At 47.3% G+C, this 144,179-nt stretch overlaps 1 protein-coding gene across 3 annotated transcripts; it reads right to left on the bottom strand.

The window, feature by feature from the left end:
- Nucleotides 1–27,984: 27,984 nt before the first annotated feature.
- CD44 (CD44 molecule (IN blood group)) lies at nt 27,985–119,153 on the bottom strand. Of its 3 annotated transcripts, none has more exons than XM_068260811.1 (8): nt 118,924–119,153; nt 56,616–56,775; nt 54,935–55,074; nt 49,511–49,585; nt 48,525–48,860; nt 42,865–42,996; nt 40,944–41,022; nt 27,985–32,024 (listed from the first exon to the last, which is right to left on the bottom strand). In XM_068260811.1, the coding sequence occupies exons 1-8, from the start codon at nt 118,994–118,996 to the stop codon at nt 31,811–31,813; spliced, it is 1,209 nt and encodes a 402-aa protein (XP_068116912.1). In that variant the 5' UTR covers nt 118,997–119,153; the 3' UTR covers nt 27,985–31,810. The 3 variants fall into 3 exon arrangements, with proteins under 3 accessions (XP_068116912.1, XP_068116913.1, XP_068116914.1); XM_068260812.1 differs by having other exon boundaries at nt 48,525–48,785; nt 118,924–119,150; XM_068260813.1 differs by lacking the exon at nt 48,525–48,860.
- Nucleotides 119,154–144,179: the final 25,026 nt, after the last annotated feature.

Raw genomic sequence — 144,179 nt, 5'->3', positions numbered from 1 at the left:
ACCTCCACCTACAGCCGCTCCCCTCTCCTATATGCAGCAGCCCTCACCTCCACCTACAGCCGCTCCCCTCTTCTATATGCAGCAGTCCACACCTCCACCTACAGCCGATCCCCTCTTCCATATGCAGCAGCCCTCACCTCCACCTACAGCCGCTCCCCTCTTCTATATGCAGCAGTCCACACCTCCACCTACAGCCGCTCCCCTCTCCTATATGCAGCAGCCCTCACCTCCACCTACAGCCGCTCCCTCTCCTATATGCAGCAGCCCTCACCACCTACAGCCGCTCCCCTCTTCCATATGCAGCAGCACTCACCTCCACCTACAGCCGCTCCCCTCTCCTATATGCAGCAGCCCTCAACTCCACCTACAGCCGCTCCCCTCTCCTATATGCAGCAGCCCTCACCTCCACCTACAGCCGCTCCCCTCTTCCATATGCAGCAGCCCTCACCTCCACCTACAGCCGCTCCCCTCTCCTATATGCAGCAGCCCTCAACTCCACCTACAGCCGCTCCCCTCTTCTATATGCAGCAGCACTCAACTCCACCTACAGCCGCTCCCCTCTCCTATATGCAGCAGCACTCAACTCCACCTACAGCCGCTCCCCTCTCCTATATGCAGCAGTCCACACCTCCACCTACAGCCACTCACCTCTCCTATATGCAGCAGTCCACACCTCCACCTACAGCCGCTCCACTCTCCTATATGCAGCAGTCCACACCTCCACCTACAGCCACTCACCTCTCCTATATGCAGCAGCCCTCACCTCCACCTACAGCCGATCCCCTCTTCCATATGCAGCAGCCCTCACCTCCACCTACAGCCGCTCCCCTCTTCCATATGCAGCAGCACTCAACTCCACCTACAGCCGATCCCCTCTTCCATATGCAGCAGCCCTCACCTCCACCTACAGCCGCTCCCCTCTTCTATATGCAGCAGTCCACACCTCCACCTACAGCCGCTCCCCTCTCCTATATGCAGCAGTCCACACCTCCACCTACAGCCGCTCCCCTCTCCTATATGCAGCAGCACTCACCTCCACCTACAGCCGCTCCCCTCTCCTATATGCAGCAGCCCTCACCTCCACCTACACCCGCTCCCCTCTTCTATATGCAGCAGAACTCACCTCCACCAACAGCCACTTCCCTCTTCCATATGCAGCAGCACTCACCTCCACCTACTGCTGCTCCCCTCTTTTATATGCAGCAGCCCTCACCTCCACCTACAGCTGCTCCCCTCTTCCATATGCAGCAGCCCACACCTCCACCTACAGCCGCTCCCCTCTCCTATATGCAGCCCTCACCTCCACCTACACCCGCTCCCCTCTTCTATATGCAGCAGAACTCACCTCTACCTACACCCACTCCCCTCTTCCATATGCAGCAGCACTCACCTCCACCTACAGCCGCTCCCCTCTTCCATATGCAGCAGCACTCACCTCCACCTACAGCCGCTCCCCTCTCCTATATGCAGCAGCACTCACCTCCACCTACTGCCGCTCCCCTCTTTTATATGCAGCAGCACTCACCTCCACCTACACCCGCTCCCCTCTTCCATATGCAGCAGCACTCACCTCCACCTACAGCCGCTCCCCTCTTTTATATGCAGCACACAACGAAACATAAAATGTACTACCAACTTATTCAGCAGCATGCCAGACCACAGCAACAACTCGTGCTGCCTGTTTGGAGAACTGTAATCTGTATTCTCCAGGCATGCTTGCACTTGCTGTCATCCAATCACTGGCAGGTCTTGTATCTGGACCGGTCATAAACCAAGTCAAAGAGTTTACAAAATGTGAAAGGTTTGCCTTTATGGTTGTGGACCAAATGTTCTGTTTATCGGGACCAGTGACTTTTGCTTCTCGTTTTTTTAAATATTGTCCTCCTTCCCTTGGTGGCAAGAGAAACGCCAAACAAAAACATTCCATTTTATATGAACCCCCAAAGCTTCGTGGAAGCGCATGCCTTCTGAGAGCAACGAGTCAATACGTCTTCTGTTCATTACATGAGACGGATCACAAAGAGGTACTTTGGTAATAGTTCCCTGTGCTAATCTTCAACCCAGGGTAGATGGATAAAACTGGATACATTTCTTATCAAATGCACTTATACTTAAGTGTGGTTAAATGGTAGAAAGTGAGGCTGTGAACACTCATACCATGTTGAATTACAATACTGGCATATAACTCATACCATTAAGGTTAAAAATGGTTAATCTCTGCTCTTTGCTCACTGTGTGCTAAAGTGCTGATAATAGTTGCAAAGGGATGATAAGCAGTCTTCAAGAACAGGTAGTTTAGTATCAGTACAGGAACAGAGTAAAAGCTTATACTGTGCATACTGGAGGAAGCAGAGATCAGCACACACTGCAGCTAATTTACTATCAGTAGAGGCACAGAGTAACCGTTTATACTGGAGGAAGCGGAGATCAGCACACACTGCAGCTAATTTACTATCAGCACAGGCACACAGTAACAGTTTATACTGTATATACTAGAGGCAGCAGGGATCAGCAATCACTGCAGCTAATTTACTATCAGTACAGGCACAGAGTAACAGCTTATACAGTACATACTGGAGGTGGCAGAGTTCAGCACACACTGCAGCTAGTTTACTATCAATACAGGCACAGAGTAGCAGCTTATACTATACATACTGGAGGTAGCAGAGATCAACACACACTGCAGCTAGTTTACTATCAGTACAGGGCATCACATAGTAACAGCTTATACTGTACATAGTGGAAGTGATATATTAACATTTAAAAGGCGGAGGGGGGTTGTTGGAAGTGCTCTGTGTTAATAATCAGGGTCCCACTTTAAGACATTTTAAGCACACTTTAGTATAAGCGCACTAACACGGTAAAAGAGACCCTGCCGTGAATGGGCAGTGATGAAAATCGGAGTCTATGCCTTTAGAACTTGTCTACACGCATGTTCGCACTGACTGTCCCGTCCTCCATTACAGCCATCTTGTCTTGTTAGCGGTTACATGAATTTACCCCTTAATTGCTGCCTATCGCAGTGACATTTTATTGCTGAGTAACAGGTGTTTCCAGGGAACTAAAACTCCCAGGGATCACTTTAATTAAACAGCTGCCAGGCAACAGATTGTCAGTTAGCAGCTTTCGTTTATTAGAATTTTGTACTCATTCCTCCTGGTAATTAAAACCCTTTTTTGTTTTTGTTTTGTTTTTAGTCCGCATACTTTTTTATCCCCCTTTAATTATTTCAGTAGGAGAAGCGTGATATTCTTCCATTTCCGGTCAGTACGTCCCAGCGTGCGTCACTTCGCGTCCTTAATGACAGTCCTCAGCTTGTCATTTTCCCGAAAATGTTTACAAGTCAGTAAATAAACAGAAATTACGGTCTAAAGGCCTGTACTCACCACGTGATTTTCCCGGCGATTTTTCTGACGCCTGGCGATTTTTTTGAGCAGTCGTTTACGTTATCTTAAGATGTGGGTACAGGTGCACGATTCCGCAAACGTAGTTTATCGACGCAGACCGATAATGATCGACATGGTAAGATTTTTGATGATTCCCCTCCGGGATTGAGCGGCGAGCGGTCGTTTACGTTATCTTGAGATGTGGGTACAGGTGCACGATTACGCAAACGTAGTTTATTGACACAGACCGATAATGATCGACATGGTAAGATTTTTGATGATTCCCCTCCGGGATCGCTTGACTTCCCGTTTGCATCCACCGTGTGCCGCCGTGTAACATCACGTGACGTCGCGAGCAGGAAGTGGAGTCGCCGAATGCTTGACGGTGGCATTGCTGGAGCCATCGGGTGGTGAGTGCTCAGCTTACGGGGCTGTTCGCAGGGTCGGCTGCTGGCGGCTCGTTTCGCCGTCATCAAACGATTTTCTGCTAACGCTTTACATGTGTAAAAAGCAATAAGAAAATAGCGACCAATCAAAAATCTTATCTTAGCACCACAGCATCGTTCTCTGTCCAGCCTTAATAAATAATTCCTTTCTTACAGACAATAACTTTTTTTGTACACTTACAGAAGAACAGAACCACGCCCCCTTTCTACCGCCATGCATGGTAACGTGTATATACCTATACATACATAGACCTATACATATATATACAGCTGGGGTTTTGTAAATAGATTTCGAATGTGTCTCACGGTTTATGTAAGCGCTAAGGCTCGAACATAATGACGGTGAGAACTCGGATTGTGATGTACGACGGCCGTGATAATGGCCTATTTTTATGTATTTTTTTTTTATTAATATTATTATGATTTACTAATTGGTGGCTTGGTGACTTAGGTGTATCATAGACAAAAGAGACTAGGAACTAGCTAGAAGTTTATTCTGTAACTTGGCATGTATCAGCAGTAGACTGGTATGGTTAGTAAAATAGCACAAATATTGGTATTTTATAGAATTGGTAGAATTAGTGTTGTAAATGCCTTCTCGATTATCTTAGCATTCCAGTGGTCAAACGGGGCCCATAATACAATCCTGTATAGATGGACCCTTTTTGGACAATCTATTTTTTGGATGAAAATTAATGAAGTTTACGTCATGCAAACCTCCAATCATCGATGAACTCCAAGTTCCCACAAGACCCGATTTGCCTTTGCCTACAGTGTAGATCCTGCATTCTGTGAGGAACCATGAGTTCCAGAAAGATCTTCCAGAGTTGTCTAGCCATCATCAGGAAGACCTAGAGTCACTGAGGGGCCTGAAGTTCCAGGAAGGTCTTTGTGTCTTTGGTTGGCCTTCGTAATGTAGATCTTTGAGGAACCAATAGTTCAGGCAAGAAGTTCATGTATTTGGCTGGTCTGCATCATGTAGACCACAAGTTCCAACCAAACCTGCACGAGTTGTCTAGCCTGTATCAGGCAGACTTGAAATAATTGAGGAACCAGACGTTCATTCAAGGCCTTCATGTCTTTTGCTGGCCAACATCATGCAGACGTCTAGTTTTTGAGGAACCACGAGTTCCCTCAAGGCCTACTTGCCTTTGGCTGGCCTACATCATGCAGACAGACCCCCAGTCAATGAAGATGTAAGTTCAAGAGCTGCATGTCACTAACCTACATGATAGTACATTCTCATCTGAGACCTCCCCAAATGGCCAAGTTCCAACTAGCGTATATACATAGCTTTAACTCATAATTTATCTTTCCTTATCTCATGAATGACGCCTCCTTTAGGCGTCATCAATCATGACATAAGCTTTGTGAATCAACCCTCAAATGAGATCATTTATAAGCAAAGTTTGTAATTGTGTCCCATGGAGAGTGGTGGCAGGCTGAGGGACATTCCCTGGCTTGCGTTAGTCAGTTTCGCTATCTAATAGGAAGACCCCGTAACCCCTCTGTCAGCTGTAGGAGGCAGGATGGAGTTACGGGAAGGGAAGAGGGGGTTCAGGAAAGAACGTGTCATTGACTCTCCCCCTGGACCATTTCTTCTTGCTGTGTTATTCACGTAAATCGGTACTGTCTCTGCCTTGTTTTATTAGGACAGAATATGGATTCCAACACAGTCATGGGGTAGCGAGCGTACGTGCGTATGAACGCTTCCTTATAGAGTACATTTAACATGTTGGATGCAAATGAGAAGGAGTATAATGAGAAATATTCAGATCAGAGTCTTTTACATTAAAAGGACCACTATCACAAAAAAAATTAAATAAAATTGTATCATTTAAAACACATACATAAAAATTTTTATTATTCCCTGTATAAGATGACTTTTCTCCTATGTCCCTGTCAGTTACAGTAGGGAGTAAAAATCTGACAGAAACACAGGAAAAAAGTCATGTACAGTGCATTTCACTCTGGGAGAAATGTACATTGATATTTATGTATTTTAAAATGTTACTTTTTCCATGATCGTGGTTCTTTAAGCCTGATCCATGTGGAAGCCCACATGGTCCAATTCCTGCAGGCTACAAACCTCTATACGGGAATCTTGAACGGTGATGTTGATGAGGATGTTGGTGATGTTTGCAGCAATTCAAAATAGCCAGATCTCCCTCGAATTACGATTGGACGCTAAGGCTTATGGGATCGACTCCTCTCCTCCATTCTCAATAGGCCCCTATCGGTCTCATCAATCCTATCCCTTCGTTTGAGAAATTGGTAATAGCTATAACTCCAAATTCAGTATGTGAAATGGAATTATTTTAATGACTTGTTATATTTGTGTAAAACGATTGAACTATATATGTAAATGAATTGTCCTTCTAAGCAAGAAACGCTTTATTGACGTGTGTAAAATGTTCATTGGATGTAAACGGGAGAATTTCCCCCCTTGTTGGACTGTAGAATTTTGCCTTTGTGATGTGTCTGTTTGCTGTGATTTCACCTCCTGATGATGATGTAGAGAATGTGCCCCCCTCCCCCGATCGCGTCACATCATATCTCTGTAACTTATGTATAAAAAAATATCTGGATCTTCTTTATACAAGACAATAAGAATATAATATACTTTGCTAAGTGTCGTACCTCTGATGTACATATCAATAAATGTTGGTATATAAAGAGTTTTGTCTGTGTGTCTTTTTTTCCTTTAGATGTGTTTAAATTAAAAGGAAATGTCAATGAATTATGCATAGAAAAGTTGTTTTTTTTAAATATATTGTGTTGTTTGCAGGAAGAAATACACCTGTAATGGATTTATACGATGAAATGTGATCATTAAATGATTTTATACTCAAAGAAACAATCTAATCCATAGAAGCGTTATCTGGAAGGGTTAATAGACTGTGTTTCACCTAGTTGTTAGTATGGTTACATTACACGTTGTTTATGCTGCCAGTAATTATGACTGACTGCTGCAGGAGCTCTCTGCTTTCCAGATCGTTCTTTGAACACTAATTGCAGGTGATACAACTGAGAAAACGCAGCAGAGTTTTTCATTCTGCTGGATTCCGTGGCTGTGAGCAGCTCTGTGAGTATAGAAGACAGGATTGTCCTCATGAATATGATTTTTGAATAAAGTTGATGATTTACTGTACCCATAATATCTCCTAGCAATGCTGTACTCTGAGCTGGGGGGACTTGCAATCTACACAGATGACATTACTATGAGACAAATGCCAATAGATATTCAGGATGGGCAATAAAGAGTACGAAAATAAGTTTTTTCTTCAATGTCATGCCAGATTGTAATTCTTTAAGGCTAATTTCACATATTTCACATATTGAGCAGTGGGATCGTCCTGCAGCAGGAAAGCCCGGGGCATGACGATCGCACTGCACCATTCACCCATGCATACCCGCGCAGAGGCTGCCATATTTATTTCCAATTTAAGCAATACCAGTTACCTGGCTTTCCTGCTGATCCTCTGCCTCTAATACTTTCAGCCATAGACCCTGAACAAGCATGCAGCAGATCAGGTGTTGCTGACATTATTGTCAGCTCTGACAAGATTAGCTGCATGCTTGTTTCTGGTGTTATTCAGACATTTCAGCAGCCAAATAGACCAGCAGGACAGCCAGGCAACTGGTATTGTTTAAAAGAAAATACATATGGCAGCCTCCATATACTTCTCACTTCAAGTGTGCTTTAAATTACCTGCAGAAGTTAACTCCTGTGCTAACAAACTTAAAGTGGACCTGAACTCTTGCACAGGACAGAAGGAAAACACAGAGAAATGCACCCTGCATGCTTTTAGAGAGTTTAGCCTGTTTAATTCCCCCTCATCTGTGACTAATCACAACTGTAATTTCATCTCTCAGCTGTGTCAGCTGGCTGCCATGGCAGAGCAGCTAATTTGTAAACACAGCATGTTAACCCTATATCTGCTTCCATGAAAGCAGGAAGTAGAAACATTACAGATTTATTGTAGGATTTGTATCAGCTGTAACAAAAAAATCACCTTTAAAGGTTATTATGCTGATGCTTATCTTTTAGAGCAGAAAGGAAGTTCTGCTTTAAAGGATACCCGAAGTGACATGTGACATGATGAGATAGACATGTGTATATACAGTGCCTAGCGCACAAATATCTATGCTGTGTTCCTTTTTTCTTTCTCTGCCTGAAAGAGTTAAAGAGAGTCTGAAGCGAGAATAAATCTCACTTCAGACCTCAGAGTTAGCTGGGGCATGTGTGCCCCTGCTAAACCGCCGCTATAGCGCGGCTTAACGGGGGTCGCTGTCCCCCCAAACCCCCTCCGTGCAGCGGGGGAGCGCTTCCTGGTTGGGGCAGGGCTAACCGCCGCAGCCCTGCCCCACGCGCGTCTGTCAGCGCGTATCTCCGCCTTTCCCCCGCCCCTCTCAGTCTTCCTTCACTGAGAGGGGCGGGGGAGAGGCGGCGATGCGTGTCTGATAGACGCGACTGGAGGCAGGGCTGCAGCCGTTAGCCCTGCCTCCAGGAGCGACCAAATGCACGACCAAGTCGTGCTGGGGTGGGTTTGGGGGTGAAGGGACCCCCTTTGTGCGGCGCGATAGCGGCGGTTTAGCAGGGGCACACGTGCCCCTGCTAACTTTAAGCTCTGAAGCGAGAATAAATCTCGCTTCAGAGTCTCTTTAAATATCAGGTATGTAATTGGCTGACTCAGTCCTGACTCAGACAGGAAGTGACTACAGTGTGACCCTCACTGATAAGAAATTCCAAATATAAAACACTTTCCTAGCAGAAAATGGCTTCTGAGAGCAAGAAAAAGATACAAAGGGGAATTTCTTATCAGGGAGGGTCACACTGTAGTCACTTCCTGTCTGAGTCAGGACTAAGTCAGCCACTTACATACCTGATATTTAACTCTTTCAGGCAGAGAAAGAAAAAGGAACACAGCATAGGTATTTGTGTGCTAGGCACTGTACATACACATGTCTATTTCATCATGTCACATGTCACCTCAGGTATCCTTTAAGGAAGTTCTCCCAGGAAGAGTCTCAGAATTATCTCTCTGACTAATTCGCAGGCGTAAGTCAGAGTCCTGACTAAAGACAGAGTTTGAACACTACTCCTGCAGAAAACGTTTGCAGGCCAGAAAAAGAAACAAACGCATAATGATTACCAGTATTACCCCCCATGTACTTCCCGGTCCAGTGACGGTTTGTGGAATTCTTCTTGAAGGATGCAGCGTAGACTCGTGCCAGCGAGCTTCTATTTTCCGTGGTACTTTGCATTCCCTCTATGTTATTCCAAACCTCATCCTGCGAGTGGAATCTTCACTGTCCAGCTGGCTCCGGTCCTGGGAAGCGGAGTTCTGCTAATGTGTTTGCAATACAAGCATCGCTCTTTGTTGGTGGCGAGAAGTCTGTAACACTAAAGCCACTGCCAGTCACCAGACTTCAATCTGCACCCGGCGGCGTAAACAACATTTAAAGGCGGTCTCCGATTCAACCGTGCGGATGATGGATTGTCCAGGACTCAAGACCTAGTGCTGGGAAGAATCCCTGTTCATTCTTGACTAGCAAACTCACACCTCCCAACTTTTTGAGATCAAAAAGAGGGACACTTAAGCCACACCACCGCCACGACTCTAACCACGCCTCCAAAACACCCCTAGTCACGCATACTATAAAGATTTCATAAGAAAAAATATGTAGTTTTGTCATTCAAAACACACTGGTCCTTTCTGTCCTGGAGTCAATTAAGTAAATGTTTCAGTAGATAAAATAAATATATTTACATAGATCTGTACATCAGTCCCATAGCTCCCAACTGTCCCTTTTTTTAAATGACAGTCCCTCTTTGGGAGCCCTGTCCCGCTGTCCCTCTTTCCTCCTCATTTGTCCCTCTTTCAGGACTTTGTCCCTCTTTCTATGTAAATATATGTATTTATCTACTGAAAAAATGTGTTTAATTGTCTCTAAACTTTATTCCCATCCTTTAAATTGATATATTACTAATTTTAAAATGTTACTATGAAAGAAAATGAACCAGGATAGGAAGGACCAGTGTGGTTTGAATTATAAAACAGCATATTTTTTTATGAAATCTTTATGGTATGCGTAACCAGGGGTGTGGCTTAAGTTTCCCCTCTCTTCTCATCTCAAAAAGATGGGAGGTATGCAGTCCTGAAAGAGGGACAAATGAGGCGGAAAGAGGGGCAGAGGGACTTGGTTCCCAAAGAGGGACTGTCCATCCAAAAGAGGGACAGTTGGGAGCTATGAAAACTAGTTCTGGTTGGGCTCAGTGGCGTACTGTTGGGGTATTCAACTAGGCAGGGCAGTTTCTAGGCTAAATTGCACCCAGGGCGAGTGTGTGAAAATTGCGCCCCTCCCCCCCCACCCAGTGGACTCGCGAACCCTTACTCTTTAGGGACAGTCACACAGCCACAGTTCACAAGTAGATCTGCCTACTTACTAGTGACCAGCCGCTTATCCAGGAGGAAGCAGGGACCAGAAGAACACACAGGGGAAGAGAGCCCAGAAAGCTGACTCCTCCATGGGCGCTGGGCACTGACAGCCTGCAGTACCGCTACAGGACATCAGATGTCATCACGCGGTGGTGACAGCCTGCAGTACCGCTACAGGACATCAGGTGTCATCACGCGGTGCTGACGTGATGTTGACTTGACGTTGGATGCAGGCAGCCAAGGAAGAGTCAAGGAAGGTGATAAGACTAGTAATCCGCTTTCTTGTTTCGTTTGGCTGCACCACGTGTCACCAGCTCCCTAGCGATTATGTCCTTCTGCCTGCGCCCCCCTTCTTCTTCTTGCCAGTCTGCGCCCAGGGCGGTCGCACTGCCCAAGAAACAGCCCTGCAACTAGGCAGATAACTAGCATACATGAGGTCACAGGGTGATGTCAGGACAGGCGGCAAATGAGCTAGTTAAAGGATACCCGAAGTGACATGTGACGTGAGATAGACATGTGTATGTACAGTGCCTAGCACACTAATAACTATGCTGTGTTCCTTTTTTTCTTTATCTGCCTGAAAGAGTTAAATATCAGGTATGTAAATGGCTGACTCAGTCCTGACTCAGTCAGGAAGTGACTACAGTGTGACCCTCACTGATAAGGAATTCCCCTTTTTATCTCTTTCTTGCTCTCAGAAGCCATTTTCTGCTAGGATATTGTTTTATAGTTGTTGGAACTTCTTATCAGTGAGGGTCACACTGTAGTCACTTCCTGTCTGAGTCAGGACTGAGTCAGCCACTTACATAGCTGATAGTTCACTCTTTCAGGCAGAGAAAAAAAAAAGGAACACATCATAGTTATTAGTGTGCTAGGCACTGTACATACCCATGTCTATCTCATCATGTCACATTTCACTTCGGGTATCCTTTAAGGAAACAGGCCAAGGTCAAATCAAGGATAGTCAGAAACTACTTGATGTCCACATGTGAACACAGCTCCATCCATGGTCGCATAGCTCCCAACTGTCCCTCTTTTGGGGGGACAGTCCCTCTGTCCCTCTTTCTTCATCATCTGTCCCTCTTTCAGGACTTTGTCCCTCTTTCAGGACTGATGTACAGATCTATGTAAATGTATGTAATTTTATCTACTGATAAATGTGTTTGACTCTAAACTTAATTCCTATCCTTTACATTGATATATTTCTTATTTTCAAATGTTAATATGAAGGAAAATGAGCCGGGATAAAAAAGATGAGTATAGTTTGAATTATAAAACAACATATTTTTCCTATCAAATCTTGTGTGCTGGGGGCGTGGTTAAAGTTGTGGCAGGGGCGTGGTATAAGTGTCCCTCTTTCTTGTCTCAAAAAGTTGGGAGATATGATGGTCATAAGACAACAGCTGGGATATGTGTACATGAAAACGCGCAGGCGCCCGAGCAGGAGTGAGGACAGGTGAGTATTATAACAGGGGGCGTTCCTAATAAAGTGCTCAGTAAGTGCAGCTAACCTGGGCGAGATTTCTGCTTGTAGTAGCAGACAGGAAGTCACACCGCCTCCTGCTGACATCACACAGCGCCTGTTTTCCCTCCAACCACACGGAGGCTTGTGGGGGCGGACGCCATGACAGTTCCGGGTCACAGAAATGTCACCTTTCCCTCCAATCCTAACCAATATGAAAGGTTATTATTCAGCGATCTCTGGTTACCATAGAAGGAAGAGGCTTCTGACCCAGATTGTGGTGTCACCTGTCTGACTCATTCTGCCGCTGCGGGTGACTCAGACCGCGAGTTCATTATAAGGCTCTGTACAGCACAACCTCAACGTTTACTCGGGGGGAATAACATGCACCATCTAAATGGTTAGATCTATGATAGATAGAGCTTGATTCACTAACTTTTTTTTTTATTCAGATAAACATTTTTTTACAATAAAAACAAAAGATGACATTCCAATAACATCTTCAGTAACATCAGAAAGAGAACATGAGCAGAAAAAATAGTTGCACACAATTGAAAACATACAACTATAACCATGTACAAATAAATGGGAATAACAAGAGACCATGTGAAGTACAATTCAAACATGTAGATCCATAAACTGACTAGGATGATTTAAGTCATGTGAAGATAATGAAATTATTCCAATTAGAAAAAATGAAAAATAAATAATATGAAATAAGACATTCTTATTATATAATAAAAACATAGTATATAATATATCAATATATATCAAACAAAGAAAACAACAAAAAAGAAAACAACAAAAATGTTGGGTCAGAATATATAATACTAGTCTAAAGATCAGGGGAGGACTGGCCAGGGGGGAAGGGGGGAAATTTCCCCCCAGGCTGCCTCTCATTTAATGTTTTAGGGCTAGTACAGTGCCTGGTACATGTTTTTGTATAAGGCAATGTGAACCACTAGGCTGGCCGAGGGAAATCAATGCCTAATGACAGAGTAATTAGAGGGTGGGCAAGTTGGTAAATATAAACAGCATGATGCAGAGCAGAGGCTTTCCTGCAGGGTCCGTGGGAAAATATCTGTCTGATTTCGGGTGAAAATTGTTTGATAGTATCGATCTGAGATGCTGGGAAATCTCGGGCTGATGTGGTCGATCCAGTGCTATACAATGAACGCGATGGATACCCCGGCCATTGTAACTCAAATGTTTTATGTGCCCTCCCCCCCCATTGCCAGTGCATTATACTTTACCTGTCACGCTGTACCTCATGTGTCCTCGCTGTATTTCCCATGTGACTTTTGGCATATAGCACGTGGGGCACGTGTGTGATGTAATTTGGGCACGGGCTGCCGTGAAAATGGGCCTCTAGTTTGTGTTTTCCCTCCAGGCCAAAAGGTCCCAGTCCTCCCCTGCTAAAGATTAAAATAGATTACTTCTCTTTACTTTTCTGTTCCAGTAGGAGTATCACACAGCAAGGAGTCTAGTCCACAGAGGAGCTAAGCGTGTACTAGACTTCTTGCTGTGTGATACTCCTACTGTGATTGCCTGAGGAAACAGGATTATACCTGCGAAACGCGTTGCCTGTTTTATTGGAGTATGTGAATAAAAATCTGTTGTTGCTGAAAAATCGACAGCTTATGTGTCTGTTTGGGGAGGTCGAGGCCACCACCCCCTCCAAAACTTTTTAACAATTTTAGCATATTTTATCCTTTTGGCGCTTCTGTTCACCTTGTACTATATCTGAGTCCACCCCTTGGTGGAGGGGTGATTTATCCCCCTTTTTTCCTGATCTACAGAGAGCGACATCTGAGTCCTGAGTGGGGACAGGACAATCTCCCCACCTGCCTCTACAGTGGTTGCCTGAGCGGTAACCCTGGTTTGTGAGTATAAATTGCTTACTATTCATTTACCCTGTCCTTTTCCAATACATATTACACCATTCTGGGCTCTTGGTTTCCATTTTACAAAATCTGTCATTTACACTCTCATCAGGACTCTGCATAGAGAAGGAAGGGAGGCACTAGGAAAGGGGCGTGAGCCGCCCCTCCATCATCAGGCTCCTGTAGGCACATGTCTATACTGCCTTATGGTAAATCCGGCCCTGGCTCCACCTCCTAGATCTTCCTACACTGGGGGCACCTATAGCTGGCTAGCTATACTGGGGACACCTACAGTGGTTTGCAAAAGTATTCGGCCCCCATGAAGTTTTCCACATTTTGTCACATTACTGCCACAAACATGAATCAATTTTATTGGAATTCCACATGAAAGACCAATACAAAGTTGTGTACACGTGAGAAGTGGATCGAAAATCATACATCATTCAAAATTTTTTTACAAATCAATAACTGCAAAGTGGGGAATGCATAATTATTCAGCCCCCTTTGGTCTGAGTGCAGTCAGTTGCCTATAGACATTGCCTGATGAGTGCTAATGACTAAATAGAATGCACCTGCGTGTAATCTAATGTCAGTACAAATACAGCTGCTCTGTGAGGGCCTCAGAGGTTGTCTAAGAGAATATTGGGAGCAACAACACCGTGAAGTGCAAAGAACACACCAGACAGGTCAGGGATAAAGTTATTGAGAAATTTAAAGCAGGCGTAGGCTACAAAAAGATTTCCAAAGCCTTGAACATCCCACGGAGCACTGTTCAAGTGATCATTCAGAAATGGAAGGAGTATGGCACAACTGTAAACCTACCAAGACAAGGCCATCCACCTAAACTCACAGGCCGAACGAGGAGCGAGCTGATCAGAAATGCAGTCAAGAGGCCCATGGTGACTCTGGACGAGCTGCAGAGAACTACAGCTCAGGTGGGGGAATCTGTCCATAGGACAACTATTACTCGTGCACTGTACAAAGTTGGCCTTTATGGAAGAGTGACAAGAAGAAAGGCATTGTTAACAGAAAGCATAAGAAGTCCCATTTGCAGTTTGCCACAAGCCATGTGGGGGACACAGCAACCATGTGGAAGAAGGTGCTCTGGTCAGATGAGACCAAAATGGAACTTTTTGCCAAAATGCAAAACACTATGGGCCTGATTCACAAAGCGGTGATAACTCAGTTATCACGCCTAAAAGACTTTAGGCGTGATAAGCTTTGCACCGCTGAGTTAGCACCAATTTGTGCTCTTTATCGCGCGCAAAGTCCCGCGCGCAAAGTTTTACGCACGCAATCGTGTAATTCCGCGCGCAGCGCCCATAGGGTTTAATGGGTGCATCGCGCGCACTGCACCGCGCGCCGTGCGATTGCGCGCGGAAATTTCGCTCAAGTTTCATTTTATCACGCCTAAACTGAGTTTAGGCGTGATAAGGGGCTTTTCACAGGCGTGCAAACACTTTGCACCACTTTGTGAATCAGGCCCTATGTGTGGCAGAAAACTAACACTGCACATCACTCTGAACACAGCATCCCCACTGTCAAATATGGTGGTGGCAGCATCATGCTCTGAGGGTGCTTCTCTTCAGCAGGGACAGGGAAGCTGGTCAGATTTGATGGGAAGATGGATGGAGCCAAATACAGGGCAAACTTGGAAGAAAACCTCTTGGAGACTGCAAAAGACTTGAGACTGGGGCGGAGGTTCACCTTCCAGCAGGACAATGACCCTAAACATAAAGCCAGGGCAACAATGGAATGGTTTAAAACAAAACATATCCATGTGTTAGAATGGCCCAGTCAAAGTCCAGATCTAAATCCAATCGAGAATCTGTGGTAAGATCTGAAAACTGCTGTTCACAAACGCTGTCCATCTAATCTGACTGAGCTGGAGCTGTTTTGCAAAGAGGAATGGGCAAGGATTTCAGTCTCTAGATGTGCAAAGCTGGTAGAGACATACCCTAAAAGACTGGCAGCTGTAATCATTATTATTATTTAGTATTTATATATAGCGCCAACATATTACGCAGCGCTGTACAGTGTGTGTATATATATATATATATATATATATATATATATATATATATATCTTGTCGCTAACTGTCCCTCAAAGGAGCTCACAATCTAATCCCTACCATTGCCATATGTCTATATTATGTAGTGTAAGTACTGTAGTCTAGGGCCAATTTTTTTTTTTTTCTAGGGGGAGCCAATTAACTTATCCGTATGTTTTTGGAATGTGGGAGGAAACCGGAGTGCCTGGAGGAAACCCACGCAGACACGGAGACAACATACAAACTCTTTGCAGATAGTGCCCTGGCTGGGATTCGAACCAGGGACCCAGCGCTGCAAGGCGAGAGAGCTAACTACTACTGTAATTGCAGCAAAAGGTGGTTCTACAAATTATTGACTCAGGGGGCTGAATAATTACGCACACCCCACTTTGCAGTTATTGATTTGTAAAAAATGTTTGGAATCATGTATGATTTTCATTCCACTTCTCACATGTACACTACTTTGTATTGGTCTTTCACGTGGAATTCCAATAAAATTGATTCATGTTTGTGGCAGTAATGTGACAAAATGTGGAAAACTTCAAGGGGGCTGAATACTTTTGCAACCCGCTGTAAATACTATAGATAGATTTCAGTGAATCAGGGAAAATTGCTATATTTGGATGGAGTGAGTCCTCTGGGTTTGTACAGTGTTGGGCCTGGCGGTGCTGTGTTGGGCCTGGCTGTACTGTGTTGGGCCTGGTGGTGCTGTGTTGGACCTGGTGGTGCTGTGTTGGGCCTGGCGGTGCTGGGGGCTTCCTGGCCTGGCGGTGTTGTGTTGGGCCTGGCAGTGCAGTGTTAGGCCTGGCGGTGCTGTGTTGGGCCTGGCAGTGCAATGTTGGGCCTGGCAGTGTTGTGTCTTCAGCCTGGCGGTGCTGTGTTGGGCCTGGCGGTGCTGTGTTGGGCCTGGTGGTGCAATGTTGGGCCTGGCGGTGTTGTGTCTTCAGCCTGGCGGTGCTGTGTTGGGCCTGGCAGTGCTGTGTTGGGCCTGGCGGTGCTGGGGGCTTCCTGGCCTGGCGGTGCTGTGTTGGGCCTGGTGGTGCTGTGTTGGGTCTGGCGGTGCTGTGTTGGGCCTGGCGGTACTGTGTTGGGATTGGCGGTGCTGTGTTGGGCCTGGTGGTGCTGTGTTGGGCCTGGCGGTGTTATGTCTTTGGCCTGGTGGTGCTGTGTTGGGCCTGGCGGTGCTGTGTTGGGCCTGGCGGTGCAGTGTTGGGCCTGGCGGTGCAGTGTTGGGCCTGGCGGTGCAGTGTTTGGCCTGGCAGTGCTGTGTTGGGCCTGGCGGTGTTGTGTCTACAGCCTGGTGGTGCTGTGTTGGGCCTGGCGGTGCTGGGAGCTTCCAGGCCTGACGGTGCTGTGTTGGGCCTGGTGGTGCTGTGTTGGGCCTGGTGGTGCTGGGGGCTTCCTGGCCTGGCGGTGCTGTGTTGGTATTGGCAGTGCTGTGTTGGGCCTGGCGATGCTGTGTTGGGCCTGGCGGTGCTGTGTTGGGCCTGGCGGTGCTGTGTTGGGCCTGGCGGTGCTGTTTTCGGTCTGGCGGTGCTGTTTTCGGTCTAGCGGTGCTGTTTTGGGCCTGGCGGTGCTGTGTTGGGCCTGGCGGTGCTGTGTTGGGCCTGGCGGTGTTGTGTCTTCGGCCTGGCGTTGCTGTGTTGGGCCTGGCGGTGCTGTGTTGGGCCTGGCGGTGCTGTGTTGAGATTGGCCGTGTCGTGTCTTCGGCCTGGCGGGTTTGTGTTGGGCCTGGCAGTGCTGTGTTGGGCCTGGGAGTGCTGGGGGCTTCCTGGCCTGGCGGTGCTATGTTTGGATTGGCAGTGCTGTGTTGGGCCTGGCGGTGCTGTGTTGGGCCTGCCGGTGTTGTGTCTTCGGCCTGGTGGTGCTGTGTTGGGCCTGGTGGTGCTGTGTTGAGATTGGCGGTGTCGTGTCTTCTGCCTGTCGGTGCTGTGTTGGGCCTGGCAGTGCTGTGTTGGGCCTGGCGGTGCTGTGTTGGGCCTGGCGGTGCTGTTTTGGGCCTGGCGGTGCTGTGTTGGGCCTGGCGGTGCTGTGTTGGGCTTGGCGTGCTGTGTTGGGCCTGGCGGTGCTGTGTTGGGCCTGGTGGTGCTGTGTTGGGTCTGGTGGTGCTGTGTTGGGCCTGGTGGTGCCGTGTTGGGCCTGGTGGTGCTGTGTTGGGCCTGGCGGTGTTGTGTCTTCGGCCTGGCGTTGCTGTGTTGGGCCTGGCGGTGCTGTGTTGAGATTGGCGGTGTCGTGTCTTCGGCCTGGCGGTGCTGTGTTGGGCCTGGCAGTGGTGTGTTGGGCCCGGCAGTGCTGAGGGCTTCCTGGCCTGGCGGTGCTGTGTTTGGATTGGCGGTGCGGTGTTGAGATTGGCGGTGCTGTGGCTTCGGACTGGCGGTGCTGTGTTGGGCCTGGCGGTGCTGTGTTGGGCCTGGTGGTGCTGTGTTGGGCCTGGCGGTGCTGTGTTGGGCCTGGTGGTGCTGTGTTGGGCCTGGCGGTGCTGTGTTGGGCCTGGCGGAGCTGGGGGATTCCTGGCCCGAGCAGGTTTGCAACTAGTTTAGTGGGTTGGGGAGGCGCCTCCCCAACCCACTCAACTAGTCATTACCCACGCCCCCAAAAGGGGTGCTAACACTTTCCACTTGTACACCCTATCTACTAGTGGAAAAGCCGACAGGAAGAGAGCGACCACCCTGTTCCAGAAGGTTCTGGGATACCGAGCGGGAACGTTTTTTTTCCGCAAGGAATGCAACCCATCCTTGTGAGTATAAATTAGCCACAATCCTCCACCCATTAACCACCCAACCTTCTGCACTATTGGGCTCCCGGTCTCTTCCCCTTTCTACAGGCCGAAGGATCTCCACTCCCATTGTGAAGTAACTTCCAGAGACCTGGACCAATTCTGAGCAGGTTTGGGCATCTGGCTGCTCCTCTCTCTACCTTTGTTCATTGTGAGGATAGAGCTGAATCTCCTCTGAGGTCTGCACGGTCCGCTCACATCTGGGGAGCATATGTCTAATGTAAAGCATGTGTCCTGTGCATACCAGAGACTGGAGACAAGCTCTCCCAGTAATCTCCTCCGTGGCCTGGAGACGTGTCGGGTGATGGAAGGGGAAGCCATACAGGATATATGGAGAATTACAGCCGGCTGTCAGAAGAAATGACATCCATGTCCTCAGCAACATGAAATATCCACCAGCCACCAGGTTCCGGCCCTTGTGTTACTGATGTACGCTGTATGGAACGTATATCTTGTCAAACGCAAACTCTTGTGTGTTGCACAAAAAATATTTCTGAATTAAAGGAATACTATCGATTCACATATTTTTTTCAATGGACACAGGAATTGTTTGGGAAGTGCTGCTAAGTACTGGTGTATACATTTTAGTAGCAACTTCTTTGTTTACTGTTAGCAAAATACATTCAAACTTTACTGACGCCAAAACTGAGGGCTGACTGAGCCATGAGGAGAGGGGAAATTCCCCTCACACTTGATCAGTTAACTCTATGTGTAGCTCTGTGTGTGACAGAGAGAGACAGGACACAGGAGCTGCAGCTGTTGGGAGCTTTGTTTCTGACTGAAGTGTCTGAAGAGAGCAGAGGAAATGTAACTAATTGTCACAGCTTTTTCATACTGTTTTTGCTTTCAGAGTTTGATATGTTTGATATTTGCTTTCTGTAGTCTGATATGCAACTCTGGCTGTGCATTGAAGCAGACACCCCTTCTGCAATTGATTTGTCCCAATATAGCTAATCCTACCCTCAATAAATTACAGCTTTTGCCTCTGATATTTATCATGAAAAGTAGGAAAATGTGTACACAGCTACTTAGACATTATTTGCACACTGTCATTTTAGAACACTTGGGTATCGATAGTATTCCTTTAATATCTTTTTATTACGAATCATAAACCACAATGAAATATGTAGGGTGGACACATGTTCAGCCGTATGAAGAGGAAGACGCATGAACCGGGTGACCAGATGGGTTCAGCTAAAAAGGAGGACATAGACAGTGAAAAAGGAGGACAGAAATGAGCAAATGTATTTTCCATCTCCAAGGTTACCGTATGTGATATGATGGCCTCAATGCACTAAGCGTAGTCCGGTAAAATAATTTGATTCGGTAAAATACAGCATTCAGTATTTTACACTTTGTTTTTCCCAAATTCACGAAGATTCACCGCATGCAGTAAAAGTTTGGTAATATAATATACCGAAAAAGCATGCTTCATTTCACTTAGCCCTGCTCGGTAAGTCTCACAACCAGCTGTGCAGCAGGTCAGGCAGGAAGCTGGGGGTCTTCCCACAAGTGGTGTGCGTGGGTCCGGGGTTTTCCATCCAGTACATCCCCAGCATCCCTTAAAGGTGACATGTGACATGATGAGATAGACGTGTGTATGTACAGTGCCCAGCACACTAATAACTAGGCTGTGTTTCTTTTTTTCTTTCTCTGCCTGAAAGAGTTAAATATCAGGTATGTAAGTGGCTGACTCAGTTTTGACTCAGACAGGAAGTGACTACAGTGTGACCCTCACTGATAAGAAATTCCCCTTTTTATCTCTTTCCTGCTCTCAGAAGCCATTTTCTGCTAGGAAAGTGTTTTATAGTTGGAATTTCTTATCAGTGAGGGTCACACTGTAGTCACTTCCTGTCTGAGTCAGGACTGAGTCAGCCACTTACATACCTGATATTTAACTCTTTCAGGCAGAGAAAGAAAAAAAGGAACACAGCCTAGGTATTTGTGTGCTAGGCACTGTACATACCCATGTCTATCTCATCATGTCACATGTCACTTCGGGTATCCTTTAAGATGTGCTGCAGCCACTAGAGGGAGCTCTTCTGTTTACCAGTATATATAGAAGCCTTTTTAAAGATACACTGAAGCGAAAAAAAATGATGATATTATGATTTGTATGTGTAGCACAGCTAAGAAATAAAACATTAAGATCAGATACATCAGTGTAATTGTTTCCAGTACAGGAAGAGTTGAGAAACTCCAGTTGTTATCTCTATGCAAACAAGCCATTAAGCTCTCCGACTAAGTTAAGGTGGCCATACACTGGTCGATGTGCCATTAGATCGACCAGCTGACAGATCCCTATCTGATCGAATCTGATCAGATAGGGATCGTATGGCTGCCTTTACTGCAAACAGATTGTGAATCGATTTCAGCCTGAAACCGATCACAATCTGTTGAGCTGCTCCTGCCGCCTGTCCCCCCCCCGTATACATTACCTGAGGCTGGCTCCCGGGCGTCTTCTCCGCACTGCACCGCACCGCTGTTCTTGCTCCATCCCGGCGCTTCCTGTGTTACTCCGTGACCAGGAAGTTCAAATAGAGCGCCCTCTATTTCAACTTCCTGGTCACCGGAGTGACACAGGAAGTATAAGCGTACACTGGGAGATGCGGAAATGCGGTGCAGCGAGGAGAAGAGGACCCCGGAGCCAGCTTCAGGTAATGTATACATGCTCGGATCGGGCCCGAATCGTACGCCGCAAGCGACGCGCTCCTACCGCCGGGCGATCGAGGGTAATTTCCCGCACGGCGCGATCGACGGTCCGATCCGATTTCGGGAGGGAATCGGATCGGCGGGTGCGTTTAGCGCAAGCGATTGGCAGCAGATCCGATCCCAGGATCGGATCTGCTGTCGAAACGGCCGTGAATCGAGCCAGTGTATGGCCTGCTTTAGTCTGGAGAGGGCTGTTATCTGATTTTATTATCTCAACTGTTCCTGGACTATTTACTTTTTCTCTGCTAGAGGAGAGGTCATTACTTCACAGACTGCTCTGAAAGACTCATTTTGAATGCTAAATGTTGTGTAATCTGCACATATTATAGAATGATGCAATGTTAGAAAAAGCACTATATACCTGAAAATAAAAGTATGAGAATATTTTCTTTGCTGCTAATCTTCTAGTAATTATTCATAGTACACAACCAATTCATTATATCATATATATTTTTTCGCTTCAGTGTCTCTTTAAATATATTCTTCTCCTGCTCTGCCATTATGAAGTCCTTCTCTCCAGCATATCAGACCAAATGGGGTGAGAAGCAGGGCTGTGTGGCTCTTCCTATCGGCTGTCTGCTACATCTGTCATCTTTTACCGCATGGAGATTATAATTTACCGGCTTGTCAGACCTGGAGGTAAATACGGAACACTTTTTCTTGATTTACTGAACGCTTTTATCTTTGTGAATTGTAATTTCTTTACATTTCTTTAGGCATTTACCGCACAAGTTGGTAATTTTACTTTTCAGTGCAGTGATAGGCTTAGTGAATTGGTATTTGGAAAGGTGATCGGTACAATCAGCTGTTTTCAGCATGACTGAATCCTGTAATGCTTAGTGAATTGATGCCATAGTGGTTACAATTTAGTAAAAACTTTAGGGAGACTTTTCTGGTACTTTCAAATTTGAGATTTTACAAAATTGTATCAGTTATTATTTTTTTTAGACAGACATCCGTTAACTCTGTGCTGTCGAGCTTCGGGTGGAACCTGAATATAAAATAGTGTTGCCACGCCACTACTTGGTGTTATAGTTATTGACTAGCTGGTGGCCAGGCGTTGCCCGGGTATGTATTTGGCTGGTGTTGGCTGCGCCCACTTTTTCTAACCCTAACACACAATTACTCAATGACCAAGTTTGTGAGCTTTGGGGTCCTTGGCACCAATAATTTGTATCTTCCCAGGGAAATTAAACAAATCAGATAGGCTGTTTGTGGCTCCGCCCTTCTCCAGCATTTGATCCCAGTCACCCAATGACCAACTGTAGCAGGTTTGAGGCATCTGCTATTAGCAGTGTAAAAATGGTAGCAATTTAAATATTCCACTTGAAAATTGAATTTTGATTGGCTATTATAGGCTCCCCCCACTACCCTGAATATTAATCCCAGTCACCCAGTAACCACCTGGGCAAAGTTTGTGAACCCTGCCATAAACAGTGTAAGAAGGGCTGCAGTTTACACTTTCCCAGGGAAATCTGTTTTTGGCTCCACCCAATTTTTGTAACCTTGACACACAGTCACTCAATAACCAAGTTTGTGAGCTTTCAGGTTCCTCGCATCAAAATTGTGTGAATGGAAGCAGTTTATCCAGCAAAGAAATCTGTTTGGCTGTTTGTGGCCCCGCCCCTTTCGTAAATTTGGACCCGTCACTTAATGGCCGAAAGTAGCATGTTTGAGGCTTCTGCCATTAAAGGGACTTCGAGCAGTGCAGAAACTATGGAAAGATGCATATCATTTTAAAGCTCTCTTTCTCCTCTTTCCAATGATATATAAACCGCCACCCTACGCCTTTTAGTTTTCGCTATTTTCGCGATTGAAATTGCCGCGGCTGCGATTTCGATCGCGAAAATAGAGAAAACTAAAAGGCGTAGAACGACGATGTAGGTGTCGCCAGAAAGAGGAGAAAGAGAGCTTTAAAATGATATCCATCAAGCCATAGTTATATTGCATTACACAGGGCGACTTTTTGTCAAAGTCAGCAGCTGCATTCAGCATAATGGAGCTGCTGACACTGGGGAAAGTGTCGCCCTGTGTAATACAATATAACTATGGCAAGATGGATATCATTTTAAAGCTCTCTTTCTCCTCTTTCTGACGACACCTAAATCGTTGCCCTACACCTTTTAGTTTTCTCTATTTTCGCGATCGAAATCGCGGTCGCGGCAATTTCAATCGCGAAAATAGCGAAAACTAAAAGACGTAGGGTGGTGGTTTATATATCATTGGAAAGAGGAGAAAGAGAGCTTTAAAATGATATGCATCTTTCCATAGTTTCTGCACTGCTCGGAGTCCCTTTTAGGGCCCTTTTCCACCAGCGCGTTTGCGCTGGCTGAATCGCAAAAACGCAAACCGCTAGCGATTTTACAATCGCTACGGTTTGCTTTTTAACATGGGAATCGCGGTAGGTCATTTCCACTACCGCGATTCGTTTTTGCGGGGAACGCGAACGCGCGGCGGAGCGATAATTGCCGCGATTTTGCTATGCAGTGCATAGCATAGCAAAATCGCGGCCGCGAACGTCGGGGAATCGCCGGTAATTGCGATTCAGCAATCGCTAGCGTTCAGCGCGAACGCTAGCGACTGCTAGTGGAAAAGGGCCCTTAGGGCCTTTTTCCACTAGCCTGCGATTTGCGATTTGCTTTTGACTGCAAATCGCAAGGTACATTAAAATAATGGAAACTGCAGCAGCAATTTCCATTAGTGCGATCCGATTGCGATGCGATTTTGGTCAAAGCGCAATCGTCGTCCTGCCGCGTTTTGTATGCGATTGAGCTGGACTATAATGAGTATAGTAGCTCAATCGCAATCGCAATCGCATGGTGGAAATTGAAACGCGATTGCGATCGCGATCGTAACCCCGATCGCAATCGCGATCGCATTTCATAGTGGAAAAGAGCCCTAAGGGCCTTTTCCCACTAGCCTGCGATTTGCGATTTGCTTCTGATCGCAAATCGCAAGGTACATTAAACTAATGGAAACTGCAGCAGCAATTTCCATTAGTGCGATCCGATTGCGATGCGATTTTGGTCAAAGCGCAATCGTTGTCCTGCCGCGTTTTGTATGCGATTGAGCTGGACTATAATGAGTATAGTAGCTCAATCACAATCGCATGGTGGAAATTGAAACGCGATTGCGATCGCGATCGGAAACGCAATCGCGATCGCATTTCATAGTGGAAAAGAGCCCTTAGTAAGGGCTACATGTTACTACACTACACGTTACACACAACACAACGTGTGCACTGTGAATGTCGCACAGACTTTGTATTGCTGTGTGTTAGTCTACGTTATAATTTTTTATAACGTGCGACTTTAACGTCCCGCTGTGACAGAGGCCTTAAATGATTACTCCAACCCCTTATTGCAGTCTTCTTGCCTGATCACACCTCCTATTGTTTTAAAGATGGAATCATGCTTGGAAATATTCCCTTGTGTTTCTGGCAGACATAAATCTTAAAGGGTACCTAAACCATATGTGGTGGGTTCCTACACCCGGGGGCGGTCCTTCCATGAAGCAACGTGAATGACGTTAGGTGTTAGATGGAAGACAGGGGAGTAACAAATCAATAGACTCTGCAAAGGAAGCAGCCGCAGGGGGTCCCAGAAGCAACAGGCGGCCCCGTCCTCAGGGACAGACAACTAAGGGCACAGAGAAAAAAAACTTTCTGCTCTCTGCACAATTGTTCTAATGACTGCATCTGCTCAGCCACTGATAAGGAAATCATACAAAGTTTTGCAGACAAAGATTTGTAGACAGTGCCTATTCAGTGGGCAGCAGGCTCTTCTGTACAGCGCCCAGGCCCTAACCTGGTTAGAGGGGGCCCCATCCAAAGTTTTGCAGGGGGGCCCAGTGATTTCTAGTTACGACCCTGATGGATGACTCTCCTTTTCACACCCTTGTCGAGCCCACTATTTAACACAGGGTCTTTCTTCATTGTCATTGTAGGAAAAATGAACACCGCTCACCACCCCACCTAAGCAGCCAGGAGCAGATCACAGGCAGCCAAGCCCCATAGACTTCGCAGGAGAAAGGAAAGATCCGCCGCACCGGCATATTTCTTCTTCGTGTCCTGAATATGCTCCCAGCCGTTGTCAAGTGCATTTGGACTGGGCATGTGCAAGTAAGATCGGTGCATGCCCAGTAGAATGCTTGTGCAGATTATTTCCTCTGTGAACAACCGCTCCCTTCTACTGAGCATGCCCAGACCTGACTTGCTCATGCCCAATCCAGATGCACTGGTCTGTGCTGGGAGCATGGCCACAAGAAACCTATCCAACAAGATATTGTGTAATATTGTGTAATAGGTATACAGGGTCTCTATGCTGGAACCGTGGGCTGTAAGAAAAGCAGGGAGGCCTCTGGACCATCTGCAGGCTTTTCACTACTGAGCTACAGGACAACTGAAGAGAGAGGTATACGGAGGCTGCCATACTTATTTCCTTTTAAGCTATACCAGTTGCCTGGCTGTCCTGCTGATCCTCTACCTCTAATACTATTAGCCATAGCCCCTGAACAAGCATGCAGCAGATCAGATGTTTCTGACATAATTGTCAGATCTGACACGATTTGCTGCATGCTTGTTTCTGGTTTAATTCAGACACTACTGCAGCCAAATAGATCAGCAGGGCTGCCAGGCAACTGGTATTGCCTAAAAGGAAATTAATATGGCAGCCTCCATATCGCTCTCACTTCAATTGTGCGTTAAGTAACCTTTAAAGTGGACCTCAAATCAGAACTTCCTCTGTGCGCTAAAAGATAAGCAACAGCATAATAACCTTTAAAGAAAAATATCTCTTTGTTACAGCTGATACCAATCCTGCAATAAATGTGCAGAGTGGCTACTTCCCGCTTTCACGGAAGTAGACAAAGGGGATATATCCTGTGTTTACAAGTTAGCTGTTCTTCTGTGGCAGAGGGGATTCCTGAGATGACACAACTGAGGGATCAAATTACACTGGTTATTAGTCACAGATGAATGGCAATTAGATAGGCTAAACCAGTGGTTCTCAAACTAAGGTTTGCGGGCCGAATGTGGCCCCCTGAGGCTTTTTACCGGCCCTACAGACACAAAATGTATTACATATAGATGTGGTCAGCTGAATCTTTATATATTGGTGGCTGCATATAGTATAGCAGAGCTGGCATCACCCTCCCACATGGAAGCCAGAAAGCAGTCATTCACTGGCTTCCAATCCTTTGTATGGTGCACAAAAACGTCTTCGGGAACCGCAGGAATGTGTGTGCCCGTGTGTAGGAGTGGATTTCAGTTCACTGGTGTAACAATAGGGCCTGCAGCCCCTGCCCCCCTAGGGCCTGCTTGGGGCCGGTTTAGGGGGCTGGAGGGGTCGCAGCATGGGGGGAAACCCATGCTGCACTTCGGCGGGGAGGGGGGGGCGGTCCCCCCCCCCTCCCCTTACCTCGGGCTCTCCCCTCTGCGCTCCCCTCCAGCGTTGGATAGTTTGTGTATGCAGGCGGCGGGGCAGCAGCAGATACATCACTTCCGTGCGTTTCAGCGTGGATGTTCCTCTCTCTAGCCTCTGACGCGACTTCCTGTTTATACAGGAAGTCGCGTCAGACACTATAGAGAGGAAGATCCGTGGAGCGCATGGAAGGTATGTATCTGCCCCTCCCCGCCGAAGTGCAGCAAGGCTTTCCCCTCATCCTGTGACCCCTCCAGCCCCCCAAAATGGCCCCAAGTGGGCCCCGGGAGAGGGGGGGAGCACTCAGAATTTCTGCAGGGGGGCCCGGTGGGACCTAGACTAGTTATGCCCCTGTTTCAGTTCATGCAATTACTGGAGATGGGGTAGTTTTGGGGGGAGGGAGGGATGACATTAGGCCTCACATATGACTTGCTATGCCAGGGTCACAATATCTGCACTTGCTGAGTTGGGGGGGGGGGGGGGCATACTATCTGAACATGCTGACATGCTGAGACATGAGGCTGCACTTGTTAGTAGGCGCTGTCTGCAATACCTGATGCTTTTCTACACCATTTTATGTATACTCCGGCCCCCAGCAGTCCAAAATATTTTGATCCGGCCCTTGACCGAAAAAGTTTGGGGACTCCTGGGCTAAACTCTCTAAGTACATACAGGGTTCATTTCTCTCTGTTTTCCTTCTGTCCTGAGGGTTCTTTCACACTAGAGACTGCGGTAGAAAAGGCTAAAAGGCTGCCTTTTGCTGTCAGCGTTTTTCTAGCCTTTCCATATAGCGTTTCCAAAGCTTTTTCATAGCGTTTTACAGCTCATATGAAAAAAAAAACGTCCTTTTGTTTTTCTTTAAAAAGAAGTCAACAAGTCAGCTGTAAAACGCTTCGAAAAAGCTGTAGTTGGCCTTTTCCATTGACTATCATTGAAACACGAAAAGCCGACGTCGGCTGTAAACAGCTTTGAAAAAGCTCCGGGGAGCTTCAAACAGCAACGCCCAAAAAAAGCTGCTTTAGGTGTGAAAGGTAAAATGAAAGTCTATGGACTTTTATATTACCTTGGAAAACGCAAACTATGGTCTTGGCTGTAAAACGTCGAAACTAGCCTGTAGTGTGAAATAGCCCTGAGTAAAAGTTCAGGTCCACTTTGTCTGTGTAGGAGCCTCATGCAGTCACAGCAGTATTCTATATCAGAATATCCCAGCCTTTCACTTCCACCGGTGTAAGTTTCAGTGGGGTACAAACAGAATGAGGTAATCCGTCAGCTCCGTTTCCAATCCTCTATTCTTCACGCCTCGTCTCCGGACGTCAGGTTCTTCAGGATATGTGTGAAGCCTTGGCGTTCCGCCATGAAGAGCGCAATAAACACGAGACTCAGCGAGACAGAAGGAGAATTCCTGTTTTGTTTTTTCAAAGCTTTATATATACAACAAGCAGGCGAACGATATGTACAAACATTCATCTCCTCACGACAGATAGATGTGTTCATTCCTAACCCAACCACCCCCCCACAGGAGGACCCCAAACAACTCGTCCACCGCGGCTCCTTCTAGGCAAGGATGGGGTTAAATTTACATTCGTTCCTTCAGACAATGGCATAAAATTCTCGTCCGTAAAATAATCCTGGGCTTTGAATCATTTATCCGCGCCTTTCGCAGTCGGCAATTTCTTCGAGTTCCGGCTGAACGAGCAGCGCTTCACGCTAAGACGTCTCCGGGAAAGGCTCCGCCGCCTTTATCACGTCTCATGTTAATGCGCTCTGACACGCGGCGGCTAAACCAGCGATATGTAAATGCGGGCATTAAGTCCGCTCGGCGCTAACCTTACGTGTAAAATATGGCTTTCCTAGGCAAGTGTACCTCACGCCCACATAGCGCTGTGGCATCCATCTTGTGCTGGACCAAGTTTAAACTGAACCCAAAGTGAAAATAAACAAGTGTAATTAGCCTCCTACTCCTAAAAATAACTTTTTTTTTTTTAGATATCCCATCTTGTTATTTTATATTTAAACATTTACAAAGTAGATGTAACGTTTAATTGTTTTTGCTCAGTGGCAGCGTATGAAGTGTCCGTCCCAGAGTGAAAATACATGAACTATTGACCATTTCCTGACAGATCTGACAGGTTTTGGACTAGTCTATCTCCCCACGGGGGGATTCTCAGTTATCTCTTTATTTACAAAAGCACTTACAGAACTGCAGTTGCTCAGTCCAACTATCACAATAGTGTGCAAATGAGTTGGGAAGCTGGTAATATACTTGTATAGATCCTTTACAGGGAGTGCTATTGTAAAAAAAAAAAAAGTAATCCTGAGAATCCCCCATGAGGAGATGGACTAGTCCAAAACCGGTCAGATCTGTGAGCTTTTTACTACCTACTGTTAGTGACAGCAACATAGGAAAAAGTTTATATTTAGTGCATTTTATTTGTATGTATTTTACATTTTACATTTTTTTGGCGATGTGGTCCTTTAAACAACAGGAAAAGTATGACTAAACGGCGTTGAAATATTGAGGGGACTTACTAACGTTGGGACACAGAGGACAGCATCCATGATTCAGTGAACCTGTGAACATTGTCAGCGATTTGTTGGGTTTAAATTAGAATGCATGTCAATGGCATTCTTTAAGCAGAGATCAGAACACACTGCAGCTAGTTTACTATCAGTGTAACCACAGAGTAACAGCTCATGCTGTACATACTGGTAAGCGACATGCTTGTATCTTAAAAAGTTAATAAAATAATGCTCTAATCCAGCCTTGTTGCATCCTTTACATTCTCCATTTAGTGTTCTTAACGCCCAACTTCACCCAACCAACAAGATGTCTGCTTCCACACTATGCGAGTGACAGGTACACTTCAAACAGGCTTACGGCTTTCACCTGGAACTGCAGAGACTAAGCTACCCAGTGACAGGACCAAAACAAAAATATATCAGCGAGGAAGAGGTTAACCCTACTCCATTTTAAATAACCCCGCCCCTTCCCTCCCCACTCAAAAAAATGTCCATCCCTCTGTGTCCCCTTCTCTACAGAGATGTGCAAACTTGAGTTACTGTCATATTTTGTGTAAATATATATATCTTAGTTTACAGTGAACAACCATACAGTGGTTTTTGGATGAAAAGCGGTCCTGAGGAAACCACAGCGGCCGCCATTCCTGATCTGCTTCTGTGGGTAGAAAAAAATAGAAACAATTGCAGAAATGATGCCCTTTATCCACCAAGGTTCTCAATGCTAGAGAGCTCTAAGAACATATTAATTACCCCCCCCTGATTATGTCTTTTGTTCCATCACTGCAGTTCTGCAGAACATCTCACAGAAGTCATTGGTCCATTCACTGAGGCTTGAGGAACGCCTTGCGGAATGCAGATAGATGGCATTGATGGAATGTTTGTTCCTTCTGTCACTACTTCCTTGTCCTCTGTACCGCATGAAGCGGGGTAAACAATGATGTATCAAGGGGTTCCCCAACATTATCAGAAGAGGAAACAGTGAAGGCAGGAGAGCCTCTGTTCAACAACCGAACGTGATGTCTGCTACAAGGCCCTACTTACATGAGTTAGCAGGATCATGGTTATAAACAGATACAGTACAATATCGTTTACTGAACAATATCAGGAAGACAGCGCTGAACTGTCACTTTGACAGCTTGGAGCTGATGAAGAATGTCCTAAGGGGCAATTTCTGTTTTTGACAACGCTAACAGCTTGACAGCACGACCCCCATATGTCATACATACTTTGGTCTACCTAATTTGACTGTCCAGACATGGATTCCTAGAGGTTTTAAGCTTTATCATCATGACTTTGTAGACTCGGCTCCCGCATGTTTCAAGTTAACTTATTATGACAGTTTAGAAGTAGGACTGTGGACTTATAAACCCAGTACGGCTACCCATTCAGACTTGTAATTCCATACACATCACCTCTACCTTACAGGACCGACCAGTCGTGGACTTCTATGTCAGCCAAGTCAACCTGACATGAGATTGTCCCACCTTCTGCTGTACTCCAAGTCAATCATGCCTGTCTACCTTCAGACTATTAGTTCTTGACTTGGCACCTCTTGATCCCCATATGTGTGAAGTGTAACTGATGTGACTGTCCACCTTCAGCACCTTACATACACCAATCTCACCCTCTATAGCCTCCTTGGAGAACCAGCCATGCATGAAATCTATGTCACTTGATTGACTGAGCATTACTGTCCACCTCTGGACCTAAATATCATGTACCAGACTGGACCTCCACCCATCTAACTGTTCTCTTTGAGTTTTCAGTGCACGTCAAAGCAGCCTAACATAATTGTCCATCCCTGGAGTTCCATAAATTTGACCTCCCTCAAGCACGCTTGTCTTCTTTGGACTTTCACACCTGGAGGCTGTCCCAGTCATTAGCATACACTAAGGGTAGTCAGCATCATTGTCCATCTTCAGTGTCTCATATTGTACACATCAAGTTTACAGTAACTAACATAACCATTCCTAAAACTTCAACTTAACATGAATTTTGGATACTCATCATAATATCTAACGTTATTAGCCATCTTTTGGCAAACATATATATATATATGCCACGTGTACACGTTGAGCTTCCATTTGTAACAGAATATCTTAGGTTTATTTGGTGGGAAGCTTTAACAATTATACAAGATAGATAATTGTCTATATTCTTAAATCTCAACGTGGCATAAGCAGGCATGAAGAAGAAATTGGTAGGCACATACACCGCACCTAAAACCCAAACCATAACCTAGCTAAGAACATTTTCTGAATAAGATTAAACAGATTTATAAATATAAAGTACCTTCAAACATAACTTTATTTGAAACATCCTAACATCCTCACACTTCAGGAACTTGCATTATATTGTCGGGATTACCGAGGTTGACTGTGGATCTTCTCACTGAACCTTTCATAATTTTAAAGAGTCTTTTTTTATAAGTTTGCACATCTCTGCCTTTTCCTCTGCTCACCCAACCTCTATTCTTATCACACCACCATAATTTTACCTTCATATGTGCATCAATAGTTGTTGGTCTTCATACAGACACTGGGAAGCCAACACTCAATTTGGCTTGATTTGTAAAGTAGCAAAAAAAGCAACATGGAATCCTATGATAGAGTCAGTGGCTCTTGATACTTTAAGGAAAATAATCAGTCCCAGTTTATATTGGCTTCCAACACAGATCCCCTTGCTTTCTTTATCAAGGGGAGTACGGGTGTTTAGACTCCGATTTTCATGTCCACATTCCTGGCATTGCGCACGTCCTCTTGGCTCGGGTAGTCAGCGAGTTCCCCATGTTCACTCGTCTGATCTTTAGAGACTAACTGCACCATCTCCTGAGATTTCACTGTGTCTCCGTTCTGTTCCATGATGACACCATCTTCTGGAGAACCTTTGTTCCCGTTGATCACAAGCTTCTTCTTCTGGCCACATCTGTGGGGGAGAAAATTGGATATTCAGAGTTGGAGAACACCATGATCTGTGACAAAAAGATTTCACGACAGAGCTGCCTACCACAAGAGATCCTATAGCTGGTTCTGACAGAGGCGTAACTATGGGAGGGACGGGGGGGACACATGTCCCCAGGCACAGCACTGCCTTTGGACCCCCATGTGTGTGGGAGGTGGTTTACTGGCTGTTACCCGAAGTGCTCCTGCTTCTCTACCTCCCTCTGCAGAAGTGTTAAAAGCAGCAGAAAAATCGGGGGCACATGTGGCTATCTAAAGGGGGACACATCTTGCCATCTAATTGGGAGGGGGCACATCTGGCATATCTGGCGATATATAGGGGGACACATCTTGCCATCTAATTGGGAGGCACATCTGGCAATATAAAGGGGGGCACATCTAGCTATCTGAACTGGGAAAGGGGGAACATTTGGCTATCTAAACGGGGGGGGGGGGGGGGGAAGGGGGGCACACATATGGCTATCTATGGGGAAAGGGGGCATATCTGGCTAAACAGCATTTGTACATTTGACTCTCCCCATGAGTACGACCACATTCTGATATGTGGTCAACCCCATTTTTTTTTGGACGGGGGCACTGAAAACCCTAGCTATGCCTCTAAGTTCTGACTCGCCAGAATTTCACTGGTTACCCCATAACACCTCTCACTCACAAGCTCCACCCATAGCCCCATATCAATCCATACCTTACACCGATGAAGACTAAGGACTGAAGACCAAGGAGTTCTCCTAAGGTACTCATTAAGGTCAATGACCTGCAAATCTGACTTGCATGCAAGTTGGCTGAAGCTTGGAATGGGGTAAATCAAATGCATTTTATCTAAATTTTTATTGGTCCAAGTCCAAGCTGCAGACAATTTACCTGAGGCTAGGTGCACACTTAGCAGAAACGCATATTTGAAAAACATTGGTTTTGTTGCATGCTATTCAAAAACGCTCATAATGAAAGTCAGTGGAAATGCAATGGTATGCGTTTTTGATGCGCTTTAATATGCAGGTGTAACGAATGGGGAATTATTTCCGTGGTCAGCGCACAAGATGTTCGGAAATCCTCCACAAGCGTTTAAAACAACAGAACCCAGCTTTGGTGCAATGCACCTGTAGAGGGGAATTCCCACCGGCAGATGGAGCTGTGGAGTGCAGAGGAATAAACCCTCTGCACTGCCACAGATGGCAGATAGAAATTGTACGAGGTGAAGCAATGCAGGGCAAGATAGCCCTTAGAGAGAGAGTGAGCACAGAGACAGAATGTATGTGTGTCCACCAATCTAGTCGCCACCCAGCGACGGTGAACCCACAACAGCGAAGACCAATGGGAACGCAATCGCAAGAATGGCGATTGCTAATAGCGACACCAGACTGAGTAAGACAGAGCCAAGGAAGAATAAAGACAGAACTGATAACAACTGTAATCCAACGCAAAGGAGCAGACAGGACTAACTGCACGCGGTCACCACACGTTAAGCGCAATAGCGACAAAGCGCGTGCACGGCACGGTCGCCACACGATAAGCGCAACAGCGACAAAGCGTACCAACCCTGACTAACCAAAGAACCATGAAAACAAAAGAGAACGCGAACGCTTGCTAAACGGTTACCTCATCGAGACGACAGCAATCGTTCGTTCCAGACAAAACAGACAGAAGGAGTAGCCAGTAGCAACCGCTGCTCTGGCTACACTCCTAAGGCAGAATACAGAAGGAACCACCGCCTCTACCGCTAGGGCGAATGCGATCCAAACAGACAGAGCGATTTTCTGTCGGCCGCCGCTGGCGACAGAACAATCGCAACAGATAGACAGAACTAGGCATTACAGATAATATTAGTAAAAAATTTGCAATGGGATGAGACTCAAGGTAAGTCTAGCAGGATCAAACCTTTATGACCAGCAGGGAATTCAGGGAGGAAATGGTATTTATACTGCAAGCCATCAAAGGAAGCAGCTAAGCAATTTGCATGACAAGTGGATGCAAATTCCTCACCAGAACAGCAGCTCTGAAACTTCCAGAGTGAAGACAGGTCTCCTTTCCAGGGACCTGCAGCACTCAGACCTAAAAAATGGTCAAAAAGCTGTCTGCCTGTGCAGACAGCAGAGCAGATCATTACAGCAGGTCTTTTCTAAAAAAAATTATTGTTAATTAATGTGTTGTATTTACACTTCCTGTTGTCTTCCTAGTTATTTGCATAAAACACAATTGTAAAACGCACGCAAAACGATTGAAAAACACATCTGCAAAAAATAAGCCAAAAACGCAAAAAAAAAAAGCGATTTTGCGATCCCCAGTGTGAACAGGGCCTGGCTTTGTTCACATCATAAATCGCTATTGCAAGCGCTGAGTGATTTTTTGAAAGTTTCTAAAGCGCCTTTCCCTGCATCTTGCGCTTTTTCCAGCGCTTTTCTAAGTGCTTATCTAAGCGCTTTTGCTGAGCGATTCGTTTTTTTCTGTTTGACGAGGAAATGAATAAATACAATGTATTTATTCATAAAAGCGCTCTGTAAATCGCTATACAAAGAGCTTTTTACATCACAAAGCGCTCAGAAAAGCACTGCTAGTGGGTTCCGGGCCTAAGAGCGCTTTCTAGACCATTTTCAGTTTACCTTCAAGAGGAAACGTTACGATATTTGATAGAAGTTAGTAGAATGCAGTAAATTGTTCAGGATTCCCACTTTTATGTTAAATATCCAAAAACACTTCCTATAGCTATATATTGTTGCATACTGATATTTAGCCCCACCCTCCCACTTGAGGCTTAGCCTAGGCTTTTTATTATGCAGAATTCTCCCTCCCAGAGCATTTTTGGAAGACTAGAGATCCTTTATACTTGCTTTAGAATGCAGTAAACAAACATTCTGCAGAGCTGCACCTGACATGCCTAAAAATGTCACCATCAGTGATAAATTCTTCGAAAACAAATCATCAGGGAGAGGAAAGATTTTGAAAAAGGCAAACCCTGACTCAATAATTTATTCATGAATATGGTCCAAAAGAGGAAAAATGAGCAAGCTTATTAGTAATGTTATTTTGACTACAGTCCCTTTTTGAGGTCACTTTCTGATGCGAGTCTATCACAGCACCGAAGCTCAAGAATTGTCTGAAAGCGTCTGCCAGACCCGACACTAATTTAGCGCCAATCACGAATGTTGATGTTGGCACCATCACAGTAATTCATTGTATTATGTTCACCCGTGACGGGATTAATAGGGAGATGCCGGTGTAATGAAAAATTTTGCAACCCATCATTTTTTGCATCTTGCCATAGAGGACAGTGTATGACTGTGTAGGCGTGGCTCCTCTCTGGTAACACGCCTGTAATTTTTTGCAACCACAGATCCCATTGAGCTACAAGAGGGATTGTTCCCTCCAGGGGGGCAATTAGTTGAGCAAGAGGGGGGATTGTTCCCTCGGGAGGGGGGGGGGGGGGGGTTATTAGTTAAGCAAGAGGGGGGATTGTTCCCTCCAGGGGGGGTTATTAGTTGAGCAAGAGGGGAGGGGGGTTCTATGTGAGAATAGGGTTTGGTTGGGTTGCATTTTCTGATAGAGATAGGTTGAAGTCAATGGTTAGGTTGCACTTTCTGATAGCTATACCTATAAATAAGTGCAACCGGTTGCAAAATCTGATAAAGTTGCAAAAAATTGCACCACACCGGCATTGACACTAGTGTGAACCCAGCCATGGCGTCGTGGTTGGCTGAACATCTTGAGCTGCCACATGCGGTACATCCTCTCCTTGGCTTTCTTGATAAAGTATTCAGTGCTGGACTCCCGTTTTACATCCCGGGACCCTATGGGCTCCCAGAATTAGTCTCTGTGTGGGTAAGAGCTGATTTATTTATGATTGAGGAGAGTAGAGATGGAGGGTCAGTGAGATGCATGCCAACTGGATGCAGCTGGGATTGTGGCCAGTAAAATGCACTTCCTGTCAGTTTTGATTGGCTCAGATTCAAGCTGGACCCAATCTCATTGACCATCTCTAAAGGTGAGAGCCGAGGAGAGTGTTCCTCAAAACATCTGACCTGACCATAAATGGTGAAGTCAGGACAACGGTGATCTAGTGCTAGCCTAAGCAAGTGTTCCTCAAAACATCTGACCAGGAATGGTAAACTCGGGGCAACGGTGATCTAGTACTTGTATTGTTAGCCAATTCGTGAGGTTAGAAGACTTCAATAGGCCCCGCTCTAGTAAGTCTGCATTTTATAAGTGCATTTTTCAGCTCATGCCACTAAGCAATTCCCATGGCGATCCTTCTATCCTATCATGATCATGGTGACTGTGAAATCCAAATTCGTTTGCCTAATTAGGATTTTTCTGCAGTCGTCTTTCTCTGACCAGAGAACATTACAGTGCAGAAGTCTATAACTCAACACAGCTGGAATGGTTGCTGCCTTCCATTTCATTTCACCTAAATATTTCTACAGCCTGCTGGCTCCCGTGGTAATAAGACACATGTGTTCGGCCGAACTCCCGCTGCTTTTACATGTTAAAGCATACCAAAGATGCCTATCCTAAGATGCCTCCTAATAAACACGACCTACAGAGAATATTCTCAGGACGGGATCCTAAATTAGATGCAGCTTTTATTCTTCAGAAAGTGTTAATCAAAAATGTTTTCCAAAACATTCTTCATGCAAGAATATGACTTGATTTGAGTTCAACGGATTTCACATCCAAGCTGGCTGCTATGTGAAATATTCCCGGTGTATGAGAGTGGGAGGAGAAGGTTGGACTCCCGTGGTTGTGGTTCCATGAGTGGAGCCATATCTAAGCATGAGTGTAGATGCGGGCATCCACAGGTATGTGTGTCATGAACTAGCATGCATGCGCACACAAAGTCTGCATCTCACTTGATGTCATGTCAAATAGCCTGTGCAGGTTTGGAGGTCTCCATTGTCCAGTGTTGAGTGATTGGCTATTCTGACCTAGACTTGACTTGCGGTTTCTAGATTGCCAGTGTTTGACCTCGGGTTCTTTGACTTTGCTTGACCCTACTCTTCTGATCTACTGCTGCCAACCTCTTACCAGCCTGACTTAACATTTAGAGTGACTTTCTGCTACTGCTATCCACTCATACAGACCATATTCCACATATTCATCTGACAATCCTGCTGCCTGATCCAGTGCTGCCGACTCCTCCTCATCTGATCACTCTGCTGCCTGATCCAACACTGCCAACTCCTCCTCATCTGACCATCCTGTTGCCTGACCCAACACTGCTGACTCCTCCTCATCTGACCATCCTGCTTCCTGATCCAGTGCTGCGGACTCCTCCTCATCTGATCACTCTGCTGCCTGATCCAACACTGCCAACTCCTCCTCATCTGACCATCCTGCTGCCTGACCCAACACTGCTGACTCCTCCTCATCTGACCATCCAGCTGCCTGATCCAGTGCTGCCAGTCCCTCCTCATCTGACCTATCCTGCTGCCTGATCTAACACTGCTGACTCCTCCTCATCTGACCATCCTGCTTCCTGATCCAGTGCTGCCAGTTCCTCCTCATCTGACCTATCCTGCTACCTGATCCAACACTGCTGACTCCTCCTCATCGTATCATCTTGCTGCCTGACCCAACACTGCTGACTCCTCCTCATCTGACCATCCTGCTGCCTGATCCAGTGCTGCCGACTCCTCCTCATCTGATCACTCTGCTGCCTGATCCAACACTGCCAACTCCTCCTCATCTGACCATCCTGTTGCCTGACCCAACACTGCTGACTCCTCCTCATCTGACCATCCTGCTTCCTGATCCAGTGCTGCCGACTCCTCCTCATCTGATCACTCTGCTGCCTGATCCAACACTGCCAACTCCTCCTCATCTGACTATCCTGCTGCCTGACCCAACACTGCTGACTCCTCCTCATCTGACCATCCAGCTGCCTGATCAAACACTGCTGACTCCTCCTCATCTGATCACTCTGCTGCCTGATCCAGTGCTGCCAGTTCCTCCTCATCTGACCTATCCTGCTACCTGATCCAACACTGCTGACTCCTCCTCATCTGATAATCCTGCTGCCTGATCCATTGCTGCCAGCTCCTCCTCATCTGACCATCCTGCTGCCTGATCTAACACTGCTGACTCCTCCTCATCTGATCACTCTGCTGCCTGATCCAACACTGCCAACTCCTCCTCATCTGACTATCCTGCTGCCTGACCCAACACTGCTGACTCCTCCTCATCTGACCATCCAGCTGCCTGATCAAACACTGCTGACTCCTCCTCATCTGATCACTCTGCTGCCTGATCCAGTGCTGCCAGTTCCTCCTCATCTGACCTATCCTGCTACCTGATCCAACACTGCTGACTCCTCCTCATCTGATAATCCTGCTGCCTGATCCATTGCTGCCAGCTCCTCCTCATCTGACCATCCTGCTGCCTGATCTAACACTGCTGACTCCTCCTCATCTGTCCATCCTGCTGCCTGATTCAGTATTGCCAACTACTGCCCATTTGGCCATCCTAACTACTGTCTGGTCTCAGCCACGCTACCTCCTCCCAGAACACATCACTCCTTCACTTGAGGAGGGTACGGGACTACAAGCAAGAGCTTGGGTAACATGATCACAATCGGAAAATTTACAGTATGTTTATTTTTTAATGTTTTCTTTTTAACTCATGTTGTTTTACTGTTGAAGAATGGGAGAAGAACTGAGGGAGCAAAAGGATAACATTTGAGGTAGAGGCTAGAGGAGCTGTAATAAGACAAGACAAAGAACATATATTTTGTGCTTTTCTCCTGGTGGACTCAAAGCGCCAGAGCTGAAGTGACTTTATGTGCGTTCTGCTGGTGACCAGGATCTTACTGTTTTACGTACTGGCTTGAGCTGGGATTCGAAACCCTGGTCAAAAGGCTCAAATCTCACATCAAAGGCCTTACCAGTACTGACTTAGTGACTTGTGTTCCTTTGACCTCTCAGGTTCAATGGCGCTTGTCCAAATTCGCTGTGGATCTCACGCATTCCTACGTCTCTCGCCCGATCATTAGACTGTAAGCTTCTGTAAGAGCTGCCATTCCTGTGAATAGTTTTAGAAACACTGCACAGTGCCGGCCAAACACAGGTCATCTGTATAATTCTACACAATGGGCTGTTTGTGATTCTTCACCATGATGGACTTGCATCACACATCTACCTTCTGCGAGCTTCATGGACATGTCCTGAATGGTGATGGGACACACAAAAGGCGTCAGAGGAACCGTGTGGTAGAGGTGGATCGCAGTCAGGAGGCGTTTCCCAATCTCCAACAATTCAAAGGCCGAAGCGGCGACGTCCGTGAAATCGGTTTACAGTCTCGGAGGAACCCAGCAGATCCCTCTCAGGAAAAGCCCTCAGATGGAAGCTAAAGCGACTGTTTTCAATCAGCGAGGATGAAATGCGCATTATACACATACCAGATACGGGGGGATCGGACTGCCGTCTGAAGTCCGAGTCTGTTTTGTCCATTTACCAGTATCCATGGCGTTAGTAAATATTGATACCATATGTGGAACTTTAGCTGCGCTTCATTTAGGACATCTGGAATCTGCTATCGTCTGGTCCACATTTTTCAAAAGAACGCGATATACAGTCTCTGGTCATTTCATATACTGTCTAAAAGTGCAATTACACTGCGATGCATGCAACCCCCAGACTGCCCGTTCTGCCATTGCTTTAACTTTTGTAATGTAATGTTATAAGCAATTATGCTTCCGTCATCCATTATAGACACCCTCCCCTGGGAGGATTTGCAGTTAATAGTTCTTGGTGTGGCTGAGAATTCTCACCATTTCTGATCTGCTCAACCAATCTGCCAAACAAAGAGCCCCTCACACTCAGTTATACAACCCCCCCCCCCCCCCCCCTTCTCATTCCGTATATATATGTTATTTTTATCTAAGAAGCTCTGTTATATCTTATTTATATAGCACTGACATCTCCTGCAGCACATTACAGAGTACATAGTCATGTCACTGACTGTCCTCAGAGGAGCTCACACTCTAATCCTACCATAGTCATAGTCTAATGTCCTACCATATTATTATTATGTATTTATATAGCACTGACATCTTCTGCAGCACATTACAGAGTACATAGTCATGTCACTGACTGTCCTCAGAGGAGCTCACAATCTAATCCTACCATAGTCATAATCTAATGTCCTACCATATTATTATTATGTATTTATATAGCACTGACATCTTCTGCAGCTCATTACAGAGTACATAGTCATGTCACTGACTGTCCTCAGATGAGCTCACACTCTAATCCTACCATAGTTATAGTCTAATGTCCTACCATATTATTATGTATTTATATAGCACTGACATCTTCTGCAGCACATTACAGAGCACATAGTCATGTCACTGACTGTCCTCAGAGGAGCTCACACTCTAATCCTACCATAGTTATAGTCTAATGTCCTACCATATTATTATGTATTTATATAGCACTGACATCTTCTGCAGCACATTACAGAGCACATAGTCATGTCACTGACTGTCCTCAGAGGAGCTCACACTCTAATCCTACCATAGTTATAGTCTAATGTCCTACCATATTATTATGTATTTATATAGCACTGACATCTTCTGCAGCACATTACAGAGTACATAGTCATGTCACTGACTGTCCTCAGAGGAGCTCACACTGTAATCCTACCATAGTCATAGTGTAATGTCCTCCCATATTATTATTATGTATTTATATAGCACTGACATCTCCTGCAGCACATTACAGGGTACATAGTCATGTCACTGACTGTCCTCAGAGGAGCTCACAATCTAATCCTACCATAGTCATAGTCTAATGTCCTACCATATTATTATTATTAGTAGTATGTACTTACATTATATAGCAGCCCCCCCCCCCCCCCCTCCAGTCACATCAGTAAAAGGAGTGCGGGTGTTACTTACACTCTGCGGGCATTGAGGGCGATGCACACGGCAAAGATGAGGCCCAGACACACCAGGGAAACACACACAATGAGCCATTCTATGGAGAAGAAGATGTAAAGTGATGTCAATAGTCACACAATGAGAATATCCCTTTAACCTTTAACAGAAGTATGCTTTGGTAAGAAAGCTCAGCCAGGTACTGGACTCTGGCTTTAGAGAAGTGTTCCCCAACCCTGTCCTCGAGGCCCACCAACACTGCATGTTTTGTGGAAATCCACAGGGGTAGCTAATCAGCTCTGCTGAGACACTAATTACTCCACCTGTACATGTTTGTGGTTTCCTGCAAAACATGTCCTGTTAGTGGGCCTTGAGGACAGGGTTGGGGAGCTCTGCTTTAGAGTATACATGAAGAGATGGGGGTGTCTTGACACCCTAGAAGAAATGACAGGAAACAAAAAACGGGAGCCCACTAGCGCAGTATGTTTAGTAAGCAGAAATGGTTGTAAGGTGAAATAGATGCTCTACTCACAAAGGCGGCTTGCAGGGGGACAAACGACCGCAGGAAGCAGGTGGAGACAATGAACCCGACTCCACTCGGGGTGGCCCAAATAGACCTGGGAGTATCGCTCTCCTGGGTAAAACTGGCAGATGTCCACCGTGGTGGAAACCTCATGTGGTCTGTCTAGACCCCTCCAACAGACTCTGTTGGGGGGTATATAAGCACAAATGTGGGAAAGAGGCGCCCTGGTGTTACAAAAACTATTAAAAACAGGTAAAACGAAGACAGTTAGGTCACTTACCTCAATGAAAAATCTTTGTGTAAAGAAAACATTTTAATAAGCACAAGCAACGCGTTTCGCGGGTCTGAGGCAGCTTCATCAGGCCAATACCAGTGCCTAAATCAGTAAATACAGTGAGGATTGCTATTGTTTTAAGCACTGTAATTGGCCTGATGCAGCGGGCTCGGACCAGCAAAACGCATTGCTTGTGCTTATTAAAATATTTTCTTTACACAAAGATTTTTCCTTGAGGCAAGTCACCTCATTTTCTTAATTTTACCTGTTTTTAATAGTTCTTATAACACCAGGGTGCCGATTTCCCACATTTGTGCTGAAAGCAAATATTAGCCGTTTTAAGCCGCCCCCCCCCCCCCCCCCAATCTACTTACCCGTGGCTTCCTCCAGCTCCTTCCCGGCGACATGTCCCACGACGCAGCTCAGCTCGCTATCCGCAGCTTGGTGTCCCCGCCGGTACTGAGGGGCTTCGTACTGCGCCTGTGCAAGCGCCGCTGTCAATCACGGCCATGTTATCCGCGGTGTTCTGCGCATGCGTAGATCGGGGGGGGGGGGGGTCTCGGGGGAGGCTGTACAAAACAACTGACAATTCCTTTAAGTTTAAAATTGTTTAGTGTCACTGCAGAGTGCAGTACATGTTTGCTTATCTCAGGTCATCGGCAAATGTAATCATTGCCGGTTGAAGCTCTCTGAGGAATGTGTCTTCAATCTGCTCCTCCTCCCTCTGCTGAATAGACACATCTCTCTGGAAACAGCTGAGTCACTTCAGCAGAACAGGAGGGGGTGGAGTTAAGGCACATGCCTCAGAGAGCTTCAGCCAGCAATGATGATAAGCTTCTCTTGCTCTCGGCAGTGAAAATAAATGGTTTTGCTACTGCTACTGCTAATATAACTGTTAATGCTACTGCTACTGCTAATATAACTGCTACTGCTAATATAACTGCTAATGCTATGGCTACTGCTAATATAACTGCTACAGCTAATATAACTGCTACTGCTACTGCTAATATAACTGCTAATGCTATGGCTACTGCTAATATAACTGCTAATATAACTGCTACTGCTAATATAACTGCTACTGCTAATATACAGTAACTGCTCATATGCTACTGCTACTATAGACAATCAGACATGCTCCACCTCACCTGGCACAGCCGACTTTCTCTTGTGCTTGATTGGAGGGCTGCCGGAGGCTTCCACAGCTGGATGGATCACGTGATCGGAGCCGTGGCCGATTGGGTTGTCACGTGGATGGCCGTCATGTACGTGGTCCCCCTCTGAGGAATAGGAAAACTGAATATTATGGTGGCGTCCAGAAACTGCTGGCGTGCCCCCTCTATACAGAATACACAGGGATGGCATTCCAGACAATCAACAGTACTTCATCGTATCCTGCTCAGCATGCATACACACGTGCAATTTAGATTGACCAATTACTGACCACTTTTTTCCCCTCCCTGAGGTATGAGTGCACTATGGCTTTGAATACTATGAGAAGGTTGTGTTGATAAACACTCATACTACAAGGAGGTGGTAAAATTGGTCAGTGATTGGCCAATGAAAATTGGATGTGTGTGTATCAGGCTTTAGATTCTGACGTAATCACGAGATCTTCTGTCTAATGCTAGGTACACACACCTTTAGATTTCTTGTTGTTGGGATTGATCATTTTCGGCACGTCTGATCTGCTACTGATCGATAACGAGATCGATTTTGTGCAGTAGTGATCTGAAAATCAAACTCTTTATAAATCGAAGCAGATCAGACATGTCGGAAATTATCGATTCCACTGCTCAATCTGATGGGTAATTGTATCCTCTGCACCAAGCAAAAATAAAAAACTCTGATTTTAACATTCACCACTAGGCCTGGTCAATATTGATAAATATCACTTTATGCAAAGTTTATCATGGTTTTATTGTGTTTTTTTTTTTTAATGTATGTGTCTCGGCAGTTACATTTAAATCTCTATTCATTATTGCTCCATACACACACAAAAAAAAAAAAAAAAAAAAAAGCTATAAGTATCTCATTGACCAATGAGGAGTATGAAGCTAAAAAAAAAAAAATCTTCATAATTAAAGGAGCACTACAGCGAAAAACAGTAAAATTTAAAATATGTGCTAACAAGAAGTACATTTTTTCCAGAGTAAAATGAGCCATAAATGACTTTTCTCCTATGTTGCTGTCACTTACAGGAGGTAGTAGAAATCTAACAGAAGTGACAGGTTTTGGACTAGTCCATCTCTTTATAGGAGATTTTCAGGGATATATTTATTTTCAAAAGCACTTAGTGAATGGCAGTTGCTCTGTCCAACTGCCAGAAAACTGTGTAGCGAGCAGGGAAGCTGGCCAGCATCATTGTTTAAATCTTTTTTTCGGGAATATCTTTATAAAGAATAAAAGCCTTGCTGAGAATCCCCTATGAAGAGATGGACTAGTCCAAAACCTGTCACTTCTGTCAGATATGTACTACCTACTGTAAGTGACAGCAACATAGAGAAGTAATTTATGACTCGTTTTACTCTGGAAAAATGTACTTCTTATTTGTATCTGTTTGCACATAGTTTACATTTTACAGTTTTTCGCTGTAGTTCCCCTTTAAATTGGACCGCCCCGATGCGGGGACAACCTCTGCATCCCTTATTGCTACGCCACTGATCTGAAATGGCTTTATCAAATAGTAACAACCAAATATGAGCATCTTTGCTTTGCCGATTTTTTTTTCTTTTGCACAAAGATGAGAAGTTTGGTGAAAATATTTAGTATTTTTGTGAAGATTTTTTTCCCCTTGAATGTGATCATGTGATCATAGTGGGTAACAAGATAAAAATAAAAAACCCACATTTTCATAACAATTATTTCTTGCAAAAATTCTATACAGTGTTTTGTTGTGAGAACGTCTCCAGTTTTAAAAGTATGTAAAATATATGAAAAGTTTCAGGGTGCGTTTCCACTAACGCGAATTCGCATGCGTTCCCCGCATAACCAATAAAAGTGAATGAGCCTGTGTCCACTTGTCAGGAAAACGGAGCGTTTTCTTGTGCAGGAAAAATCTGCTCAGCAGAGCCATCTGAATTCGGACACCGCACACACGCATGCGATTCACATACAATGTATTTAATAGGGAATTCGCATGGTGTTTTTTCATGCGAATTTTCATGCGAATTCGCATACGATTTCGCATGGAATCAATGAAAAAGCACACAGGCACTGACATGGTTAAATTCGCACACAGCGTCATCCATGCGAAATCGTATGCGAATTCGCTGTAAAATTCGCATACAACCGCATGCGATTTCGCTCCTGCATGCAAATTCGTCCACGGAGAATCCGCGGCGATTTCCCACCGCACTAGTGGAAACGCACCCTCACAGTTTATACCCAAGATCGAGAAATGACATATTCTTTGACAATGCTAATTTGGCGATCAACACAAAACAGTTATATCATTGAACAGCTACATCAAAGGACCACTAACAAGAAAAAAGTAGGCAGTTAAAATCTGACAGAACGGACAGGTTTTGGGCCAGTCCATCTCTTCATGGAGGATTCTCAGGGTTTTCATGTTTCCAACAGCATTTCCTGAACAGCAGTTTAACTGCCAAAATAGTAAGATACCGGCCAGCCTCCCTTCTCATTTGTACACTATTTTGTCAGTTAGACTTTGCATCTGCTGTTCAGGAAATGCTGTTGAAAACAAAGAAAACCCTGAGAATCCCCCATGAGGAGATGGACTGGCCCAAAACCTGCCGGTTCTGTCAGATTTTAACTGCCTATTTCTTTTTGATGGAGTGGTCCTTTAAATGCATCTCTGTTAAAGGGAACCTGTCACAAGCCTGAGCATTAGACACTGAGCACAATGAAAATAATGAATAGCTGGAAATGACGTTTGGTGAAAGCAGTGTTTCCACAGGATTGGTGGTTCCCGAGAATGAGATAGACAGTAGGCTGGAACAATTTACAAAGGACAACTTTTTCATTCCATTGTGGAACAGCCCATCCCACCAGCTGAGGGTGCATAAACACATACAATTTTGATTGGCCAATCGTTGGCCAATTTTACTACCTTGAAGTAGTAGAAGAGCCAACATATTTTTAATACTGTGAACAGTTTGAGTAGGTGAGCTCTCATACTACATGGAGGTGGTATAATTGGCCAATCAAAATTGGATGTGTGTATGCACCCTATAGCCTTGTACACACCTTCAATTTTGATTGGCCAACATTACCACCTCCATGAAGTATAAGAGCCAACAGATATTGAATACTACAAGCAGATTGTGTGGGTAAACCCTCGTACTGCATGGAGGTGGTAAAATTGGTCAGTGATTGGCCAATCAAAGTTGAAGGTGTGTACCAGGTTTTTTGCATACCTAGGGCTTGATTCACTAAAGTGTGCTAACACTTAGCACAACAGTGATAAGCTGCTTTGCACGTGATAACATGTGCTAAGTATCATTATCACGTGCTAAGTATCATTATCAGGTGCTAAGTATCATTATCACGTGCTAAGTATCATTATCACGTGCTAAGTATTATTGTGCAGAATGCCATTGAAAACTACGGCACTTCGCACAATCAGAAGATAGAATTTGGTCATGAAATCAGCAATGGTGCTTACATTAACATGTGCGTTAATGTAACACGGCGCACGCAAAGTTTAACACGCGTCGCTTTATGTACTGTATACAATAATAATTCATGATCCACATTCCCTTCGCGTGATCTGCAGTGACTTCACGTGATAATGATACTTAGCGCGTGATAATGATACTTAGCACATGATAATGGTACTTAGCATGTGATAATGATACTTAGCACGTGATAATGATACTAAGCACATGATAATGATACTTAGCATGTGTTAATGATACTTAGCACATGATAATGATACTTAGCACGTGATAATGATACTTAGCATGTGTTAATGATACTTAGCACATGATAATGATACTTAGCACGTGATAATGATACTTAGCAAGTGATAATGATACTTAGCACATGATAATGATACTTAGCACGTGATAATGATACGTTGCACGTGCAAAGCCTTTACACGTGATAACTGAGTTACCACGCTTTAGTGAATCGAGCCCCTACTGTTGTATTGATACGAGGGATGGTTTTGCTGACCAATAGTCGCCTATCAATAAAGAAGAGCAGAATTTCATCTTGTTATACCTTCCCTTGGTATCAGCAGCCTCTATCTCTAGAAGTGCAGGTCATTTTGACACAGACTTTTTATTGAAGTTAAACAGAGTTTTCCTTTTATGGTTTGCTCAATTCTTGACCTACAGGCTTGTGAAAAGTTTCCTTTATAATTTAACAAAAAATTATTCCATTTGTGGACAGTGTGGAAAGAGGTTAAGATGGCGACATACCATACAATAAAAAGATTTAGATTTTACACCAATTTGATAAAAAAAAAAATCACCATAATTGGATGTACAAAAGTCAATAGTTTTTTATTTAATCAAGCGAAAAATCAAATTTCCCCCTTTTTTTTTTCTGATATAAGCCAATTGGAAGTGGCTGATTTTTGGAAGAATTTTTATGAAAATTGAAAGATATTTAGACCCAAGCAATCTTTTTCAGAGTTTTCAACTATTTTTATTTTTGATAATTGGAGTACATTGGTCAGTTTTTAAGATCGTTACAATCAATAAGAAAAAATAGATTGTAATTCTCAGATTGAAAAGAAATATAAATATTGTATGGTTTGTGGCCACCTTTAGACTCAATAAAGGATTGTTATTGCTGTCTGGATCCTCATCTAGGGGATCTTCCACCACTTCCTGTCCAGAAGTGAGTAGATCTATCCTACAGGAACAGGTAAACCTTTTTGTAGCATGGGGAAGGATCAGAGCCCTTGCCAAATTTTTATTACTACCAGTGATGAGCGCAAAGTTTGCATAATCGGAATTTCACATCGTAATTCGCAATTACGATGTGAAATTGTAATGCAAAATTTTGGGAAAATTGTCATTAATTTTGTTTGTAAACGTAATCAGGAACCGTAGTGTTTGTGTAATTTCAGGTTAATAGCAAAGACCACATACCTGGCATTGTCACCAAAATTATGGGAATAAGTAAAAAAAATATGATTTTAAGAATGCAAATTCAGAAAATTTTTCACAAAAACTATAAAGTGTTTTTGAAAAATTCTTTTTTTCCTTATTCCCACTATGTTCCTTAACATACGTAGCAATTTTGGTGACAATAGCATGTATGGGAGTTTTGATATTAACCTCTAAAATCGGCACAAAATTACACGAGATTACAAATTACACAAAATCAATTAAATGTCCAAATCGTGATTGGGTATGGCCGTAATTGTGAAAATTTACATGAAAGTTCACGTAATCGTAATTAGCAGATTATCACTAATTACGACCCTCATTTCCTGTCTGAATGAGGAATAGGGGTTCATATTAAAATTATGGTGGTCCCAGGATGAAAAGTCAGGACAATCCTCCCCTAGTGGGGACACAGACAGCAGTAATCTCTTTTCACTTTAGCCAAAAATGAAATCATTTGACTTGGAGTTATGTTTTTAATGTGACATTACGACAAGTAAAGCAAGGACTGAAACCCAGAAACACCAAGAAGAACATAAATAATAATAATGTATAACAAACATCTACGGACAGGAGTACAGAAACATCTATGGACAGAACTACGGACTCGACCATAAATGATGGAAGTTATGCAAAAGTCGATAATAATGCAAAGTGTCTAAACTTTGCATTGTCTACAAATGACTTATGTTTAAACTACTTCTCAAGTAAAGGCTTTCTCCTACCATGTTTAGATCCTGTACTCCAGCTACTAGATGGGTCTGTTGCTGGGGCCTGGCCTTCTTCTTGGTTCACGTCTCTTTCAATGGCTTGGTCAACTGAGGTCAAATCATCTGCATCGGTCTGGCTAAGGATTAATTCTTTATCTTCAGAAGTTATGTAAGGATATGTATTGTCTCCATCCTCAGGTGGTGTAGTGTGATCTCCTGAGTGTTCGGTAGACATCTCAGAATCGGTCGTAACATCCTCTGAGGGAGTCCATTGCTCTGTGTTGGTGAAAGTTAGGTCAAGTTCATGGTGAGTTGGACTCACGGGACTGGACCCAGAATCAGTTTTGGACCCTAACAGGCAGGAAGAGATCAAGCAAAGGCTTACAAAGAAATAAGTATTCCCCGGAGAAATGTAGGGTTTACTTTTCCTTCAGTACCTGTTGACTGGACTGCAGCCATTTTGTGCCTCAGCTGGTCTGACCAGCGAAGTTGTCGTATCTATACTATTTGCTAAACGACCACTTAGGTAAACATTTTATCAGACTTTTTCTGAACTTGAAAGCAATACCACTTCTGGGCATAAAGTCATAAGGGACTGTATTTGCCTCAGTAACATAGCTGGTTCTTAGAGTGCATACAAAATGGCTGTTCCATAGCTAAGCAGAAAGATGCATGTGAAAATAGGCACAGCAAACTACAAACAATTCAAACTTATTCAGTATTTATAGTCTAGTCTTTCTACGCTAGAGTCTTTAGTATGTTGGTTCAAACCCAGAAGTCAGAGGGTGGCCAACAGTGGTAAAAGTGGCAGTTTGGATACACTGACCACGATAATATGGAGGATGGGCTAGGAAAGGATGATTTGGACTTGATGTTGGTCTTCAACAATAATTCTTCAGGATTTGGTGACTTCCCCTTAACATGGCCAGATAGCTTAGCTTGCACCTTGGCAAGGACTACCCTCCCAGATTATTTTACTTACTGATTTGGATCAGTCATACCTTCTAAGGTGGGATCATGAGGAACGTAAAGCTCGTTCTTGAAGTTGTAGGCTTCACAGTTCTTTTCGCTTGCGTCTGTAGAGATGAGAGAAAAGGCTAATTCATTATCTGAAATATTAATGTGGTGCACCCTGAAATGCACCCTGTATGTAATTAAAGATATAAACAAAGGGTGACACCGAGAGCCCAATGTAGTGTAGTTGGTTCTGGAAGATGGGATTAGTAGAAGAGTACAAAGAAGTATACTCACAAACCAGGGTTACCTCCAAGGCAACCACTGTACAGGCAGGTGGGAAGATTGTCCTGTTCCCACTCAGGATTAAGAAGTTGCTCTCTGTAGATCGGAAAAGAAAGGGGGGATCCCCCTCCACCAGGGGTGGATACAAGGCTACGTGGTAAACAGAGGCGCCAAAACAATAAAAACAATATCTAAAATATAAAAAATTGCTTGGGAGGTAGTGGTGGACTTACCTCCTTTAAGCAGACACTAAGGACTGTGAATTAATCAAAATAACAGTTTATTGGCATACTCCATGGTAGGTTGCAACGCGTTTCGCAGGAAAAAAAACCTGCTTCCTCAGTGAGGCGCCTGGCGTTACCTGGACCGTATACTGTTGTGTGCTCCCCCACTTTTATTGCCTGAGGAAGCGGGATTTTTTCCTGCGAAACACGTTGCAACCTACCGTGGAGTATGCCAATAAACTGTTATTTTGATTAATCCACAGTCTTTAGTGTCTGCTTAAAGAAGGTAAGTCCACCACTACCTCCCAAGCAATGTTTTATATTTTAGATATTGTTTTTATTCTTTTGGCGCCTCTGTTTACTACGGAGCCATGTTTTTAAAGAGTCTAGCCTGTGTAATTCCCCCTCATTTGTGTCTAATCACTAGTTGTAATTTGATCTCCCACCTGTGTCACATGACTGCCATCGCAGATAAGCACATTTGAAACCACAGGCTGTAAACAATATGTCTGCTTCCATGAATCAGGAAGTAGGAACTGTGCAGAATTATTGCAGGATTTGTATCAGGTGTAATAAAGAAATGTTTTTTGCTTAAAGGTTTTATGCTGTTGTGTATCTTTTAGAGCAGAGAGGACATTCTGAGTTCAGGACCACTACTGGCGGTTGATTTTTTCTGCCAAATGGGCAGAAACTGTTTTTTTTCTATTTTTTTGTTTTTTTGTTTCATGTAAAGCTACCAGAGTGGTAGCTACATGAAACACCACTAGAGGGCGCATGTGTCCCTCTAGTGCAATCGTCGCCGGCATCAATAGCAAACAGGGGAACGCGTATATAACGCGTTCCCCTGTTTGGCTTCTCCTGTCGCCATGGCGATGATCGGAATGACGTCATGGACGTCAGCCGACGTCCTGACGTCAGACGCCTCAGATCCAGCCCATAGCGCTGCCTGGAACTCATTGGTCCGGGCAGCGCAGGGCTGTGGCGGGCCCTCTTCCACCGCTCCGTGTGGACGATCGCCGCAGAGCGGCGGCGCTCAAGCTGTGCGCGCGGTTAGCAAAGTGCTAGCTGCGCGCACAGCACTTTAAATGGGGTGAATCGCCCCACCAGGGGCTGAGATATCTTCCTGCGCGGCATAGCCCGAGCTCAGCTCGGGCTTACCGCCAGGAAGGTTAAGGTGAAATGGGGCCCTAGGCAAGCAATGACTTTGGGACCACCCTTGATGGCCACCTGGCTTTCTTGGGTAAGATTTTTTTGGGAGGCTATCACAAAACGGTCCCCCTAGACTCTCTCCAGGCCTTAGGTATGTTCCTAAGTTGCCTTGTGGATGATCCAGCTCTGAGCGTAGGCCTAATAGGTTGCTACAGCAATACCCTGATATTTACAGTAGGCAGTCACCGTTTATAGACATAGATTGGATCTGGGAATGTCATGTAATGACCTGTTTAGTCACCGGTTATGACCCATGACTAATGGAGAAATGTTTTCACAACGCGGTTTGACCTTTCTGTGCTGGGCGTAACCTCCCGAAATGTCACCCTAAAAAACTGGGAATGCCCGCCCTCCACCCATGGCCATGAGGATGGTATTAGGCTAAGGAGGGTGCGGTGTGACATTACTCTGTATTAAAATAGCAACGGATGGAGATAACAGATCTATGCACATGTTCCACTGGCTTTTACCTACTTTCCAGGGTCACACTATTTCCAAGACTTCTGAATATCAACCCAACACGTTTTATACTAATATCTATCATGTCTTCACTTTACCACCCAAGGCCACTGTCACCAGCCGCCCCGTTTCAGTATAGGTAGCCAGATGACCCCTCCCCCCTTCCCTCCAGTATAGGTAGCCAGATGACCCCTCCCCCCTTCCCTCCAGTATAGGTAGCCAGATGACCCCTACCCCCTTCCGTCCAGTATAGGTAGCCAGATGACCCCTCCCCCCTTCCCTCCAGTATAGGTAGCCAGATGGCCCCTCCCCCGTTCCCTCCAGTATTGGTAGCCAGATGACCCCTCCCCCCTTCCCTCCAGTATAGGTAGCCTGATGTCCCCTCCCCCCTTCCCTCTAGTATAGGTAACCTGATGACCACTCCTCCAGTATAGGTAGTCAGATGATCCATCCCCCCTTTCCCTCCAGTATAGGTAGCCAGATGACCCCTCCCCCGTTCCCTCCAGTATAGGTAGCCAGATGTCCCCTCCCCCCTTCCCTCCAATATAAGTAGCCTGATGTCCCCTCCCCCCTTTGCTCTAGTATAGGTCCCCTGATGACCACTCCTCCAGTATAGGTAGTCAGATGATCCATCCCCCCTTTCCCTCCAGTATAGGTAGCCAGGTGACCCCTCCCCCCTTCCCTCCAGTATAGGTAGCCAGATGTCCCCTCCCCCCTTCCCTCCAGTATAAGTAGCCTGATGTCCCCTCCCCCTTCCCTCTAGTATAGGTAACCTGATGACCACTCCTTCAGTATAGGTAGTCAGATGATCCATCCCCCTTTCCCTCCAGTATAAGTAGCCAAGTGACTCCCTTAATCCCTCCTTTTCCCAATCTCCCCTCAGTATAGATAGCCAGCTCACCATCACACTGCAGCAGCCATCTGTGTCACTCATTTCTCAGCTCGACTCCAGTGCAGAAGCTTCCTCTTCCTTTCTGTCTCCAATGCCACCCAAGTCCATAGCCGCCGGTCACAATGCAAATGTGCACAGATAGCAAGATGGCCGCTGCACAGGCATCTAGCAGCAGAGTACCGCGGTCAGGCGCTCGCCTGATCTCCCTGCATTGCAGCATTTGCAAGCTTGCAAATTCTGCACCAGTTTAGTCTGCCGCTTTGGTGCCCCTGCTCCTGTGGTGCCCTAGGCTATGGCCTAGGCGGCCTTGGCCTAAATCTGGCCCTGACCGTATATACTCGACTAAAGGTCTAGAAATCTAGGTCTGATTCACTTCATAAAAGTATAGGGGTCGACTTATACACGAGTCACAGGCAACACTGAGCACACTGAGTAATGTGTGTACTAATAGTGACATTCCTATGTGCAGCAATTTACCCCGTGGTAAGTGATACTCTGAGGAAAGGAAAGGCCAAGAAAACACAGGTGTGAAAGTCCTGCCCACAACAATTACCAAGGAAAGGGTCGGGGGGGGGGAAATACTGGGCTGCATAAAAGGGAGGGAATAACTGCAGCACTTGGGGGCCTGGAGGAGGTAGTGGCTGCACTTAAGGGACAGGCGGGGTTAAATGCTGCAATACTGTATGCAGTGCAGTTATAAGCCCCTCCTGGCCCCAAGTGCAGCCAGTAACTTTGCTAGGTAGACTTATACTTGAGTCAATAATAAATTCCAGCTTAAGAGGGTAAAATATTGGAGTCGACTTCTACACGAGGTTGACTTATATTCAAGGATATGCGGTATTAGATGGAACAGAAAGTAATGTCAGTTTTACAGACTTCGACAAATTAAGGGAATTATTAACACTAATAAAGGATAGTGACAAACTATAACACAATCTGATGGCACAGGGGGGCAGTCAAACGGCAAATTTAATTTAAATAGTAACTGTAGTGAAAAATAACATAATGAATAATATTGCTTATCTTTTACAATATTCATTGATAGAGTATTTAGTCAGTGTTTGCCCATTGTAAAATCTTTCCTCTTCCTGATTTACATTCTGACATTTCTCACTGGTGGCGATAGCTTTAGGTGCTTGTAACTGAGAGTTCTATGCACAGACACTGCTTTCTTGGCAGTTGGAAAAAAAAACATTCCCCCAATGCAACAAGGTTTACAGACAGCAAACTGTCAGGACCATGGTCATGACATCACACTATGGGAGGGGTTTCACCACAATATCAGCCATACAGACCCCCTTGATGATCCGTTTGAGAAAAGGAAAAGATTTCTCCTGGGAAAGGGGGTATCAGCTACTGATTGGGATGACGTTCAACCCTGGGTTCAAGTTCCTCTTTAATGTGCATTCCTTACTATACGTAACATGTATGTTTGAATTGTACTACAGCCAAACCTGTTTGTGACAAAACAAGGTCCAGGTAACATCCGTGCTGTAATCGAGGAAATAAAGCTGACTTTGATTAGATAGATCCCTCTCTCAGCGAAGCTGGTCACACTGCACACCAATTTAAAATAGATTTCAGCAGGAAATCTATTGGAAATTGTCGTTTGTGGCCTTTTCAAACAAGTCCCATCAATCCAATTTCTATTTAAAACCAATACAAAAACACTGATATCTGCAATGTTGCAACACGATTGATCATCATGATTGAATTGGCCAGATATAGATGGTGAAACTCAAGTACTGTATTTTTGGGACTATAAGACTAACTTTTTCTTCTCCAAAAGTGGGGAAAAGGTCACTGCGCCTTATAGTCCAAATGCAGGGAGTTCCTGACTGGTGAACACCTGCCAATACTAACCTCCAACCTGCCGCAATGTCGAGGACTACCAGTACTGTGCCCATGCAGAGGACACAGGGGGACAGAGGACGGAGGGGGACACAAGAGGTACAGGGGGGCATGAGGTACAAAGGGGGCATAATCCACAAGATGTCCCTTCACCATGGATGCACCAGGTTTAGTATATATTTTATTCCCCTGGTTTTTGTCCTCTACACCTAGGTGAATCTTATGGTCAGGAGCGTCTTATAGTTCGAAAAATATGGTTATGTGTGGGGGGCCTGGGCTCCCATAGCAGCAGAGTTTGTTGTTATCTGCCTATAGGCTTCTTGGGTTCCTTGATAACCACTTTACACTGGTCCAGATAATACGTTGCAAACAAATGATAAAATATGCAGTAAACTGCAACAGCCAATGAGATTTCAGCTTACTGAAGTGGAAGGAGCTAGAATCTCATTGGCTGTCCCAGGCTACCGACACAGCATGAGACACAGAATGTTTTGTATCACAATCCCCCCAGCGCATGCCTACGTGTTTGGTGGTGGAGCAGTCATACTGACCTGATGCGTTGTAGCAGAAAACATCAAAGGCGGAGGTGAGATTGGATTGAAGTACGTAGATTCCCACAAAGTTAGCAGCACAGATTGGATTCTCTTTTATTCGTGGAATGATCACCATATTGTTGGCTACCCAGCCATACCTGCAAAAGAGAATCCGCTTTAAAGAACACCAGTTGCCATACAAATATGGGACTCTGTCCCAGCATGCATTGTGCTTGTACAGGGTTGAGGTGCACGCAGTACCAGAACACCTAGCTAATTGTGAAAAGCCCCAGGCTGTTATTTAACTTTCAGGAGGTCCTCAGGAAGGTGGGAGTGGCCTTAACATTTTTCCTTCTCAACTGATGTCCACCCCTCACATCCCTTACTCACTCATGAGACTCCAGGACTTCTCCAGAGCTGCCTCTACTCTATGGGACTCCCTCTCTCCCTATCAGGCTCACCCTCAACTCATTCAAGCAAGACCCATCACTTACCCACCATCTTCATAGCTCTATCTTCCTCCCTTGGGGCTTACACCTCCCCCTTATAATACAGGGTCAGAAAAGTCTGATTGTGTGCAATGAATTGTTGTGCAAGGACAAAAATTCCACCCAATTTCAATTTCAACCCTATAGTGGCTGGGTAGTGTACTGGTTAAGGGCACTGCTTTTGACATGGGAGACTAAGACCAGGGTTTTAATCCTGGATAGGGTCAGTACCTATTCAGTAAGAAGTTTGAGGAACGACTCCCTAACACTGCAGGGTGGCCTCTTAAAGAGAACCAGAGATGACATAAGGAAAGGTATTATACATACCTGGGGCTTCCTCCAGCCCCATACGCACAGATCGCTCCCACGCCGCCGTCCACCGCTTCCTGTTTCTGCCGGTACCGGGTCCCGAAGTTTTGGCCAGTCGGCGGCAGCACGCGGCCAATTGTCCGCATCACAGGGGCTCCCTCCATACCCGTACGCGTGTGGCGCCCTACTGCGCAGCCGCATGCGTAAGGGTATGGAGGGAGCCCCTGTTCATGCGGACAATTGGCTGCGTCCGCCAGAAGTGACGGGACCCGGTACCGCCGATACAGGAAGCGGAGGATGGTGGCGTGGGACTGTGGGAGCAATCCAGGCTTATGGGGCTGGAAGAAGCCCCAGGTATGTATAAAAGCTTTTTTCATTTTCCCTTGCTGGCCATCTCTGGTTCCCTTTAAGCGCATCCCAGCGGCTGCAGCTTTTGAGTGCTTTGAGTCCAACAGAAGAAAAGCACTATACAAATGTTTGGATTATTATTATTATACTAGACCTAAGGCCCGTTTAAAAACGGACCCTGCACGGTCCCCGAAACAATTGTTGGTCTATCTTGCGTAAACTGGCACAATAAATATGATGTGCTTTTCAGACGGGTGTGCTGACGATCCTTGCATCCACAACCAAAATAGCCGTCTGCCTAAAGTTAAAAACTCTCCCCCCCCCTGTGTCTTAACCATTCCCCAATAACAACCAGCAACCCCAGATTAAAACAATTCCCTCTTTATGTGCTGGTCTCCCCACCTCCCCTTATGGTAGCCTTAACCCCTCCAGTCCCAAGAGGGGGCTCAACATAAATGCAGAGGGTCCACCGCCAAAATCTGATTATAAATATGACCCACCCCCGGATTGACAATGACAAGACTGGTGTTCCAGGAGACACGGTGGTGCCGTACCTGCAGATCTCGAACCCCACTTGACGGGCTTCTTCCACCTGGTCCTTGGTAGCGATAGCGGTGTCCAGCTCCGCGCATGTCTTCTCTGCTTCCTCCGAGGTCAGATTGTATCTGTTGCCTTTCTCCACGTGGAAGACGCCCAGAAAGCGACAGCTGACCACTGAAATGAAAGAGGAGCGAGTGTCAGCAGGACCGGTTCTAGACTTTTTGCTGCCTGAGGCAAACTTGTGAGGATGCCCCCCTCACCCCCCCCCCCCCCCCCCACCCCCACCCCTTGCCGATTCGGAATGATCGCGCAGCATCCGACAATTTACTCTGCTTCATTTAACGTTCTCACATGACATGCTGCAGCTCAACACAATAGCACGCTGGCTGGCTGTGAGTCTGTAATAAACAAACTGCTCACCCTCAGCCCCTCCATTCCTCCTCAGACAGGACAGCAGTGCCACCTCCTCCGTTCTGCTGTGCAAGTCACATGATACACTGCTGCTCTCCTGCCTCCCCCCTCCTCACTCACTGTCAGACTCCTCACACAGTACAACAAGCTGCTTTTCCCCAATGATGCTCTCCTGCCTCCCCCCTCTTCACTCACTGTCAGACTCCTCACACAGCACAACAAGCTGCTTTTCCCCAATGCTGCTCTCCTGCCTCCCCCCTCATCACTCACTTTCAGACTCCTCACACAGCACAACAAGCTGCTTTTCCGCAGTGCTGCTCTCCTACCTCCCCCCTCCTCACTCACTGTCAGACTCCTCACACAGCACAACAAGCTGCTTTTCCCCAATTCTGCTCTCCTGCCTCCCCCCTCCTCACTCACTTTCATACTCCTCACACAGCACAACAAGCTGCTTTTCCGCAGTGCTGCTCTCCTACCTCCCCCCTCCTCACTCACTGTCAGACTCCTCACACAGCACAACAAGCTGCTTTCCCCCAGTGATGCTCTCCTGCCTCTCCCCTCCTCACTCACTGTCAGACTCCTCACACAGCACAACAAGCTGCTTTTCCCCAATGCTGCTCTCCTGCCTCCCCCCTCCTTACTCACTGTCAGACTCCTCACACAGCACAACAAGCTGCTTTTCCCCAATGATGCTCTCCTGCTTCCCCCTTCCTCATTCACTGTCAGACTCCTCACACAGCACAACAAGCTGCTTTTCCCCAATGCTGCTCTCCTTCCCCCTTCCTCACTCACTTTCAGACTCCTCCCACAGCACAACAAGCTGCTTTTCTCCAATGCTGCTCTCCTTCCCCCTTCCTCATTCACTGTCAGACATCTCACACAGCACAACAAGCTGCTTTTCCCCAATGATGACCTCTTCACCTCACTCTCCTCTCGCTTCTCCTCCTCCTCTGCCTGCATGCTGTAAGTGTAAACACAGTACAAACATGCTGCCCCTATAATCTCTGCACCTGATGCAAGTGTTTCACCTTGCTTCATGAGAGAACCAGATCTGAGTGTCAGGTCAGACACAGCGAAAGAATAATCACCAAGAACTATCAAATGAATTTAACAGTCAGAGCCGGGACAAGGTCTTCCAGCACCCAAGACTGAGACACAGAAGTGCTCCCCTCCATCCCTCCCACCCCAGCCGTCACACACTGGTGGCTCTCCAGAGCCCCCAACACCTTCATCTCTAGTTATCCGGCTTGCAGTCACTGCCATGTATCCCCTTCTCTTATTTCTCTCTGCTTCAAACACAAAAGGGGAATGATAGCTGAGTGAGTCGTGCGCCCCTCTTACACTACGCCCTGAGGCCGGAACCTCTCTCGCCTCTGCCTCGGCCCTGCGTCTCCTCCAACACTGCGCCCTGAGACTAGAGCCACTCTCGCCTCTGCCCCGTCCTGCGGCCCTCCTACACTGCGCCCTGAGACTAGAGCCTCACTCACCTCTGCCCCGCCCTGTGCCCCCTCCTACACTGCGCCCTGAGACTGGAGCCTCTCTCTCCTCTGCCCCGCCCTGCGCCCCTCCTACACTGCGCCCTGAGACTGGAGCCTCTCTAGCCTCTGCCCCGCCCTGCTCCCCTCCTACACTGCGCCCTGAGACTAGAGCCTCTCTCACCTCTGCCCTGCCCTGCGCCCCCTCCTACACTGCGCCCTGAGGCTGGAGCCTCTCTCACCTCTGCCCTGCCCTGCCCCCCTCCTACACTGCGCCCTGAGGCTGGAGCCTCTCTCACCTCTGCCCCGCCCTGCGCTCCCCTCCTACACTGCGCCCTGAGACTGGAGCCTCTCTCTCCTCTGCCCTGCCCTGTGCCCCTCCTACACTGCGCCCTGAGACTGGAGACTCTCTCTCCTCTGCCCCGCCCTGCGCCCCTCCTACACTGCGCCCTGAGACTAGAGCCTCTCTCACCTCTGCCCCGCCCCCCTCCTACACTGCGTCCTGAGACTAGAGCCACTCTCGCCTCTGCCTCGGCCCTGATAACAGTACTAACTCCGGTCAAACCAGCCTAAATAACTGTGTCATGTGATCTTTCCCCACCTAAAGTAATTATGTAGTAAGAGGGACGTGGTGGCCGTTCCACTGATTTCCTTTGAGGCCGGTTCTCCACCTGGCCTGTGCGTTTGCTCCGCCCCCATCGCACCACAACACAAAAGAAAACGTCATTAAAATGACACTGCGGCAGAAGGTCATTTGCATAGTGCTGCCCCAGAACGCTCTCCGGTGCCCGTTGCCAAGTGATGTACTCCTTGCTTGACAGGAAGTACATCACTGGGATTTCCGGGTTTCCCCGTCGTACTCACGTCTTTCCGCGCCGCACCGCCGTCAACATAGTTAAAATTTCTGCATCGCCCTTTGACTGTCATTACTTTCACCACCGCGTCTTTGTGGAAGTCCGACGGTAACACGCTGTTGACTTTGCCGCAGGTTGGCGGCCAATCCGGCACCTCTGGTGCAATGTGACGCGACAAGTGTGCTAGGCCCCATTGCCTTGCATTGGCATTGCTATACGCAACGCACACTTGTAAGGCAGGTGTAAAGGTGCTCATTAATGTTACAATTTTTTCACCAAATGCGATCTTTCAATGCGATTTTAATGATCGAATTGTATAGAAAATTCGCTGTTTGTGAAGGCAGTCGATACTGAACGATCCTTTGGTTGATTGCTTAATAGGATAAAATCGATCCGAAAGTTGGATTTTATGATTGAATCTGATTCTGAAGCAAGAATCGTTCAGTAATTGTGAACAATCTATAATTGCCTTCAGATTAGTTTTGATCATTCAAATCGCATCAAAAGATCACATTTAGTTAACTTTTCACCTCCCTCCCCCCTAAACACAGGTAGGTGGCAATCAAGTCTCCCTCCACCAAAAGTATCCCATGTGACATGTCATGTGACTGCTGGAGGAAGTTGTCATACAGTGCGGCTCCCTGGAGGAAAAGGAGGCCCACTGACAACGAGATAATGGTAAATATGACAGCACTCACTACACATAGCGGTGGGTGGCCCTGTGTATCGATATGTTGTCTCACACAAGGTAACTTATAGGCGTGGCGCCAAAGGATTAGACTATGCCAGTTGCCTGGCTGTCCAGCTGATCTGTCTGGTTTGACTAGTGTTTAAATCATACCTGGAACAAGCATGCAGCTAGTGTAGTCAGAGCTTTCGATCTGCATATACAGTAGGCATGGTCAGAAATGGCAATTGCCAATTCCTGTTAAAATTCCAATGACTAATTCAGTGTTCTCCCTTTGCCTACAGCATAGGAGGAGGTGAGCCGATGACAGCCGGGTGGTCACCAAAACTAGATGGGTGGAATACCCGGCTAAAAGAGCCTGGGGACGGTGGAATACCCGGCTAAAAGAGCCTGGGGACTCCCCAGGCTCTTTTAGCCGGGTATTCCACCCATCTAGTTTTGGTGAGCACCCGGCTGTCATCGGCTCACCTCCTCCTATGCTGTAGGCAAAGTTGCTCACAGAAGCAAGGGCCCTGCATTCTCTCATCTCGCCCCACCCGGCTACTTTTTCATGCCACCCGTCTGCAAAATTTTGGGGGGAGAACACTGCAATTCCACAGATTTCTGCGAAAAACTAAATTTCCGATACCAATTACAGCGGAGATGGTTTGGGGTTTTTGTCATTTTTGTTATTAAAGTTAGGTAATTTAAAAAAAAAAGTTGTTTTGTGGAATCCGTATTTTCGGTAGTATTGGAACAATCAAAGAATGCAGAGATCGGAATTGTACGGAAATTTTAGACCAAACACAAGACTCGGACGGATACTACCGAGTTTTACTGAGTCTTGTGACTATTCTAAAATGTCTGCAGTATTTTGCAGCCTGTGATTTCCACGAACAATGAACGCTGCGGTATCCGAATGAGAATCCCTATCTGTGTACTCCTTCTGAGTCTGACAGTAGTAGAAGCAGAGGATCAGCTGAACTCCATACCCTCCATATCCCTCTTACTGCAGGGTCCTATTTATCGTATGTAGATGTTCGTCTTGTCCCTGTATTTATTTAGAGAGTTTATCCTGTCTAATTACCCCTCATCTGCGACTAATCACAAGTCTAATTTGATCTCTCAGCTGTGCCAGCTGGCTGCCTCTGCAGAGCAGCTAATTTGTAAACACAGGATGTTAAAGCCTCTTTTCTGTGTGCTCAGACACGGAAAAGAATAAATACAAGTATTTATTCTTAAAACCGCAAAAGCAAGCGCCGAATAAAGCGATTTTATGACCGCTTAGCCCCAAAATTGGTACAGGCACCACTTTGTGGAGCGCAAAGTGGACAAAATGCGCAGATATGATCTTTCTCAGAGAGAATCATTGCACAAAGCGTTTTGTAGCCAATTTTGAAAATCGCCTACGCTTGAAAAAAGCCAGAAAATGCCCCTAGTGTGAACATGCCCTAACAAAGAGCGGTGGCTGGATAGTTGCTCTGCTTCTGACACAGGAGACCTGGGTTAGAATCTCAGCTTTTCCTGTTCAGTAAGCCAGCAACATACTCAGTAGGAGACCTTGGGCAAGACTCCCTAACACTGACACTGGCTATAGAGCGCGCCCTAGCGGCTGCAGCTCTGGTGCTCTGAGTCTGCCAGGAGAAAAGTGCGATATAAATGATCTATGTCTGTTAAAGGTTATTATGCTATTGCTTAAAGAGAACCAGAGATGAAGCACCCTCTTGTATTGTACCTTATAAATCAGTGGGAACATGACAGTAAACACCTAATCTGCCCTTTGTTTCATTGTTCTCTGTTTAATCTGACTGTCACTTCTGATAAGAATCCCCGACTGAGCACTCAGTCTAGCTTTGCTACGGAAAGATTATAGCGGAGTCTGTCTTCTCTGGTGTCTTTTCAAGCCCAAGCCTGCCCCCTTGTGGTTCTGCTATAATGACTCAGCTATAATTATTCCCTGCAAAGCCAGACTGAATGCTTAGTCCGGAATTCTTATCACAGCTGATAACAGATACTTTTAGCAGTGAGGATGAAACAGAGAGCAGGGTAAGTGTTTTCTCTAATGTTCTTACTGATATATATGGTAAAATACATAAGGGTGCTTCCTCTCTGGTTCCCTTCAAGAGCAGAGTTCAGGTCCGCATGCTGCCAGTTGTGACTGACAGCATGCAGCGGTCTGAAAACAACACCCTTTTCCCATCCTGAGGCAGATGCAGGGTCTGCCTAAAGGCTGCGCACACAGTCCCTCCTACTAGGTGACATCATTTCAAACAGGATAGCTGTGATGATGTGACCAGACCGATAAGTCATCAGAATAGCTGTGTGGCTGCTTTTTGTTTTGTAAAGTAGATATAAATTCCTTTAGATTAGGGACCTGTCAAACTAAATAAACATAATGCATGTTAACTTGTTTCTCTAGCCTGGATTTAGGCCTTCCGATGGGATAATGAAATGGAAGGCTGGAAATCCAGGGCGTGGCGCTGGTGCTGCAAGTCTGTTTCCGGTTGCGGATTCTTGACTTTCTTTTTTATTTCCTTATTAGATAAACAGAGATGGCAGCCTTCAACACCATTTGTCATCAACATACAATGCTGTTGTATCGTGTTTTCCTGGACCTTTTATAGACAGTTCTCACCTTCCACCAGGCATTAAAGTAATTATTGTTTTCATGTATTTACAGTGGGTTGCAAAAGTATTCGGCCCCCTTGAAGTTTTCCACATTTTGTCACATTACTGCCACAAACATGCATCAATGTTATTGGAATTCCACGTGAAACACCAATACAAAGTGGTGTACACGTGAGAAGTGGAAGGAAAATCATATATGATTCCAAACATTTTTTACAAATAAATAACTGCAAAGTGGGGTGTGCGTAATTATTCAGCCCCCTTTGGTCTGAGTGCAGTCAGTTGCCCATAGACATTGCCTGATGAGTGCTAATGACTAAATAGAGTGCACCTGTGTGTAATCTAATGTCAGTACAAATACAGCTGCTCTGTGAGGGCCTCAGAGGTTGTCTAAGAGAATATTGGGAGCAACAACACCGTGAAGTCCAAAGAACACACAAGACAGGTCAGGGATCAAGTTATTGAGAAATTCAAAGCAGGTTTAGGCTACAAAAAGATTTCCAAAGCCTTGAACATCCCAAGGAGCACTGTTCAAGCGATCATTCAGAAATGGAAGGAGTATGGCACAACTGTAAACCTACCAAGACAAGGCTATCCACCTAAACTCACAGGCCGAAGAAGGAGAGTGCTGATCAGAAATGCAGTCAAGAGGCCCACGGTGACTCTGGACGAGCTGCAGAGATCTACAGCTCAGGTGGGGAAATCTGTCCATAGGACAACTATTAGTCGTGCACTGTACAAAGTTGGCCTTTATGGAAGAGTGGCAAGAAGAAAGCCATTGTTAACAGAAAAGCATAATAAGTCCTGTTTGCAGTTTGCCACAAGCCATGTGGGGGACACAGCAACCATGTGGAAGAAGGTGCTCTGGTCAGATGAGACCAAAATGGAACTTTTTGGCCAAAATGCAAAACGCTATGTTTGGCAGAAAACTAACACTGCACATCACTCTGAACACACCATCCCCACTGTCAAATATGGTGGTGGCAGCATCATGCTCTGGGGGTGCATCTCTTCAGCAGGGACAGGGAAGCTGGTCAGAGTTGATGGGAAGATGGATGGAGCCAAATACAGGGCAATCTTGGAAGAAAACCTCTTGGAGTCTGCAAAAGACTTGAGACTGGGGCGGAGGTTCACCTTCCAGCAGGACAATGACCCTAAACATAAAGCCAGGGCAACAATGGAATGCTTTAAAACAAAACATATCTATGTGTTAGAATGGCCCAGCCAAAGTCCAGATCTAAATCCAATCGAGAATCTGTGGCAAGATAGAAAACTGCTGTTCACAAACGCTGTCCATCTCATCTGACTGAGCTGGAGCTGTTTTGCAAAGAAGAATGGGCAAGGATTTCAGTCTCTAGATGTGCAAAGCTGGTAGAGACATACCCTAAAAGACTGGCAGCTGTAATTGCAGCAAAAGGTGGTTCTACAAAGTATTGACTCAGGGGGGCCGAATAATTATGCACACACCACTTTGCAGTTATTTATTTGTAAAAAAAATTTGGAATCATGTATGATTTTCGTTCCACTTCTCACGTGTACACCACTTTGTATTGGTCTTTCACGTGGAATTCCAATAACATTGATTCATGTTTGTGGCAGTAATGTGACAAAATGTGGAAAACTTCAAGGGGGCTGAATACTTTTGCAAGCCACTGTATATAGCACTGATATCTTCTGCAGCACTTTGCAGAGTACATAGTCATGTCACTGACTGTCCTCAGAGGAGCTCACCATCTCATCCTACCATAGTCATAGTCTAATGTCCTACCATATTATTATTATTATGTATTTATATAGCGCTGACATCTTCTGCAGCACATTACAGAGTACATAGTCATGTCACTGACTGTCCTCAGAGGAGCTCACACTCTAATCCTACCATAGTCATAGTCTAATGTCCTACCATATTATTATTATGTATTTATATAGCACTGACATACTCTGCAGCACATTACAGAGTACATAGTCATGTCACTGACTGTCCCCAGATGAGCTCACACTCTAATCCTGCCATAGTCATAGTCTAATGTCCTGCCATATTATTATTATGTATTTATATAGCACTGACATCTCCTGCAGCACTGTACAGAGTACATAGTCATGTCACTGACTGTCCTCAGAGGAGCTCACACTCTAATCCTACCATAGTCATAGTCTAATGTCCTACCATATTATTATTATGTATTTATATATCACTGACATCTCCTGCAGCACATTACAGAGTACATAGTCATGTCACTGACTGTCCTCAGAGGAGCTCACAATCTAATCCTACCATAGTCATAGTCTAATGTCCTAACATATTATTATGTATTTATATAGCACTGACATCTTCTGCAGCACATTACAGAGTACATAGTCATGTCACTGTCTGTCCTCAGAGGAGCTCACAATCTAATCCTACCATAGTCATAGTCTAATGTCCTACCATATTATTATTATGTATTTATATAGCACTGACACCTTCTGCAGCACATTACAGAGTACATAGTCATGTCACTGACTGTCCTCAGAGGTGCTCACACTCTAATCCCTGCCATAGTCATAGTCTAATGTCCTGCCATATTATTATTATTATGTATTTATATAGCGCTGACATCTTCTGCAGCACATTACAGAGTACATAGTCATGTCACTGACTGTCCTCAGAGGAGCTCACACTCTAATCCTACCATAGTCATAGTCTAATGTCCTACCATATTATTATTATGTATTTATATAGCACTGACATACTCTGCAGCACATTACAGAGTACATAGTCATGTCACTGACTGTCCCCAGATGAGCTCACACTCTAATCCTGCCATAGTCATAGTGTAATATCCTACCATATTATTATTATGTATTTATGTAGCACTGACATCTCCTGCAGCACATTACAGAGTACATAGTCATGTCACTGACTGTCCTCAGAGGGGCTCACACTCTAATCCTACCATAGTCATAGTCTAATGTCCTACCATATTATTATTATGTATTTATATAGCACTGACATACTCTGCAGCACATTACAGAGTACAGAGTCATGTCACTTACTGTACTCAGAGGAGCTCACTGTCTAATCCTACCTAGGGCAGGGCTACATACCAATATACAGGTAGTCCCCGGTTAACGAACAAGTTAGGGACTGTAGGTTCGTTCTTAACCTGAATCTGTTCTTAAGTCGGAACAATGTGCCATCTCTGTCCCCTGTATCTCCTCTGTGCCCCCCTCTGCCCTCTGTGCCTGCTTATACAAGTTTAAAAGCCATTTTTTTTCTTAAAATTTTTTAAAAATCGATTTTCTCAAAAACTACAAGTCCAATTTAAAAAAAAAAATTTGGGACTTGTTCCCATGGAAACACTGAATGCATGCCGTTCGTATCGGCGGGTCGTTCGTAAGTCGGGGACTACCTGTACAGCGATATATACATATAGGAAGTACAGAAACCAGGATAGTTAACATAAAAGTATCCTGAATAATTTACTGTAATTTACTGTATGTTGTAACATCTGCTAGAACAAAAACTGTGTCCATCTGAGGCTACCTTATTTTTCGGTTGGATATTATTATTTACTAGTGGACCTAAGGCCGTTTAAAAACGGGCTAGGTCTGTCCCTAATGCGCCGCACCGCACACCCGTCGCGCGCACGCCCGCTGTACGCGACGCACACACGCCCGCCCCTTCTGGCCCCGTCCTCCTCCGGCTCTCGGCAGCGTCTCTGCGTCCCTGCGCATGCGCAGTGCACAAAAAGCACTGACGGACGGACATAGCGACACTTTATTAGGTAGGACTAGATTTATATAGCCCCAGTGTCGGACTGGGAGATGGAAAAGCAGAGGATATCCCCTTGCTGGCCAAGCAGCAGTGATCAGGTGTTGCTGCTCACAGTGAGGACTTGCTGCAGGTTTGTATTGGGAGGGATAACACAGGGTTACTGCTTCCTTGGCCAGCAGGTGGATTTCCTCTGTTTTTCCTCCTCCCAGTCCGACATTGTATAGCGCCAACATATTACACAACGCTGCACAATACATAAGATTACAGACAGGGGTGACAGACAGCACAATACAGGTGATACGCAATAAGATACATCACAATACAAGTAGTAATACAATGCCAGATCATACACTGGAGTGGTAGTCCCAATAATACAAGTTCACATTATTCTGTGAGTAAAGTGCACAATCATGTATGATACACAAGGTGAGATGGCCTAGCTAAAGGCTTACAATCTAGAGCAGGGGTGTCAAACTCAAATACAAAGTGTGCCTAAATTGTACCAAGTCGCGGGCCAACCTCATTGTCTACTGGCCGCCTTCCTCCCTTATAAAGTTCCCAGGTGTCTAATTGCCCCCCTCCAACTCCTACACAGTTCCCTGGTGTCTAGTGGTCCTCCTTCCCCTATACAGTTCCCTGGTGTCTAGTGGCCCTCCTTCCCCTATACAGTTCCCTGGTGTCTAGTGGCCCCCACACTCCCCTATACAGTTCCCTGGTGTCTAGTGGCCCTCCTTCCCCTATACAGTTCCCTGGTGTCTAGTGGCCCTCCTTCCCCTATACAGTTCCCTGGTGTCTAGTGGCCCCCACCCTCCCCTTTACAGTTCCCTGGTGTCTAGTGGTCCTCCTACACATAATGCAAAGTGGGGAAACCCTTTGAGAGCCAAATTTAATGGCTCCAGGGGCCAGATTTGGCCCACGGGCCAGAGTTTGACATGTATGATCTAGAGGGAGGGGGTGGTGACATGAAAGGTGGGGGGCTGTGTTGAGAGGTTCTCCTCAGAGAGAGTTAGGGCAGCAGTGAGGTCGGGTAGGCCTCCTTAAAAAGGTGAGTTTTGAGGGCTTGTTTGAAGGTGTTGAAGGAGGAGGCAAGCCTGATGGGTAGTGTGAGAGAGTTCCAAAGGATGGGGGCAGCTCTAGTGAAGTCCTGTAGTTGTGTATGGGATTGCGAGATGCATGATGTGGTTAGGAAGATGTCTTTGGAGGATATGGATATACCATGGTCAGTGGCACAGCTAAGGAGCTGTGGGCCCCGATGCAAGTTTTACATGGGGCCCCCCAAGAACTCTATAAATAAAAATTGATACGGCGCACCAAAACCTGCCAATGGCAACTACAGTGTCAGAGGTGCAAGAAGGGGATGGGGAGCAGCTTGTTACTGATTACCCCCCAAGCGCTCTATACATAGCAATCCCTGCCAATGGCAACTACAGTGTCAGAGGTGCAAGAAGGGGATGGGGAGCAGCTTGTTACTGATTACCCCCAAGCACTCTATACATAGCAATCCCTGCCAATGGCAACTACAGTGTCAGAGGAGCAAGAAGGGGATGGGGAACAGCTTGTTACTGATTACCCCCCAAGCACTCTATACATAGCAATCCCTGCCAATGGCAACTACAGTGTCAGAGGTGCAAGAAGGGGATGGGGAACAGCTTGTTACTGATTACCCCCAAGCACTCTATACATAGCAATCCCTGCCAATGGCAACTACAGTGTCAGAGGTGCAAGAAGGGGATGGGGAGCAGCTTGTTACTGATTACCCCCCAAGCACTCTATACATAGCAATCCCTGCCAATGGCAACTACAGTGTCAGAGGTGCAAGAAGGGGATGGGGAACAGCTTGTTACTGATTACCCCCAAGCACTCTATACATAGCAATCCCTGCCAATGGCAACTACAGTGTCAGAGGTGCAAGAAGGGGATGGGGAGCAGCTTGTTACTGATTACCCCCAAGCACTCTATACATAGCAATCCCTGCCAATGGCAACTACAGTGTCAGAGGTGCAAGAAGGGAATGGGGAACAGTTTGTTAATGATTATCACTATTCAAAGTATATTATTATTAAGAAGTGATTATTATGAGCACAGGACCAATAGAGAGCTAATACTGTAGTTGAGGGAGGGCCCTTCGGGGCCCCTCTGGCCCAAGGGCTCCGCTGCGGTCGCAACCTCTGCACCCCCTATTGCTACGCCCCTGACCATGGCCTGGATAAATATAAACGTACACAGAAGTATTTGGCTTATGCCATACTGTTTCTTTTTCTGCTTCCCTTTTCTGTCGTACGATACACCTTCCTGTGTTCTATAGTGTGCTGAATACAGGGCTTCTGATGACAGCTGTGTGCAGCTGAGGTCGGGAGGCGGGTGAGTCATATCGCTATAAGGAGCACTTCCAGCAAACACTGTGACTGCACACAGTTCCAGCGAATTGTTTGCACACAAACGCGTTCATGGACACAGCGAGCGCGCTCATCCTTCGTATCACCACAGCGCATCTAACCGCAAGGCCTTCCTCACAGCAGCACGCCGGGGTGACCCTGGGGACTGTTTAATCTGCCATTCAAGATCCGGATCTCAAACAAACAAGGATTTCTTCTCATTTTAAAATTCAACAAAAAGTGCTAAGGCATAGATCAGCGTCACATGGCTCAGCTACGCGTATATAACGCAGCTATGTATGTCTAAATAGACAGAAACTTAAAACAGACCTTAACTCAAAACTTCCTCTCTGGTCTAAAAGATAAGCAACAGCATAATAGCCTTTACATAAAAACATTTATTTGTTACAGCTGATCCAAATCCTGCAATAAATCTGCAGTGTGTCTGCTTCCTGCTTTCATGGAAGCCGACAGAAGGTTAACATCCTGTGTTTACAAATTAGCTGCTCTGCCATGGCAGAGGAAATTCCTGAGCTGATACAACTGAGAGATCAAATTACACTGGTGATTAGTCACAGATAAGACAATTAGACAGGCTAAACTCTCTAAATACATACAGGGTACATTTCTCTATGTTAGCTCTAAGTAAGTCCAATTTATTCTGTCGAAGGCCTTCTCCGCATCCAAAGATAGGATCCTTCTATCCTGTGCAAGAGTTCAGGTCCATAACCTCCACGTTACCAGGTGGTAAAAACGTTACTGCTTCCTGTTACAAATTCTTTTTGAACTCACTATTGCCAACATTTTTTTATTTTTTTATTTACTGAGCTGCTTTTTTTCGATCGGCATCTGCATCTAAACCTGATTCAAACAACCAACCCTGCCATTTTCTCAGCACGCCGGTCTGTCGAGTCACCTATCTCGCCATGCATCGGTTGGCCTAATAAGAGGTGTTTGATTGGGACACAGATGTTTGGCGTTGTGTAAGCTGCTGTTACCCGACCTCAGTGTTATTACACATTAACGTTTAACAAGCTCTCGATAAAAACAACAACTTATGCCAATCAGTCTTAATATGATGCAACACAGCCAGTTCATTCAGGAGATGACTAAACGATTTACGATGCAACCTCGACAGATCTAAAGCGAAACTGAACTACTTGTACTTTGGGGTTTGCTGTATATCAGGAACCCCTGCTTGAGGTTGTTCATGTGTGTCACAATAGCAGGCAATCCCTGCTCGTACCGTCTGCGGTGTTCCGTCGAGTGCACACGTGTTATATGTTAGGTGTAGTGATTGTTCCTGGGACGTGTGTAAGTGTCGGTGCGAAATAAAACAGTCAGAGGGTCAGCTTCTGCAGCTGCAATATCCGTTGCCTGTTACACTGAAATGCAGCACCAGGCATTGAGCAGCACTGCTGCTGGTCTGCACACCGGAGCCCTAAACTGCCATGACTTTTCTACTGAGTTTATTCAACTACATCTGCATTATAACTTTTTGTTACCATTGCTAAAATACAGAAACAGTTGCTGTAGTTATGTGTCCAGCCTGGTACACACTTTAGATTCAATGGTAAAATTAGTCAATCGCTGACCAATTTTACCACCTCCATGAGGTCAACAGATCATCAGGGATGTTTGTGTGGCAGATAAAATGGATAAACTCCTCCCACAGTGTGATGCCATGGCCATAACAGTTTCCTGTATATGAACCTCGTTCCATGGTGGGAAATAGTGGCTGTTGCCAATTGCCAAGCAATCAGTTTATGTCATTTCTGCCAGAAGTAAAGATGCTGACCTGCGTTTTCACGGAAAATCAAACAACATCAATTACACAGCGAGTATCAATCATTTCTTGATCTGACTTCTATTTTTTTAACACCCCACATTGCAATGACTTGATTTATTTTTCCCTACTACTATCTGTGGCGAAAGTTCCTCTTTATAGAGTTATGTATCCTTCCTTAGTTTTCATATGTTGCTCACATGTTAGAAAGGAAATCCTCCCCTGACCACATGTAGGACACACATGTGCGTGTTGTATGTGAAGCAGAGAGCTGTTAGACCACAGGAAAGTTCTGCACATTAAATACACTCGCACTCGGAGCCCCCCCACAGTGCACCCCCCCCCCAGTCTCCGCAGAACGCCGGGAGTGCCTTTTCTTGCAGAAGAGCAGTGAATGAATTTAGCTGAACTGCACGGTTGCACTAATAACATCTGTACAGCGATGAGGAAGATACTGAAGCTGTTTCGTGTATCCTTCTGGGACTAGTTAAAAATAACATTTCATGTACAAAAGGAACCCACAATTAATGGCCTGACACAGTATTCATCTCGGGACGCACACACATACACACACAGCATAGCAACAATCTCCCAGCAGATGTGCACAGAACTGACTGCAAGAAACTAAACGGAAGAAAGAAATCGTAAACTTCTGCAAAGGGAGCAGTTTCCTTTACAGTAGCTCACATTGCTGTTAATATTTTATTGTATCTTTTAATGGGATAACACTGGAGATATGGCACTGTGATACAATGTAAAGCAGTCAGTGTACAGCTTGTATAACAGCGCAAATTCCCTGTCCCATCGCATACATTTGAAAAAGTCGCGAGCTAATTTAGGTGCGACGTTGAATAACGATATTACTAGCAATATCGGTAAATAACAAGACCGATAACAAAACCGTAAATAATAATTTAATTGCGGTATTACATTATGTGTAAATTTACCGATAATGCTGAACCTAACTAACTATAACCTAACCTCTCCCTATTCTCACACAGAACCCTCTACTGGTGGTGCCTAACTCTAAGACCCCCCTGGTGGTGCCTAACCCTAAGACCTCCCTGGTGGTGCCTAACCCTAAGACCTCCCTGGTGGTGCCTAAACCTAAGACCCCTCTGGTGGTGCCTAACCCTAAGACCTCCACCCCTCTGATGGTGCCTAACCCCTAGACCCCCCTGGTGGTGCCTAACCCTAAGACCTCCCTGGTGGTGCCTAACCCTAAGACCTCCCTGGTGGTGCCTAACCCTAAGACCTCCCTGGTGGTGCCTAAACCTAAGACCCCTCTGGTGGTGCCTAACCCTAAGACCTCCACCCCTCTGATGGTGCCTAACCCCTAGACCCCCCTGGTGGTGCCTAACCCTAAGACCTCCCTGGTGGTGCCTAACCCTAAGACCTCCCTGGTGGTGCCTAAACCTAAGACCCCCCTGGTGGTGCCTAACCCTAAGACCTCCCTGGTGGTGCCTAACCCTAAGACCTCCCTGGTGGTGCCTAAACCTAAGACCCCTCTGGTGGTGCCTAACCCTAAGACCTCCACCCCTCTGATGGTGCCTAACCCCTAGACCCCCCTTGTGGTGCCTAACCCTAAGACCTCCCTGGTGGTGCCTAACCCTAAGACCTCCCTGGTGGTGCCTAACCCTAAGACCTCCCTGGTGGTGCCTAAACCTAAGACCCCTCTGGTGGTGCCTAACCCTAAGACCTCCACCCCTCTGATGGTGCCTAACCCCTAGACCCCCCTGGTGGTGCCTAACCCTAAGACCTCCCTGGTGGTGCCTAACCCTAAGACCTCCCTGGTGGTGCCTAAACCTAAGACCCCCCTGGTGGTGCCTAACCCTAAGACCTCCACCCCTCTGGTGGTGCCTAACCCTAAGACCTCCACCCCTCTGATGGTGCCTAACCCCTAGACCCCCCTGGTGGTGCCTAACCCTAAGACCTCCCTGGTGGTGCCTAACCCTAAGACCTCCCTGGTGGTGCCTAAACCTAAGACCCCTCTGGTGGTGCCTAACCCTAAGACCTCCACCCCTCTGGTGGTGCCTAACCCTAAGACCTCCACCCCTCTGATGGTGCCTAACCCCTAGACCCCCCTGGTGGTGCCTAACCCTTAGACCTCCCTGGTGGTGCCTAACCCTAAGACCTCCCTGGTGGTGCCTAGCGGTTAAACCGCGTGGTGACGACAGACGTGACGTTTCAGGAAGAAGGAGCCCGACACTCGGGCCCAGTGTCGCTGGGAGCCACTGGAGAGCATTTCTGACCAGGCTCTGGGAGAAGAGCCAGATGGAAGCCGAGGGACCTCCCGACCTACGGTGAGCAGGAGAAAGCCCCAGGTAAGTTCAGATTTTGATTTTAGTTAGAGCTCGGAGTCCCTTTAACACCCCCTGATCCCCGCTAACAATTATACGATACATTTCAATATAACTGCAGCCACCTGCTAAATAGCGTAACAACTTTCTATATTACGATTAACAACTGTATCCACATATATATCGATAAATAACAATTGCACCCATTTTTTGTCGCAACTTTTTCAACTGCTCCTGTCCCATCAACATAACTCAGCACACAGCCATTAAAGGATACCTGAATTGACATGTGACATGATGAGATAGACATGTGTATGTACAGTGCCTAGCACACAAATAAATAGGCTGTGTTCCTTTTTTTCTTTCTCTGCCTGAAAGAGTTAAATATCAGGTATGATATTTAAATATCAGTTATGTAAGTGGCTGACTCAGTCCTGACAGGAAGTGACTACAGAGTGACCCTTACTGATAAGAAATTCCAAGTATAAAACATTTTCCAAGAAGAAAATGGCTTCTGAGAGCAGGAAAGAGGTAAAAAGGGGAATTTCTTATCAGTGAGGGTCACACTGTAGTCACTTCCTGTCTGAGTCAGGACTGAGTCAGCCACTTACATACCTGATATTTAACTCTTTCAGGCAGAGAAAGAAAAAAAGGAACACAGCCTAGTTATTTGTGTGCTAGGCACTGTACATGCACACGTCTATCTCATCATGTCACTTCCGGTATCCTTTAATGTCTACACCGCTGGAAACAAAAGTGAGTACACTTAAATAATGTAAAAAAAATTGCCCAATTAGACATGCTAGCCACTGGAAGCTCAGCATGGCTCTTCGTGGCAGAGAACTCTCTGAGGAGCTTATAGAAGAATTCTGCCCAATCAGACACTTTCCCTACCCGGGGTCATGTGACTGGTTAGTGTTACCAGGTCTCAGGTGTGACTGGGGAGCAGGAGGTGTGTTACATTTGGTGTTATCACTCTCACACTCTCTCATACTGGTCACAGGAAGCTCAGCATGGCTCCTCGTGGTAGAGAACTCTCTGAGGAGCTTATAGAGGAATTCTGCCCATTCAGACATTTTCCCTCTCCGGGGTCATGTGACTGGTTAGTGTTACCAGGTCTCAGGTGTGACTGGGGAGCAGGTATGTTAAAACTTTGGGGGTTATCGCTCTCACACTCTCTCATACTGGTCACTGGAAGCTATTGCTACATAAAGATGGTCTAGGCTGTAGGAAGATTGCCAACACCCTGACACTGAGCTGCAGCATGGGGGCCAAGACCTTACAGGGGTGTAACAGGACAGGTTCCACTTACAGCATACATGTCAGATCTGGCCCTCTGAGCCATCAGACTTCACCCTCAAGTGGTTTCCCCATTTTGTTTGGCCCACTGTAGACCACCAGAGAAGCTATATTGGAGGGTAAGCCCCTAGATCACCAGGGAAGCCATATAAGGAGGGGGAAAGCACAAGATACAAGGGAACTGTATAGGGTAAAGGGGTTCACTAGACACCAGGGAAATGTATAGGGTTAGGAGGGGGTCACTAGACACCAGGGAACTGTATAGGGGAGGGAGGAGGTCATTAGACATCAGGGAAATGTATAGGGTTAGAAGGGGGTCACTAGACAACCAGGGAACTGTATAGGGGAGGGAGGAGGTCATTAGACATCATGGAACTGTATAGGGGAGGGAGGAGGTCATTACACATCAGGGAAATGTATAGGGTTAGAAGGGGGTCACTAGACACCAGGGAACTGTATAGGGGAGGGAGGAGGTCATTAGACATCAGGGAACTGTATAGGGGAGGGAGAGGGCCACTATACACCAGGGAACTGTATAGGGTAAGAAGGGGGTCACTAGACACCAGGGAACTGAATAGGGAAACGAGAGAGCCAATTGACACTAGAAAACTGTATAGGGGAGGGAGGGGGCTATTAGACTCTCTCTCTCTCTCTCTCTCTCTCTCTCTCTCTCTCTCTCTCTCTCTCTATATATATATATATATATATATATATATCAATTTAAATGATGGTGATAAAGTTGAGTTAGTTTTTCAGTAGAAAAACACACATAGTTACACAGATCTGTACATCAGTCCTGAAAGAGGGACAAATGAGGAAGAAAGAGGGACAAGTAAGAAAGAAAGGGACAGAGGGATTTAGTTCTAGGGATGGTCGTAGTCAGCCAACTTCGCTACGCTGGAACTGCACGTAGTTTTCTGCATTTACGCTTCGCAAAATACGGTTTCAAAATCAGAAGCTTCGCTACGTTTGCATTTCGTAGTCTACGCGTTAAAATACGGACGCTTCGCGTAGTGCGAAGCGTACTTTATGCGGACACTTACGCCCTTATGCGGAAACATTTCTGCAATAATCCGCTAACTATGTGCTCGGATGAACTAATATATGCATACATTCCACCTTCCAATGCAGAATTGTATCAGAATCAGAAACTTTATTTCGCCAAGCACGACTAGGTCGTGCCCGGAATTGGGCTTGGCACGTACAGGGTACTGATACACGGTATACAGTAGTTACAGATAGAGGACATGCAGTAGTAACAGAACATTATACAGAAAAAAAAAACAGAACATTATAGAACATGTATGCAGAGGGAGACAATGGCATAAGTTACAATACAATAAAAAAAACAACCAAAAAAAAGTACGCTTGAGCTATGTGCAAAGTGCCTCAGTGCGTCTTGGTATTATGGGGTGGGGATAGGCATTTCCATGGCGAGAGTTCAGGAGGTTGACAGCAGAGGGAAAGAAACTGTTCTTATGTCTTGTGGTCCTGGTGTAGATGGACCGGAACCGGAGCTTCCGGCTCGAGGGGAGCTGGTTAAAGAAGCGGTAGCCTGGGTGTGAGGGGTCGTTGGCGATCTTTAATGCTCTGGTGTTCAGCCTGGAGTGGTAGAGGAGGTCCAGAGTGGGAAGGGATCTCCCGATGATCCTCTCTGCAGATTTGATGACCCTCTGCAGTTTGAGCTTGTCGCTGGCGGAGGAGCTGGTGTACCAGACCAGGATGGAAGAGCATAGGACGGATTCAATCGTGGCTGAGTAGAAATTTGTCAGCAGTTTTTGGGCCATACCGAACTTTTTCAGTTGGCGGAGAAAGAAAAGTCTCTGTTGGGCTTTCCTCTGTGTTGAGGCAGTGTTGGCCTTCCACTTCAGGTCATTAGAGATAGTTGTGCCCAGTAGGCGGACACTGGGGACTCTTTCCACTTCCATGCCATCTATGTGGATTGGAGGCGGGGTAGAGGCGCGCCTCCTGAAATCAACAATCATCTCCACCATTTTTGCTGTGTTTAGGACCAAACCGTTCTCTCTGCACCAGCGGCATATGCTTTCGACCTGGTGGCGGTACGCCTTCTCATCGTTTTTGGTGATGAGACCTACAATGGTCGTGTCATCGGCAAATTTGATTACTTTTACTGAGTCCGAAGTGGATTTGCAATTGTTCGTATACAGAGAGAACAGGAACGGCGACAGGACGCAGCCTTGTGGGGCCCCTGTGTTGGTGATCCTAGGTTGTGAGGAGATGGTGCCTAACCTAACGACCTGGGGCCTGTTGGTGAGGAAGTCCGTGATCCACAGGCGTAGGGTGGGGTGGACTCCTAGCGCAGCGATATTGTCCTGAAGTATTTTAGGGCTGATAGTATTGAATGCTGAGCTGAAGTCCGGTCTATCCAGGTGATCATAGACGTGCTCCAAGCAGATGTTGATGGCGTCATTTGTGGACCTGTTCGCTCGGTACGCGAACTGGTGCGGGTCCAGCAGTCCCTCAGTAGAGTGCTTAAGGAGAGGTAGCACCATGCTTTCAAAAGCCTTCATGATTACGGATGTAAGTGCCACGGGCCTGAAGTTGTTGAGGTCGAGGATGCCCTGCTTTTTGGGGACAGGGATAATGGTGGACCTCTTGAAGCAGGCGGGAACTTTGCCTTCCTGGAGGGACCTCGTGAAGATGGAAGAGAGGGTGGAAGCGAGCTGGCGAGCACAGGTTTTCAGGCAGGCTGGCGACACACCGTCCGGACCTGAGGCTTTCCTAGCATTTAGCCTTAGTAAGTGTTTCAGTACATCCGCCTCCCTCACTGATGGTGGGGGTGAGTAAGGGCCTAGGGCTACCGTGGCAGATTGTGCAGGTGGCTGTGGGAGTCCTGCAGGTGCTGGCTGACTCTCGAATCTGCAGTAGAAGTCACTGAGACTCTCGGCAAGCTCAGAGCTCGGTGTGGCATGCTGAGGGGGGGGGGGGCTTGTAGTTGGTGGCAGCCTTCAGCCCTTTCCACACGGCTCGTGAGTCATTTGAGGAGAGGTTCTGTTCCAGCTTTTCTGCGTAGCCCCTCTTAGCGGACCTCAGTTCTCTGTTTAGGTCGTTTCTTGCCTTCTTGTAATCCACCTGGTTGCCGGACTTATGTGCGGCTTCTTTGCTACGACGTAGTTGTCGTAGTCTTTTTGAGAACCACGGTTTATCATTTGGATACAGTTTGAAGGTTTTTGTTGGGATACAGGAGTCCTCACAGAAGCTAATGTACGAGGATACATTGTCTGCCCACTCGTCCAGGTTAGGCGATTCCAGAGCCTTCCAGTCTGTGCAGTCAAGGCAGGCCTGAAGTTGAAGTTTAGCCTCACTTGACCACACTTTGGAGGACTTAGTGACAGGTTTTGAGGTTTCCAGGCGCCTTTTATAAGTAGGTACCAGGTGGATGATGCAGTGGTCAGATGAGCCCAGGGCTGCCCACGGTGTCGCTTTGTATGCATCCTTCAGGGCCGTGTAGCAATGGTCGAGGGTGTTGGCACTCCTGGTGGGGCAGGTGATGTGCTGATGGAAGCGGGGCAGCTCTTTGCGGAGGTTTGCCTTGTTAAAATCCCCCAAGATAATGAACAGCGAGTCCGGGAGGGCCGTCTCCCACTGCATGATGGTATCACTGAGATCACGCAGGGCAGCATTTACCTCTGCATCAGGAGGAAAAAACACCCACGAGGATGTAGGAGGAGAACTCCCTGGGCGAGTAGGTTGGCCTGCAATTGATGAGGAGGAGTTCCAGTTCTGGTGTGCATTTCTTGGCCAGTACAGAGGTGTTTGAGCACCAGGCGGAGCTGACGTAGAAGCAGATGCCACCCCCTTTCTTTTTCCGGGAGAGGGTGCTGTCCCGGTCTGCTCGGATGAGGCTGAAACCTGGGAGCTGGAGGGCACTCTCAGGGATGTCGTCATGGAGCCACGTTTCAGTAAAGCAAAAGACTGGGGTGTTGTTACCGAGTTCCCTCTTGTCGCTGAGGAGTCTCAGCTCATCTAGCTTGATGGGGAGGGAGCGGACGTTAGCGAGGAGGACCGCAGGGATGGCTGACCGCAGGCCCCTCCTCTTCAGCCTCGCCCGGACGCCTGATCGACAGCCCCTGCGGCGCTGGCTAAAGGGAGGCCAGGGCGCAGAAGCAGTGATTTCCTGGACGTGGCTCCAAACAGAGTTGTACAGGAGCCCATCCTCCAAGTGTGCGGCTGTGATATGTTCCCATTTCAGGAGCTGCGCTCTGGAGTAGGTGGTACGATAGGGGAGTGGTGGCATTTGGGGCATGTATGGTAAGCAAAAACTTGTGCAGGCGAGTGCAATAACAGTCTATCAGCAGTGTGACACAGATGTAAGAGGCGAGTGCAATAACAGTCTACAATTGTATACGTATAGAAGGGCAATAATATTTCTGCGCATGCGCAATGATCCCTATAGACGCAGTTACCGCATGCGTAGTTGACTTCGCAATACATACGTCAACTACGCGTAACGGGCGAAGCTTCGCATAGCGGGACTACGACTACTCGGAAATACGTACACAAAGTTTTTAAATTTCGTCTATGAACTACGATGCGTAGTTGTGGACTGCGACGCGTAGATTCGCGCTGGCGTAGTTTACGAGCAACTATGTTTAGTTCCCAAAGAGGGACTGTCCTCTGGAAGCTAGACAGTTGGGTGCTATGTAACTGACATGACTTGACAGTGGACTGACCCTTTAACCCAGGCTTTCTCAGCCAGGGTTCCTTGAGGACTCTGCAGGGGTTCCTTGGCATTATCCCCCATCGTGGGGGAAGTATAATAGAGCACACTATAATAGGTGATACTGTAACAAGAAGCACTAAATTGGGCCATCAGGAGACGGTATAATGAGTGGCAGTGTAATGGGGGTAGTGAAATAAACAGCCACACATACTTTTAAAGACCACGCCTCCTGCAAAATAAATGCAGGGGTTCCTCGTGACCAAAAAATTGTTTGCAGGGGTTCCTTGAGATCCAAAAGTTATTTGCAGGGTTCCTCTAGGGTAGAAAGGTTGAGAAAGGCTGCTTTAACCCCTCAGATTCTGATGAGTACACAGGGTCAGTGAGATGCTAATCAGGGGGGCGTCCCTATAGACCTTGCGACCCCTAGGGGGCCCGGGGGCTGGGGGGGCCCACTCCTCCTCCTCCCTCTCCATACCCACCTGCAGAGTAGCGCAGGTAGTGGGGTAATGTTTACCTGCTCCAGCACTGTGTGTCTCTTCCATACATCCCAGCTGCACCCTCTCTGCTGCCATTTACTGGATCCCGATCACATGACCAATGCGTTTCACATGATCAGGAGGCGGTGAATGGCAGCATAGAGGAGACCGGCAGACCTGGAGCAGGTACATATCACTCTGGCCCCTGCGCTATTCTGCATGCATATCGGGGCAAGGTGCGTGTTGGAGATTGGGTACGGCAGGGAGAAGCTTGAATGCCAGGGGGCCCCATGATAATTTTACAGGGGGCCTTATGGGCTGTTGTTACGCCCATGATGATAGTAATTAAGGTTTGCATGCAAATTTCATGCAAATTGTTCACCTGCTTCGAACTGGGCCAGTTAAAGGGAGCATCAGCCAAATAATGCTGCTCCATGATATACCTATCTGGGGCTTCCTCCAGCCCCTTTCAGCTGACACGTCCCACGCTGCAGCTCCGTTCTCAGCTGCCGGCCCGGGGTCCCCGCCGGTGTAGAGGCCGACCTCGAGGTCGTCCTCTACTGGGCCTGCGTCGCAGTCAATCAAGTCCACGTCGTTCGCAGTGTTCTGCGCAGGTGCAGAACTACTGCGCAGTACACTGCGGAAAACATAGACTTGCTTGACAGCGGCGCTCATGCTTACGCAGTAGAGGATGGCCTGGCGAGACACCGTCGGGACCCCGGGCCGGCAGCTTAGAGCGGAGATGTGGCAAGGGTCATGTCGGCTGCAAGGGGCCGGAGGAACCCCAGGTAAGTGTATCATGGGGCAGCATTATTTGGCCTTCCTTTAAAGGGTAACTGAAGAGAGAGGGATATGGAGGCTGCCATGTTTATTTTCTTTTAAGCAATACAAGTTGCCTTCCCTGCTGATCCTCTGCCTCTAATACTATTAGCCATAGCCCCTGAACAAGCATGCAGCAGATCATGTGTTTCAGACTTTAAAGTCAGATCTGACAAGACTAGCTGCATGCTTGTTTCTGGTGTTATTCAGACACTACTGCAGAGAAAAAGACCAGCAGGGCTGCCAGGCAACTGGTATTGATTAAAAGGAAATAAATATGTCAGCCTCCGTATACCTCTTCCTTCAGTTCCCCTTTAAAAGCTGCAAGGAGCGCATGGCTGAGACTATCCGCATCTCCTGGCCCATCTTCAGTGATAAGGGTTGCTTGAATTGTGCTGTAATATTTCACAAGGCCTCATTAATGCCACTCAGGATTCCGGCAGATGCCCCCGGGGGTAATTACATCCACATGCAGAAACAGGCGTGTGTGGTTTCCCTGGCACGGTTGCTCCATGCCCATCTGCAGCTTGCATAAGAGGGGTGTCAGGCCCGTGGGTGACAATGCCTAATGCATTTCACCCGCTGAGATCTCCTCCTGAGCACCGCCCATAATAGCATTAAGGATCAGCGTGGAAGGTGGCGGCATTGTGTGCGGATTAACAGGTAATACTGGAAGCGTTTGGCACCACGACGCTGCTGAGGAACTTTATCTCAGAGTAATAAAACTCACTACACTCTTTCCAGCATGTTACATAGAGCAAGTGTTTATAGTATAGGCCACTGATCTGCAAACTTTTTTATTTTTTTCAAATATAGGTGTCACCCAGATACATTAATTACAAGGGATCTTGCAAGGATTGCGAGGTATTTATGGCAAGTAGATAAGACCCTTGGTTTACTGAACACCTACATAGACTCAGGCTGACATGGAGAGTTTTTTATATACCCTATCCTGTTCACTGATGGAGCCTGGAAACAGTTAACTGTATGTTATTGAGTGAGGGACACTCACGGGGGCACAGTGATTCCTGGAGGGGGCAGTGTCCCATGTGCCCCAGTGTAGCGTCGCCACTGAGTATAGTCATCATTATTATGGTGCATTAATAGCCCCATTTTCAGCAGGCATTTAGCTACGCACACACATAGCTCCCAACTGTCCCTCTTTTGGAGGGACAGTCCCTCTTTGGGAGCTCTGTCCCTCTTTCCTCCTCATTTGTCCCTTTTTCAGGACTTTGTCCCTCTTTCTAAGTAAATATATATATTTCTCTACTAAAAATGTGTTTGATTGACTCTAAACTTTATTCCCATCCTTTAAATTGATATATTACTAATTTTAAAATGTTAATATGAAGGAAAATGAAGCAGGATAGAAAGGACCAGTGTGGTTTGAATTATAATACAACATATTTTTCTTATGAAATCTTTATGGTATGCGTGACTAGGGGTGTGACGGAGGCGTGGTCAGGGGTGTGGCTTAAAGAGGAACTCCAGTGAAAATAATGTGATAAAAAGTGGTTCATTTTTACAATAATTATGTATAAATGATGTAGTCAGTGTTTGCCTATTGTAAAATCTTTTAAATCCCTGATTTACATTCTGACATTTATTACATGGTGACATTTTTACTGTTGGCAGGTGATGTAGCTGCTGCATGCTTTTTTGGCAGTTGGAAACAGCTATTTCCCACAATGCAACAAGGTTCACAGACAGGAAACTGCCAGGAGTACCATGGTCCTCAGAGTTTCTTGTGGGAGGGGTTTCACCACAATATCAGTCATACAGCGCCCCCTGATGGTCTGTTTGTGAAAAGGAACAAATTTCTCATATAAAAGGGGGTATCAGCTACTGATTGGGATAAAGTTCAATTCTTGGTCGGAGTTTCTCTTTAAGTGTCCCTTTTTCTCATTTCAAAAAGTTGGGAGGTATGTACACAGGCTCTACTAAATTTGGCCGAGCCGCCTGTTCATAGCCAATTTTGCAGCCTGTTAACCTACTGTATCAATACGTTTTTGGGATGTGGGAGGAAAATGTGGTATCTGGAGGAAACCCGCACAAGCAGGAGGAGGACATACAAACTCCAGGCATGATCAGTACAAAAAAACGGTGGTAAATCAGATCGGGCCTGCCGGAAATAATCAATTCGACCCGTCTATCTGGCGGGAAATTGCATGGTGTGTACCAGATACAAGGCAGGAGGCAATCACAGCAAATCAGAGCTTTATAAATCTATCACATGACCAGGCTGGTCACATGAATCTGCATGAGTTCTGCTGCACACAAACCGCTCTGTATGTAAGTACAAGTCACATAATACTAAAACAAAGACACAAAAAGCTGCCTCTCGCCCCCGGCTACACAGGCAGAAGTGTCAGGAGGTGCAGTGCTGACTCCACAGACAACTGTACAACACAAATACAAGTACAACAGATTCTAGAAGGAGGTTTGGCTGGTGAAAGGAGACTGAGGCTGGATGATAATTAGTCCTGCCAGGCAGTGTAATAGAACCGCACATTGTAACAGGATGTATCTGCGCTCTGCAGAGGCCTCCGATTACCGCCAGCCAGACACCGCAGAGCGCAAATTAACTCTGTCCTGCACCACGTCTTCTGCAGATACAACGCAGATTATCCACTGAGGCTGCATAGCATTCAGCTACATACACATATTAGATTAACATAGTCGGAAAACGAACAATGAACGAACAATTGTTCAAGTGTCGCAAGATGAGCACTGGACGACCTCCAAAGACACTGACAGACCACGATGGACTGATCTATCCTCATGGGTGTGTTCGGATGATAATTGGTGGTAATCCTTAAAGGACACCGAGGTGAAAATAAACTAATGAAATAAACAATTGTATCTATCCTCCTTCTCCTAAAAATGACTTTTTAAAGGTATTCCACAGTTTAATTTTATATTTTAATCTACTTTTTAAGTTTTTACTGTTTTATTGTTTTTGCTCAATGACACATTCATTGAAGTATGCCAGAGCTAAAATCTATGAACTATTGACCCCTTTTATCTCTTTCCTGCTCTCAGAAGCCATTTTCTGCTAGGAAAGTGTTTTATAGTTGTAATTTCTTATCAGTGAGTGTCACACTGTAGTCTGGTTTTGTTTTCCAACTGCCAAAATAGTATGCAAACAGGTAGGAGGCATGGCCTGCATCTTTGTATAGATTCTTTCTAGGGAGTGCTTTTGTGATGAATACATGAAATACTGAGAATCCCCCATGAAGAGATGGACAAGACACAAATCTGTCAGTTCCATCAGATTTCTACTATTGTAAGTGACAGTAATAAAGAAGAAAAGTAATTGATATCTTATTTTAGTCTGGAGGAAACACACTACTTATTTGTATGTGTTCACATGTATTTAAAATTTTCAATTTTCTGCAATAGTGGTCCTTTAAAGTGTACCTGTGATGGCTCAAAAGAAAAAAATGATACATACCTGGGGCTTCCTTCATCCCCTTTCCCGCTGATCGGTCCCTTGTCGTCCTCCTCCCTCTCCTGGATCCCCCGAAATTCATCCCGGTAATTTGGCCAGTCGGTGCTTTGCGCAGTCGGTCTGCGCACACTCCACTATCACGCCCCCGTGGCTGGGAGCGTTCTGTGCCTGCGCGCAGGCCGAATTACCGGCCTAAAAAAAAAGCCATCTCAGGTGTCCTTTAAGGTGGCCACATGCCATACAATGTTTTTTATTTCTATATAAGTCGATAATTTGGATCCAATTTTTTCCTTTGGCTGGAGTATTTGAAGAAATCCTTCTATTTAACACAAATTTGTGTTTGAGATTGACGCTATTTTGGGTAAAAGGATCGTAAACCTCAAAAAAAGTTGGTTGGATTAAAAGACTGAGAATACAAAGTACATATTTCTACAATACGTAAGGTACAATCAGAATAAACATAAAAACATCAAATGCGTGTTTTTTTCCCCTCCGTTCTGTCAGAGAAACGCTTTGTGAGCAAAATAAGGAAGATGCCATTATCTAAACGTGACAATGAACCAAAAGCCTTGACTTACTTCATACTTCTCAGTTCATTATAAAGTTATGCGGTCGGTAATTCCATGATTCTCCTCCCCTGCTGATCCCCAGATGCTCTTCCCCCGCTGATCCCCAGATGCTCCTCCTTTGCTGATCCCTTGATGCTCCTCCCCCACTGAGCTCCTGATGCTTCTCCCTGCTGATTCCCTAACGCTCCTTCCCCACTGATGCTCCTCCCCCGCTGATCCCCTGATGCTCCTCCCCCACTGATCTCCTAATGCTCCTTCCCCACTGGTGCTCCTCCCCCGCTGATCCCCTGATGCTCTTCCCTGATGATCCTCCCCCACTGATCCCCTGATGCTCCCTCCCCTGCTGATCCTCTGATGCTCCTCCCTCTCTGATCCCCTAATGCTCCGCCCCCTGCTGATCTCCTTATGCTCCTCCTCGCTGATCCCCTGATGCTCCTCCCCCGCTGATCCCCTGATGCTCCTCCCCCACTGATCCCTTGATGCTCCTCCCCACTGATCCCCTAATGCTCCTTCCCTACTGATGCTCCACCCCCACTGATACCCTGATGCTCCTCCCTGATGATCCTCTGGTGCTCCTCCCTCGCTGATCCCCTGATGCTCCCTCCCCTGCTGATCCTCTGATGCTCCTCCCTCGCTGATCCCCTGATGCTCCTCCCTTGCTGATCCACTGATGCTCCTCCCCCTGCTGATCTCCTTATGCTCCTTCCCCACTGATCCCCTAACGCTCCTCCCCCGCTGATCCCCCCCTGATGCTCCTCCCTACTGAACCCTTGATGCTCCCTCCCCTGCTAATCCCCTGATGCTCCTCCCTCACTGATCCCATGATGCTCCCCCCCCTGCTATCCTCTGATGCTCCTCCCTTGCTGATCCCCTGATGCTCCTCCCCCTGCTGATCTCCTGATATTCCCTCCCCCACTGATCTCCCTATGCTCCTCCCCCAACCTGCACAATGAAAATTCACCACTTTGCCTGATCACATTTTATAACATTAAATTGTCAGAAATCAACAGAAAACGTATCGTTCGATTACGTTATAGATTCATTTTGAATGGGCGATCCCTGCTCTCACAAGCGCCTAGTTGTAGTTTGTGCAAGCCTTGGCTCTTCCTGCAGCTGTATGAACTCTTGGCTAGCGGCCGCTGCGTGCGTTGCGGGCGTTACCTGTTTGGCTTCATGCAAAGCCCTTTTGAACTCTCCCCGTATCAGTAGCGCTCATTGCTGGACGCTCCTCGGTGGAAGGAAGCGGCGCGCACGCGGCGTTGAAGGAAGCGATCCTGTTTTCATCTCATTAAACATACAAGCCCTGCTGGAAACCCCAATTAACCAAATAGCCCACAGAGGAAAAGGGAAAATCCGTCTATCGTTCGCGTGGGCCGAGCCGCCTGTCGCCAGACGCTTCTGCAGATAGAAGTCATGTAAATGCAGGGCGGGGGCGGCTGAAATGTGGAGCTCTGAGCTGAAGCCAGATCACACACACAGAACACGGAGGCAGCACACGCACAGAACACGGAGGCAGCACACGCACAGAACACGGAGAGGCAGCACACGCACAGAGCATGGAGGCAGCACACGCACAGAACATGGTGGCAGCACACGCACAGAACACGGAGGCAGCACACGCACAGAGCATGGAGGCAGCACACGCACAGAACACGGAGGCGGCACACGCACAGAACACGGAGGCAGCACACGCACAGAACACGGAGAGGCAGCACACGCACAGAGCATGGAGGCAGCACACGCACAGAACACGGAGGCGGCACACGCACAGAGCATGGAGGCAGCACACGCACAGAACACGGAGGCGGCACACGCACAGAACACGGAGGCGGCACACGCACAGAACACGGAGGCGGCACACGCACAGAACACGGAGAGGCAGCACACGCACAGAACACGGAGGAGGCACACGCACAGAACACGGAGGCGGCACACGCACAGAACACGGAGGCGGCACACGCACAGAACACGGAGAGGCAGCACACGCACAGAACACGGAGGCAGCACACGCACAGAACACGGAGGCAGCACACGCACAGAACACGGAGAGGCAGCACACGCACAGAACATGGTGGCAGCACACGCACAGAACACGGAGGCAGCACACGCACAGAGCATGGAGGCAGCACACGCACAGAACACGGAGGCGGCAAACGCACAGAACACGGAGGCAGCACACGCACAGAACACGGAGAGGCAGCACACGCACAGAGCATGGAGGCAGCACACGCACAGAACACGGAGGCGGCACACGCACAGAGCATGGAGGCAGCACACGCACAGAACACGGAGGCGGCACACGCACAGAACACGGAGAGGCAGCACACGCACAGAACACGGAGGCGGCACACGCACAGAACACGGAGGCGGCACACGCACAGAACACGGAGGCGGCACACGCACAGAACACGGAGGCAGCACACGCACAGAACACGGAGGCAGCACACGCACAGAACACGGAGGCAGCACACGCACAGAACACGGTGGCAGCACACGCACAGAGCATGGAGGCAGCACACGCACAGAACACGGAGGCAGCACACGCACAGAGCATGGAGGCAGCACACGCACAGAACACGGTGGCAGCACACGCACAGAGCATGGAGGCAGCACACGCACAGAACACGGAGGCGGCACACGCACAGAACACGGAGGCGGCACACGCACAGAACACGGAGGCGGCACACGCACAGAACACGGAGAGGCAGCACACGCACAGAACACGGAGGCGGCACACGCACAGAACACGGAGGCGGCACACGCACAGAACACGGAGGTGGCACACGCACAGAACACGGAGAGGCGGCACACGCACAGAGCATGGAGGCAGCACACGCACAGAACACGGAGGCGGCACACGCACAGAACACGGTGGCAGCACACGCACAGAACACGGAGGCGGCACACGCACAGAACACGGAGGCGGCACACGCACAGAACACGGAGGCGGCACACGCACAGAGCATGGAGGCAGCACACGCACAGAACACGGAGGCAGCACACGCACAGAACACGGAGGCAGCACACGCACAGAACACGGAGGCAGCACACGCACAGAACACAGAGGCAGCACACGCACAGAGCATGGAGGCAGCACACGCACAGAACACGGTGGCAGCACACGCACAGAGCATGGAGGCAGCACACGCACAGAAAACGGATGCAGCACACGCACGGAACACGGAGGCGGCACACGCACAGAACACGGAGAGGCAGCACACGCACAGAGCATGGAGGCCGCACACGCACAGAACACGGAGGCGGCACATGCACAGAACACGGAGGCGGCACACGCACAGAACACGGAGGCAGCACACGCACAGAACACGGAGGCGGCACACGCACAGGACACGGAGGTGGCACACGCACAGAGCATGGAGGCAGCACACGCACAGAACACGGTGGCAGCACACGCACAGAACACGGAGGCGGCACACGCACAGAACACGGAGGCGGCACACGCACAGAACACGGAGGCAGCACACGCACAGAACACGGAGAGGCAGCACACGCACAGAGCATGGAGGCAGCACACGCACAGAACACGGAGGCGGCACACGCACAGAGCATGGAGGCAGCACACGCACAGAACACGGAGGAGGCACACGCACAGAGCATGGAGGCAGCACACGCACAGAGCATGGAGGCAGCACACGCACAGAACACGGAGGCGGCACACGCACAGAACACGGAGAGGCAGCACACGCACAGAACACGGAGGCAGCACACGCACAGAACACGGAGGCGGCACACGCACAGAACACGGAGAGGCAGCACACGCACAGAACACGGAGGCAGCACACGCACAGAACACGGAGGCGGCACACGCACAGAACACGGAGGCAGCACACGCACAGAACACGGAGGCAGCACACGCACAGAACACAGAGGCAGCACACGCACAGAGCATGGAGGCAGCACACGCACAGAACACGGAGGCGGCACATGCACAGATCACGGAGGCAGCACACGCACAGAACACGGAGGCAGCACACGCACAGAGCACAGAGGCAGCACATGCACGGAACACGGAGGCAGCACACGCACAGAACACGGTGGCAGCAAACGCACAGAGCATGGAGGCAGCACACGCACAGAACACGGAGGCAGCACACGCACAGAGCATGGAGGCAGCACACGCACAGAACACGGTGGCAGCACACGCACAGAGCATGGAGGCAGCACACGCACAGAACACGGAGGCGGCACACGCACAGAACACGGAGGCGGCACACGCACAGAACACGGAGGCGGCACACGCACAGAACACGGAGAGGCAGCACACGCACAGAACACGGAGGCGGCACACGCACAGAACACGGAGGCGGCACACGCACAGAACACGGAGGTGGCACACGCACAGAACACGGAGAGGCAGCACACGCACAGAGCATGGAGGCAGCACACGCACAGAACACGGAGGCGGCACACGCACAGAACACGGTGGCAGCACACGCACAGAACACGGAGGCGGCACACGCACAGAACACGGAGGCAGCACACGCACAGAACACGGAGGCGGCACACGCACAGAGCATGGAGGCAGCACACGCACAGAACACGGAGGCAGCACACGCACAGAACACGGAGGCAGCACACGCACAGAACACGGAGGCAGCACACGCACAGAACACAGAGGCAGCACACGCACAGAGCATGGAGGCAGCACACGCACAGAACACGGTGGCAGCACACGCACAGAGCATGGAGGCAGCACACGCACAGAACACGGATGCAGCACACGCACGGAACACGGAGGCGGCACACGCACAGAACACGGAGAGGCAGCACACGCACAGAGCATGGAGGCAGCACACGCACAGAACACGGAGGCGGCACATGCACAGAACACGGAGGCGGCACACGCACAGAACACGGAGGCAGCACACGCACAGAACACGGAGGCGGCACACGCACAGGACATGGAGGTGGCACACGCACAGAGCATGGAGGCAGCACACGCACAGAACACGGTGGCAGCACACGCACAGAACACGGAGGCGGCACACGCACAGAACACGGAGGCGGCACACGCACAGAACACGGAGGCAGCACACGCACAGAACACGGAGAGGCAGCACACGCACAGAGCATGGAGGCAGCACACGCACAGAACACGGAGGCGGCACACGCACAGGACATGGAGGTGGCACACGCACAGAGCATGGAGGCAGCACACGCACAGAACACGGTGGCAGCACACGCACAGAACACGGAGGCGGCACACGCACAGAACACGGAGGCGGCACACGCACAGAACACGGAGGCAGCACACGCACAGAACACGGAGAGGCAGCACACGCACAGAGCATGGAGGCAGCACACGCACAGAACACGGAGGCAGCACACGCACAGAACACGGAGGCGGCACACGCACAGAACACGGAGGCAGCACACGCACAGAACACGGAGGCAGCACACGCACAGAACACAGAGGCAGCACACGCACAGAGCATGGAGGCAGCACACGCACAGAACACGGTGGCAGCAAACGCACAGAGCATGGAGGCAGCACACGCACAGAACACGGAGGCAGCACACGCACAGAGCATGGAGGCAGCACACGCACAGAACACGGTGGCAGCACACGCACAGAGCATGGAGGCAGCACACGCACAGAACACGGAGGCGGCACACGCACAGAACACGGAGGCGGCACACGCACAGAACACGGAGGCGGCACACGCACAGAACACGGAGGCGGCACACGCACAGAACACGGAGGCGGCACACGCACAGAACACGGAGAGGCAGCACACGCACAGAACACGGAGGCGGCACACGCACAGAACACGGAGGCGGCACACGCACAGAACACGGAGAGGCAGCACACGCACAGAGCATGGAGGCAGCACACGCACAGAACACGGAGGCGGCACACGCACAGAACACGGTGGCAGCACACGCACAGAACACGGAGGCGGCACACGCACAGAACACGGAGGCAGCACACGCACAGAACACGGAGGCGGCACACGCACAGAGCATGGAGGCAGCACACGCACAGAACACGGAGGCAGCACACGCACAGAACACGGAGGCAGCACACGCACAGAACACGGAGGCAGCACACGCACAGAACACAGAGGCAGCACACGCACAGAGCATGGAGGCAGCACACGCACAGAACACGGTGGCAGCACACGCACAGAGCATGGAGGCAGCACACGCACAGAACACGGATGCAGCACACGCACGGAACACGGAGGCGGCACACGCACAGAACACGGAGAGGCAGCACACGCACAGAGCATGGAGGCAGCACACGCACAGAACACGGAGGCGGCACATGCACAGAACACGGAGGCGGCACACGCACAGAACACGGAGGCAGCACACGCACAGAACACGGAGGCGGCACACGCACAGGACATGGAGGTGGCACACGCACAGAGCATGGAGGCAGCACACGCACAGAACACGGTGGCAGCACACGCACAGAACACGGAGGCGGCACACGCACAGAACACGGAGGCGGCACACGCACAGAACACGGAGGCAGCACACGCACAGAACACGGAGAGGCAGCACACGCACAGAGCATGGAGGCAGCACACGCACAGAACACGGAGGCGGCACACGCACAGAGCATGGAGGCAGCACACGCACAGAACACGGAGGAGGCACACGCACAGAGCATGGAGGCAGCACACGCACAGAGCATGGAGGCAGCACACGCACAGAACACGGAGGCGGCACACGCACAGAGCATGGAGGCGGCACACGCACAGAACACGGAGGCGGCACACGCACAGAACACGGAGGCAGCACACGCACAGAACACGGAGGCGGCACACGCACAGAGCATGGAGGCAGCACACGCACAGAACACGGAGGCAGCACACGCACAGAACACGGAGGCAGCACACGCACAGAACACGGAGGCAGCACACGCACAGAACACGGAGGCAGCACACGCACGGAACACGGAGACAGCACACGCACAGAACACGGAGACAGCACACGCACAGAACACGGTGGCAGCACACGCACAGAACACGGAGGCAGCACACGCACAGAGCACGGAGAGGCAGCACACGCACAGAGCATGGAGGCAGCACACGCACAGAACACGGAGGCGGCACATGCACAGAACACGGAGGCGGCACACGCACAGAACACGGAGAGGCAGCACACGCACAGAACACGGAGGCGGCACATGCACAGAACACGGAGGCAGCACACGCACAGAACACGGAGAGGCAGCACACGCACAGAACACGGAGGCGGCACACGCACAGAACACGGAGGCGGCACACGCACAGAACACGGAGGCGGCACACGCACAGAACACGGAGGCAGCACACGCACAGAACACGGAGAGGCAGCACACGCACAGAACACGGAGGCGGCACACGCACAGAACACGGAGGCGGCACACGCACAGAACACGGAGGCGGCACACGCACAGAACACGGAGAGGCAGCACACGCACAGAACACGGAGGCGGCACACGCACAGAACACAGAGGCAGCACACGCACAGAGCACGGAGGCGGCACACGCACAGAACACGGTGGCAGCACACGCACAGAACACGGAGGCAGCACACGCACAGAGCATGGAGGCAGCACACGCACAGAACACGGAGGCAGCACATGCACGGAACATGGAGGCAGCACACGCACAGAACACGGAGGCAGCACACGCAGAGAGCATGGAGGCAGCACACGCACAGAACACGGAGGCAGCACACGCACAGAACACGGAGGCGGCACATGCACAGAACACGGAGGCGGCACACGCACAGAACACGGAGGCGGCACACGCACAGAACACAGAGGCAGCACACGCACAGAGCACGGAGGCAGCACACGCACGGAACACAGAGGCAGCACACGCACAGAACACGGAGGCAGCACACGCACAGAACACGGAGAGGCAGCACACGCACAGAGCATGGAGGCAGCACACGCACAGAACACGGAGGCAGCACACGCACGGAACACGGAGGCGGCACACGCACGGAACACGGAGGCAGCACACGCACGGAACACGGAGGCAGCACACGCACGGAACACGGAGGCAGCACACGCACGGAACACGGAGGCAGCACACGCACGGAACACGGAGGCAGCACACGCACAGAGCACGGAGGCAGCACACGCACAGAACACGGAGGCGGCACACGCACAGAACACGGAGGCGGCACACACACAGAACACGGAGGCGGCACACGCACAGAACACGGAGGCGGCACATGCACAGAACACGGAGGCGGCACATGCACAGAACACGGAGGCGGCACACGCACAGAACACAGAGGCGGCACACGCACAGAACACGGAGGCAGCACACGCACGGAACGCGGAGGCAGCACACGCACGGAACACGGAGGCAGCACACGCACGGAACACGGAAGCAGCACACGCACGGAACACGGAGGCAGCACACGCACAGAACACGGAGGCAGCACACGCACAGAACACGGAGGCAGCACACGCACAGAAGACGGAGGCGGCACACGCACAGAACACGGAGAGGCAGCACATGCACGGAACATGGAGGCAGCACACGTATGAAACACGGAGAGGGAGCACACGCACAGAACACGGAGGCAGCACACGCACAGAACACGGAGAGGCAGCACATGCACGGAACATGGAGGCAGCACACGTATGAAACACGGAGAGGGAGCACACGCACAGAACACGGAGAGGCAGCACACGCACAGAACACGGAGGCAGCACACGCACAGAACACGGAGAGGCAGCACACGCACAGAACACGGAGAGGCAGCACACGCACAGAACACGGAGGCAGCACACGCACAGAACATGGAGAGGCAGCACATGCACGGAAAATGGAGGCAGCACACGTATGAAACACGGAGTGGGAGCACACGCACAGAACACGGAGGCAGCACACGCACAGAGCACGGTGGCAGCACACGCACAGAACACGGAGAGGCAGCACACACACAGAACACGGAGGCAGCACACGCACAGAGCACGGTGGCAGCACACGCACAGAACACGGAGGCAGCACACGCACAGAACACGGAGGCAGCACACGCACAGAACACGGAGAGGCAGCACACGCACAGAACACGGAGGCAGCACACGCACAGAACACGGAGGCAACACACGCACAGAACACGGAGAGGCAGCACACGCACAGAACACGGAGGCAGCACACGCACAGAACACGGAGAGGCAGCACACGCACAGAACACGGAGGCGGCACACGCACAGAACACAGAGGCAGCACACGCACAGAGCACGGAGGCAGCACACGCACGGAACACAGAGGCAGCACACGCACAGAACACGGAGGCGGCACACGCACAGAACACGGAGGCAGCACACGCACAGAACACGGTGGCAGCACACGCACAGAACACGGAGGCAGCACACGCACAGAAAACAGGAAGCACATGCACAGAACAAGGAGGCGGCACACGCACAGAACACGGAGGCAGCACACGCACAGAACACGGAGAGGCAGCACATGCACAGAAAACAGAAAGCACATGCACAGAACAAGGAGGCAGCACACGCGTGGCGTCACACGGGCAGAAGTCTGAAATAATGAGGTGAACCCGAGGTGAGAGTGATTTGGAGGCTGCCATTTTTATTTTTAGCAAAACCAGTTGCCTAGCAATCCTGATGATCTCTCTGCCTCTGATACTTTTAGCCATAGCCCCTGAACAAGGATGCAGCAAATCAGATGTTTCTGACATTACTATCAGATCTGACAAGATTAGCTGCATGCTTGTTTCTGGTGTGATTTAGACACTACTGCAGCCAAATAGACCAGCAGGAAATAAATAAGACAGCCCCCATATTCTCATCTCGGGGGTCACTTTAAAAAAGTTGAAAACAGAACTGACGTTTGTACAACAACCCAGCCCTGCAAATATTCTCCACTCCACCCAGCCTAAAGACATTTCTGTTTTGTTTTTAAATCTTTTTATTGTGGCACAAAGAAACACAGTATATGCATACATTGTATACTTGACAAAGGTTAAAGAGAAACTCCGACCAAAAATGGAACTTTATTCCAATTAGTAGCTGATACCCCCTTTTATATGAGAAATCTATTCCTTTTCACAAACAGGCCATCAGGGGGCGCTGTATGACTGATATTGTGGTGAAACCCCTCCAACAAGTAACCCCTCCCACAAGAAACATTTGAACTTTTGTGGGAAATAGCTGTTTACAGCTGTTTCCAACTCCCAAAAACCATGCAGCAGTTACATCACCTGCCAACAGTAAACTGTTCAATGGAGTTCCTCTTTAAAGAAAACCTGAACTGAAAATTAAAAGTCAAAATAAGCATACACAGTCATACTTACCTTCCATGTAGTCTACTCCTCAGTGTCTTTCTCCTGTCCCGCGTCCTATTTGTTCACTGTGATCAAGGGAATTTTCCGTCCTCCATTTTGAAAATGGCCATTACCCATAACAGCTTTCTGGTCAGCACACAGTTAAACTGTAACATCGCCCACTTGAGCCATAGGGAAACATGGACATTACCTGGTACATCAGTTTTCCTCTCAGCTATAACTGACAGCAACTGATATTTTACTGACAGCAACTGATATATTTCAGATCTGACAAAATCTTGTCAGAACTGGAAGGGATTATTGTCAGAAGAAAATGGTGAGCTTCTGAGAGGAACTGATGGCGAGGTAACTATGTAATGTTCATTTGAAGTTACCTCATGTGTTCATTTTAAATATTTTTACTCAGTACAGGTTCTCTTTAAGTAACAAAAGGCCACATTTAGTTTTTAAGAGGAGAGTAAAGAGAAAAACAAAATAACATATTTAAACAAACTACATGAGTTCTTCTTAATGTTAGCGTTTGAACTGAGCACATGAAGCTTCTTATATTTGCCAAAACGCGTCTTCATACAGGCCTAGTGCACACAGGAGCGTTTCCGCTGCAGTTTGCGATCCGCTTGCGGGTGCGGATCCACTAGGGTAATGTATTTCAATGGGCTGGTGCACACCAGAGCGGGAGGCGTTTTGCTGAAACGCATACTCCCGGGCTGCTGCAGATTTTGGATTGCGGATGCGTTTCTGCCTCAATGTTAAGTATAGGAAAACCGCAAACCGCTCTGAAAAACGGCACTTCAGAGCGGTTTTCCAGGCGTTTTTTGTTACAGTAGCTGTTCAGTAACAGCTTTACTGTAACAATACATGAAATCTACTACACCAAAAACGCTTCACAAAACCGCAAAACGCTAGCTGAAACGCTGCAGAAAAATAAGAAAAAGCGTTTCAAACTCTGCTAGCATTTTGCGGATCTGCTAGCGGTTTTTGGTGTGCACCAGGCCACAAAGAGAGTTTATCAAATTACTATATTATATATAGCAGTGAGGCCTGGTGCACACCAAAACCCGCTAGCAGATCCGCAAAATGCTAGCAGAGTTTGAAACGCTTTTTCTTCTTTTTCTGCAGCGTTTCAGCTAGCGTTTTGCGGTTTTGTGTAGCGGTTTTGGTGTAGTAGATTTCATATATTGTTACAGTAAAGCTGTTACTGAACAGCTACTGTAACAAAAAACGCCTGGCAAACCGCTCTGAAGTGCCGTTTTTCAGAGCGGTTTGCGTTTTTCCTATACTTAACATTGAGGCAGAAACGCCTCCACAACCCAAAATCTGCAGCAGCCCGGGAGTATGCGTTTCTGCAAAACGCCTCCCGCTCTGGTGTGCACCAGCCCATTGAAATACATTACCCAAGCGTATCCGCAGCCACAAGCGGATCGCAAAACGCAGCCGAAACGCTCTGGTGTGCACTAGGCCTGAGAGATGAAAATAAAAGGTTAAGGGGAAAAAAAGTGAAATAAACCAACTCGTAAAAAGTAAACTTCCGTTTTTTTCCGGGTCACAGTGTCTGGCAAGTGGTGGTGACCAGTGAGAGGGTGGCCATGGTGTCCCCAGGGAGTGACCTCAGACTCAGAGCAGTGTCTGGCTTCACCCAGTGCTAGTGGTAGCGAAAGGGCGGCCATGGTGTCCCCAGGGAGTGACCTCAGTTCAGTGTCTGGCTTCATCCAGTGCTAGTGGTGTTGTTGGCAGGGAGAGGGCGGCCATGTTGTCCCCAGCGAGGGACCTCAGGTCCGTGTCTGGCTCCTCCCAGTGCTAGTGGTGGCAGTGAGAGGGTGGCCATGTTGTCCCCAGCAAGGGACCTCAGAGCAGTGTCTGGCTTCACCCAGTGCTAGTGAAGTTGGCAGCAAAAGGGTGGCCATATTGTCCCCAGGGAATAACCTCAGAGCAGTGTCTGGCTTCACCCAGTGCTAGTGGTGGTGGCAGTGAGAGGGCGGCCATGTTGTCCCCAGTGAGTGACCTCAGGTCCGTGTCTGGCTCCGCCCAGTGCAAGTGGTGGCAGCGAGAGGGTGGCCATGTTGTCCCCAACGAGGGACCTCAGATCAATGTCTGGCTCCGCTCCAGCGCTAGTGGTGGTGGCAGCGAGAGGGTGGCCATGTTGTCCCCAGCAGTGACCACAGGTCAGTGTCTGGCTCCGCCCCAGCACCAGTGGTGGTGGCAGCGAGAGGGCAGCCATGTTGTCCCCAGCAGTGACCACAGGTCAGTGTCTGGCTCCGCCCCAGCACTAGTGGTGGTGGCAGCGAGAGGGCGGCCATGTTGTCCCCAGGGAGTGACCTCAGGTCATTGTCTGACTCCGCTTCAGCACTAGGGTGGTGGCAGCGAGAGGGCGGCCATGTTGTCCCCAGCGTCAGTGTCTGGCTCGGGCCTGGTGGCCGTATTTAGCAGGAGATGGATGAGGCCTCACAGGACGGTTTTATAGCTGGGCCGTGTCTATGTGACGACCGGCGCTGTCGCTGGAATGCGGAGCTCAATGGCATCCCGGAGATCAAACAGCCACATCTGAGGGACACAGACGGGTGTCATTACAGAAGCCAGAGGATGAAACGCTCTGAGCATCTCTTACTTGTGGTCTGCCCAGTCCCTCTGCATGTTCCCACTGGCTGTACAGCGCCATTTATCCTCATCAGGCACAGCAGGCGTGTGAAATACACCCTCACTCAGCAAAGGAAGAGCTTCTGCTATTAATCTCCTGCCTTCGCTTGAAAGGCTGAGCTTTCGCCTTCGCTTTATTGGCACGCTGCAGTTTCTGATCTGCCAAGATGGAGGCAAAGAAACTCACAGAAAAAAGCAAAGCCGCCGCCCTCCGGAGCGACCAATCGCAATCCATGTTTGAAACTCTGAACAACACCTTCACTTTTGCTCCATTTTCCTTTGCACCTGTCTTGATAAATCAACTCCTGCGCACATCGTAAATGATAGGGGTTAAAGGAAACCTAAACCAACCTATAAAAAACGATGGGACACACAATTGAAAACATGCAGCCAGTGATACGCAGGCGCAGCGGAGTCGAAAGAATCGAAACTGAAGGGACCGGAGGATCTTTCAGTGACGGCGCGGGCACAGGGCGGCTGCAGGGGGCCGGTAGAAGCCCCAGGTAAGTCAAACCCTTTTTTTCACAGGTCGGTTGATTAGTGTCAAAACAACACAAAACGGCATACGTAAATTAGGGCGCACCATGTGCTGCCAGAGGCCGTAATGAGAATTAAGGCTACAGCGGCGTTCAGACAGTAATGTGGACGCCATCCAAACACGGAACCCAAATTGATGACGCCGTCACTGCTGCGATGCGAGATGAGGGTTCGCATGCGATCGCCGTCTTAATTGCTGCATGCTTTCTGAATCTTCCCCCCCCCCTCGCATGCAAATCGGACACCAGCCTATTGCTTTCAATAGGCTGCGTTTCCCCATCTGAGTCCGCCTGCTGGAAAACGCGGCGATTCCCAAGAAGCGGAGATGGGCCCTAATCAGCGTGATTGCGCCAAGATTGGGACTTGCTCGATTCAGGAATTAGACGGGTTTCAGTTATACCACGTTGTTGACAATTAAGGAAACATTCTGCATGCTATAAAAGCAGGAAGAAATCCTATCTATATGCTGGGGTGCTAATTAGACTGCAGCAGATGCTGGTTTCTTTAGGGCTGGTAATTAGGCAGGTGTTAGCAGATGAGACACGTAAGTCATAGCGGAGCAATCGCGCTCTGCTTCCCGCCACTGCCAGGGATGTAAACCAACGCTACTGACAGCCGTGACGTGTGGTAAACCCCCAGGGCCATGCCGCGCTTTCACCACACCACGACTCGCCCACAAACACGCCGCTTCCTCAGTCCGGGCTGTCACAATACAGGCCGCTGTATGACCGCTGCCAGCCACACAGGGCGCTCATTCAGTTCACTTTGTCTCGCAAGATTTCTCCTTGGTGATATTTTTATACCTCGTCAATAAAAAATGTCTTTTTAGGCTGGAACCCATTATGACGTTTTTGGCAGCGTTTTGGGATCGCTGATTCCCAAAAAATGCTTTGCCAATGTAAGTCAGTGGGGGAGAACCCATTACTGTGATTGCGATTAGGGGTAATCACCATCGCAGGACTTGCAGCATTCTGAGCGCTTAATGCAAAGTACATAAGTGCTGCATAAATCGCTTATCAAAGTGATTATGGAGCGCTTTGGGGGGGGGGGGGGGGCGAGCGATCGCGCTTTAAAACTTTAAATACTGCCCCCTAAAGGAAGAGGTCACAGGTGCTTCTCTGATTGGTCCTAGAGACACACCTATGACCTCATCCTTTAGGGGGCGGGCCTACGGACAGAAGAAGGACACCGGGTAAGTATAAAAAAGTTTTATAAAAATAAAAAAAATCAATTGTTGGGAAAACGCAATCGCAAACACCCTCGGAATTGCTGCACACGGCGCTGCAGCGATTTTAAAGACCTGCAGAAAGGTTTAGTTTATTCCAGGCCTCAAAGGGCCCCCGAGGCAAACTTGGGGTAAAAAAAAAAGATATACCGGTTCTTAAAGGACAACTGAAGAGAGAGGTATATGGAGGCTGCCATGTTTATTTCCTTTTAAGCAATACCAGTTGCCTGGCAGCCCTGCTGATCCTCTGCCTCTAATACTATTATCCATAGCCCCTGAACAAGCATGCAGCAGATCAGGTGTTTCTGACTATAAAGTCAGATCTGACAAGACTAGCTGCATGCTTGTTTCTGGTGTTATTCAGATACTACTGCAGAGAAATAGATCAGCAGGCTGCCAGGCAACTGGTATTGATTAATAGGAAATAAATATGGCAGCCTCCGTATACCTCTTACTTCAGTTCCCCTTTAACCAAGGAGAGGCTTTCTGTGTCCTCCTCGCCGCCGCCAGCACTTGCCGGGTCCCTCCGGAAGATTCAGGCTGTGCGCAGTCACGCTCATACCTGCGCAGTAAAAAGGTACTGCTCATGCAAGATCGGGTCCAGCTTACCGCGCAGGTGCAGCTGTACTAGCGCAGGAGCAGTACGGCCAAACTCGTGCCTGAAGAAGGCCCCGCTCTACTTACTGACAAGCCCTTGTCGGTAATCTTTGGGGGCTCAGCGACGGGGTCCGCAGGACTGTGTGGGAAGCCTTTATAGGGTCTAGAGGCTTTCCTCTGCTCAGCTAAGTACCGGTATATCTTTTTTAAAGAGGACCTGAACTCTTGCACTGGACAGAAGGAAAAAAGAGAAATGCACTGTAGGTATGTAGAGAAATTAGCTTAATTCCCCCTTACCTTCAAGTAATCACAAGTGTAATTTGATCTCTCAGCTGTGTCAGCACAGAAATCCGTCAGTCCTCGGCAGATACAACGAATATGCAAGTACAGGATGTTAACCCTGTTTGCTTTCGTGAAAGCAGGAATTAGACACACTGCAGATTTATTGCAGGAATTCTGTAAGCTGTAACAAAAACGTTTTTGTTTAAAGGTTATTATGATGCTGCTTATCTTTTAGAACAGAGAAGAAGTTCTGAGTCCTGGTCCGCTTTAAAGTAAGGTTCCCCTCAGGTTACAAGCCACCAGCAAACAAGAAAGCACAAGGGAACATGTCAGTGTTGCGGAACATGCTAGCATTTATGCCGCTGATGAAAGTCTATGGTCCGCATATATGTGCGTTTTATGTATCATGAAGATGCAGAGGACTGTGTTTTTACATGCGTTATTGATGGATTATTTAAAAAAAAAAAAAATGTATTTTATTCCATTGATTAAATTAAGAAAAACACAGGTGTGAAAGCACAAAAAATGCATGAAAAACGCAAACAAGACACGCACCAAAAACACAGCACAAACAAAAACAAAAATCAGTGCTAGCACTAGTGTTTCCAGTCTGATACAGCCTGACAATGGGCCCGATTTAACCCCTCCCAGGTAGCATTTCATTGGTCCAATTTCACGCTGCATACATTTCTCTAACCCTGCATCAACTCTGAATTTATTTGCATCTCATTGACACCCACAACGAACCCTGCCAGCAGAGTGCGCCGTTCTGCTGTTATCCCTATAGCTGTTCTTGTAATATTAGCAAAGATCCAAAACGTTACTCGGATTCCAACAGCTAAAAGGATCCCCCTCTTCACTTGGTCTCTCTCATATCGTTTATTTTACATAGTGCTTCTCTGCACACACAGCTCCTCAATCTGTCAGGCCTAGTGCACACCGAGCGGTTTTTGGAGCAATCCGCCGGCCGCATCCGCCTGTAAAAACGCTTGGCTAATGTATTGCAATGGGATGGTGCACACCGGCGGTTTGAAGTTTTTGCCCAGCTGCAAACGTGCCTCCTGCTGCGCGTATGCGGTTTTCTGAGGCGTTTCTGTCTCAATGTAAAGTATAGGAAAACGCAAACCGCTCTGAAAAACGCTACTTCAGAGCGGTTTTTCAGGCGTTTTTGTTACAGAAGCTGTTCAGTAACAGCTTTTACTGTAACACACACACACAAACACACACAAAACGGAATAGGGCTCATCCTGCTGGAAAAGGCAGCAATAACTCTTACGGTGCATACAGACATGCAATTTTGATTGGCCAAGCGCTGACCAATTCTACCACTCCCATAAAGGATGAGGACCAACAGACTCTGAATACTATGAACAGATGATGTAGGTAAGCTCTCACACTACATGGTGGTGGTAAAATCGGCCAATCTAAATTGGATGTGTGTACCAGGCTTCAGCCAGGCCGTGTGGTCTGTAAACAAACGCTTGGATGGAAAAACGGGATTGTGCTCACCTGGCAAGAACCTTAAATAGACAAAGCAAAAATCTATTAACCCTTCGCACTCCTAATCCATTGATAGGTTTGATGCAATGAATGTGTTTGCATGTCTGCACTATGCATGTTACAGGGCCAGAGTTAGGACACCTATGTTTACCTGGGTACTTCTACGCAGTATAGGTGACTAAGCATAAGAATGCATTCTTCTGTGAACTAAAACCCTGGCTTTTAACTTAGCAATAGGGATAACAGTTGTGCCTGGATGAGTGAATCTGTGAATGCATTTGTTTGAACATTTGCATGCGAGAGTGCGAATGGTTAATAGATTTTTGCTGTTTTCGAGCCACACCCCCTTCCGCACCTCCCTTTCCTTAACTTATTTAATGTCCTAACTAGATGTGATGTGCCTGGATATATGTATTTTGTTAAATAGACAAAGGGCGAGTGCTGAGGGGTGAAATTAACCCTTAGCATTCCGACGTACACACGTTTTTGACACAATGATAAATAAATAGCGATGAGCAGCAGCGACACGTTGTATTGTTTGTGCCTTGACGAAGTGGCCCAGGCAGTCACGAAACCCACATGTGAAACAAACTGCAGGCAAAGTTTACGTTGATTTATTTAACAAGCTTCACATCTAAATCACACAAGTGGTTCACAAAGTGAGAACTCTAATGGTGGCCATACATGGTACAATTTTTTTCATCCAATCTTACCATTTCTATGTAGTATAAGTGTAAATTAAGTGAATATACTGAAAGGATAATTGAGGCAGTTCCCTTATATTACATAGAAATGGTAAGATTGGATGAAAAAATTGTACCATGTATGGCCACCATAACAGTTTGCTCTCTGTGAACCTAGTTGCATTGTGGGAAATAATGGTCTTTCCGAACTGTGCATAGAACTCTCAGTAACGAACATTCCGTACAGATCACCTGACAGGACTAAAGAGGATACCAGAACCAGTGATACATTTCAGAATGTAAATCAGGGAGAGGAGAGATTTAACAATGAGCAAACACTGACTAAATAATCTGTAAATGAATATTGTAAACAATAAGCAATTGTATTTATTATGATATTTTAACTACAGTTTCAGTTCAGTTGACATTTTTGCTATTCATGCAAAACGTAATTTCGCATAACTTTCAGAATTTATGCAATACAATTAGGCCTTCAATTTGAAAGGATTAAATTTTGATACAAAAGTCGATATTCAGGAATTTCGCTAAACCCATCCCTGCTAAGCGATAGAGGACTGGACAGGATATCGGAGACGGTGAAGGGTCACTCGTACTCATCGCCCTTTCCTGATCTCACACGAGTTATTTTCTTGGACAGCTGCAAAGCGTTTCTGATCGCTGACCAAATAGTGAAGATAGGCCGGGCCAAAAGCGCGTAACAAAAACGCGAGAGGGTTAGCAGCGGCCTTCAAAAAGCTGCGACTTTCCATACGATATTTGCCCCCCTGGTAAACCGACCCTGATATTTTCATGTTGCTGTATGTTTTCGTGCATTCCGCAGCCACGCCCGGTCATCCAATACCAGCAGGCACACATGCGTTCCGCAGCCTTGCCCTGCCATGTGCTCCCGCTACCAGAGACGTGACAGAGGGGGACGCCAGGGGCGGGAGACCCCGAGACCCATTCCTGAAATACACCTCAAGGCATGCAGAATGACAATGGGCCTCTGTTCCTACCCCGGCAACCCCCCCTCCCTTCCCCAGCAACCATAGAAGCTGCAGAACACATGTCTGCTCAGAATATACACCATGACTGAGTCTGCAGAGATCTCTGAACCCTTCACCTGCCAGACATGCTACAGAGTCCTGCAGGGACCCTCGGGGAAGCCCACTCACCACTGCATAGACCACTACACTGACTGGATTGTGGGCCTACTGGGCCCACCCAAGGCAGAGCTGGGACAAGGTCCTCCAGCACCCAAGGCTCAGACACCAAAGTGCGTCCCCCATCCCTCCCACCCCAGCCGTCACACACTGATTGCTATTACACTAAGAGGTGCCCCCCTACACCTTAATCTCTAGTTATCTGCCTTGCAATCACTGCCATGTATCCCCATTTCTTATTTCTCTCTGCTTCAAACACAATAGAGGAATGATAGCTGAGTGAGTTGTGTTCCCCCTCGTACACTGCGCCCTGAGGCTGGAGCCTCTCTCGCCTCTGCCCCACCCTGGACCCCTTCCTACACTGGGGGTTTAGGGTTAGGTACCAGGAAGGGGAGTTTAGGGTTAGGCGTCAGGAAGGAGGGGTTTAGGGTTAGGCGTCAGGAAGGGGGGTTTAGGGTTAGGTGTCAGGAAGGAGGGTTTAGGGTTAGGCATCAGGAAGGGGGGGGTTTAGGGTTAGGTGTCAGGAAGGAGGGTTTAGGGTTAGGCGTCAGGAAGGGGGGTTTAGGGTTAGGTGTCAGGAAGGAGGGTTTAGGGTTAGGCGTCAGGAAGGGGGGGTTTTAGGGTTAGGTGTCCGGAAGGGGGGTTTTAGGGTTAGGTGTCCGGAAGGGGGGTTTAGGGTTAAGTGTCAGGAAGGAGGGTTTAGGGTTAGACGACAGGAAGGGTTGTTTTTTTTTTGTAAGTTCCATCATGCGGGTTTCCTCCCATATCCTGAAATCAATGTGTTACAGAGACAGAAATTAATTCATCAACCCCGCCATCAAAATTGGATGTGTGTATGCACCTTAATTGTACAAAATCAATTGGAAATGTATCAGTTGGATGGATGCAAATAAAGGACCGTGTAAAGATCGCTTTTGGAAGGCTACGGTATATCACGAATAGCTGTATGGATGTTATGATGGTCCTACGTGAGTGAGTACAGTTCAATCTAGCAGAGATCGATTGGGCCCAACATATCCGATTGACAGACTTCCTGACAGTTTGGCTGTTGTAAGGGTGACTGTAAACTGTACACACCCTCAATTTTGATTGGTCAATGATTGGCCAATTTTACCACCTCACCATTTAGTGTGAGTGCCAACCGATTTTGAATACTATGAACATATTGTGCAGGTAAAGCTCTCAAATCTGTCAGTGATTGTCCAATCGAAATTGAAGGTGTGTACCAGGCTTAAATCCGGCTGTCGGGGGAGGAGCAGCATTAGTACAATGTCAGCAGCCCCATATTGTCGTACTCTATTATAAAGTAATGGAGGGCAGCGGTTGATTTTTTTTTTGGGTGGATTGAGTGAGTCAAAGAGGTTTATCGATCACCAGTACAAAAAACGACTTCCCATCAGAATGGAATCCAAAAAAGGATTGTTGAAACGGGGCCCGGGGCAAGATAGCAGGTTTTGTCCTCTGCTGATGGTCACCTGGCTTTTTAGTAAGACTTGGTGGGGGCTATCATCCAGCAGGCCCCTAGACTCTCTTCAGGCCCTGGGCAACTGCCTAGGTCAGCCTTGGGGATGATCCGGCTCTGAGGGAATCATTGATTACTTGCTGGATTGTGCCGTTATTGGCCTGTATGTGATGATCTTGAGATCGCAAGCTGCGGGGCCAAGGCTGTTCTTCGCGTTTTATGTAGCGACAGCCGATTCCTTTCATGGTGTCGATGAAAGGAAACGGCTATCGCTACATAAATAACGTAAATCTATGCATTAACAACAGGACGGGAGAAGCAGAGCTGCATACCTACCAACTTTTTGAGATGGGAAAGAGGGACACTTAAGCCACGCCCCTGCCACACCCCTGATCACACCCCCGTCACACCCCTAGTCACACACGATAAAGATTTCATCTGAAAAATGTGTTGTTTTATAATTCAAACACACTGGTCCTTTCTATCCTGGTTCATTTTCTTTTATATTAAAAAAAAACAACAAAAGTTTGCTTTCTTAAAACAGAAAGAATTTGCGATAATTCAGGTTGGAGTGAGCCTGAGATGTCTCCCAGTGCATCACTGCTGAATATATGCAAATTAACCATTGTACCCTTAGAAGCTAAACACACCTCCAGAACCGCTGGAATGCAACGATGTGTCAGCTTGTTAATTTGTACAGAGCCATAATACTCCAACATGCATACAGACTGTTTTGGATTGTTTGATCCTCATCAGTGCATGGCATAGATTAATTTGTCTCTATGCAGTAGGGCTTGTAACACCGAGAGGTACAGACTAACCAGCAAGCTCATGGTGACCCAGAACTCATTGGAGTGTGTAAGGGACTCCAACCTGAATTATCGCAAATTCTTTCTGTTTTAAGAAAGCAAACTTTTGTTTTTCTTAACATCTTAGTAAGGGGGCTTTTAGGACCATTGTAGTCCCTTACACACTCCAATGAGTTCTGGGTCACCATGAGCTTGCTGGTTAGTCTGTACCTTCTCATATGAACTTTTTAAAATTAGTAATATATCAATTCTAAGGAAGGGAATAAAGTTTAGAGTCAATCAAACACATTTTTAGTAGATCAATATATATTTACATAGAAAAAGGGGAAAAAGTTCTGAAAGAGGGACAAATGAGGAGGAAAGAGGGACAGAGGGACAGGGCTCCCAAAGAGGGACAGTCCCTCCAAAGCTCTACTTACATAACATACTGTATGTATATTGCACTGTCCACATTTTGATTTTAGTGATTTTTCTATAGTAAAAAGAGAAAATCCTTCTTAGCATTTCCCATTTTAAGTGTGGCTATTTTGAAGCCAATCATGATGTCATTTCCTCCCTTAAGGTCCGTACACACATGCGACTATAGCCGTTTGAAACGATCGTTCCCCGATCCTTTCAAACGACGATCGTTTGAAAAAAAGCAGCCAACGACCATGAAGTCTAACGACGGACGAGCTAGATCGTTCAAAATGAACGATCTAGCTTGGCGGATTTTTCCCAACGACGATCGTTTGCAAAAGTAGTACATCGGTGGAAACGATCGTTCGTACTAGGCTTGCCATGCGCATTTCGCTATTTCTCCATGGAACTTTTCATTTTTATGCGCAGGCGCAATAGTTGCTTTATGTGATGTAACGTTCGTTCTAACGATCTGATCGTTACACACCTTTTAAAACTAACTTTACTTAGGTCGTTCTTTCATCAATTAAAGGTTCGTTCGTCGTTGACAACGAACGATTGTTGTCGCATGTGTGTACGTAGCTTTAGTCTCCTCTGCCTAATTTGCCCGCCCTTCATTATAGAAAGTGCATTGTCTCAGCATGGGAAATATTGGCCAATCAGAGAGGAACAGAGGTGTGGGAGGGGAAAACAGGAGGGAAAGAGGCTTCAGCCAATCAGGCTGCTTTAGTTAAGTCTTAGGGGAAAGTAGAGAAGCAAAAAAGGACAACCCAGCATGCCCTGCAACTTCCTTTGTGCAGCAGATGTACCTAATAAGAGTCAGGTAAACTGGGGAATGATCATTTATCAACAAGAAAAGTAATAGTGATTGTAACGTTTGGATTGCCTGGTTAGCATCCTTATTACTTGTTTACCAGATAAAAATAAAGAATTGATTTTTGATTTTATGCCGGACAGTTACACTTTAATTCAACGGCAGTCAATCAATCTGGGAGCAGAATGGCATTAATGTCATCAGTAATAGAGGCAGAGGCGGAAAATAAAGACCCCAAGGATGATGATGTAGCCAGAGACCCCCCCTCCCCCCTCCTCTGTTACTTGATCTTGGCCCCATTTCATTCTCAGTCACAGACTGTGTGGCAGAAACATTCCTCAGATTCCGTCACTGCTGCGGCCAGGGGGGACACTCAGAGGGCAGGGCCCAGGGGGCATCCTGTGGGGTCACCCAGCCAAGGCCGGGGTCAGTGATTTATGACGGGTTAAGTATAACTCCCGCCCTGCTGACATTTCCACTGAATGTGAGAACCGGATGGACTTCTTATTATTTTTTTTTTTTATTAAAAGATAAGGGCAACTAGAATGTGAAACTCTTTATTAGTTTTGCATAGTAAGGAAGTGCGGTAGAACTTTATTTTTACTTCCTTCCACTTCCTGTCTCTGCGAGCTCCACATTAGGCCGTGGCTTTAACTTGAACTTTTCAGGTCTGAGGGAGAGGAAGGATCTTCACACCCATAACATGTGCAGCCACAAAACCACCTGATCTGGAGTACAGTCCCCTATATTGGAGGAAGAGAAGGTGAGTAGTTGGGGGCCCCCACACAGCTCTGGGCCCCTCTGCGATCGCAAGGGCTGCTACTCTATATTTACGCCCCTACCTATGGCAGTTGCGGGAGCAGGAAGTGGGGAACACTTAATGTGTTGCATTGAGTTGCTTCCCATTTTGGCAAATGGGTGCGACGCAACTCAATACAACTCAACGCAATGCACTCTGAAGTCTCTTTTTTCCCCAGATTTTATCATATAATCCTGTTCAGCATTAATGCCCAAGTGAAATCGCCACATCCCCGCGGCAGATGAGCGATTTATTACTGTGTAACAGCCCTGCAAAGCTCCCGGGCTCACAGGGCTTCACTTCCTGGAAGAGGCAGAGCTTTAGGCTGTAGCTCTGCCTCCTCCACAGTCAATATCTGCTGATCGCCACCTCTCCCCGCTCCTCCCAGTCTTCTTTCACTGAGAGGGGCGGGGAGGAGGCGGAGACCCGCGGAGATTGATTGCGGAGAGGCAGAGCTACAGCCTAAAGCTCTGCCTCTCCAGGGCAGCATGATCTGCCACCTGCAAAGTCGTGGAAATTTGCAGGTCGCTTTCTCTGTATTAAATCACTCATCTGCCGCGGGGATGCGGCCATTTCACTGGGGCATTAATGCTTAACAGGATTATATGTGTATGTTGGGTTGATGTGGCTCTGTAACATGTATAAGCTATAGGCTCACTATACACCAGCGGCTCTGTAACATGTATAAGCTATAGGCTCACTATACACCAGCGGCTCTGTAACATGTATAATCTAGGATCACTATACACCAGCGGCTCTGTAACATGTATAAGCTATAGGATCACTATACACCAGCGGCTCTGTAACATGTATAAGCTATAGGCTTGCTATACACCAGCGGCTCTGTAACATGTATAAGCTATAGGCTCACTATACACCAGCGGCTCTGTAACATGTATAAGCTATAGGCTCGCTATACACCAGCGGCTCTGTAACATGTATAATCTAGGATCACTATACACCAGCGGCTCTGTAACATGTATAATCTAGGATCACTATACACCAGCGGCTCTGTAACATGTATAAGCTATAGGCTCACTATACACCAGCGGCTCTGTAACATGTATAAGCTATAGGCTCACTATACACCAGCGGCTCTGTAACATGTATAATCTAGGATCACTATACACCAGCGGCTCTGTAACATGTATAAGCTATAGGATCACTATACACCAGCGGCTCTGTAACATGTATAAGCTATAGGCTCGCTATACACCAGCGGCTCTGTAACATGTATAATCTAGGATCACTATACACCAGCGGCTCTGTAACATGTATAATCTAGGATCACTATACACCAGCGGCTCTGTAACATGTATAAGCTATAGGCTCACTATACACCAGCGGCTCTGTAACATGTATAAGCTATAGGCTCACTATACACCAGCGGCTCTGTAACATGTATAATCTAGGATCACTATACACCAGCGGCTCTGTAACATGTATAAGCTATAGGATCACTATACACCAGCGGCTCTGTAACATGTATAAGCTATAGGCTCGCTATACACCAGCGGCTCTGGATGTAAGCCTGGCGTCAGGGGTATAAAGAGATGATTTACATATTCAGCAGTGATGCATCATGGGAAACCACAGATGTTCACTTACAGCTGAATTATCAAAAAATACCTTCTATTTTAAGAAGGCAAAATACCTTTACTGTAGCATTGCTTTTTAAAAGTGGAATTTTTGATCTCTTTTAGCCCATTCTACTTTACAAAGTTTATGAATTAAAAATCTGAAAAAAAATCACCTTCTCTGCTTCATAAGCAATGGTAAAAGGGAGTCTCCCATGATGCAGTGCTTCTTAAAGGGACTCCGAGCTGATAGTAATAAAAATATTTATACATACCTAGGGCTTCCTCCAGCCCCATCTGCCTGAATCGCTCCCCCACGCCGCCGTCCTCCGCTGTCTGTAGCTCCAGTAACGGGTCCTGCACTTCCGTCTGTCGGAGCCAGTCAACGCACGAGAAGTGCGCCCATCTACGTATCTCTCCAGTGGCTGCAGGAGAGATACGCAAAGCGTGCACTTCTCTTACGTCAGACTGGAATCGACTGACGGAAGTGCGGGGACCCGGTTCCCGAAGCTGCAGGCAGCGGAGGACGGCGGCGTGGGAGCAATCCGAGCGGATAGGGCTGGAGGAAGCCCTAGGTATGTATAAATATTTTTATTACTATCAGCTCTGGTACACTTTAAGGATCCTGTCTTACCAGCAGGCCTGTGGGAGGAGTCATGTAGATACATTATCACACTCCTCTCAGCTCCACAAGCCTGCAAGGGGCATGCCTGAGACCTGACTTGAGACACATAGCAGGTCTGTGAGAAACAGCAGTCTGAAAGATGGTAGGACCACTGATATCAAATAGTTCCAGAACTAGATTTAAAAAAAACTAAACACAGTACCCCCGAAGGAAGATGATTATTTTTGTAACAACATCTGCATTGGTATGATAAAGTCATATTTTTACAGGGAGCTCTACAAGCGGAGGCGAGATAAGATCACCCAATCGTCTTCCTTAGTCATCCATGAAGCACTCCAGTGATAAATTCACCCCCCCCCAAAAAAACATTAATAGTGAAATAAAAGATGGAGACACCATCATGGTTGCCGTGGGAGATGGGAGGGTTGAGTGGAAGATAAAAAGCATCTGGAACATGATGCTATCTGCAGACAATCTATTCATTCCTTCTCTGTCTGTGTGTGTTTCCTCCAAGTACCCCTGAAACATAATGTGGGTTGCTTGACCCAAAACTATAGCCTCTTACTCGCGCTAACGACCGCTTCTAGCGAGACCGTAGGATCGATTCGGCCAATTGATGTCCAAGAACTTCTCTCTCCCCACTCACCCATATGACATCCCTCCCGTGCCCCTGCGTTGGCCCTTCCACTCTACGCCTAACTACAGAACACGTCGCTAACATGCAGGCTAGCGATGCATCTGTACAGTGTCGGCCCTGCAAAGAGGGATCGGGCAACATACTTATGACAGGGACTCATTAGAATTTGTAGGGACGATGACATTGATTGTTCAGTGTGAAATATGTCAGCGCTATAAAAATGTGTAACAGTAATAAAAACATCGTGTGGCTGTAGCGAGATAAATGTGATGGAATCGATGTACAAAGCATGATGCAGTGACAAGGGACCGGCCGACAAAAGCTATAGGATTACCACCCTCCTACACATTCCCTGACGGACAGCCCATCCCACCCCTGCTCAGCACAGCTGTCTATATACTCCTATATACTGCGCCCATCTCCCTATACATTCCCTGACGGACAGCCCATCCCACCCCTGCTCAGCACAGCTGTCTATACTCCTATATACTGCGCCCATCTTCCTATACCAGAGGGGGAGGATACACAGGCTGCTGGATGCAGTTACCATGGTGCGCTCGCTCACAAACTCCACTGCCACTGATTACCATATTCCACATCCTGCAATATCGTGCTTATAAAGCGGCGATCAGTGAAAATCGCCATGTTATAAATCGCCACATTATAGTGATAGTCACTCTGGACCCTAACTTTCGGCTAATAGTTATTAAAGTGGACCCAAACTCTTGCACAGCTCACAATGACAAGTTTTTCATTCCACATATAGTTGATGAAGAAATTCACTGCTCTGTGTTATGTGTTTGTTTAGGCAGAGTAAAGTGGAACTGAACTCTTGCACAGGACAGAAGGAAAACATAGAGAAGTGCACCCTGTGTGTGTTTAGAGAGTTTAGCCTGTCTAAATCCCCCTCCTCTGTTACTAATCACCAGTGTAATTTGATCTCTCAGCTGTGTCAGCTGGCTGCCTCGGCAGAACTGCTAATTTGTAAACACAGGATGTTAACCCTATGTCTGCTTCCATGAAAGCAGGAAGTAGACACACTGCAGATTTATTGCAGGATTTGTATCAGCTCTAACAAAGAAATGTTTTTCTGTAAAGGCTATTATGCTGTTGCTTATCTTTTCGAGCACAGAGGAAGTTCTGAGTTCAGTTCCGCTTTAAGTCATGAACTCTTTCAACAGCCAGTACATATATTTCACAGACTTCTGGGACTACAGGCTGCAATCGCCTCATAAAGCTCTGACGTTGCCCCACCCCCTGCAATGCTAAAGGTATGTGCACACGTTCAACTATGTGCCATTTGGAATGGTCATTTGAACGACTTATCAGTCAGACAACAAGTCGTTTAAACGTCACGTACACACGTCCAACAAAGCGGCCGACGAACTAATTTACATGTCGTCCAACTCTCCTTGTCCAACTCTCGTCCAACTTACTTTGACTTATTAGTTGGTCGTTTGTACACACGTACGGACCTGACAGTGGTTTGAACGACAGTTGGTCCAACTGATCCGCCAAGCGGACCAGGCAAAACAGCTGTTATCAGTCGCTTGACTGCGTGTTCAAACAACAAGTTGGACAACAAGTTGGTCGGAAAATAAGGATATGTGTACGTGCCTTCAAGGGAACCTGACAACATTTTGTCAGAACTAAAATATACCAGTTGCTGTCAGTTATGTATCAGCAGCTGTCAGTTACAACTGAATGTGCAAGGTAATGTCCATGTCTCCCTATGGCTCAAGTGGTCGATATTACAGTTTAACAGTGTGCTGACCAGGAAGCTGTTAGGGGGTAATGGCCATTTTAAGATGGAGGATGGAGAATTCCATTGATCGCAGAGGACAAACAGGACGCAGGAGAGGAGAAAGAGATTGAGGAGTAGACTACAGGAGAGGTAAGTATGACCTGTGTGTGGTTATTGTATGACCTGTGTGTGGTTATTGTATGACCCGTGTGTGGTTATTGTATGACCTGTGTGTGGTTATTGTATGACCTGTGCATGGTTATTGTATGACCTGTGTATGGTTATTGTATGACCTGTATGTGGTTATTGTATGACCTGTGTGCGGTTATTGTATGACCTGTGTGTGGTTATTGTATGACCTGTGTGTGGTTATTGTATGACCTGTGTGTGGTTATTGTATGACCTGTGTGTGGTTATTGTATGACCTGTATGTGGTTATTGTATGACCTGTGTGTGGTTATTGTATGACCTGTGTGTGGTTATTGTATGACCTGTGTATGGTTATTGTATGACCTGTGTGTGGTTATTGTATGACCTGTGTATGGCTATTGTATGACCTGTGTGTGGTTATTGTATGACCTGTGTGTGGTTATTGTATGACCTGTGTGTGGTTATTGTATGACCTGTGTATGGTTATTGTATGACCTGTGTGTGGTTATTGTATGACCTGTGTATGGCTAGTGTATGACCTGTGTGTGGTTATTGTATGACCTGTGTGTGGTTATTGTATGACCTGTGTGTGGTTATTGTATGACCTGTATGTGGTTATTGTATGACCTGTGTATGGTTATTGTATGACCTGTATGTGGTTATTGTATGACCTGTGTGTGGTTATTGTATGACCTGTGTGTGGTTATTGTATGACCTGTGTATGGTTATTGTATGACCTGTGTGTGGTTATTGTATGACCTGTGTGTGGTTATTGTATGACCTGTATGTGGTTATTGTATGACCTGTGTGTGGTTATTGTATGACCTGTGTGTGGTTATTGTATGACCTGTGTATGGTTATTGTATGACCTGTGTGTGGTTATTGTATGACCTGTGTGTGGTTATTGTATGATCTGTGTGTGGTTATTGTATGACCTGTGTGTGGTTATTGTATGACCTGTATGTGGTTATTGTATGACCTGTGTGTGGTTATTGTATGACCTGTGTATGGTTATTTTGACTTTTTATTTTCAGTTCAGATTCTCTTTAAGGTAGGCCAAACATTAGCCCCGCCCACAGAGTATGTAATTTACTTCTTAAAGGGTGAACTTGCAAAAAATAAAGTTCAACTTTATAATTCTCCCCCCAAAGCCACAATCACTTGAAACAGCAACAGGTCTCCAGGCGTTCTTGCAAGTATTCCGACCCTGTCTGCACTGCAGCACTGCTTACAGAGGAGGAACTGGCAGATATAAATAAGTAACACCTCAATCTGTTAAAAAAAAAGGTGACGTTTCTAAATATTATTCAACAAATAAGTATTATGCATATTTTGTCCAGTTGCTGTATAACAGGAATAGCAGAATGCCAATTTTGTTCCTAAAGTAGTCCTTTGATTCCTATCTCCTGACACAGATCAATATTACCAATAGCTTAGTAATCAGTGTTCAAATATTACTTTTTTTGTGTGAAGTGAGGCTTCTGCCGCTTAAAATCCCATCTTGCAATTCTGATCACGTGACCAGCAGCAGCAGCAGAGTACAGGTAGTCAGTTTTCAGGCTATGTGGGCGTGGCTGCTGGCTGTAGCTGTCTGCATTGCATTATTCCCACTGTAGAGGAAGAGGGCGGGGCATGGACTGAATCAGTCGGGGAAGGTGCAGCCTATAGCACTGGTAGTCTGTGTACAAGGAAGTGATCAGTGTCTGACCATGTGCTGTACAAGGGGACTTGTCTGGACCAGACAGCTAATAAAAGCATCTACACAGGGCAAAACCAAGCTGGGCAAATAAATACTGCACAGACCTAGGAAGACATTAGGGCCTGGAGAGGGGCTTTGAGAATAAGCTGCCCGCTGCATGCAGGGGTGTATCTGGGTAGTATAGCGCCTACGGCACACAATGAAATTGCCCCCCCCCAGTATAAGTACCTATAGGTTGTACCCTAGTATAAGCAGTCCACCCAGTATAGGTAGCCCCCCAGTTTTGGTTGCCCTCTCAGTATAGGTAGTTAGAGGTATTTCCCCAGTATAAATAGCGCCCTCCTATGGAGTCCATCCAGTATAATTAGCCCCCCAGTATAGGTAGTGACAGCTGCCCATCCAGTATAATTAGCCCCCCAGTATAGGTAGTGAGAGATGCTTCCTAGTACAAGTACATCCCCCAATATAGGTAGTGAGAGACGTCCCCCTGTAGAAGTAGAGTAGCCCCTCCTCGGTATAGGTAGTAAGAGAGTAAGAGATGCCCCCCAGTAAAGTTAATGAGTGGTGTCCCCCAGTATAAATTACCCCCCCCCCCCCGATATAGGTAGTAAGAGGCACCCCCCAGTGTTGTGGTGAAGCACACGGGAGGAGGTGGCAGGCATGTTGCTCATGGCACTGTGGCGCCTATGGCGCGAGTCATGCCTGTACCCCTCTTGATACGCCACTGGCTACATGTGTGGCCCCCGATCTGCGATGCGATACACGGAATTTCATTGCACCGTGGTGATTGGCAACGCCACGCTACATAATAACACTGCAGCGCGGTCTTTTGCATCTGACACAAACGCTACATGGAATTTCTTTGAAGGGTTTCCTATTTAACCCACAACACAAGCAAATGCCAGCGGGCGACAATGGTATGTGCCTTTTATGGTAAGCAAGTACCAAGGCTTGCCTGTTCCCACCCAGGATCTGCCGCTGCAAGGCTGCCCAGATTCTGTTCCCCTGACGCAATCATGTTCTGTCCCACGTCCCGGAGGCGATGTTTGTATAAAGTACTGCATCGGCCTAATTATCAGACATACGCAAGTGTGAGAACATTTACTGGATCAATACAATATCTATCCACTAATCAGTATGGATGGCCCGAGCAGCTCACATCTGTCACGTTGACAACCGTGATAGCCGACCGCGCAGTTTATATAATGAACGCTACCAGCCACACCGTCTTAAGGGGGAACTCTGCAGGCACGGAACAGCAAAAGCATTTTAATATGCACAGCAGCACGGTGGCGTAGTGGAACGCGCTTACGCCTTGCAGCGCTGGGTCCCAGGTTCATATCCCAGCCAGGTCAACATCTGCAAGGAGTTTGTATGTTCAGTCTGTGTGGGTTTCCTCCGGGCACTCCAGTTTCCTCACACATCCCAAAAACATACAGATAAGTTAATTGGCTTCCCCCTAAAAATTGGCCCTAGACTACAACACATACACATAGGACATATGACTCTGGTAGGGATTAGATTGTGAGCTCCTCTGAGGGACAGTTAGTGACAAGACAATATATACTCTGTACAGCGCTGCGGAAGATGTCGGCGCTATATAAATACTAAATAATAATAATAGCTTTTGACAAGAGATATAGATGCAAATGCTAACTTATGTTTTCGCCTTTGAAAGTCTTCAGCTGTCCAGAATGTCAGTAATGCTCTCCAGGTGAGACTGTCAGACTGAGATATTCAAAGGTGTCATGGGAAAACTAGAGAGGCTGACTGTTTGCATTGCAGCTTCAAGGACAATAGTGTTGTTTTTAACCGCAATTGAATAACTTGGTTCTGGCCGGGAGAAGCAAAACTAGTTAATATTGTTAACATAGCAACAGGAGGCGCAAAAAGACAGATTCAAGTCACCACTACATACACTTTTTCACCTAGTTGAAATTTTCACTGGTGCAAGCAAGAAAATACTTTTGACAGTACTTTTTCACCTACTGTTTGGTACCTTTCCAATTGCAGAGTGCTGAAAAGGTATTTTAAAGCGGACCTGAACTCAGAACTTCCTGTCTGCTCTAAAAGATAAGCAACTGCATAATAACCTTTACAGAACAATTTCTTTGTTACAGTTCATACAAATCTGCAGTGTGTCTACTTCCTGCTTTTAAAGGAAGCAAACATACGGTTAACATCCTGTGTTTACAAATTAGCTGCTCTGCCAAGGCAGCCAGCTGACACAGCTGAGAGATCAAGTTACAGTTGTGATTAGTCACAGATGAGGGATAATTAGACAGGCCAAACTCTGTTAATACACACAGGGGGCATTCCTCTGTTTACCTTCTGTCCTGCGCATGAGTTCAGGTCCACTTCAAAAAGGAGATAAAAAATGATCTCCTAGGACAGTGATCTGCAAACTTGGCTCTCCAGTTGTTAAGGAACTACAAGTCCCACAATGCATTTGCCTTTATGAATCATGACTGTGGCTGTCAGACTCCTGCATTGCATTGTGGGACTTGTAGATCCTTAACAGCTGGAGAACCAAGTTTACAGATCACTGTCCTAGGAGAAAACTTAGCAGAAAAAGTGAAGGAATAAGGACCATAAGACTAGGGGATATTTTTTTATAGTGGTTCCCCTTCATTGAACTTCATTGTAACCAATCAGAACTGATCTTGCCTTGTTCTGACTGCCGCATCCTAATGTCAGATGGGAAGAGATTCATCAAAGCAGCCAATCAAAATCTTTCATTCCACAGCTGAAACCTCATTGGTTGCTCGGGGCAATGGTAAACCCATTTGCCGTATCTGTCTCGATAAATTCACCCCATTTGTTGCTCAGTTTTGGCATTTGATTAGGACTTTAGTCCCCTTCTAATTGTGAACACACCCCACTGTAATACAATGCTTCACAATATCGTATCTGCTGGGGTAGAGTCACCAAATCATAGCCGTTTGGGGAGCTAGGCGAGCCGGGCGAGAAATCTCAGGTCTCAAGGCATTCTGTCTGAATCCCATTGAACAGGGACCACCAACTACCAACTGGCACCAATCAACAACAGAGCGGGTTTCGGAATTCTATGGTTCTGACCACAATAACCGGTTGTGATGTCATTGATAAGAGGATGATGTACGAAGATAAGGTGAGAAATCCCGCCAGGCGCTTAACATGATTTACTAAATCTGGAGAACGCTGGGGAAAAAAAACCAAAAACCTGAAAAACATTGTGATTGAGAAAAAAAAACAGGACTCTTTGCCTGGGTCATGTCAGATCACAGTGCAGGTTGCTGAAAAACTAGTGCTTGGGTTATTGCCGCCATGTGCCACGCCCACAGCAAGATCATTTTTCAATAAAATGCCACAGGATTAGTTTTCTTTAAATGTGAGTTTATGCAACTGCTACAGAACAACCTGTAAAGATGGCCATACACTTATCGGTTGTTCAAATCGGTTTGATCTCTGTGACCAAATCTGCAAAAAATCTGCTGCCCCCAATACACCAGACAGATTAGCCTACAGTCAATATCAGGGCAGTTTGTCGATAGGAGGGTGTTGGAAAATCTCCATCAAGCCAATCGGGAGAGGATAGCAGTGGATGATGGGCAGTCAGACCACAAGAGCCTGAGATAGTGGGTTGATCACTAATTGATCGATTGGGGAGGCATCCCTCGACGTCCTGCGACCGTTATTGACCCGTGTGTGGCTACCTTATATCTCTTCATTTCCAGCCCTCCTCATTATGGTCACCCACAGTCCCAGGACAGATTACAAATACTCAACACCTGACCTAACAGCAGACAATTAAAAAAAAAAATCCAGTTCAGACTTGCTTCATCTCCGATGTTCTCCAAACTTAGAGAATGACCCTGAATTCCTAAATCAAAAAAGAGAAACATCCACCAATTTGTCTAAATCCTTCCAGCAGAAGAAAACAACGGTTGTGGTGAATCTATCTTAAGTCTAACGAGCCCTACACATCCCCATCACTGCTCTGTCGCACTAAAATGCAGGTTTTAGAAGCTACGAACACGTGCGTCCATTTCCCAGGCATGAGTCCTGCTCCCTCCAGATACACCCACCTCCCCAACACAAAACCTCACCAACCTTCCTCCCCAACACAAAACCTCACCAACCTTCCTCCCCAACACAAACCTCCCCAACCTTCCTCCCCAACACAAACCTCACCAACCTTCTTCCTCAACACAAACCTCACCAACCTTCCTCCCCAACACAAAACCTCACCAACCTTCCTCCCCAACACAAACCTCACCAACCTTCCTCCCCAACACAAACCTCACCAACCTTCTTCCTCCCCAACAAAAAACTTCACCAACCTTCCTTCCCAACACAAAACCTCACCAACCTTCCTCCCCAACACAAAACCTCACCAACCTTCTTCCCCAACACAAACATTCACCCACCTTCCTCCACAACACAAACCTCACCAACCTTCCTCCCCAACACAAACCTTCACCTCCACCTCCACAAAAAGATAAAATATTTTTGAAAAAGTAAAAACTTGCCAAGGCTGCCCCATCACACAGATCAAGAGCAAAGTTGTGTGGAATATTTAGGAGCTTGAGAAGTATCTAGGAGGGCTTATTGGGACTTGCAGTCCCTCGGAGGTGGACAGATCAGTCTCCCAGCTCCATGGAGTCCGAATTGAGATTAGAGACATCTAGTGATGAAAGAGTTTACTGGCAGACATAACAGAAAATACTCAAACGCTTCTATCCAAGAAAATCCCAAAAAGGCAATGGAATTACGCCGACATTTCATTGCCCATCTCGTGTCTCTGGATGCTGGAAAGAATTAACTCTGCGTGCCATCATCTCACTATTGTATCCATCGATCCCAGCATCGGTGGGACACAGCAAGCAGATAAAGCCACCTTTGTTAGCCTGATGACATCTAATCAAGTTCTACAAGCAAAATCCTAAATGGTGACGTTCTCACAGCGTTCTCGGTTGCAGTAGGCTACCGTCTGGATGAAGTTAGACTGTTGGTCCCACAAAACCATCCCTACACCCAAAACCTTGCTAGCCGCCAGATTTCAGCAGAAGAGAGCTGGCTGTGGGACCTTCCTAAAAAGAGAGGAACCGACTTTGTTTTTAGAAAGAGTTTCTGGCAGATATGAATGAAAGAGTTGGATCATCTTACCATAGTTAGCCTGAGAAGAGCTGATCCAGCAGCAGAGTAATCCAAAGCAGAACAGCCCCAGCATTTTGGACATTGTTTCTGTAGCCTGTAAAATTGGGTCTCCCACAAGAGGCACAAAAAAAAGTCAGCCACTGTGCAATAAAGTAGTTTGTAACTTAACAGGAGTTTCTGCTGGGTGATTCAAAGAAGCTGAGGTTGTGTCATAGCTGGGAGGGAGTGAGAGTCACACCCATCCAGAGACAGGGGCAGAGACTGAGCAGCCAGCCCAGCAGCACCCAACATTCAGTGCCATAGGAGATGGGGAAGGAAGGGGGGGACCCTTAGTGGAAACTTGGAGGAGTTTACTAAGATTCTCACACACTAAACTCTCTCTCCCCATTCTTCTTCACTTCTACGCCTGTCAGTTAGACCGCTGAGTCCTATAATACAGGAGACAATACAGCAGCAGCCCAAAGTCTGGCATTACTGATTAAAGCTTGTCACTGTCATTGTTTGCATTTTAATAGTAACAGCTTATACTGTACATACTGGGGGTAACAGATCAGCACACACTGCAGCTAGTTTACTATCAGTACAGGGACAGAGTAACAGCTTATACTGTACATAGTGGGGGTAGCAGAGATCAGCACACACTGCAGCTAGTTTACCATCAGTACAGGCACAGAATAACAGCTTATACTGTACATACTGGGGGCAGCAGAGTTCAGCACACACTGCAGCTAGTTTACTATCAGTACAGGCACAGAGTAACAGCTTATACTGTACATACTGGAGGCAGCAGATATCAGCACACACTGCAGCTAATTTACTATCTGTACAGGCACAGAGTAACAGCTTATACTGTACATATGGGAGGCAGCAGAGATCAGCACAGACTGCAGCTAGTTTACTATCAGTACAAGCACAGAGTAACAGCTTATACAGTACTTACTGGAGGTAGCAGAGATCAGCACACACTGCAGCTAGTTTACTATCAGTACAGGCACAGAGTAACAGCTTATACTGTACATACTGGAGGCAGCAGAGATCAGCACACACTGCAGCTAATTTACTATCTGTACAGGCACAGAGTAACAGCTTATACTGTAAATATGGGGGGCAGCAGAGATCAGCACAGACTGCAGCTAGTTTACTATCAGTACAAGCACAGAGTAACAGCTTATACAGTACTTACTGGAGGTAGCAGAGATCAGCACACGCTGCCACTAGTTCCCTATCAGTACAGGCACAAAGCAACAGCTCATACTGTGCACACTGAGGGTAGCAGAGATCAGCACACTCTGCAGCTAGTTTACTGTCAGTACAGGCACAGAGTAACAGCTTATACTGTACATACTGGAGGCAGCAGAGATCAGCACACGCTGCAGCTAGTTTACTATCAGTACAGGCACAGAGTAACAGCTTATACTGTACATACTGGAGGCAGCAGAGATCAGCACACACTGCTGCTAGTTTACTATCAGTACAGGTACAGAGTAACAGCTTATACTGTACATACTGGGTTTAGCAGAGACCTGCACACACTGCAGCTAGTTTGCTATCAGTACAGGCACAGAGTAACAATTTATACTGTATATACTGGGGTAGCAGAGATCAGTACACGCTGCAGCTAGTTTACTATCAGTACAGACACAGAGTAACCGCTTATACTGTACATACTGGAGGTAGCAGAGATCGGTACACTCTGCAGCTAGTTTACTATCAGTACAGGCACAGAGTAACAGCTTATACTGTACATACTGAAAGTAGCAGAGATCAGCACAAACTGTAGCTAGTTTACTATCAGTACAGGCACAGAGTAACAGCTTATAATGTACATACTGGAGGCAGCAGAGATCAGCACACACTGCAGCTAGGTTACTATCAGTACAGGTACAGAGTAATAGCTTATACTGTACATACTGGAGGTAGCAGAGATCAGCACACGCTGCAGCTAGATTACTATCAGTACAGACACAGAGTAACTGCTTATACTGTACATACTGGAGGTAGCAGAGATCAGCACACGCTGCAGCTAGATTACTATCAGTACAGGCACAGAGTAAAAGCTTATACTGTACTTACTGGAGGTAGCAGAGATCAGTACATGCTGCAGCTAGTTTACTATCAGTACAAACACAGAGTAACAGCTTATACTGTACATACTGGAGGTAGCAGAGATCAGTACATGCTGCAACTAGTTTACTATCAGTACAGGCACAGAGTAACAGCTTATACTGTACATACTGGAGGTAGCAGAGATCAGTACATGCTGCAGATAGTTTACTATCAGTACAGGCACAGAATAACAGCTTATACTGTACATACTAGAGGGAGCAGAGATCAGCACACACTGCAGCTAGTTTACTATCAGTACAGGCACAGAGTAACAGCTTATACTGTACATACTAGAGGCAGCAGAGATCAGCACAAGCTGCAGCTAATTTACTATCAGTACAAGCACAGAGTAACAGCTTATACTGTACATACTGGGGGTAGCAGAGATCAGCACACACTGCAGCTAGTTTACTATCAGTACAAGCACAGAGTAACAGCTTATACTGTACATACTGGGGGTAGCAGCGATCAGCACACACTGCAGCTAGTTTACTATCAGTACAAGCACAGAGTAACAGCTTATACTGTACATACTGGGGATAGCAGAGATCAGCACACACTGCAGCTAGTTTACTATCAGTACAGGCACAGAGTAACAGCTTATACTGTACATACTGGGGGTAGCAGAGATATGCACACGCTGCAGCTAGATTAGTGCCCTTTTGCTGCATACATTTTTTGATCCGTTTGAGTTTTTTTTTTTTTTTACCCCCAAAAAATGGATGGCTGAGGGGGTAGGAGCCAGGACAGGGAGCTGCAGGCACGGCGGTGGGAAGGGGGGGGGGGGGGTCACCCTGTCCCTGCTCCCCCTCCAGCTATGTGCAGCAGAAGTAAAATAAGCCAGTGAGCGGGGAAGCAATTACCTTACTTCCTCTGCTCGGCGTCTGACATCCTGCAATGCCACCCACTAGAGGGCAGCATTGCAGGAAGTTACAGCGAGCAGAGGAAGTAAGGTGCTTCCCCGCTTATTTTTCCCTTACCTGGGGGACCCAGGTAAGGGAGGGGGGCCGACGCCCCTTCTTGCCGCTGTGCCTGCAGCCCCGGTCCCCATATTTTTGTTTTGTTTTTACATCTTTTTATTGAGTGAGTATTTTCAAGTATAACAACATTGAGTTCTGTTATTAGAAATCACTCAGTTTTACATGTAAAGAAAAAAGGAGATTAACATAAAATTAACAGTAATAATTATGTCGAACAGGCAAAAGTAAAAACTATTTATTTAGCCAGAAGTTGACAAATACCGTACTTTTCGGACTATAAGACGCTCCTGACTATAAGACGCACCTAGATTTAGAGGACAAAAACTAGGGGAAAAATATATATACTAAACCTGGTGCATCCATGATGAAGGGGTATCTTGTGGATTATGCCCCCTTTGTACCTCATGTCCCCTTGTACCTCTTGTGTCCTCCAAGTGTTTGCCCCTGTCCTCCTCTATGCCTTTTGTGCCCCCCTTGTGTCCTCCTCCATGCCCCTTTTTGTCCCCATGTGTCCTCCATTTGTCCCCGTGTCCTCCACAGTACTGGGAATTCCCGACATTGAGGTTGGTTGGAGGTTCATATTGGCAGGTGTTCACAAGTCAGGAACTCCCTGCATTTGGACTATAAGATGCATTGACTTTTTTCCTCTGCTTTTGGGGGAGAAAAAGTGTGTCTTATAGTCCAGAAAATACAGAATAGATATAAAGAAATGAACAGTATAACAATATTTATGCTTTCCATGAGAAAATGTATGCGTGCTCAAACACCAAGTTTAACCCTAGCAAGTCTGGCTTTGCAAATCTGGCCTAATTGGCTATTCATGAGCAATGCTCATGCAAATATGCATTTGCTTTCGCATGCCAAACTATGCAGGGTCAAAAAACCAATACCGCAAAGCGGTCGCCCTGCGGGAATTAGTTCATGCTACATCAGCACTATCCAGGAGCGCCACGGGGAGGATTCCCAATGCCCCCATACAACCGGGGGGACCGTGGGGTCCCAGGCTCTCTCACTGCCTGGGAACCACAGTGGCACCCCGGAGGGGGAGGTGTGGCCAGCGCCGGGGGGAGCCGTCCGCACCCACCTCCCAATATTAAAAACAGGCACTTACCTTAACGTCCATTGCGTTCTGCTACATGCGCATTAACATGAGAAAGGAGAGAGGCATGGGTCACCCCGAGCTTTAGAGCTCAGGGCTGGCTAACATACAACACTCCGGGGTGGGGGGAGGACAGGAGCACTCACTCCAGGGTTCACACCACCGGAGCAAGCCATCCACCACCTGCCTCCAAAGGATACAAACTGCACAAAATGCTTTCCATTTTGGGGGGAGGGGGGGGGTTTAGAATGTCAGGCGCAGACAACTCAATCCAGGGCTCACACCACCAAACAATATTTATATCTTGTGCCAGATAATACTTCAGTGAAAATAATGTTATAAAAAAAAGTGCTTCATTTTTACAATAATTATGTATAACTGATTTAGTCAGTGTTTGCCCATTGTAAAATATTTTAAATCCCTGATTTACATTCTGACATTTATTACATGGTGACATTTTTACTGTTGGCAAGTGATGTAGCTGCTGCATGCATTTTTGGCAGTTGGAAACAGCTGTAAACAGCTATTTCCCACAATGCAACAGGGTTCACAGACAGGAAACTGCCAAGAGTACGTACTCAGAATTTCTTTGTGGGAGGGGTTTCACCACAATATCAGTCATACAGCGCCCCCTGATGGTCTTTTTGTGAAAAGGAATAGATTTCTCATGTAAAAGGGGGTATCAGCTACTGATTGGGATAAAGTTCAATTCTTGGGCGGAGTTTCTCTTGAAGTATTCATATCCCAATAACTCCTGATATATAACCATGTATTTACATGTATGGTCTAGTATTTTATATCTAGTATTCAGTATCTCCAACCAGGGGCGGACATACGGCCGTGCAGGCCGTGCCGCCGCACGAGGGCCCCTGAAGTTCCGTTTTCTTCAGGGGCCCATGGCATTAAGTACTTTTTTTTTTTTTTTTAATATTTTTTTTTTTTATTATTATTTTATTCCCGGGGGCCCCCCGACTCCTATCCTCCCTCCCTCCCTCACCTCGGGGGCCCCCTCCCGATATGCGCGGCGGGAGAGCGAGCGAGCGGCAAATGCAGGAAGGGCTCTCCAGGCATCCGCTAGAGGCCCAGCCGCTTGGTCTCCAATATGTCTCCAGTTGGAGACATATTGGAGACTCAGCGGCTGGGCCTCTAGCGGATGCCTGGAGAGCCCTGAAGACTTCCTGCATTTGCCGCTCACTCTCCCGCCGCGCATATCGGGAGGGGGCCCCCCGAGGTGAGGAAGGAAGGGAGGGAGGGAGGATAGGAGTCGGGCCCCCCACCCGGATAGCTACCCACCCGGCTACCTACCCACCCGGCTACCTACCTACCCACCCGACTACCTAACCACCCACCCGGCTACCTACCCACCCACCAGGCTTCCTACCTAACCACCCACCCAACTACCTAACCACCCACCCGGCTACCTACCCACCCACCAGGCTTCCTACCTAACCACCCACTCAACTACCTAACCACCCACCCGGCTACCTACCCACCCGGCTACCTACCCACCCGGCTACCTACCTACCTACCCGGCTACCTACCTAACCACCCACCCGGCTACCTACCTAACCACCCACCCGGCTACCTACCGGGCTAGTTACCAACCCACCCACCAGGCTACCTACCCACCCACCCGGCTACCCGGCTACCTACCTAACCACCCACCCGGCTACCTACCTAACCACCCACCTGGCTACCTACCTAACCACCCACCCGGCTACCTACCGGGCTAGTTACCAACCCACCCACCAGGTTACCTACCCACCCACCAGGCTACCTACCTACCCACCCACCAGGCTACCTACCCACCCACCAGGCTTCCTACCTACCCACCCGGCTACCTACCTACCCACCAGGCTACCTACCCACCCACCAGGCTACCTACCTACCCACCCACCAGGCTACCTACCCACCCACCAGGCTTCCTACCTACCCACCCGGCTACCTACCTACCCACCCGGCTACCTACCCACCCACCAGGCTTCCTACCTACCCACCCGGCTACCTACCTAACCACCCACCCGGCTACCCACCCACCAGGCTTCCTACCTAACCACCCACCCGGCTACCTACCTAACCACCCACCCGGCTACCTACCGGGCTAGTTACCAGCCCACCCACCAGGCTACCTACCCACCCACCCACCCGGCTACCCACGCACCCACCAGGCTACCTACCTACCCACCCACCGGGCTACCTACCTACCTACCGGGCTAGTTACCCACCCACCCACCAGGCTACCTACCCACCCGGCTACCTACCCACCCACCCACCAGGCTACCTACCCACCCACCCACCAGGCTACCTACCCACCCACCCACCAGGCTACCAACCCACCCACTCAACCAGGCTACCAACCCACCCACCCACTCACCCACCCACTAGGCTACCTATCCACCCAACCACCCATGGGAGCTGCGCGCCGGATGGAGGCTGGGACAGGAGGTCTGCTGCTGCAGGTGAGTAAATGTTTTTGTTTTATTTATATTAGCAGGTGTATGTTCTGGGCAGGTCTGCCACATGATTGCATGTATTTTCTTCGCAAATCTGCCGACATGATTGCATGTATTTTCTGGGCATATCTGCCGACATGATTGCACGTATTTTCTGGGCATATCTGCCGACTTGTTTGCACGTATTTTCTGGGCATATCTGCCGACTTGATTGCATGTATTTTCTGGGCATATCTGCCGACTTGTTTGCACGTATTTTCTGGGCATATCTGCCGACTTGTTTGCACGTATTTTCTGGGCATATCTGCCGACTTGATTGCACGTATTTTCTGGGCATATCTGCCGACTTGATTGCACGTATTTTCTGGGCATATCTGCCGACTTGATTGCACATATTTTCTGGGCATATCTGCCGACATGATTGCACGTATTTTCTGGGCATATCTGCCGACATGATTGCACGTATTTTCTGGGCATATATGTGTATTTTCTTGAGAAAACCTGCACAATTATGTGAATTTTCTGGGGAAAGGGTCACCAAAACTTGGGCCCACTGTCTTTGCGTTGCACTTTTCAAGGGAACCTGAGGTGAGAATAATATTGAGGCTGCCATATTTCTCTCCTTTTAAGCAATACCAGTTGCCTGGCTGCCGTGCTGGTCCTCTGCCTCTTATTCTTTCAACCATAGACCCTGAACAAGCATGCAGCAGGTCAGGGGTTTCTGACAATATTGTCAGAACTGAGAAGATTAGCTGCATGCTTGTTGCTGGTGTAATTCAGTTTATTACTGCAGCCAAATAGATCAGCAGGGCCGCCAGGCAACTAGTATTGTTTAAAAGGAAATAAACCCTCACCCCGGGTTCGCTTTAAGTTACAGTTAGCTCCGCCCTCATCCGGTCATTGCCACGCCCATTTTTTTGCCGCGGCGCTACGCGCCGCAGGTTCTGTCCACTAATTTTTGCCGCGGCGCGCTTCGCGCGCCGCAGGTTGTAGCCACGCCCATACGCGCGCCGCAGGTCATAGGGGGCCCACAATTACAATTTTGCACAGGGGCCCACTGCTGGCTGTGTCCGCCACTGTCTCCAACGAGTCATGATCTATAGCTCTCCAATCCGTCACATAGCATGAGCCTTTCATTTGTTTTATTGTTTTAATTGGAAAATCTTAAAAGTTTCTTTGTTCCAGTTTTGTTCAAATCTTTCCATTTATTATGAAGGTTTGAATTTTTTTTTTCATAATCGTAATTATTATGTATTATCTTTATGATTTCTTGTAGTGTTGGTGAGTTGGCATCTTGCCAGTGTTTCGCTATCGCTATTTTTGTTGCTGAAGTGATGTTTGAGATTATTTTTTGCTGTGCTGGAGGAAAGTGGTTAATGCCATGATTTAAAAGAGCTAATCCTGGGTCCATTTTAATCCTTTTATTTATTAAGCAGCTAATAAGCGGAAATATTTTATACCTTATTGACGTAACATATGGGCAGATATGTATAAAGCTACCCATAAACCTCCAATATACAGCAGATTCGATCACTGTGATTGAATCTGCTGTGAAATCGATAATGCAAATGTTGACCGATCGATCGATTTCCCTCCGAAATCGATCAATTCCGTCATACTGTCCCGGCGAAAGATTTAGCTCGATCTCTCACGGGTCGGGAGCGCATCGTTAGTGGCGATCGACCAACGCAGCATAGCGGTTGTGATACATTACCTGTCCGCTGGCACGAGTCCCCGGTCCATGCTGACAATTTCTGCGGCTGGCCGGTCTCCTTATTTCCTGTCTCCTTCAGTGACAAAGCGAGATTTAAAGGGGAACTGAAGTAAGAGGTATACGGAGGCTGCCATATTTATTTCCTTTTAAGCAATACCAGTTGCCTGGCAGCCCTGCTGGTCTATTTCTCTGCAGTAGTATCTGAATAACACCAGAAACAAGCATGCAGCTATTCTCCTCAGATCTGACAATAATGTCAGAAACACCTGACCTGCTGCATGCTTGTTCAGGGGCTATGGCTAATAGTATTAGAGGCAGAGGATCAGCAGGGCTGCCAGGCAACTGGTATTGCTTAAAAGGAAATAAACATGGCAGCCTCCATATACCTCTCTCTTCAATTCCCCAGTAGAGTGCCCTCTACTGTTTGTACTTCCGCTCGTCACAGAAGGAGACAGGAAGTAATAAAGAGAAAGTGTCAGCACGGACTGGGGACTCGCGCCAGCGGACAGGAAATGTATCACTGTTGGCCAGGGGAGCACACGGCGGGGCGGCGAGCAGACGGCAGTTCCACTGGTTGTAAATCGATTTCAAGCTGAAATCGATTCAAAATCTGTGTGCAGTAATGAGCAGCCACTAGATCCCTCTGTGATCAGATTCGATCAGAGAGGGATTTATCTGTTGGTCTATCTGGTGGCAATCGTCCAGTGTATGGCTGCCTTTAGTGGTCCTCTTCTTTGGCAGTTTCTCCAACATTTGTCTGAATGACTTTGGAAGAAAGAATATCATTTTTGGGGGTGTAATACCACCTATATAGCAGTTTGTGACTCAATTCTCTATGGTTTACACATTGAGTGGTACTGTTTACAGATTTTATAGCTGTGATCTATTTACGTGTTGTCTCTAAATCCCTTCCCCGTTTGCGTGTAAACCAATGTTTGTTAAACATTTTCCCCATATGATATCATATATGGTAGAAGTTCCTTTAAAATTTTTAAATTGGATGTTTAGTAATCTAAATATTTCTATATGAAGTAGGAAGTTGATCATATTCGTTTTTTAAATACGACCGCATAGCGGTGCTATTTTGGCTGGGAACACGTAGAATCAGCTGCGTACCCCAGCCTGACGGGTCCTGACAGCAAAACCGGAAGTGGCCGCCAGCGGGACCAGGAGCATCAGAGCGACTCGTCGTGGGCACCGATCAGCTGCAGGTGGCTGAGGTAAGCCCCAGGTGAGTAAAACTCAATTTTTTTTCTCACTTAAGGTTCACTTTAAAGGGGAGCTTCAGCCTAAACAAACATTCTGTCATTAAGTTACATTAGTTATGTTAATTAGAATAGATAGGTAATATAATCTCTTACCCACCCTGTTTTAAAAGAACAGGCAAATGTTTGTGATTCATGGGGGCTGCCATCTTTGTCATGGGGGCAGCCATCTTTTTGGTTGAAAGGAGGTGACAAGGAGCAGGAGACACAGTTCCAACTGTCCTGTGTCCTGATTACCCCTCCCAGCTGCATACACTAGGCTTCAAATGTCAAATACAAAATGTAAAAAAAAAAAAATTGCACTAAAACAGCAGAACGAGAACAACATCATCAGAAATCCCATCATGCTTTGCACAGCATCAGGGGAAAAAAGCCCGGGCAGTTTTCTTCTGTGCAGCTAAAAATGAGGCTTGTATAAGAGAAACAAAGTTCTGATGCTGTGAAACTGTTAAAGAAACACCAAGCCTTTCCAGTGCTGCTGAGTCGATTTTTAGTCCGGAGGTTCACTTTAAGGGCTTGCTGCAGGGCCACACAACCCAGCACACAAGTGTTTCCCCACCCCCCTTTTCTTCCCACCAACAGAGCTTTCTGTTGGTGGGGTCTGATCACTACCGTAGTGTTTGTTTTTTTTATCAATATTTACAGGTCCTTCTCAAAAAAAATAGCATATTGTGATAAAGTTCATTATTTTTTGTACTGTACTGATAAACATTAGACTTTCATATATTTTAGATTCATTACACACAACTGAAGTAGTTCAAGCCTTTTATTGTTTTAATATTGATGATTTTGGCCTACAGCTCATGAAAACTCAAAATTCCTATTTCAAAAAATTAGCATACTATGAAAAGGTTCTCTAAACGAGCTATTAACCTAATCATCTGAATCAACTAATTAACTCTAAACACCTGCAAAAGATTCCTGTGGCTTTTAAAAACTCCCAGCCTGGTTCATTACTCACCCGCAATCATGGGTAAGACTGCCGACCTGGCTGCTGTCCAGAAGGCCATCATTGACACCCTCAAGCAAGAGGGTAAGACACAGAAAGAAATTTCTGAATGAATAGGCTGTTCCCAGAGTGCTGTATCAAGGCACCTCAGTGGGAAGTCTGTGGGAAGGAAAAAGTGTGGCAGAAAACGCTGCACAACGAGAAGAGGTGACCGGACTCTGAGGAAGATCGCAGAGATGGACCGATTCCAGACCTTGGGGGACCTGTGGAAGCAGTGGACTGAGTCTGGAGTAGAAACATCCAGAGCCACCGTGTACAGGCGTGTGCAGGAAATGGGCTACAGGTGCCACATTCCCTAGGTCAAGCCACTTTTGAACCAGAAACAGTGGCAGAAGTGCCTGACCTGGGCTACAGAGAAGCAGCACTGGACTGTTGCTCAGTGGTCCAAAGTACTTTTTTCGGATGAAAGCAACTTTTGCAGGTCATTCGGAAATCAAGGTGCCAGAGTCTGGAGGAAGACTGGGGAGAGAGAAATGCCAAAATGCCTGAAGTCCAGTGTCAAGTACCCACAGTCAGTGACGGTCTGAGGTGCCATGTCAGCTGCTGGTGTTGGTCCACTGTGTTTTATCAAGGGCAGGGTCAATGCAGCTAGCTATCAGGAGATTTTGGAGCACTTCATGCTTCCATCTACTGAAAAGCTTTATGGAGATGAAGATTTTATTTTTCAGCACAACCTGGCACCTACTCACAGTGCCAAAACCACTGGTAAATGGTTTACTGACCATGGTATTACTGTGCTCAATTGGCCTGCCAACTCTCCTGACCTGAACCCCATAGAGAATCTGTGGGATATTGTGAAGAGAAAGTTGAGAGACGCAAGACCCAACACTCTGGATGAGCTTAAGGCCGCTATGGAAGCATCCTGGGCCTCCATAACACCTGAGCAGTGCCACAGGCTGATTGCCTCCATGCCACGCCGCATTGAAGCAGTCATTTCTGCAAAAGGATTCCCGACCAAGTATTGAGTGCATAACTGAACATAATTATTTGAAGGTTGACTTTTTTTGTTTTAAAAACACTTTTCTTTTATTGGTCGGATGAAATATGCTAATTTTTTTAGATGGGAATTTTGGGTTCTCATGAGCTGTATGCCAAAATCATCAATATTAAAACAATAAAAGGCTTGAACTACTTCAGTTGTGTGCATTTGAATCTAAAATATATGAAAGTCTAATGTTTATCAGTACATTACAGAAAATAATGAACTTTATCACAATATGCTAATTTTTTGAGAAGGACCTGTATGTGTATATATTTGTAATAAAAATGTGTCTTTTTTATATTTGTACACTCCCCCTTCTCTCCCTCCCCCCGCCAGCCAATCCCCGTGATCAGCTGTCATAAGCTTCAGCCTATGACAGCCGATCACCTCTGTGCCTCTGGAGGGGACAGTCGTGTCACACGGTTGTCCCCAGTACAGCGCTGCTGTAGATTGCAGCGTTGTACACCCTAATTAGACAGTCTCTGAGCAGCCGCTGGGAGACTGAAGGCAGAGCGGAGCAGGAGGAGCGCACGCAGCCTGCGCACAATCTCCTGCAAACTGAAGCCCCAGGACTTTACGCCAATCGGCGGTAGGCTGTCCTGGGGCTGCTCCCACCCCGGCCACGCCCATCGGCGTGACGCGGTCAGCTAGTAGTTAAAAATGCAAAGAAAAAAATGTTTTTTTAACTCTGAAAAATGACAATTTAAAACCCATTTTTCTTTGCATTTTTAAGATTGATTTTCTCAAAAACGACAGTCTTTTTGAAAGAATTTTTTTTTTACTTCTACCCACTATTCTCCTTAAAGAGAATCTGTATTGTTAAAATCGCTCAAAAGTAAACATACCAGTGCGTTAGGGGACATCTCCTATTACCCTCTGTCACAATTTCGCAGCTCCTCGCCGCATTAAAAGTGGTTAAAAACAGTTTTTAAAAGTTTGTTTGTAAACAAACAAAATGGCCACCAAAACAGGAAGTAGGTTGATGTACAGTATGTCCACACATAGAAAATACATCCATACACAAGCAGGCTGTATACAGCCTTCCTTTTGAATCTCAAGAGATCATTTGTGTGTTTTCTTTCCCCCATGCACTGAAGTTTCAGGCTGCTCTTTTCTTCCTGCAAACAGCTTTGCCCTTGTTTGTAATTCCTCAGTATGTGAAAGCCCAGCCAGCTCAGAGGACGATTTATCCAGCTTGTAAAAGATAAGAGAGAGAAGAGAGAAGCTGCTCTAATCCTAAATAACACACAGGCAGTGTGCATAAAGGGGAGTTCATAGCAGAACCACAACACTGAAGAACTTGGCAGCCTTCCAGACACAGGCTGACAAGTCTGACAGGGGAAAGATACATTGATTTATTACAGAGACTGTGTTAGTAGAAAAAGCTGCAGTTAGCCAGAACACATTAGAATAGCTTTTGGAACTTGTAGGATGATAAAAAACAGGATGCAATTTTTGTTACGGAGTCTCTTTAACATAGGTAGCAATTTTGGTAGCAATAGCATGTATGGGGGCTTTTAACCACTAAGTTGGCACAAAATTATGTACAATTTTGCAAAATTACGCAAAATTATGAAATATTACTGTTACATATTAAAGCCAATGGGTACCGCTGTAAAAATAAAAAAGTCAGATACTCACCTAAGGAGAGGGAAGGCTCGGTCCTAATGAGCCTTCCCTCTCCTCTCCCGGTGCCCTCGGTGCTGCGCTGGCTCCCCCGTTCGCGTCCGCAGGGACTTCGGAGGTCTTCGGGAGCACTCGGGCTTCCGAAGACGGGCCGCTCCATACTACGTACGCGCGAGTGCGTCATAGAGGGCGCTCGCGCATGCGTAGTATGGAGCGGCCGCATCATCGGGAGCCTGAGTGCTCCCGAAGGCTTCCGAAAGCTCCCGAAGGCATGCAGAAGTGGCAGTATTTGACCGAACTGGTCGAATACTGCCACGGGGGATCCTGAGCGGGACCGGGCACCGGGAGAGGGAAGGCTCATTAGGACCGAGCCTTCCCTCTCCTTAGGTGAGTATCTGACTTTTTTATTTTTACAGCGGTACACATTCCCTTTAAATTAATTAGGATTCTCCATGAAATGTCACATTACGATGTGTAATTGCGAATTTCGATGCGAAATTTCAGCACACCACTGACCACTGGTTAGTTTTTAGTATATAATAAAGTGCTAGGGGTGGTTAAGTATATGCCCAGGCACAGTATTGGTGATTTGGTCCATTTGTATGGGAAAAGAACCTTTAATCTGTCATGTAGCTCTGCATTGACATATGTGATTTGGAATAGTTGACTTTGTAGTTGGAAATTTTGCTGAATTGTTCTAAAATCTGATGTGTTGCTGTTAGAGATTTTTGAACATCTGTTATGGAAATGATGATATCGTCAGCATAAAGTCCTATTTTACGCATTGTTGAGTCACTTGTACAGGCCCGTTTCTAGGGCCATGCGGCCGACCTGAGCGCTGGGGAAGGGGGGGGGGGGGCGCAGTAGCGGGGGGGGGGGAGGGTAACCCGACCTCTCCCTCCCTTCTTCTCTCGGGCCGCCCTCCATGCTCCCCCCTCCGCTGCAGACTGCAGAGTGAGCGCAGGGAAGCGCTGTATAGAGCATCAACTCACCTCCCTGCAGTCCAATCGGCGATCACTTGCCGCTGATCTGCTGCTCTGCATAGCTGCTGATACACACTACACTTCCTGTTTAGCAAATTACACAAAATTACACAAACCAAATTACACAAAATTTTAGGCGAAATTGCGAATCATTATACAAAATCAATTGCATTTACAAAGCGTAATTATGTATAAGCGCAAATGCGAAAATGTACGCAAAATTTCGCTTAATCGTAATTAGCTCATTACAATTATCGCTCAAAAAATTCTAATAATGCCTTTTTTTATTTGGTCTTTTTCTTCTGGTAGATTCATCAGTGATTTGTTGAGTCTCCATAATGGAAGGTGTTTTTTTTTTTTTGCCGATGTTGATTATGTCAATATTTAGAGGGACGTGGTCTGACCGTGTTATTAGGCCAATTTTAGATTTTGAGATATCCTGTTATGTAGTAGATATTTATCTGTTAGTGCCAAATCTTTTCTAGAATATGATTGGTGGGTATGTGAGAAGTATGTATAGTCTTTTTCTGATGCATGTTGACAGCGCCAGATATCATATAAGTTTTCTTTTTCTATAATTTTTTAAGAGTATTGGGTTGTTTCCTTTTTGGGTTGGTTGTATCCAGGGCCGTATTTTTACTCTTTACCGCCCAAGGCCACTGTCGCCAGCTGCCCCCCTTCAGTATAGGTAGAGAGATCAACCAACCCCCCCCCCCCCCATATAGGTAGCCCGATGACCCCTACCCCTTTTCCCTTCAGCATACTGTAGGTAGCCAGCTCACCATCACACCACAGCAGCCATCAGTGTCACTCATTTCTCCGCTCGTCTCCAGTGCAGAAACTTCCTATACTTTCCATCCCCAAGTCCGTAGCCGCCGGCCACAGAGCCAATGTGCACAGAGAGCAAGATGGCTGCTGCACAGGCGGCTGGCAGCAGAGTACCGCGGTCAGGCACTCACCTGATATCCCTGCATTACAGCATTTGCAAGCTTGCAAATGCTGCACCAGTTTAGCCTGCTGCTTTGGTACCCTTGCTCCTATGGTGCCCTAGGCCATGGCCTGGACGGCCTTGGCCTAAATCCGGCCCTGGTTATATCAAGAGAAGTGCCTAATGCTGGGAATGCACGGTGCGTTTCCGCGGCTCAATAATTATGCTGCCCGATCGATTCCCCGTTCGTCCCCGCGCCCGATTCTATCATCTTCTGCTTGTTTTCCTTCTCTTTTTCCATTGTCCCGCCCACGGTATCGAGTGCGGACACGATTGGGCGAGTGATCGGACATGTTGGAAATTATCAATCCAACCATCTAAATGGCTCAATTGAGCGGTAAAAACCTACCATGTATTCCCATCATAATACAGTATTAAAATCTCCTATCAGGATCGGATTTCCTTTTCAAATTTTTTTTTGCGGTGGTTAATATGTATTGTATTGTATAGGTTATTTATTGCTTAATAAACGGTGTCTGGTTTTCATTAGGGGAGTAAATGTTTACTAAGGTCATGGGTTTGTTGTTGAGTTCTGCTACCAGCTACCAAGATGATAAATCTTCCCTGTGTGTCAAGTATTGTTTTGATATGATTGAATGTTAATGAGGAGCTAATTGCTATAACTATTTCTTTTATTGTTTTCTTTGCTTTTGTTGAAGCCATAAATATATGGGGGAATTTATGGTGGGTAGACTTTGGGGGAGCTTCAGAGCTTAAATGCGACTCCTGCACACGTCTGCTTTTTCTTTGATGGCATCATTCCACAGTCTGGACCTTTTATAGGGTGATTTCAAACCTTTTGCATGAAGAGAGTATATTCTCATATTAAACCACTAGGGGAAGAGTACTATTGATGTAGTACCAAGGAGGTTTCAGTGGGGGCCTGGGGTGATGGATCATGTTATTATCAATAGAGTCATGTGGGGGACAATGCTGTAACCCCTCCTGCTGTCCTCCAAAACGGCCCTGAGTGGGCCCTGGAGTGGGGGGTGCCCATCCAGGTTTGTGCAGGGAGGCCCAGTGATTTCTAGATAGACAGAAAGGGATAATGGACAGGAAAGAATAGATAATGAATAGCTAGATAATGAATAGACAGACAGATGGAAGATCTTTAAGACGATATTGTAACTTTAAAGTGATCCTTAAAGAGACACTGAAGCGAAAAAAAAACTATGAGTGTTGTGTAATGTGCACATATTAGAGAATGATGCAATGTTAGAAAAAACACTATATACCTGAAAATAAAAATATGAGAATATTTTCTTTGCTGCTAATCTTCTAGTAATTATTCATAGTACACAACCAATTCACTATATCATATATTTTTTTTCGCTTCAGTGTCTCTTTAAGTCTCACAAAAAAATGAGATTTACTCACCTGGGGCTTCCCTCAGCCCCCTGCAGACAATCGGTGCCCTCGCAGCCCCGCTCAGATGCTCCTGCACCCGCCGGCGACGACTTCTGGTTTGGCCGTCACCGGCCGACAGGCATGGGAACGCGAGTGATTCCCCGCGTTCCCAGACATAATATCGCCCCCTATGCTGCTATTGCGGCCTCCTGGCACCGATCGGCTGCAGGGGGCTGAGGGAAGCCCCAGGTGAGTAAATCTCATTTTTTTGTTAGACTTAAGGATCACTTTAAATCTCATATATAAGTGTTTTTCTTCCATCTGCAGAGTGTGCAGAGCTCCGGATGTTCTGCGTCGCTCACCTCCACATCACACACTCTGCAGGCTTCATTTAAAAACGCCTATTTAGTGGTGTTGTATCTGCTTAAAACATCAACAGTTTCCTTATAGAACTACTTAACGGAAACCACAATCTGTCGTCACTCAGAGAGGATAGCCGCCCCTCTACCCCCCCCCCTCGTCACCAGTGTGATGTGTCATTAAACAATGAGAAGTGAAGGGTTAAAGGGGAACTGAAGTAAGAGGTATACGTCGGAGGCTGCCATGTTTACTTCCTTTTAAGCAATACCAGTTGCCTGGCAGCCCTGCTGATCCTCTGCCTCTAATACTATTAGCCATAGCCCCTGAACAAGCATGCAGCAGATCAGGTGTTTTAGACTTTAAAGTCAGATCTGACAACATTAGCTGCATGCTTGTTTCTGGTGTTATTCAGATACTACTGCAGAGAAATAGACCAGCAGGGCTGCCAGGCAACTGGTATTGATTAAAAGGAAATAAATATGGCAGCCTCCGTATACATCTTACTTCAGTTCCCCTTTAATGCGACAAATGTATCTCACCTTATACTTATCAACTCATGATTTACCTATTTTTTTCAGGCTAAAAAGGAAACTGAAGAGAGAGGTATATGGAGGCTGTCATATTTATTTCCTTTTAAACAATGCAGATTGCCTGGCTGCCCTGCTGATCCTCTGCCTTTAATACATTTAGCCTCAGCCCCTGAACAAGCATGCAGCAGATCAGGTGCTCTGACTGGAGTCTGACTGGATTAGCTGCATGCTTGTTTTTGGTGCAGAAAACCATAAGCATTGTGCATTGTGCATTGTTTGTATGTGTTTGCTTTTTATTTAATGGTTTTAGGTGTGCTTGTGTCAATATTTTCCCCTCTCTCAATGGAGTAAAATACAGTATCAGATTTATTTTATAAAAACGCAGTAAAACGCACATCCTCTGTGTCTCCATTGAAATACATTATGTGCGTTATATATGCGTTTTAGAGAAATATGCAGCAAGTTGTGACTTGTGAGCTTTGAAAATGAGCGTTTAAAGAAATGCACATTGTAAAACACAGATATATGCATTTATTACTGCAACCCATTGACTTTCATTATAACCCTGACCCCTCCCTATGCCTAACCCTAACCACCCTCTACTGATGCCTAACCCTAACCACCCTCTACTGATGTCTAACCCTAACCACCCTCTACTGATGTCTAACCCTAACCACCCTCTACTGATGCCTAACCCTAACCACCCTCTACTGATGCCTAACCACCCTCTACTGATGTCTTACCCTAACCACCCTCTACTGATGCCTAACCCTAAGCTCCCTCTACTGATGCCTAACCCTAACCACCCTCTACTGATGTCTAACCCTAAGACCTCCCTCTACCGATGCCTAACCCTAAGACCTCCCTCTGCCGATGCCTAACCCTAAGACCTCCTTCTACCGATGCCTAACCCTAAGACCTCCCTCTACCGATGCCTAACCCTAAGACCTCCCTCTACCGATGCCTAACCCTAAGACCTCCCTCTGCCGATGCCTAACCCTAAGACCTCCCTCTACCGATGCCTAACCCTAAGACCTGCCTCTACCGATGCCTAACCCTAAGACCTCCCTCTACCGATGCCTAACCCTAAGACCTCCCTCTGCCGATGCCTAACCCTAAGACCTCCCTCTACCGAGCGTACGAGAGAGAACGGCGCCGGAGACTTGGGCGCAGGACACAGCCAGTATATGGCTAATTCTGCTGCCGCACAAGTCCGGCCGTGTTAATTACTATTCCCCCTCCAGGCCGACATGGATAGTGGGGGAATGAAATAATTCGGCTTCCAGCAATAGCTGGAAGCCGAATTATTGTTTTAAAAGCAACTTCAGATCCGTCTTCTGACGGCGCTGAAGTTACTCCATGTGCCTGCGATAGCCGTAGTTCCTATTACGGCCTATGGTGGCGCCGGCTGCGCCCAAGTCTCCTGCGCTGCTGCGCCCAAGTCTCCAGCGCTGGATTTACCGTGTTCGTCTACCGATGCCTAACCCTAAGACCTGCCTCTACCGATGCCTAACCCTAAGACTTCCCTCTACTGATACCTAACCCTAACCACCCTCTATTGATGTCTAACCCTAACCACCCTCTACTGATGCCTAACTCTAACCTCCCTCTACTGATGTCTAACCCTAACCTCCCTCTACTGATGCCTAACTCTAACCTCCCTCTACTGATGTCTAACCCTAACCACCCTCTACTGATGCCTAACTCTAACCACCCTCTACTGATGCCTAACTCTAACCACCCTCTACTGATGTCTAACCCTAACCGCCCTCTACTGATGCCTAACCCTAACCTCCCTCTACTGATGCCTAACTCTAACCACCCTCTACTGTGGTGATGCCTAACCCTAACCTCCCTCTACTGATGCCTAACCCTAACCACCCTCTACTGATGCCTAACCCTAAGACCTCCCTCTACTGATGCCTAACCCTAATACTTCCCTCTTCTGATGCCTAACCCTAAGACCTCCCTCTACCGATGCCTAACCCTAACCGCCCTCTACTGATGCCTAACCCTAAGACCTCCCTCTACCGATGCCTAACCCTAACCACCCTCTACTGATGCCTAACCCTAAGACCTCCCTCTACCAATGCATAACCCTAATACTTCCCTCTACTGATGCCTAACCCTAAGACCTCCCTCTACCGATGCCTAACCCTAATACTTCCCTCTACTGATGCCTAACCCTAATACTTCCCTCTACTGATGCCTAACCCTAAGACCTCCCTTTACCGATGCCTAACCCTAAGACCTCCCTCTACCGATGCCTAACCCTAAGACCTCCCTCTACTGATGCCTAACCCTAAGACCTCCCTTTACTGATGCCTAACCCTAAAACCTCCCCCTACTGATACCTAACCCTAAGACCTCCCTCTACCGATGCCTAACCCTAAGACCTCCCTCTACCGATGCCTAACCCTAAGACCTCCCTCTACCGATGCCTAATCCTAAGACCTCCCTCTACCGATGCCTAACCCTAATACTTCCCTCTACTGATGCCTAACCCTAAGACCTCCCTCTACTGATGCCTAACCCTAAAACCTCCCCCTACTGATGCCTAACCCTAAGACCTCCCATTACCGATGCCTAACCCTAAGACCTCCCTCTACCGATGCCTAACCCTAACACCTCCCTCTACCGGTGCCTAACCCTAAGACCTCCCTCTACCGGTGCCTAACCCTAAGACCTCCCTCTACTGATGCCTAACCCTAACCACCCTCTACTGATGTGAAACCCTAACCTCCCTCTACTGATATATCTAACCCTGACAACCCTCTACCGATGTCTAACCCTAACCACCCTCTACCTATATCTAACCCTAACCACCCTCTACGGATGTCTAACCCTAACCACCCTCTACCGATATCTAACCCTAACCACCCTCTACCGATATCTAACCCTAACCACCCTCTACCGATATCTAACCCTAACCACCCTCTACCGATGCCTAACCCTAACCACCCTCTACCGATGCCTAACCCTAACCACCCTCTACTGATTCCTAACCCTAACCACCCTCTACCGATATCTAACCCTAACCACCCTCTACTGATATCTAACCCTAACCACCCTCTACTGATGCCTAACCCTAACCTCCCTCTACTGATGACTAACCCTAACCACCCTCTACTGATGACTAACCCTAACCACCCTCTACTGATGCCTAACCCTAACACCTCCCTCTACCGATATCTAACCCTAACCACCCTCTACCGATATCTAACCCTAACCACCCTCTACTGATATCTAAACCTAACCACCCTCTACCGATATCTAAACCTAACCACCCTCTACCGATATCTAACCCTAACCACCCTCTACTGATGCCTAACCCTAACCAACCTCTACCGATATCTAACCCTAACCACCCTCTACCGATATCTAACCCTAACCACCCTCTACCGATATCTAACCCTAACCACCCTCTACCGATATCTAACCCTAACCACCCTCTACTGATATCTAACCATAAGCTCCCTCTACTGATATCTAACCCTAACCACCCTCTACTGATATCTAACCGTAACCTCCCTCTACTGATATCTAACCCTAATCACCCTCTACTGATATCTAACCGTAACCTCCCTCTACTGATATCTAACCCTAATTACACTCTACTGATGCCTAACCCTAAGACCTCCCTCTACTGACACCTAACCCTAACCAGCCTCGAGCCTCGACCAATATCTAACCACCCTCTAACGATATCCAACCCTAACCACCCTCTACCGATATTTAACCCTAACCACCCTCTACCGATATCTAACTGTAACGATTGGTGTAGCACACAGACGTCTGATTATTGTGTGATCTGCAGAATCACCAATAATACAGACTCTATACCCGATTATGTGGTGATCTGCAGTATCACCAATAATGCAAATATAGACGGCTGAGAAACAGAGGTGTAAAGTGTTTGGTGCAACAGTAGATTATATGGATAGATCTCACCAGAGAAGCTGGTGAGTACTATCTGAAACAACAGTGCTAGACCTCACCAGGGGGGCTTGTGGGTACTAGCTGCAATAACAGTGCTAGCCCTCACCAGGGGAGCTGGTGGGTACTAGCTGCAATAACAGTGCTAGCCCTCACCAGGGGAGCTGGTGGGTACTAGCTGCAATAACAGTGCTAGCCCTCACCAGGGGAGCTGGTGGGTACTAGCTGCAATAACAGTGCTAGCCCTCACCAGGGGAGCTGGTGGGTACTAGCTGCAATAACAGTGCTAGCCCTCACCAGGGGAGCTGGTGGGTACTAGCTGCAATAACAGTGCTAGCCCTCACCAGGGGAGCTGGTGGGTACTAGCTGCAATAACAATGCTAGCCCTCACCAGGGGAGCTGGTGGGTATTAGCTGCAATAACAGTGCTAGCCCTCACCAGGGGAGCTGGTGGGTACTAGCTGCAACAACAGTGCTAGATCTCACCAGGGGAGCTGGTGGGTACTAGCTACAATAACAGTGCTAGCCCTCACCAGGGGAGCTGGTGGGTACTAGCTGCAATAACAATGCTAGCCCTCACCAGGGGAGCTGGTGGGTATTAGCTGCAATAACAGTGCTAGCCCTCACCAGGGGAGCTGGTGGGTACTAGCTGCAATAACAGTGCTAGCCCTCACCAGGGGAGCTGGTGGGTACTAGCTGCAATAACAGTAGTATAAATAATAGGTCTCACCAGAGGAGCTGGTAAAGTAGTAATAACAGGAGTGACAACAAAGTTTGGCTAAACCTTACCAGGGGAGCTGGTAAGGTACTATCAGCACAAGCGACTGAATAGTTTAACTAGACGTTACCAGAGGAGCTGGTAAGGTACTATTAGTCACAGGAGCTGTATAACTTAAACCTCACCAGAGGAGCTGGTGGGTATGAATCAAAAGAGCACCTCACCAGTGGCAAGGGCCCACTGGTGAGTAGAGAGGTCAGACAGGCAAGGTTTGGCAACTGAGAGGCGAATACAGTACAGAAACGTGAGGCAGAAGAATAGTGAGTTATCAGGCAGAGGTTCAGCAACTAAGGTCAGATAGGCAGAAGTACAGAATCGATGAGCAATAGCAAGGTCAGAGTACAGCCATAATCATACACAGGTAATCAGTAATACAATATAACAATAGTGCTAGTCTTGTGTGAAATCCCTGGTTTCCTCCCAGATCAAAGCACACCGGATACTAGTCTAAGGTCTGAGCGCTAACATGAGTGTATTCGCAACAGCAGACCAGTTACAAATGACCAGTGAAGGCTTAAGAAGCCGAGGAGAGCTCACAGCCGCGCCCCTACCAAGCAGCCAATCTGAGCGGCGTGAGTCACCTCTGACGTCAGCCGACCGGCAGGTCAGCTGACGCGCCTTCTTCCAGCATAAAGGCCCTGTCTCCGCGCGCGCCCGCGCGATACAGCGACCCTATGAGCAGGAGGCAGTACCGTTCCCGGCGTGCTAGACGCTGGCGGAACGGATGAGGCCTGTGAACAGGAAACAAAGGCGGCTGCAGGTATATCCTGCGTGTCCGCAGCCGCCATAGTTGCAGATGTCACACTAACCTTATGCACAGAGGGAGATACTGCTTGCTTGCCAGTTGGAAAAAGAAGTTATTTCCCACAATGCCATGAGGTTCACAGACAGGAAACTGTCAGGACCATGGTCCTGACATCACACTGTGGGAGGGGTTTCACCACAATATCGGCCATACAGACCCTCCTGATGATTTATTGGAGAAAAGGAAGATATTTCTCATGGGAAAGGGGGTATCAGCTACTAATTGGAATGAAGCTCAACCCTTGGATAAAGTTCCTCTTTAAGATATAACAACCCTGCATTAGCGGAGAACATACAATCGCTGTCCCATTATCTAATAGACAGGTCCACTTGAACTCCCCTGTATAGAGCCTTCTCAGTGCAGATGTGTTGTGAACTTGCAGTATTCCGGGCATCACATGTCTCCAAGTCACACAGTGACACACCTGACCCAATAAAAGCCCAAATACCAGAATAGCTGGAAGGTTACGAAACAGGTTTGCCATTCTGTAATTATAATTAGGCTGGTACAAAAATATCCTCCATTTTTACACTTGGAATTTTAATTTACTGTTAGCTGCGAAAATTAGAAGGTTGTCTTTTGTGTCGCAATCTGCGCATAAAAACACCAGCATTCATGTTATAGCGGACAGGAACTCAGAACTTCCTCTCTGCTCTAAAAAATAACAGCCTAATACCTCTCTCGCCTTGCAGCGCTGGGACCCTGGTACGAATTTGCAACTGTGCCGAATGATCATACAGGGAATAAACAGTAGCAACATGTGAGTTCAACTTAAAGGGGTTCTGTGAGGGGGGATGGGGGGGGGTGAAGATAAAAACAGACACTTACCTGGGGCTTCTATCAGCCTCCTGTAGCAGTCATTTCCCACGCCGTCCTCCTCTGATCTGCCGTTCCCCGCTGCCGGGCAATTATTTGTCTAACAAGATGAATAAAGCGCGCTCCCGTTCGCGTCATCGGAAGCTTACTGTGCAGCTTTCTTGTACTGCGCCTGTGCAGTAACTTCCGATGACGCACGCAGCCGTAGTTGGATGGAGTGCCGCGCTGGACCGGGGCTGGCGGCGGAGAATGGCGGATCGGAGGAGGACAGCATGGGACATTACTGCTACAGGGGGCTGATAGAAAACCCAGGTAAGGCCCGGTTCACACTTGCGGTGGCCCTCCGGAATCGCCGTGCCGGAGCCGCACCGCCTGCAGAACGGACGGAACGGACGCACGGCATAGCAATTAAAGCCTATGCGTCCGTTCACATGGGTCCGTTCTGCAGAACCGGAGCCGGACCGGATCCGGGCCGGATCCGGACTCCGGCCTCCGTTCCAACATGCGCTATTTTTTCATCCGGCCCCTCCGGCAGCCGTATCCGGGGCGGAGCCGGACTGCACCATCCGGCCAATACAAACAAATGGGAACCGGAGGCCGCACAACACACTGGCTGAGAAATCCGGATGTTCTACCCCACTTCCTATGCGGATTTTTGCGGCGATATTGGCTGGGGACACATGGGCAAGCATTTTGGAGTGGAGCAGCACGAGCTGGAGGTGTTGGCAGGATGTTGGCAGCATGTCGGAGGTGGAGGTGAGTGCTAAACAGCAGAGGGCCTGATTCCACAGGTCCCCCTTCTGCTGACCTCCCAGACCCCAACATTTTTTTTTTTTTTTACGTATATTTTGCCAAACGGATCCGGATCGCATCCTGATTACCACCTGATGCAACCTGACCGGATCCGGATCGGATCCGGATCAGAACCGTACGGTTCCGATCCGGATCCGGTCCGGATCCGGTCAGGTCATCCGGTCCGTTTGGCAAACAACCGCTAATGTGAACCGGGCCTAAGTGTCTGTTTTTATTTTTAACACCCCCCCCCCCACACACACACACACACAGAACCCCTTTAACCCAATCAGCCCTAATTGTGCTAATTAATAGGTAAGTCGATTACTACCATATATCGATTACATATACAAATATGCACTCCTTTGTTCTACTGTTATCCCTCATATTATTACTTAACGATTGAATTGGGGTGTTTATGGGTAGATGCATTAGTCGTGTTGTCTGAGTGTATCTGTCAGCTGTGTCTGTCGACCACATGGCCCAGCAGCTTGATGCCTCATGTTTTGCATACAGCATTTGACACACGTTTGCTGTACCCAACCCTCCAATCGATTTGTGTCCCATAGTACTGATATCTAATCGATATCGATCTAATCTAATCGATAACTGTGTGCAGATCTTTCAGGGCCAGCTACACCCCGCCTCTGACATGCTGCAGTGACTTACATGTGGGGGGATCAGCAGACACCCGCCT

This window comes from Hyperolius riggenbachi, chromosome 11 (assembly GCF_040937935.1).
Source record: "Hyperolius riggenbachi isolate aHypRig1 chromosome 11, aHypRig1.pri, whole genome shotgun sequence".
Lineage (NCBI taxonomy): Eukaryota > Metazoa > Chordata > Amphibia > Anura > Hyperoliidae > Hyperolius > Hyperolius riggenbachi.
This window is presented reverse-complemented; position numbering and strand designations above follow the sequence as displayed.

What these genes read in the sequence shown, in the direction of transcription:
- CD44 (XM_068260811.1), bottom strand. Translation starts at nt 118,996, where the DNA reads ATGTCCAAAATGCTGGGGCTGTTCTGCTTTGGATTACTCTGCTGCTGG. An exon ending in CTCTTCTCAGGCTAACTATG is followed by an intron (nt 56,776 to 118,923) that starts GTAAGATGATCC and finishes CTTTCATTTCAG; the next exon opens with TGGTCAGCTGTCGCTTTCTG. An exon ending in GAGTACAGGATCTAAACATG is followed by an intron (nt 42,997 to 48,524) that starts GTAGGAGAAAGC and finishes CCTATTCCTCAG; the next exon opens with AGGGGGACCACGTACATGAC.